This window comes from Choloepus didactylus, chromosome 4 (genome assembly GCF_015220235.1).
Source record: "Choloepus didactylus isolate mChoDid1 chromosome 4, mChoDid1.pri, whole genome shotgun sequence".
Classification (NCBI taxonomy): Eukaryota; Metazoa; Chordata; class Mammalia; order Pilosa; family Megalonychidae; genus Choloepus; species Choloepus didactylus.
The window spans coordinates 61,091,217-61,235,395 of record NC_051310.1 but is presented as its reverse complement, the minus strand read 5'-3'; the positions used below and the strand labels follow the sequence as shown (position 1 = coordinate 61,235,395).

The 144,179-nt window shown below is 37.8% G+C and overlaps 2 protein-coding genes and 1 pseudogene across 4 annotated transcripts; 2 read left to right on the top strand and 1 right to left on the bottom strand.

The window, feature by feature from the left end:
• Window positions 1–42,838: 42,838 nt before the first annotated feature.
• LOC119533220 lies at window positions 42,839–44,851 on the bottom strand (annotated as a pseudogene).
• A 2,218-nt stretch (window positions 44,852–47,069) lies between these two features.
• LOC119532646 (non-histone chromosomal protein HMG-14-like) lies at window positions 47,070–47,447 on the top strand. Its single transcript, XM_037835048.1, has one exon. The coding sequence runs from the start codon at window positions 47,070–47,072 to the stop codon at window positions 47,445–47,447; it is 378 nt and encodes a 125-aa protein (XP_037690976.1).
• A 7,616-nt stretch (window positions 47,448–55,063) lies between these two features.
• FRMD6 (FERM domain containing 6) lies at window positions 55,064–143,481 on the top strand. Of its 3 annotated transcripts, none has more exons than XM_037832723.1 (14): window positions 55,064–55,168; window positions 95,659–95,902; window positions 111,651–111,741; window positions 114,654–114,733; window positions 115,757–115,833; window positions 118,557–118,743; window positions 122,182–122,337; window positions 125,581–125,646; window positions 126,492–126,560; window positions 129,031–129,205; window positions 133,363–133,698; window positions 134,835–134,966; window positions 138,396–138,487; window positions 140,487–140,771. In XM_037832723.1, the coding sequence occupies exons 2-14, from the start codon at window positions 95,804–95,806 to the stop codon at window positions 140,769–140,771; spliced, it is 1,845 nt and encodes a 614-aa protein (XP_037688651.1). In that variant the 5' UTR covers window positions 55,064–55,168; window positions 95,659–95,803. The 3 variants fall into 3 exon arrangements, with proteins under 3 accessions (XP_037688651.1, XP_037688649.1, XP_037688650.1); XM_037832721.1 differs by having other exon boundaries at window positions 114,654–114,757; XM_037832722.1 differs by lacking the exon at window positions 55,064–55,168 and having other exon boundaries at window positions 95,804–95,902; window positions 114,654–114,757; window positions 140,487–143,481.
• The last annotated feature ends 698 nt before the right edge of the window (window positions 143,482–144,179 follow it).

The following is a 144,179-nucleotide window of genomic DNA, read 5'->3' as shown; positions in this document are numbered from 1 at the left end:
TGTTTTTACTGTGGGAAGCTGTTTATTTAAAAGCAACGTTGGGCCTTGAGATATGAAGAGGGAGGAGAAGGAAGGACAAGAGGGAGTTTGGGAGGCGAAAAAGAAGGAAAAGGAGAAATGAAGGAAAGAAAAGAGAGTGAAGGAAGAAAGGAAAGAAGAGAGGGAGGAAGGAAAGAAGGGAGAAAGGAGGAAGGAAAAAAGAAAAGAAAGAAATCCTGACCTTCACCCCATCAATCTGAGAATAATATATAAATTTTTAAAAACCATTTGGAAAAGTTGTCATAAATATAATAAGAACTGTTTCTTCTCAAATATCCTTTAAAAGAAACCTCCACCATCACCACCTCCCAGAAACTTCCCAAACCACTCTTCAAGTTTGAGACAGATGGGGAATCAGAGAATATGCTAGATTCAGAGCTTAAAGGTTTATAGCAAATGAACAGTTTATGACTGGAACCTAGGACCCAGCTCAGTCTAGATGTTTGGAGAACTTTGCAGATTCTAGCAGCTGGTCCACAGTTCCTATCAGAATTATGTCAGCTTCCTTGTATACCTTTTGGAACATCTGCAGTATCTCAACAGCTAGATTCCATATGTTTTCTTTAGAGATATATTATTCCGTGAAAAAAAAAAAAGTTAGAAAATGAAAAGAAAAATGAACTTGAAAGTAACAGACAAGGCCATCGCTAATGACAACTGTATTTAAGTTGTCTCAGAAGACAAGCACATTCACTCTGTAGTCTGAGGCATCGCTTGTACCCTTTTCACTTTCAGAGGTGACCACTAAATACCTGTGCGATAAGGCAAATTAATTCACCTTTATGAGCCCCAGGTCCCTCATTTGCAAAATGAAGTGACTGAACTAAATGGTCTATATGAGATTCTTCCCAAGTTTATCATTCTATGACTTCGATTTGTCTCCCCAGGAACTGTGTGTTCAAGCACCATGGGAATCTGCTTGACTTGCTCGTGGAGGTCGTGCAAACCTGATTTCCACTCAGCTTGTTCTGTAAATTCTGCTTTTCAATTGGCCTGGGAACCTCTCCTCTAAAATTTACAACTGGATGAAATAAATCCATCAAGGACAGCTAATTAGCACGAATACAGCTTCCAGCAGTAACTTATGAAGGAAGTTCTGTAAGGATAAAGGGAAATGATTCTCCCCAAACCACAAGAAAAATTCCACTGATTTGGCAACGTTTGGGGATTGAGCTCCAGGATGAAGGGCAGACGGGTGGTTACTGGGTCCTCTTCCCTGATAAAAATATGATTCCAAAGTGGAAATAGATAAAAGAGCCACTGTGTCCTTTCTTTAGGATGAGGTTAGCTACACCCATCAGACATTTTGCCTGGGCCCAGGCAGGCAGGGCTTCCAGAGCCAGCAACTCAGCATTGTCACCTCTTCAATCCTGGAGATGTCACCCTTCCCAGGGAACCTTTGCCACTCCACCAGCCTTTCTCAGGCTTGCTGAGCAGTGACAATCCAGCCCCAGCAGGATCTGGCAAGACAGGGGAATGCACAGTCCTAGGCCACTGCCACTCCTATGGGCCTCAGCTGCTTTCCAGGGGCTCCCACTGAACATGAGCCACTATAGCTGCAATGGGCCAAGGTCCCCAAACCAGGCTCCAGACATATTGGTTGGTTGCAAGCTGGCACCAGACTTAGAGAGCTGGCAGTGCACCCACACTGGTCCTCAAGTTCCTACTTTCCCAGAGACAATTCCCAAGTAAGCAGTAGTAAATTCACAGAGAAAGAAGCATCCAGTCCAGCTGACTTGCCACAGAGTTTGCTGATAGAATCAACTTTGCTGCAATGGAGCTTTCACATCACTTCATACCAGGGCTGAAGTATAATTACTTTAAACACAGAGTAGCATTTAACCACGCCACTGTTTATGTGCCCAAATCAGCAACTCAGAGGAAACTGCCTTTTAAACCTTAACTCGTTAATGTTACCTTGACATTGCACATGCCTATGGCAAGGAAAATAAGCCTGGTTATTTGTGCTTAACATTATGACTCAAAGGCTCTGAAGTGGTGGAGTTGGAGCCAGTAGCCTGCCCACAACGGAGCTGTCTTGACGTCCTCAGTGTTCTGTGATGCAAGCCAGCCTCATGTGGGGGTTGGGGTTGGAGCTTGGAGGTTGGGGGACGCTTTTCTGCCTTGCTTTCCCCCCTGTCGCTCTGTAACAGTGATGAACTATCACAGTGTGATCCACAAAGATCAAGCTATTGCCCAGATAGCACGCAGCTCCACCAGCACATTCAGATGCACTGTTTCACTCAAAAGACCCAGTTGATCTTTCTAACTAGGTCTGAATGTCCTGCTGCTCCACCCTGTAAGTTGTTCAAGGAGGTGGGTGGATCTTCATGAAAACAAAATAGAGAGGACTAAATCTACTGGATTAGATTGCATTACTTCAGGTTCTTGGATCTCTAAATGAGAGAAGCCTTACACACTGACTGATTATTTTTTTTAGAAGTCTGAATTTATATAATACTGAAACAATGCCTTTTAGGAAGATAGAAAATTACACAACAAGAACCTTCCTTGCAACCCACTGTAAGTAGGTCAATGTGATTATCTCTGCTCTAAGATTGGGAAACAGAGATTCTACCAGGCCCAGACTGGGGTAGAAAGGCAGTGAAGGGGCTAAAGTTAGAACTGAAAGTTCCCCAGAAGGGCTCAGATTGTGTGGTAACAGTGGTGTCCAACATAAATAGGGTGGCCATATAATTTATCATGCAATCTGGGACAGTGTTTTTTAGAGAGGAAAGGGGATTGTTAAAATTTAAACAAGAATAACAGGCATAACCTGGGACTATTTTGGCAAGCCAGGACTCATAGCCATGCCATTCTCCCATGGCCTTCATCAGTGGTAGCTGAGCTGGGTGTACCGTGAAACCATGAGGTGTAAGCTTCTGGTCCCTCACCTGCAAGGGTCCCTGTGAGTCCTGCGAATGCTGGGAGTGGCTGGGACGTGTCCAGAATGCAATCAGGAAGCATTTCTGTGTAAGCATTTCTGGTAACTCACCTAGAGGTATTTTAGGAAAAGAACTGAATCCCCAAGTCTTCAGTAACCTGTTCTGAGCTCTTTCCTCATTCTAAATAATTATTCATTCATACTTAATTTTGCATGTATATTTTTTATTCTTTTTCTTGAAGAGTACCCCCCTTCCCCACCCAAAATGTATAAAGCTCCAGACTCAACAGCTTTTGGTAAGGGCACCTGCTTAGTTATGGCTGTTTGAAGAGAGAAGTAGGATTTAGCATCCTCCAACAGGGTGCAAATCAGATGATTTCTCACCCTCACCACATTTATACCAAGGAAATTAGGATAAACAATCACTAAAGGCAGCTCTCCAGAAGAAAATAAACCTACCAACTAACCGTAGCTGCATCACAGATGAAAGAAAAGGGAGAGCTGTGGTCCTGGCTCCCAGTCCTTGGTTATAGGAAGAAATATAGAGGAAGAAATTGGTTCATTTTATGTTTGTGAGCTTCAAGTCCTTTTATAATGTTCACTGGTAGTGTTATTTCCTACCCTTGAGCTTCACATGGGAGTCAATCCCTGATCTTGCTGCTGCTGCCCAACACCCAACTCACACATACAGTACATAATCAGCTCAGGTTCCTGGGAATTTGCTCTTTCTTTTTTTTTTAATTTTTTATTTTATTAGAAAAGTTGTAGGTTTACATAAAAAATCATGCATAAAATACACAGTTCCCATATACCACCCTATTAATAACATCTTCCATTAGTGTGGTACTTTTGTTAAAACTGATGAAAGAACATTTTTATAATTACATTTATAATTGTACTATTAACTGCAGACCATGTTTTATACTAGGGTACACTGTTGTGTTGTATGGTCCTATTTTTTTAAAATTTATTCTAGTAACATAAATACAACCTAAAATTTCCCCCTTTTAAACATATTCAAATACATAATTTGGTGGTATTATGTCATGATGTTGTGTTACCCTCACCACCATCCATTACCAAACCTTTTTCAACAACCAAAATAGAAATTCTGTACCAATTAAGCATTAATTCCCCTTTACCTACCTCCACACTGGCCCCTAGTAACCTGTATTCTTGTTTCTACCTATAAATTTGTGTGTTCTTGTTATTTCGTATCAGTAAGATCATATAACATTTGACCATTTTTATCTAGCTTATTTCACTCAACATGAAGTCAACAAGGTTCATCCATGTTGTCACATCCATCAGAACTGCATTCCTTTTTATGGCTGAATAATATTCCATTGTATGTATATACCAAATATTTTGCTTATCCATTCATCTGCTGATGGATATTTGGGTTGCTTCTTCCTATTGGCTAGTGTGAATAATGTTACTGTGAACATTGCTGTAAAAATTTCTGTTCAAGTTCCTTCTTTCAGTTCTTTTGAGTATAAACCTAGAAGTGGAATGGCTGGGTCATATTATGGTAATTCTATACTTAACTTTCTGAGGAACTGTCAAACTGTTTTCCACAGCAGCCAATACTTGTTATTTTCTGTGTTATTATTTTTTTTTAATAATGGCCATCCTAGTGAGTATGAGGTAGTATCTCGTTATGGTTTTGTTTTTTTTTTAATTTGAGAAGTTGTGGGTTTGCAAAACAATCATGCATAAAATACAGGATTCCCATATACAACCCTATTATTAACATCTTGCATTGGTGTGGTATATTTGTTACAATTGATGAAAGCACATTTTTATAAGTGTACTGTAATTGTACTCCATAGTGTAACTTAAAGTTCGCTACCTGTGTTGGGCAGTTACATGGATTTTTTAAAAATTTTTATTAAATACAACCTAAAATTTGATTTTTAACCACATTAATGTTTGCAATGTTGTGCAATCACCACCACCATCCATTACCAAAACTTTTCCATCATCCCAAGTAGAAACTCTCTATATTTTATAAACCTTAATTTCCTATTCCCTACCCCCACCTTGTCATCTGGTAAACAATATTCTAGATTCTGACTCTATGAGATTACTTATTCTAATTATTTCATATCAGTGAGATCATACAATATATGTCCTTTTGTATATGGCTTATTTCACTCAACATGATGTCTTCAAGGTTCACTCAGGTTGTAGCATGTATCATTCCTTTCTGCAGCTGAATAATATTCCATTTCATGTATATACCACATTTTGTTTATCCATTCATCATTTGGACTCTGGGATTGCTTCGTTTTTGGCAATTGTGAATAATCCTGCTATGAACATTGGTGTGCAAGTTTCTGTCTGAGTCGCTGCTTTCAATTTTTTTGGGTATATCCCTAGATGTGGCATTGCTGGGTCATATGTTAATTCTATACTTAATTATCTGAGGAACTGCCAAAGTGTCTGCCCCAGTGGCTGCACCATTTTACATTCTCATCAGTAATGAATGAGGGTTCCTATTTCACCATATCCTCTCCAACACTTGTAATTTTCCATTTGTTTTTAATAGTAGCCATTCTAGTGGGTATAAATGGTGTCTCATTGTGGTTTTTTTTTTTTTTTAATTCAGTTTTATTGAAATATATTCACAAACCATACAGTCATCCATGGTATACAATCAACTGTTCACAGTATGATCATATAGTTATGCGTTCATCACCACAATCTATTTCTGAACATTTTCCTTACATCAGAAAGAATCAGAATAAGAATAAAAAATAAAAGTGAAAAGAGAATACCCAAACCATCCCCCCATCCCACCCTATTTGTCATTTAGTTTTTACTCCCATTTTTCTACTGATTTTTTTTCAATCTTTTAACTTTGTTTATCAAAAAATTAAAAACAAACAGGCAAACAACAACCAAAAAAACCCCACAACATTTCAAACAAAGCAATGGATTAAGGAAAACAAATAACCTAAAATAATTACTTTGCTTCCAATATGTTCCTACCATACCCCAAGAAAATTAATAAACCATGTCCAAACAGAGGAGTAAGAAAAACAAATAATCTAAAATAACTACATTGCTTCCAACATGTTCCTACCATACCCCAAGAAAATTAACAACCCCTAAGAAAACAAAGGAATAAGAGAAAAAAAAACCTAAAATAACTCTATTGCTTCCAACATGATCTTACTATATCCAAGAAAGTTTACAAACCATAATCATTCCTGAGCATTCCCATAACATTGAGATTACCCTCCACAGTTTATCTGTTCTTATTAGATTATCATTCCCCCTCCACTAATTGGTATCTCTAGGTCCCCTACATTCTACAGTATAAAACATTGTACATTTTCCACAGAATTCACATTAGTGGTAACATACAATATGTCTCTTTTTGTGCCTGGCTTATTTTGCTCAGCATTATGTGTTTTTTTGTTTTTTTTGTTTTTTTTTTAATCTTCATTTTATTGAGATATATTCATATACCACGCAGTCATACAAAACAAATCGTACTTTCGATTGTTCACAGTACCATTACATAGTTGTACATTCATCACCCAAATCAATCCCTGACACCTTCATTAGCACACACACAAGAATAACAAGAATAATAATTAGAGTGAAAAGGAGCAATTGAAGTAAAAAAGAACACTGGGTACCTTTGTCTGTTTGTTTCCTTCCCCTATTTTTCTACTCATCCATCCATAAACTAGACAAAGTGGAGTGTGGTCCTTATGGCTTTCCCAATCCCCTTGTCACCCCTCATAAGCTACATTTTTATACAACTGTCTTCGAGATTGATGGGTTCTGGGTTGTAGTTTGATAGTTTCAGATATCCACCACCAGCTACCCCAATTCTTTAGAACCTAAAAAGGGTTGTCTAAAGTGTGCGTAAGAGTGCCCACCAGAGTGACCTCTCGGCTCCTTTTGGATTCTCTCTGCCCCTGAAGCTTATTTCATTTCCTTTCACCTCCCCCTTTTGGTCAAGAAGATGTTCTCCGTCCCACGATGCCAGGTCTACATTCCTCCCCGGGAGTCATATTCCACGTTGCCAGGGAGATTCACTCCCCTGGGTGTCTGATCCCACGTAGGGGGGAGGGCAGTGATTTCACCTTTCAAGTTGGCTTAGCTAGAGAGACAGGGCCACATCTGAGCAACAAAGAGGCATTCAGGAGGAGGCTCTTAGGCACAACCATAGGGAGGCCTAGCCTCTCCTTTGCAGCAACCGTCTTCCCAAGGGTAAAACCTGTGGTAGAGGGCTCAGCCCATTAAACCACCAGTCCCCTATGTCTGTGGTCATGTTAGCAACCATGGAGGTGGGGTAGGCGAATACCCCTGCATTCTCCACAGGCTCCTCAAGGGGGCACTGCATCTTTTTTTTTTCCTTGTTTTTTTTTTTTTTTTTTTTAACTTTCCCTTCTTTTTTAAATCAACTGTATGAAAAAAAAGTTAAAAAGAAAACAAACATACAATAAAAGAACATTTTAAAGAGACCATAACAAGGGAGTAAGAAAAAGACAACTAACCTAAGATAACTGCTTAACTTCCAACATGTTCCTACTTTACCCCAAGAAAGTTACCTAATATAGCAACATTTCTGTGAACTTGCTCCTACTATATCCATCAGAAATTAACAGACCATAGTCATTCCTGGGCATCCCCAGAACGTTAAATAGCTTATCTGTTGTTCTTGGATTATTGTTCCCCCTTCCTTAATTGCTCTCTACTGCTAGTTCCCCTACATTCTACATTATAAGCCATTTGTTTTATATTTTTCAAAGTTCACATTAATGGTAGCATATAATATTTCTCTTTTTGTGCCTGGCTTATTTCGCTTAGCATTATGTCTTCAAGGTTCATCCATGTTGTCATATGTTTCACGAGATCGTTCCTTCTTACTGCCGCGTAGTATTCCATCGTGTGTATATACCACATTTTATTTATCCGCTCATCTGTTGAAGGACATTTGGGTTGTTTCCATCTCTTGGCAATTGTGAATAATGCTGCTATGAACATTGGCGTGCAGATATCTGTTCGTGTCACTGCTTTCCGATCTTCCGGGTATATACCGAGAAGTGCAATCGCTGGATCGAATGGTAACTCTATATCTAGTTTTCTAAGGAACTGCCAGACTGACTTCCAGAGTGGCTGAAACATTATACAGTCCCACCAACAGTGAATAAGAGTCCCAATTTCTCCACATCCCCTCCAGCATTTGTAGTTTCCTGTTTGTTTAATGGCAGCCATTCTAATCGGTGTTAGATGGTATCTCATTGTGGTCTTAATTTGCATCTCTCTAATAGCTAGTGAAGCTGAACATTTTTTCATGTGTTTCTTGGCCATTTGTACTTCCTCTTCAGAGAACTGTCTTTTCATATCTTTTGCCCATTTTATAATTTGGCCGACTGTACTATTGTCATTGAGTTGTAGGATTTCTTTATATATGCAAGATATCAGTCTTTTGTCAGATACATGGTTTCCAAAAATTTTTTCCCATTGAGTTGGCTGCCTCTTTACCTTTTTGAGAAATTCCTTTGAGGTGCAGAAACTTCTAAGCTTGAGGAGTTCCCATTTATCTATTTTTTCTTTTGTTACTTGTGCTTTGGGTGTAAAGTCTAGGAAGTGGCCACCTAATACAAGGTCTTGAAGATGTTTTCCTACATTATCTTCTAGGAGTTTTATGGTACTTTCTTTTATATTGAGATCTTTGGTCCATTTTGAGTTAATTTTTGTGTAGGGGGTGAGGTAGGGGTCCTCTTTCATTCTTTTGGATACGGATATCCAACTCTCCCAGCCCCATTTGTTGAAAAGACCATTAAGACTCAGTTCAGTGACTTTGGGGGCCTTATCAAAGATCAGTCGGCCATAGATCTGAGGGTCTATCTCCGAATTCTCAATTCGATTCCATTGATCTATATGTCTATCTTTGTGCCAGTACCATGCTGTTTTGGTAACTGTGGCTTTATAGTAAGCTTCAAAGTCAGGGAGTGTAAGTCCTCCCACTTCGTTTTTCTTTTTTAGAGTGTCTTTAGCAATTCGAGGCATCTTCCCTTTCCAAATAAATTTGATAACTAGCTTTTCCAAGTCTGCAAAGTAGGTTGTTGGAATTTTGATTGGGATTGCATTGAATCTGTAGATGAGTTTGGGTAGAATTGACATCTTAATGACATTTAGTCTTCCTATCCATGAACATGGAATATTTTTCCATCTTTTAAGGTCTCCTTCTATTTCTTTTAGTAGAGTTATGTAGTTTTCTTTGTATAGGTCTTTTACATCTTTGGTTAAGTTTATTCCTAGGTACTTGATTTTTTTAGTTGCTATTGAAAATGGTATCTTTTTCTTGAGTGTCTCTTCAGTTTGTTCATTTCTAGCATATAGAAACATTACTGACTTATGTGCATTAACCTTGTATCCCGCTACTTTGCTAAATTTATTAGCTCTAGTAGCTGTATCGTCGATTTCTCAGGGTTTTCTAGATATAAGATCATATCATCTGCAAACAATGACAGTTTTACTTCTTCTTTTCCAATTTGGATGCCTTTTATTTCTTTGTCTTGCCAGATTGCCCTGACTAGCACTTCCAGCACAATGTTGAATAACAGTGGTGATAGCGGGCATCCTTGTCTTGTTCCTGATCTTAGAGGGAAGGCTTTCAGTCTCTCTCCATTGAGTACTATGCTGGCTGTGGGTTTTTCATATATGCTCTTTATCATGTTGAGGAAGTTTCCTTCAATTCCTACCTTTTGAAGTGTTTTTATCAAAAAGGGATGTTGGATTTTGTCAAATGCTTTTTCAGCATCTATTGAGATGATCAATTGATTTTTCCCTTTTGACTTGTTAATGTGTTGTAATACATTGATTGATTTTCTTATGTTGAACCATCCTTGCATGCCTGGAATAAACCCCACTTGGTCATGGTGTATGATTTTTTTAATGTGTCTTTGGATTCGATTTGCAAGTATTTTGTTGAGGATTTTTGCATCTATATTCATTAGGGAGATTGGCCGGTAGTTTTCCTTTTTTGTAGCATCTTTGCCTGGTTTTGGTATTAGATTGATGTTAGCTTCATAAAATGAGTTAGGTAGTGTTCCATTTTCTTCAATGTTTTGAAAGAGTTTGAGTAAGATTGGTGTCAGTTCTTTCTGGAAAGTTTGGTAGAATTCCCCTGTGAAGCCATCTGGCCCTGGGCATTTATTTGTGGGAAGATTTTTGATGACTGATTGGATCTCTTTGCTTGTGATGGGTTGGTTGAGGTCTTCTATTTCTTCTCTGGTCAGTCTAGGTTGTTCATATGTTTCCAGGAAATTGTCCATTTCCTCTCCATTATCCAGTTTGTTGCCATACAGTTGTTCATAGTATCCTCTTATAATTTTTTTAATTTCTTCAGGATCTGCAGTTATGTCACCTTTTTCATTCATTATTTTGTTTATATGGGTCTTCTCTCTTTTTGATTTTGTCAGTCTAGCTAGGGGCTTGTCAATCTTGTTGATCTTCTCAAAGAACCAACTTTTGGTGATATTTATCCTCTCTATAGTTTTTTTGTTCTCTATGTCATTTATTTATGCTTTAATCCTTGTTATTTCTTTTCTTCTACTTGGTTTAGGATTGGTTTGCTGTTCATTTTCTAGCTTCTTCAGTTGATCCATTAGATCTTTGATTTTGGCTCTTTCTTCCTTTTTAATATATGCGTTTAGTGCTATAAATTTCCCCCTTAGCACTGCTTTTGCTGCATCCCATAGGTTTTGGTATGTTGTGTTCTTATTTTCATTCGTCTCTATATATTTAGCAATTTCTCTTGCTATTTCTTCTTTAACCCACTGATTGTTTAGGAGTGTGTTGTTTAACCTCCAGGTATTTGTGAATTTTCTAAGTCTCTGATGGTTATTGACTTCTAATTGTATTCCATTGTGGTCAGAGAATGTGCTTTGAATAATTTCAATCTTTTTAAATTTATTGAGGCTTGTTTTATGTCCCAGCATATGATCTATTCTGGAGAAAGTTCCATGAGCACTAGAAAAGTATGTGTATCCTGGTGATTTGGGATGTAATGTCCTGTATATGTCTGTTAAATCTAATTCATTTATCAGATTGTTTAGGTTTTCAATTTCCTTACTGGTCTTCTGTCTGGTTGATCTATCTATATGAGAGAGTGATGTGTTGAAGTCTCCCACAATTATTGTGGAAACATCAATTGCTTCCTTTAGTTTTGCCAGTGTTTCTCTCATGTATTTTGTGGCACCTTGGTTGGGTGCATAGACATTTACGGTTGTTATTTCTTCTTGCTGAATTGCCCCTTTTATTAGTACGTAGTGGCCTTCTTTGTCTCTCAAAACATCCCTGCATTTGAAGTCTATTTTATCTGAGATTAATATTGCTACACCTGCTTTCTTTTGGCTGTAGCTTGCATGAAATAATTTTTCCATCCTTTCACTTTCAGTTTCTTTGTGTCCCTGTGTCTAAGATGAGTCTCTTGTATGCCACATATTCATGGTTCATTTTTTTTGATCCATTCTGCGAATCTATATCTTTTAATTGGGGAGTTTAATCCATTTACATTCAACATTATAACCATGAAGGCATTTCTTGAATCAGCCATCTTATCCTTTGGTTTATGTTTGCCATATTTTCCCCTCTGTCTATTAATATCCTTTATTGTACCCATACCAAATCTCTTTAGTACTGAACCTTTCTCCAAGTCTCTCTGTCCTTTCTTTGTTTCTCTGTCTGTAGGGCTCCCTTTAGTATCTCCAGTAGGGCAGGTCTCTTGTTAGCAAATTCTCTCAGCATCTGTTTGTCTGTGAAAAATTTAAGCTCTCCCTCAAATTTGAAGGAGAGCTTTGCTGGATAAAGTATTCTTGGCTGGAAATTTTTCTCACTCAGAATTTTAAATATATCGTGCCACTGCCTTCTCGCCTCCATGGTGGCTGCTGAGTAGTCACTACTTAGTCTTATGCTGTTTCCTTTGTATGTGGTGAATTGCTTTTCTCTTGCTGCTTTCAGAACTTGCTCCTTCTCTTCTGTGTTTGACAGTGTGATCAGTATATGTCTTGGAGTGGGTTTATTTGGATTTATTCTATTTGGAGTTCGCTGAGCATTTATGATTTGTGTATTTATGTTGTTTAGAAGATTTGGGAAGTTTTCCCCAACAATTTCTTTGAATACTCTTCCTAGACCTTTACCCTTTTCTTCCCCTTCTGGGACACCAATGAGTCTTATATTTGGACGTTTCATATTATCTATCATATCCCTGAGGTCCATTTCGATTTTTTCAATTTTTTTCCCCATTCTTTCTTTTATGCTTTCATTTTCCATTCTGTCATCTTCCAGGTCACTGATTCGTTGTTCAACTTCCTCTAGTCTTGTACTATGAGTGTCCAGAATCTTTTTAATTTGGTCAACAGTTTCTTTAATTTCCATAAGATCATCCATTTTTTTTATTTAGTCTTGCAATGTCTTCTTTATGCTCTTCTAGGGTCTTCTTGATTTCCTTTATCTCCCGTACTATGGTCTCATTGTTCATCTTTAGTTCTTTGAGTAGCTGCTCTAGGTGCTGTGTCTCTTCTGGTCTTTTGATTTGGGTGCTTGGGCTTGGGTTATCCATATCGTCTGGTTTTTTCATATGCTTTATAATTTTCTGTTGTTTTTGGCCTCGTGGCATTTGCTGAACTTGATAGGGTTCTTTTAGGATTTGTAGACCAATTGAAGTCCTTATCTCTAATTTATCAGATCTACAGCTTCGTGGAGTACACTTTCTCTAACTAACCAGCAGGTGGCGTCCACGAGCCACCTGTTCTCCACAAGCCAGTTCTCCCCTGCTTAGCCTTTTTGGTGAGTGGGGGAGTGAGTCTTGTGGGGTCCAATTGGTGTACCAAGCTTGCGTGTGTAGTTGGTGTTGCCTGCCCTGTATATGGGGCGTGTTTCTGGGCAGTCAGGGGGGGGGATGGCTCTAACAATCAAATCTCCCTGGTGATCCTGGAGTTTTAAAGCTGCTGCAATAGTCTAATCCTTCAGTTCAGTCCTGCCACAGTTTGTCTCTGCCACTGACCCACAAGTCCTTGGTATTGGCGTATGGCTCCTGAGACTTGCAAGTGGGCCCCTCTTCCAGGCCGTGCACCCCGGGTCCTCTGTTGAGGGATGACTGTGCTATGTCACAGGTGAGTGCCGTCCCCCCAGGGCAGTTCTGGGCTGCTGGGCTGTGTAGGGAGGCTCCCAGTCTGCTGAAATGATGGCTGAATGGGGCTTTGTTAATTCACACTGCTCTACCTTCCCAACTCTGGGACAATCAGCTGAGGTTGCAGGGAAGGCTAATGTCCACGCCCAGTTTTGTGGTGTGTGCCTGTTATGTGAAGCACTTCCGTCACACTGGGTTGTCTGGGGCAGTTCTGGGGTATGGGGCTGGCGATGGGCAGGAGTGTTTCCTGTCCACCAGGATGGTGGCTGTGAGCGGACACCCCCCTTTTCTTGGGAAGTTGTGGTGTTTAGTGAATTTTCTCAGCCACTGGATTATTGCGTTTTGTCTCAGAGCTCTCCTAGTTCTGCTCTTGACTTGACCTGCCCAAATAGCAAGTCTTTGAAGCTTTCTGTATTGGGCTTCTTAGAGTAATTGTTTTAGAAAAAGAAAAAAGGAATAAAAAAAAAAAAAAAAAAAAAAAAAAAAACAGGCCCTCCTCAGATATCTAATGGGTTATTGAAATGCTAAGAGACAAAGCAACCAGGGCCATTAAGGAAAGGTCCACAGGGCAGAGAGATCAGCTTTTCTTCGGGATTTGCATATGCGCCTCAGGGCCCTTCCCCTTTCTATGTTCACCAGAACTCCAAAAATCCTCCGCTTTTATTTTGGAGTTTTTCGTGTTGTTTTTTTTCTATGCCTGTCTCCTCTCTGCTGGGCTGGCTGCTCTCAGATTCTCTGGTGTCTGGTCTCAGTCTATCTATGGTTGGAGTTTGAATCAGTAGAATGAGTTTCCGATAAGGGCAGCCACTGCAGTTCTCCCTTCTCCTTCCCGGAGCTGACAGCCCCTCCTCCCCCGGGACTGAGCCTGGCAGGGAGGGGCGCGGGACCCCTGGCCGCAAAAACTTACAGATTTCACTGATCTCAACAGTTCCACGTTTTCATGAGTGTTGTATGAAGTATGCCCAAAGTCAGATTGCTCTGTGGTGTCCAGTCCACGCAGTTCCTGGCTTTCTACCTACTTTCCTGGAGGAGTAACTAAAACATACAGCTCACCAGTCTGCCATCTTGCCCCGCCTCCCCCTCATTGTGGTTTTGATTTGCATTTCCCTAATGACTAATGATGTTGAACATTTTTATCTTTTGGCTATTTGTATATCTTCTTTGGAGAAATGTCTGTTCAACTCTTGCTCATTTTAAAAATTAGGTTGTTTATATTTTTGTTTTTGAGTGGAAGGATTTCTTAATAGATTTTGGATATTAAACCATTATCTGATATACAGTATCCAAATATTTTCTCCCATTGTGTAGGCTGGCATCTAATTTCATGATAAAGTCCTTTGAGGCACAAAAGTTTTAAATTTTGATGAGGTCTGATTAATCTATTTTTTCTTTTGTTGCTTGTGCTTTGACTGTAATGTATAAGAAATGATTGCCTAACACAGGGTCTTAAAGATGCTTCCCTATATATTCTTCTAGGAGTTTTATAGTTCTGGCTCTTATATTTAGGTCTTTGATTCATGTTGATTTTTTATATTGTGTGAGGTAGGAGTTCACCTTCAGTCTTTTGCAAATGGAGATTCAGTTTTCCCAGCACCATTTGTTGAAATGACTGTTCTTTCCTAAGTTAGTGGTCTTTCCCCCTTGTCAAGAATCAGTTGGGCTTAAATGTGAGGGTTGATTTCTGAGCTCTCAGTTTGATTCCATTGGTCTATACATCTGTCCTTGTGCCAGTCCCTTGCTGTTTTGATTACTGTGCCTTTGTAATAAGTTTTAAGATTGGGAAGTTGAAATCTTCCAACATGGTTCTTCTTTTTCAAGTTGGCTTTAGCTATTCAGGTCTCCTTGCCTTTGCATATAATTTTTGATTGGCTTTTCCATTTCTGCAAAGAAGGTTTCTGAAATTTTGATTGGGATTGCATTGAGTCTGTAAATCACTTTGGGTAGGATTGACGTCTTAAAAATATTTAATCTTCAAATCCATAAACATGGAACATCCTTCCATGTGTTTAGGACTTCTTTGATTTTTTTCAGCAATGTTTTGTAGTTTTCTGTGTACAAGTCCTTCACATTCTTGATTGGATTTATTCCTTGATATTTGATTCTCTTAGTTGCTATTATAAATGGAATTCTTTTCTTGATTTCTTTATCTGATTGTTCATTACTAGTGTATTGAAACACTACTGATTTGGGGGTGTTGATCTTGTACTCTGCCACTTTCCTGAATTCATTTATTAGCTCTAAGAGTATTGTTATGGATTTTCCAGGATTTTCTGCATACAGGCTCATGTCATCTGCAAATAGGGAAAGTTTTACTTCTTCCTTTCCAATTTGAATGCAGTTTTTTTCTTTTTCTTGAAGAATTGCTCTGGCTGGAACTTCCAGTACAATGTTGAGTAACAATGGTGATGGTGGGCATCCTTGTCTTGTTCCTAATCTTAGAGGGAAAATGTTCAGCCTTTTACCATTAAGCATTATGTTACCTGCGGGTTTTTCATATAAGTTCTTTATCATGTTGAAGAACTACCTTTGCTTCTATTCCTACCTTTCTGTTTGTTTGTTTGTTTTTATTAAGAAGGTGTGCTGGATTTTGTCAATTCCTTTTCTGAATCAATTGAGATGATCATGTGGTTTTTTCCTTCATTGCCTTAATGTAGTGTATTACATTAATTGATTTTCTTGTGTTGAAGAATCACCCTTGCATACCTGGGATAAATCCCATTTGATTATGATGTATAGTTCTTTTAATGTACTGTTGGATTTGGTGTGTTAATATTTTGTTGAGAAATTTTACATCCATATTCTTGAGACATTGGTCTATAACTTTCTTTTCTGGCTTTGATATGAAGGTGATGTTGGCCTTGTAGACTGAATTAAAGAGTGTTCCCTACTCTTCAAGTTTTAGGAGGATTTTGAGCAGGATTGATTGTTAATTCTTGGAAAGTTTGGTAAAATTCCTCTGTAAAACCATCTGGTCCTGGGCTTTACTTTTGGGGGAGGTTTGTGATTACTGATTCAATCTCTTCACTATTTGTTGGTTTTTTGGAGATTTTCTATTTCTTCTTGTGTCATTTAGGTAGTTTGTGTGTTTATATGAATTTGTGCATTTCATCTATGTTATCTAATCTGTTGGTGTACAGTTGTTTATCTCTTATATTCCAAGGTTGGTGGTAATGTCCCCCTTTCATTTCTGATATTAGTTATTTGCATGATTTCTTTTTTTCTTTGTCAGTCTAGCTTAAGGTTTGTCAATTTTGTTGATCATTTCAAAGAACCAACTTTGGTTTTTTTAATTCTATTTTTTTAATTCTCAATCTCATTTATCTCCACTCTAATTTTTGTTATTTCCTTACTTCTGCTCTCTTTGGGTTTAGTTTCCTCTTCTTTTTCAAGTTCTTCTATTTGTGAAGTTAGATCTTTGATGTGAGATCCTTCTTCTTTTTTGATATAAGCATTTAGAGCTATAAATTTCCGTCTCAGCAGTGCCTTTGCTGCCATAAGTATTGGTATGTTGTATTTTCATTTCATTCTCCTCAAGATATTTCCTAATTTCCCTTATGATTTCCTCTTTAACCCATTGGTTGTTTAAGAGTATGTTTAATTTGCACATATTTAGGAATTTTCCATTTCTCCCTCTTTTATTGATTTCTAGCTTCATTCCATTGTGGTTGGAAAAGATATATTACATGATTTCAATACTTTTTAATTTATTGAGACCTTTTTGGTGACTTAAGATATTGTCTGTCCTCAAAAATGATCCATGTGCACTTGAGGAGAGTGTATATTCTGCTGCTATTGGGTGAAGTGTTCTATTTATGTCTGTTAGGTCTAGTTGGTTCAAGTCTTGTATTTCCTTATTGATCGTCTGTCTAGATGTTCTATCCATTGTTGAAAGTGGCATCCTAAAGTCTTCTACTATTAATGTAGAATCATCTATTTCTCCCTTCAAATCTGTCAGTATTTGCTTCATATATTTTTGGGCTCTGCATATATATTTATAAATGTTAACATCTTCTTGTTGATGACCCTTTTCTCAGTACATAATGGACCATCTTTGTCACTCATTACAGTTTTTACTGTCTATTTTATCTGGTATTAGTATAGCTACCCCAGTTCTCTTTTAGTTACTACCTGCATGGTATATTTTTTCCCATCCTTTCACTTTCAACCTACTTATGTGTTTGAATTTAAAGTGAGTCTCTTATAGACACCATATGGTTGTGTCATGCTTTTTTTTATCCATTCTGCCTATCTCTGATTTTGGCCATTTTGCTATTCAGTCATTCTAAGTATTATTCCTTTTTTGTTCTCAAATTCTTCTGTTAATATCTACTTTCATATTTATTTGATTTTTTTTGTATCATATTGAGTTCTCATTTCTATCTGGATACATTTTTCATATATTTTCTTTATGGTAACCATGGGTTAAAATTTAACATCTTAAATATGTAACATTCATATTTGTTTTGATACCAACTTGATTTCAAAAGCATACACATAACAGTATTCCTACCCCCATCCCCCCACCTTTTTTTGTACTTGTTTCAGGTTATATCTTTGTACATTATATGTCCAAAACCAAAGAATTATCATTACTTTTATGTGTTTGCATATTAACAACTGTAAGAAGTAAGAAGTAGAGTTACATACCAAAAAATACAACACAGTACTACTAGAATTCATAATTACCCAAATGGCTACCTTTACTAGAGGTCTTTATTTCTTTACGCCACTTTGAAACCTGTCTTGTGTTCTTTCCTTTCAGTCTGAAGAACTCCCTTTAGCATTGTTTGTAGAGCAGGTCTAGTGGTGATGAATTCACTCAGCTTTTGTATATCTGGAAATGTCCTAATTGCCCCCTCACTTTTGAAAGAAAATCTTGCTGGATATGAAATTCTTGGTTGGCAATTGCTTTCTTTTTACACTTTAAGTATTTCAACTACTGCCATCTTGCCCCCATGGTTTCTGATGAAAAAATCAGCACTCAGTCTAATTGGGACCTCTTGTCCATAACATGTTGCTTTTCTCTTGCAGATTTCAGAACTCTCCCTGTCCTTTGCATTTGGCAATTTGATCAGTATGTGATGGGGTGGTTTGTTTTTTTTTTTCCAAGTTTATCCTATTTGTTGTTTCTCTAATTAGAATGCCCCTGTACATCTTCTTGACATGGTTACTCCTCATCATCCTTCAAGGTTTTCCCAGATACCATCATTTCTAAGAAGATTCTATGACCTTGCTGCCCTCCTCTTATCATCATTAAGTACCTTGTTGGTGTCCCATCACAGTAATCTACACTGTCTTATGAAGTTCTATTTACTTATCTGTCTCCTCTGCTAGACTGTGAACAATCTGAGTGTAAAGACTGTGTTTACTACAGAAGCAGCAGGCATTCAATAAATGTCAAATAAATGAATGAATGAAAGCAAGAAGCCATTCATGGGGCAAGAACTGTAGTTCTGGAAATATATTAAAAGAATTTCCTAAGAATTTTTTTCTGGTGTTTCCGTCTTAGAAATTGTAGTCCTTACATGGGCAATATTATTCAGAGACTGTGATAAAGGGAAATTTCAAGGGGATGGGTGACCAGCATTAAACCATAATACAGACACACACATGTGTAAAATATAAAAGGGACTCCCCCATTTTTGAACATTTTACCTCATCATCTTTCATTCCTGGCTTTTAATATTGCTGCCTTCCTAACCAAGATGAATTTGTAGGATGAATATATATAGGTATGTTATCCCATTGTGGAATATATATGTCTATCCCATTGCCCCATCTTTTATAAAATGGCTTCTGCAAAGCCCCACTTAGCCAGTGATCCTGAACATCATCTAGAGCTGCTTCAGTCTAGCCCGGGGAGCCCAGAGGGATGTTTTTCACTTGCCCTTCTAAATTGCAGCGCTGAAATAGCTAAACAGCAGCATCAAATCTTTTATGCTTAGCAAATTAGTAAAATGAAATTTTTAAGTCCAAATTAGAGCTGAGGGAACCTGGGAGAATTTGTTGGGAAGGCTAACTTGCCTGCTTAAAGCTTACTAAAATAATTGCTCACCCCAATTTTGACCAGATTAAAAACTATGTAATTAAACACATTGGAAAATTTTCAAGCTGTCCAGGTAGCAGGAAAATTGTAATGATAATTAAAAGTTACGTATTATCCAGAAACCATGCTTAAAAACCACATAGTTATCACTGTTTCCTATTATAGTAAAAGATGTCAATATTATTATAACTTTAAAATAACATCATTTACTTCCCACTCCCTCTCCAGCATAGCATATGCCAGAAAGAAGTGAAACAGGGCAGTTTGGGGGCAACAACATTACCAAAAGCAGTGTTTTGAACTCTTACTATCTTACTTCTAGTAATCTGTACATTTAGAATGAGATGGATTTGTGTGTGGTGGTGGTATGTGTGTGTGTGTGTGTGATTATATATTTTTCCCATTTAGCAGAAACTAATTGAGAAGAGCTTCAATGATTTCCACTGTTACATTTTCAGAGAATAAATGACTGGAACTGAAAACAGAACCCAGAAATTCTGATTTCTAAGCTTATATCTGTCCCTTGGCCTTCTGGGATTTCCCCTTACTTTTTTTAAAAATAATGAATTTAAAAATTGACACAATCCTACCCATGATAGGAAATTATATTCTTCCCAACATACCATTCTTGAGCCTTTACTGGGACTTTCTTTAAAATGTCACAATGAGCTCCTATTAGATAAAGCTTTGATGGAGCATTCAAACCTTTTTGCTTCCTAGCACAAACCCCATTACACCAACTGTCAAGTGAGTGTCTTCGTTGCTCTCCAATACAACATGCTCACTCCTAGTTCCAGGTCTTTATAGAATGTTCTTCTTTCCCTTCTCTGTTTATTCAAATTTTGCCTTCTATCAAACCTCACCCAGGTCTCGCATCATTTAAGAAGGCTTCCCCCATTCTCCTCGGCTCATGCTAACTGTGCCCTTTTCTAAATCCCCCTAGCATTTACTGTCTGGATCATTCTTTTTAAAATCTTAATTCTATTCTTCTTTCCTCTTTACTGAATTATGTTCTCTTGAGGAAAAAGGTCAATGTCTTATTTTAGGGGATTTTCATAATCTAGGTTCATGTTAGGTATCAAATAGGTAAATGATAAATATTTGTTCAAGTAGTCAAAAAAACCATCTAGAGCAAGAAGCATGATGGAAAGCAAATGGATTTGGAGTTGGACAGAATTTTCTTTTATCTCTGGGCCTCATATTATTTTTTTTTCCTATAAATAAGAATAAGAATACCTACCTTCCTGAGTTATCAGGATTGGAAATAATAAAAGTGAAATGCCAAGCACATAGGTTTCTATATAACAGGCTTTCAACAAAATGTTAGTTGTTATTGTTTAGGTACCAGGATCTGGAAACATTTATCCCATTTTGAATTAGTTTTCCAAACAGATTAAATAGTCTTGAAGTTTTTGTTTTTTGTTTTTTTTATTCAAAGAACATAAAATTACTGGATAACATCATTTGAACTTGTGATCAGAGAATTCTAGAAGGGAAATGGAGAAAGTTTGTTACAGGTTGTCTATGGAACTTTTTCTTTACTTAACATCATCAGGGTCAGGACTGGGTTTTTGCACAGTGAATACAGCAGCAATCACATCTTCATAATGAAAGATTTTAAGGCATATTCCTCTGCACATCACTCCTTCCATTCTCAGGATTTGCTGTTCTTTTCTGTTATTCTTAAGTGTGTCAGATGTAAGAAGACAAAATAAGCAATTCTTTAGCACACCAAAGGGAGATTTTGAAGGAATTTGATATATAATGATTTGATACATAATGATATAAATTTGACTCAAATGGCTAGTTTTAGTTACTTAAAATGCATGCCTATATTTGCATATGTGATAATGTTCTTGATCTGTAATCCCCTCTGTCTTTTCCTCAGTGTTACTGATGATGAAAACTTTGCATTAGTTGTAAACCAGACAATATTGCTACTTAATTAGCTCTTATGATCTGGTGACCTAAACACAAATGTTCTTTCATTTTCAGCTACTCCAGTGATTGCCAGCAAATGAAGAGTCTGAAATGCTCTTGCTGTCTGGAGAACCCATAGCTAGAATGCAGGTGAGTATCTTACAAAAGAAGAGATGCTCATCTGAAACACATTGTTCAAGAGAGTACTATATCCTGGTGAACAATTTATAAAGTGCTAAAGAGGAAGCCCATTTGGTTCAGGGACAAAAATCTACAAAGTACTGACTTGTTACCTTATTCTTGAATAAGAGTCATATGCCCTTGTCCCCTCCTTGCTTCCCCAGTTGTAAAAATGAAGATGAGACTTTTTGCAAGGTATTTACTATCATGAGGTCTATTTAGATTTATAGTGTAGTTAGTGGTTGAAGATACAGACTTTGGAGTCAGAAAGACCTAGCCTTGAATCTTGGCTGTGCTACTTGGCAATTGTGTCACATTAAGCAAATATCTTCTGTCTTACTTTTCTCATCTGTAAAATGGGTATAATTATTGTACCTATCTCACAGGGTCATTATGAAGATTAAAAAAGGTGCCTGGTATTTCACAAGTACTCACTAATTATTAGCTATTATTTTAAATATTATAATTGCAATTATTTGTAAAGTACTACATAAGCTTCTTATATGGAAAACACAATATAATAGAAAATCCAAATTATTCAGTTGGTAGATAGGACTTTGAGGGCATTTTCAGTTTCAAATAAGCTTTAAATAGTTTTTCACTTTAATAAGCATTGTATGATATATTTAGTTGATTCATATAGTTTCTGATTTTTTTACTTACCTGTAGAATTGCAAACATCAGTATTATGAGTATATCATATTTATCTGCATGATACAGTGATTCCCTTCTTTTTGATATTTTACTCTGAAATACTGGGACTGGATGAGCAAACTTAAAGATTCTTTGAGATTCTCACTGTCATTTATTTTCTTCAATAATATAAATTGCAAATTTATAATCTTAGCTTCTTAAGTATATGTTTGTGAATAAGACCTATCTAGAAAAACGTGTTATCCCTGACTGAAAAATAATGATGAAAGATAGGGGTTTCCTTGGTTTGAAATGTTGCACATAGGGCTCCAAACCACTTCAAAAGAAGATCTAGCCAGATATGACATCCAATGCACAGGTAATTGAGGGACTAACAACTGGGCAAGCACAGCCCAGAGGAGATAAGAAATCAAGAAAAAAGGAAGAGTAGGAGAGGGTAGGACAAAGAGAGATTGCTGGGCCAAAACAGGAAACGGCTGGATGGGCATATTGGGTGCTGGTTCTCAAAAGATCAGGCCATCCAGATGCCCCGCCATCTCCATTCCTGATGCTGGTGAACACAAGCTACTCTGGCTTGCTCATCCTTGGTCTTTGACCCCTTTTCTTTGGCTTTACCATCACCCAACCCTGTCACTCTCATTCACTCACTGCTTCATGCCTTACCCAATCAAAAAGTTGGAGCACTGGAATTGTTTACCATCAGAGTCACCAAGTAATGAATATTTATTTGAGCTGAAAGACAGATGTGTGCCTATTTCCAATAGTACAGAGTGATTATGATATTCTTCACAACCTTTGAATGTTACTTTTGATAAGGAGATCATTTCATGAATTATATTACATAATTTCATGAATAAGCATCCTTTTTAACAACTTTTATGGATGTATAATTGACATACAATAAAATTTACCTATTTTAAGTAGACAGTTTAATGACTTTTTTGTGAACTTATAGAGTTGTGGAATTATCACCACAATCCAGTTTTAGAACATTTCCAACATCCCAAAAAGATCTCTTGTACCTGTTTTTAGTCAATCCCCATTCCTACCTTTAGCCCCAGACAAACACTAATATACTTTCTGTATAGATTTGCCTTTTTTGGATATTTCACATAAATAGAATCATACAGTGTGTCTTTTGCATCTGGCTTCTTTTACTCAGCATAGTGTTTTGAGGTTCATCCACATTTAGTTTGTATCAGTCATAGTGTATTCCTTTTTATTGTTGAACACAGTATTCTATTGTCTCTCCACTAATTGATAGGCATTTGAATTGCTTCCTTTTTTTTTTTTTTGGTATTATAAATAATGCTGTGCTGGGAACATTCACATACATGTCTGTGGGGATACATGTTTTCGTTTCTCTTGGGTAGATTCTAAGAACCAAATTTCTGGGTGACATGGTAGGGTTGACTTTTTAAGGAACTTCCAAATTGTTTTCCAAAGGGAAAAACATTCAGTATTTCTACCAGCAACGTCTGAGTGTTCCAGTTTCTACACATCCTCAACTACACTTGTTATTGTATAATCTTTTAATTTTATGGGTTTGGTGGGATCACTAAGCATTCTGTAGGGACCAGAGAGTCTACTTATCAACTTAAAACAGGCCCTTTGATGTTTGTACATGAAGAAAAGGGAAGCTTGGTTACTATTTCTTGTTTCAGTCAAACAATTAGAATAAGTAATAAAGAACCCTAACAATTGCTGTGCACAGGGGTAGGGGCTCACTCCTGACTAGCAATCTTCTACCTATGCAACTCTTCCTCTGCTCCAGCAAACTGAGTAGATCCTTTTAGGATAAATATTTAGTGGTGCATGGTGTCATTTTAAAGAAACAAGCAAGCTCAGAGAGGCTGGCTAAGTGGCACTAAGTTACCCAGAAAGTAATGAAGCTAGGATTCAAGCCCATGTCATCTACTCGCACACTGAATATTATTTCACTATGACAAATGAGAAAACATAAACAAAGGAGGAAAATGCTAATGAATAGAGAACAAAAGTGAATGCAAATGTTAGTTCATGAAATATGACAATGAGATTTTCCAGTGGCTTCTACTTATTTCCACACTTCAGTGCCATATGCATATACAAAGTTGAAACCCTGGGAACTAAGAGCCAAACTGGAGGCTTCAGAGGAAATTCGGAGGAGTGGCATTCTTGCTTATTGAAAAGGCATTTTGATTTTCTCACAGCTGCAAAACGATTGTTCATTCTGAGTACTTGCCCAGAAAGTGAGTGCAGAGAAAATCCAGAGACAGTTTTACCACCCAGGGTGAGAAACTGAGAAGTTCCAGAATTAAACTGGTACATATTCTGAATAATAGTTCTGCTTCCCTCAGATAAGAAAAACCTTTTCTGATGTCATTGCCACCCACCACCACCTGGCATCCCAGCATGTTGGCGGGCAGAGCAGTACATAGATGGAATGGAGTATTTACAAGCGGTTGAAGGGCATTTGGAGGAACCCTCTCAAAGAAACATTTATAAATCCCACAGTGGATGCCTACGTTACGTTTAGGATGTCTAGTTTCAAGGGAAATGGCACAGTTTCTCTAGTTTTCCTATTCCATATAGTATCAAGTCAGGGGTTGTGAGGCTTGGGTTGGGAATGGGGTAAGAGGGACGGGGATGGTAAGTGAGAATACAAGTAATGTCGTGTGAAATTATTTTTTTCTTAATAACAGAGAAACTCTAGTAATTGGGGATTATTTGAATTTTTTCCAATTAAATCCTCACATTTTAGGGCTTTAAATTCTAACTCTGGCAGCACCTTGTTACTCAGTCCATATCATGTATTTAATAGCAATTATATTCAAATGGGAATAAAAATACTAGTTTACCACAGGGTTTAAGAATGAGAGGAAAAACTAGCAAAAAAAAAAGAAAAGAAAAAAAAAGATAACAGAATGCTTTGTCAGAACAAATTCTTATTGATGTAACTAATAAAAGCATTAATAATTCTAACTTAAATCAATGCACTTCCCAAACTATGTTCTAAGAGATGTTAATCAGTGATCTGTGAGGGGAAAAAACAAAAAAACAAAAAAAACTCCATAATCAAATAAATTTGAGAAACATTTAGTAATGAAATTTTGGTTATATAAAAAAATGCCATTTTTAAAGAGATGCATACGCAAACACTTAGTGGTGAAATATGATGTCTAGGATTTGCTTCTAAATACCTTAAAAAATTAGATGAAGCAAATTTTGGCAAAATGTTAATAACTATTACATTTGAGTGATGGGATATATGGGGATTTTTTATGACACTGTTAACTTTTCTATGGGTTTGAATTTTTTCATGATAAAAAGTATTCTAAATGCAGATTTATTTATTTATCACAATATATTTATCACAAGTCCATTAAACATGGATTTGTGATCTGTTTCAGTTTTTCCAAAATACACTAAAGTGAATACTTTTTAAAAATGCTTGTCTGTTACCTCCGAAAATGATCTGGCAAACCACAAGTAGAATTCTTAATACACCTTGGGGAACAACCTAATTTTGAGAGCAGCAAGAATAGATCAGATTCTTTCTTTTTTGCCTTTTTATGACAGTATTTTGATCATTTTCTTTTATACAGTTTTCATGCCAATCATTTTAATCTTCATATGCTTAAGAGTTTTTATTCCATTCAAATTAAGGGATTATGATTTCTTAAAAAGTGCAAAGTAAGTAAAGAAAGATAATTTTTGTCTCATATATAAGGATAAAGTCAATTATATAATTCCAGCAGTGGAGGTAATGAACTGATAGATTAATTTTGCATCTCTCTGCCATTTAAACAGGAACCACAAATACTCCTTCCAGTTTCTAAGTTAGGTACAGAGACCAGATACAATGACTAATCTCCAATCAGATGCTGGCTACAGAAAAACAAGAGTGAGACTTAACAGACTTCAGGGCTCTGGGTCTTAAAAATAAAAGAGAGAATAGATCAGCTCCTTTGCTAATAAGGAAAGAAAAGGGAAAAAAATATTATATTTATATGACCTGTAACTAGCACAGCACCTAAAATATAGTATGCATGCAATAAATGTCTATTTGAATTGTGAATAAATGCTTATCATATCTCTGAATTATCTCGATCCCCTATTCCCAAAACCAATTATTTGTTAAGGTAAAGGCTTTGATCAGAGCTCTTAACCCATGAAACTTAAATTGCTGAGCCTGGCCCTCTCGTAGGAAATGTAAAACTCATGAAATTCAAGTACTCTTGGGAAATCCTAATACAATTTCATTTACCAACAACTATAATAAAGTTAATAAGAATTAGATAAATTTAGTCAAATACATGGATATTAGCTTCTGACATTTTTTAAAAGACCAGAAAAGAAAATGGAAAGTTCTCTCCCATGAATTTAGAGGCGACTTAGTGTAACTGAAAAAATAAGACAGAAAACCCAAGCTTGAATCCTGGCTCTGCCACTAGTTACCTATATGTAACATGGTAAAGTCACATAATCTCTCTAAGCTTCCGTTTTCTCATCTATAATATGACAATACCTATAAGTTGCCTTCCAACCCTAAAATTCTGAGTCTTTATTTCCTGATTCTTCTTGCAAAGGCCACTGACCAGGACATGGCATTAAGCTTAAAATTCTATACCAGTATGAAGCAGGCAGGGTCTGGCAAAGCCCTGTTCACCAACACCGTGCCATTCTGAATTACATGAGCCCCGGTGCTGTCAAACACATCTTTGACATACACGTAAATGTTCTTGGTTGTTCAAGGTTTAAATAAGTATATTTACTTAGAAAAATATTACAATGCTCTCATATCCTTTAACATTTTAAGTAAATTTTATCACAAAAGGCAGCATATTTAGCTGTTGAGAAGATATTCTCTGGAGTCAGACTGCTTGCATTTGAATTCTGGCTTTTGAACTAGGACAAGGGACTTCCTTGTGCCTCAGTTACCTCATCTATTCTTTTTAAGTGATTACAAAAAGAGAAAAAAATAACGCTACTGACTTCAGATGTTTTGGGGGAGGCATAGGAATTAAATGAAAAAAAAACTTGAAAAGTATTTGGGAGAGTGCTGTATATATAGTAATCACTCAATAAAGCAGTTATAATCTATATTTTCCAAAAACCCTTTATCTAGGAAATTTTTTTTTCCTGCAAAAGAATGCAGGAATGTGTACCTGGGTCTTCACTTCTAGCCTATTCTCAAGGTAAGGGAGGCAGGTGGGGATCCTTGCACATGCTCCAGCCCTCCCCTCCCTAGCTGCTACACTAACGCACTGTGGCCAGCTTCTCAGATTTGCCTAGAGTTGACTGTTTTTCTGTCTGGCTATGTGACTACTAGCCCATTCTGGGGACGGTAGGGAGGTAGCCAGTATAAATGCTGACCTGCGTTGCAGACTGTTTTCAGCAAGTCCCGGCACTGACACGCATCCTCCTGTTTTTTTGTGTGAAGCAAATGAGATAATGCCTGAGGTTTGAAAACTGTAAAATGCTGTCAAATGCTACTTATCATATGTAAGGTCCAATTAGAAGATAAAGTCTAGAGGGAAAAGGCCAGAATGTGGGACGTGACCCCTGGAAGGTCTCTCATTGTTACAAGGTAAAGTGCTCATTTCCCAGGGATCATGGAGTTGTTTTTGTGTCCTCCTCTGTGCAGTATGACAGAAATGACCTGAGGGGACAGTCTGGAGCCCCTTCCCCTAAGAGGGCTGAGAAGGAAAAGTAAAGCTGAGGAAACAGTAGGGAAAAAATGCCAGATTCATTCTTAACTATCATCTTACATTCATAAACCCTTTGAGTAAAAAATAACTGTTTCACATTTTAAGAAGAATAATTTCTTCTTCTTTACAATAATTGGCAGGAACTTTTACTTGTATGAATGTGTCTTAAGGAAAAAGTAGACATTTTAAATAAAAGCCACTGAATGACAATTCTTTAAGAACTGATTTTACTCTGTAATTGATTGATGTGTTCCTATTTAGTACATAGATGAATGATGCCAAATGTGTGTGTGCATGTCATTTATTTTAGGAACACACTTTTGCTCTGTGTGTGTGTGAGTGTGCGTGTGTGTGTGTGTGTCTAATACATAAGGGTGATACAACTGGCTAGAAATAGTTGCTGGGAGGAAACCTGACATAAAGAAAATGACATGTCACCACACAACAGTACAATTAGCCACAAGATTTTACTTTCCTGTACACTTGCAATGCATTGTATCTACAGGCAAACTTTTAAAGGGATTGGGGAACAAGGAAAACATTTTTTTCCTGTTAATTAGCACAACAAGTCACAAGGCTAAAGGGATTTCATTTTGAAGGAGAAATTACAAGTGGTAGGAGCAATCTCTCCAAGTGAGAATAAAAATTAAATTCGTAAGACAAACTGATATCTTTTTATCTTCATGAATGTAATCCAAAAACACATCCAAAAGTTTTTTTAAATTCATTCAAATTTAACTCATGTCTCTCCAAAACCCTTAAAATATTTTTTTCTTTTTTTAATGAGAAGTTGTAGGTTTACAGAAAAATCATGCAGAAAATACAGAGTTCCTGTACAATCTTCCTATTATTAACATCCTGTATTAGTTGGTACATTTGTTACAACTGATGAAAGAATATTATTATAATTGTACTATTAACTATACTCTATGGTTTAACTTAGGGTTCACTGTGTTGTGCAGTTACATAGATATTTTTAAAATTTTTATTCTAGTAACATATATACAACCTAAAATTTCCCCGTTTTAACCACATTCAAATATATAATTCAGTGCTGTTAATTATGTTCACAATGTGCTAAAAGATTTTAATGGCTGGCTTCTCTTGAAACTCGAGAACATTTATTAAAATGTTCTCTAAGAGGCAAGGAGTAATAGGGCAGTCTTCAATTTATGTCAATTTAAAATATAAAACGTGTGCCTAATTCTCTCCATGGGTAGCGAGCAAAGTGAGATAGCACAGCGTGGTGCCCAATCCCCAATGTCAGTGGGAACGGTAACTCTGTCCCTACCCACTCCAGTTGTGGGTGGTTCTGCATTGTCCACATTCCTCCTGGAGATTCTCGTGGCTGACAGCCACTGCTCTGGGAGCCACAGCTGACACAGGAAGCTTTCACCACATGCTAGATTTTACAATGCAGTTCCAGAAATGGTAAACAAAACCATGGAGACTAAAGGAAAAAGTGATTCCAGCGACTATCAGCCTCTACCCCATAAATAACTTGAACTGTATGAGTTTCTCCTTTGTGCTGTTTATGGCTCAAAGGAAGTAACTGGAATCTTGAAGGGAAAAGGCTGAGTTGCAGATAAAAGGCAAAAGGATGTAGCAACTTCCCTGGGAGCATTGCTCCCTTAGTCTGATCAATTTAAGACCCAAGCAAACTTAAGCTGTTGAGGTGGAAGGGATGTCATCAATCACAGCCCTAATGATACCTTCTTGCCAAATGACCTCATGTAATTCTTTACAATTATTTCTAAATAGATCTACCCACTAGAAACAGGCTGAGGATTTCATTTGCCATCCTTCCTGTTCCATATACATTTCTGGGTTTGAATCAGTTTGAGTGGGCATATACATTGGGAACTTCTGCCAGATTCCTTACAGCTTGCTATCTGAAAACCTGACACACTCTGCTAAGAAAGTGGACATTTCAGTGTCAAGATTTTTAAAAATTAAATCTTGGTGTTTCCATTTTTTCCTATGACTTTTTAAAGTTTATTTTTGTATTATAAAAAATTATTTAGAAACTCCACCACTAATGAGCTATTTAAATTTCGGTAAATCACCTGTGCCCTGCTTTCCTTATTAGTAAAATGGGAATTATGAAGGTACCTATCTCATAAGGTTGTTATGATTAAATGAGATGATAAACGTAATAAACTTAACATAGTACCTAACTCACAGCAAATATCAATAATCAGCTGTCAACATTATTTTAAATGCATTGCATTTCTGGAAATCACCCTTTTGAGGTCGATTGTCATTCATAGAACAGAAGAATATCTATCCATGAAACCTTGTATTTATCTATGAGGTGTCACCTTTAGAAGCACTGAGTGGGTCAGTGCAGTGGAGATAAAATACAGCTGTTTTTTAGGCAGCATCAAAAGAGCAAAGCTATGAAATGGGAAGAAGTAGAATGGGGATGCTTAAATATCCTGTTCAGTCTGTATTCCATTGCCTCAGAGCTGTCCTTCAGCATCTTTATGGAAATGTTAATTAAGAATGATTCATTTATACACTATTAAATCGATGTGCAAGTTTCTGGAGACTAGATGTAATTATGTTATTCACTAAGACCGGTAGGTTCCATTGTTTTATCGTTAGTTGAATGGCTTCTTATTGACCAAATTAATAATCCTAGTCTAAATTATACCATTGACATCACAGGAAAGTAAAAATAGGTAGCCTTTCCCCAGTTTGAACTGGATACTGACATCAACATCCTTATGTGATAAAAAGATCACTAGTCACATCTTAACACGCCTTTCCATGCTCCCCCTCCCCCCAAGTTTCTATACATGGAAGGGGGGAGGGTGGTAGAATTACAGTACCTCAAGTATTGTTAGGTTTCAAATTAAATATTTCAAAAATATCTTAAATTGGCCTTCATTTGAAACTTACTTTAGCACAAGCATGTGCTAAGTAACTACCCCTATAGTCCTAAAGGAGTGTCAGAATCATTTAGAAAGTTTGTTGCTGTTGTTTTCACATGCAGTTCCCAGCCCTGTCACCAGTTCTTAAAAGGTTCTGATATATTGCCAAGTTTGGAAACTTTGGTCAAAAGAAAGCACCTAGTAAGTCTATTGCCTGGCAATATTTGAAAAAGGTATATAAAGATCTACTTTTCATAGCTATTCTATTTGTGTTTTGCTTTCCTGAGAATTTGAATATATTTGAATGCATAGTTATTCATATTATTGAATACAATATTCCTTATTATAAATGCTAGTGATATGATGAACAATAGAAGGAAACACAGAGATAAGGAAAAGCCATTATTCAATATGACTGTAATCAATATGATTTATGCAAACAATCTTTGATAGCTCTAATGATCCTTTCAGAGTTTCTTTCTACATATTTGGCAGTAGCTATTTGTTCAAAACACACATTGCTTAATCTATTAAATACATTTCAACTACATTACATAAAAATAAAATTTAGCAGATTATTCAAGTAATTAACTACAGTTATCCACTGTAACAGCTAATAACCACTCAGGCCTGGTTAAATTTTAAACATTATACTTTAGTAATATAACTGTTCACCTTTAAGACTAAATTTAGTTCAGTAAGTTGATTCCTCAATGCTACTTAAGTGAAACACTTTAGTGTTTTCAACTTTCTTTTTCTTTGAACTTATATTGTTTAACTGGGATTGAGATAAATCCTGTCATACCTCTGCTGACAAAGAAGATGTGTTCCACCACATTAGAAGTTTTACAGCCAGAGGTAGAAATCATACCAATGCAAAAAAAATGCTTTGTTACTTAAAGGGATTACAAGCATACTCCAGAGATATCGTGGGTTCAGTTTCAGACCACTGCAATAAAGCAAATATCGCAATAAAGTGAGTCACAGGAATTTTTTGGTTTCCCAGTGCATATAAAAGTTATGTTTACACTAAACTGTAGTCTATTAAGTGTTCAACATATTATGTCTAAGAAAACAATATACATATCTTAATCAAAAAGTACTTTTTTGCTAAAGAATGCTAACCATCATCTGAGCCTTCAGCAAGTCATAATCTTTTGGCTAGTGGAGGGTCTTGCTTCCAGGTGGATGGCTGTTGGCTGATCAGGGTGGTGGATGCTGAAGGCTGGGGTGGCTGTTGCAATTTCTTAAAATAAGATGACAATGAAGTTTGCCACATCAACTGACTATTCCTTTCATGAAAGATTTCTCTGTAGCATGTGATGCTGTTTGATAACATTTTACCCATAGTAGAACTTCTTGAAAAAATTGGAGGCAATCCTTTCCAACCCTGCTGCTTTATCAACTTAGTTTATGGAACGTTCTAAATCCTTTATTGACATTTCAACAATGTTCACCAGGAACAGTTTCCATCTTAAAAAGCCACTTTCTTTGCTCATCCATAAGAAGCAACTCCTCACTCATGAAAGTTTTATCATGAGATTGTAGCAATTCAGTCAGATCTTCAGGCTCTACTTCTAATTTTAGTTCTCTTGCTATTTCCACCACATCTGCAGTTACTTCTCCGCTACTGTTTTGAACTCTCCAAAGTCATCCATGAGGGTTGGAATCAACATCTTCCAAACTCCTGTGAATGTTGATACTTTGACCACCTCCCATGAATCACCAATGTTCTTAATGGCATCTAGAATAGCGAATCCTTTCCAGAAAGTTTTCAATTTACATTACCCAGGTCCATCAGAGGAATCACTATCTAGGGCAGCTACAGTCTTATGAAATGTATTTCTTAAATAATAAGACTTCAAAGTTGAAATGACTCATTGATCCATGGGCTGCATAATGGATTTTTTGTTAGCAGGCATGAAAACAACATTCATCTCAATGTCCCTGCATTGTAGGATGTTTAGCAGCATCCCTGGCCTGTACCCACAACATACCAGTAGCACGATCCTTTCCCCTTCTCCCAGTTGTGACAACTAAAACTGTCTCCAGATGTTGCCAAATGTTCTCTTGAAGGCAAGATCACCCTCCTATTGGGAACGACCAGATTAGGAGTAGCAAAATACGGGTCTGAAAATTCCCTTGTTTCACAAAATCTCCCCACTTAGAGAGGCTAAAATTCCTTTACAAGGCCATGTACCTTTCTTTCCATAATCTTAGATTTAAAGGCTTAAACTGTAGGTACCAATTTGAGTTAACTTTGGTGGGAATACATTTCAGTTAAAGTGCAACTAGTCAGTCAGTAAAGGCCAAAGGATGGTTTTCGGGACATCCCCAGGTCTGTTCGGCAGAGCAGGATGTACTAATGAGTTTTGGACACCTGAAGGAGGCCATTTTTCAGAAAGAGGAGGCCAGAGATGAAAGACAAACTTCCAAACCTTGGTTACTTTACCTGAAATCATTCATCTCTCTGCTAAACATGTAGCTACCTCTAGACTTGGTGCTAGATATAAGAGACCCAAGTGTGAAATAAACAGTGACTTCAGCATTACTGGAGACTGAAAGAAGGGTCTAGGAGATGACAAAAGGTTGAATATTTGACAGGAAAAGTGGATAATTAGAATTTAAGCTCCAGGAGAAGAGATTAGGTCTTGTTTAACTCTGTGTCTCTAACACCTAGCACAAAATAGGTACCTAATAAATATTTGCTACATGAATAAATAAATGAATGATAGATAAGGCCCTAGAAGAGCTAGAGGGGCTTGGGATACAGAGCTTTGGTAGGAGACTGCCTGGAGAAAAAGTCAGGAGAGAATGACCTAAGAGGAATATACAGAGAGGTTTGGAGGTGGAAGGGAATAGAGCTCTAATGAGAAAATAAATACTTGATCACCTCAGATTTCCTTAAATCAAGGCACCACCACTTATTTTCTTTAAATCCTTGGGCATGTGTAAACCAGGGATAATGATAATACCTCCTTCTAAGAGCTATGAGGCTTCAGTGAAGTAGTATTTATAAACCTCTTAGATCAGTGACCAGCAAGGCATAAGGCTAGGCTGATTCTTGAGAGTGGTAGGGTTTTAGAATGCAGTAAGGGGCTTGAAGAGAGTCATAAAAATCTAGAGTCATGTGGTGAAAGGAAAGGGGAGCCAACCAAGGATGAATAAAAAGTTGAACAAGTGGTCCACTGCCCCAACTGTTGTGTTGTTGTCTTGGTGATGTGATAAATCAACTTTATTCAATTTTCTTCAGACTTCCTCAAGGACTTCAAAGCAAAATGGGAGAAAATGGATGATTGAATTGATCTGAATTGGGGAACTGTTAGGGTCCATAAGACTACTGGGAGAATATATTTAAAATGGTGACCCTGAGGATTAAACTGAAAAGGAAAGAAGTGAATCCATAAAAAATGGTGAATAAGATGAAAGTATGGGGGTGGTGGGGGGAGCTGGGAGACTGAAGGTCTGAAGGTCAAATAACCAGTTTGGCAGGAGAGGTAGAAGGGCAGGATGTGGTGGATGTGCAGTTTCCAGTCCAAGTCTTCAGAAGTGAGGGAGAATGGGCAAACAGAAGCAAAGCCATCCGTTTTCCCCTTGCTCAACTCAAGCCATTCTGTATCACCTGATGGGGGTTAGGGGTGCTTTTGTTAAAAAGCAAAAGTATTTCATCAAAAGTGTATTTCATCAAAAATTTTTGTTTGCAAGGAGTTCAATAATTGATTAACCACTCTAGTAAAATCCCTCTAAATCTCCTTAATATCTGAAAAAGCTGTAGGGTAAATAGGTAAAGGCAGGGGGAAGGCTGCAAACAGAAATAAAATATATATTAAGGAACATCATTGAACAGAGAATATTGACCACTCTATCATATATCTATATTTTTAAAAAGTGAGCTGCCAGATATAAGGTGTCCCATTCAAATCAACCAACAGTCTTCTTAATGCTGGATGATCTTTTCTCATCATTACTGTGGTTACCTGCCCAAGAAGCATCTTGAAACATGCTAATCCTTTCCTATTCTTACTCAGTGCCTTCTCTCTTCTCCCCACCCCACAGTCCCCACACTTGTGTGCACGTGCACGCACACACACACACACACACCCTCCCCACCCATCATTTATGGGATTATTTATTCAACAAATATGAGCCAGACATTGTTCTAGATGCAGAGACCACAACAATTAGAGAGATAAGGTCTATGCTTATATGAAGCTTAAATTCTAAAGGGAGAGTTACCAGTTGATAAACACATGAACACAATTTAAGACAGTAAAAAGTGCTGTGAAAAAAATAAGTTATGTGATAATATAAAATTTTATATTGACATATATTGTCTATTATATACAAAATGATTGCATAGTAGATATACATATATTCTTATTATCTTTTAAGAAATTGGGTCGTAAGTGGCAAAATTATCCAATAATTGCAAGAACAGAAATTCACTAATCTGCTGATTCTGTTTCTTTCAAAGCTAGATCTATTTAAGAAAGCTATTAGCCAGCACTTTTTTTCTGTATGTATGTCAATATTAAATGTCTGGATCTGAGATCCTTTGAGAATAATCTCCCAATCCTTGATTCCTAATTCAAACTCCATGTTCTAAGTATCAGTGTTCTTTATTCAAAGCACTAGAGTATAAAAATTCTGCTCACACCAAGAGAATGATATATTAAGCTATCCTAGATAAAAAAAATCTAACGAATGCCTTACTTATAGAATTTCTTAAGCTTTTTTGGCATTTGGTTCTACAGCCAAGTCAAACAAGAGTGAATAGAGATTTTGTTCCTAAATTCAGACAGTCAAGTGAGAGGAAAATAGGTATCTAATGAAGTTGTTCCTAAACATGACCTCTCTTTCATCCAACCAGTTTAATATAACAGCACTTCAGGACCTTCTGTTAAAACCAAACCACCAAGAATGAGTAGATGTCCCTTGGAGGTTCCCACCAATACAGATAGATTCCTTTAGCCTTAGTGACTTGGGAAATTCCAGAGCTAGGACATCTTATTTGCACCTCTATATTCTTTTTTAAGTCACTAAAAACAAGTTTTGAGGCACTTTTCTTATGCTTACAATTGACTCAAGGTCACAAAATTAAAACAGAATAGATGGATTACATAAAACTTCTTCAAAAATAGAACTTTTGTTGGTATTCTCAAAAAACCAGTATTGGCCAGTCTGTAAACAGATGTTGTGAAGATGGATGGTCATAGCTCCCTTGGTTCTCAGGCACAAATTGCCAAACGTGAAAATTTCAGTGGCCGTTGACATCTATGATGCTATCATTTATATTTGAAAGTGATTACTCATAAACTATTATCTCAGATAAAATGACTGTGCCTGTGGCATAACTCAGAGCAAGCAGTCTGTTACCAGATTCCTATCTCCCTTTCTCTCTTATCTCTTTCCCCCAGTAGTGGAGGAGAAGCTGCCTCCCATCTCTGGGGATAGGGAAAATTGTTTTCACATTTTCAGAGAGTAATAAAGGAAACAGCTGAAAAACTGCTCTGGGACTTCTGAGACCCGTTGTATAGATACACAAATGGTATACACTAGTACATTTTTTCCTGCAGGGAATCTACCCCTTATCACCCCTCTTCTACTAGGCACTTTTCCATACTAGGCACATCTCCCTGTCCTCAGTGTTCTCTATAATGTAAAGCTCCATGCATAAGGCTGCAGTTCTGTTTTCATACTTAGTTCCTCAACAATATTTTAGTTACCAGTAGTACCCTTTAACCTAGCACTGCCTTTGCCACTGTGCAGCCTCAACTCAAAATTTCAATGGCAATTCTCTCTGCTGGTTTATCCTACCAGGTGCAACTAACATCTTCTCTGTACCATTTAGAACTGCTTCTCCTTCTCGAGTGCAGGGCTTGGTCTTGTATTCTGGGCCCTGCCAGGCTTATCAAACATTTCTTCTTACCTCTGGAGTATTCAGGTGGCTCCGAAGGAGCTGGACTGTGATGTTTGTGGTGAACCCAAACCCCACCACAAAATGGAAGCGAAGTACCTCTTTGAATACTTCCAGTAAACTTTTACATGGGTAGTAATATCAAACTTTGTCCCAGGAAGCTGAAGTTATCCTACTGGTAAATACTTTCTTAAAATTTGATGGCTCTCCCCGTCCCCAGCCCCGAGGATCTGGGGGAAGGTGCGGATGTGTTGGACTTCCTCACCTGGAGTGGTGTTGATGTTGTCACAAACATTGGGACTGGTGGTTTGATGTGCTGAGCCCTCGATCATGGGACATGCCCTTATGAAGCTCGTTACTGCAAAGGAGAGGCTAAACTTGCATATAATTGTGCCTAAGAGTCTCCCCGAGTACCTCTTTGTTGCTCAGATGTGGCCCTCTCTCTCTCTAACTGAGCCACCTCAACAGGTGAACTCGCTGCCCTCACTCTACATGGGACCCGACTCCCAGGGTTGTAAATCTCCCTGGCAATGCAGAATATGACTCCCGGGGATGAATGTGGACCCAGCATCGTGGGACTGAGAGTATCTTCTTGACCAAAAGGGGGATGCAAAATGAGACGAAATAGTTTCAGTGGCTGAGAGATTTCAAATGGAGTCGAGAGGTCACTCTGGTGGACATCCTTATGCACTATATAGATAACGTGTCTTAGGTTTTAATGTATTAGAATAGCTAGAAGTAAACACCAAACTCCAACCCAGCAGTCTGGACTCCTGAAGACAATTATATAATAATGTAGATTACAAGAGGTGACAGTGTGATTGTGAAGACCTTGTGGATCACACCCCCTTTATCTAGTGAATGGATGAGTAGAAAAATGGGGAAAAAAACTAAAGGACAAATGGGGTGGGATGGGGGTGATGATTTGGGTGTTCTTTTTTCACTTTTATTTTTTATTCTTGTTCTGGTTCTTTCTGATGTAAGGAAAATGTTCAGAGATAGATTGTGGTGATGAATGCATAACTATGTTATCATACTGTGGACAATTGATTGTATACCATGGATGATTGTATGGTGTGTGAATGTATTTCAATAAAACAGAATTTAATAAAAACAAAAAAATTGGATACAAACTCAAGTTTATATCCATAAATTGGGTAAAAGTGGATCTTCCTGCATTAGATTGCTACATAATATTAATCCCTGTGCTGCCTCTGCAAAATAATTATTTTATTCTTGGTTGGGGGCTCCTGGTATATAATAATTAGACAACTGGATTAAATGACCTGATAATCAATTCTCCTGACTTTTCTTGAACATTAAATTCATTTTTGGTGTCTTTATTTTACAGAATATAGTAATATACCAGCTGATAATAACAAGGGCATTTTAAATGTCAGGTGGTGAAAACCAAGACTAAATCACTGGTTATTTACATTTTCACGAGATTATTTTTTTCTTTCAAAGTATTACACATTTAAAACCTTAGAGTGAGACTTATTTATTGTTTACTTTATAATGCATTTTGTTCTGCTTTTTAAATGAACCTCAATAATTACCAAAAAGACAAATGAACCTAATTTCTTTATTATGACCTTCAGCTACATTGCTATACAATCGTCTTCAAGAGTCAAGGTTACTGGGTTGCCGTTTGATAGTTTCAGGTATTTACTTCTAGCTATTCCATTGCATTAAAACCTAAAAAGGGTTATCAATATAGTGCATAAGAATGCCCACCACAGTGACCTCTCGACTCCATTTGAAATCTCTCAGCCACTGAGACTTTATTTTGTTTCATTTCGTATCCCCCCTTTGGTCAAGAAGATGTTCTCAATCCCATGATGCTGGGTCCAGGTTCATCCCCGGGAGTCATATCCTGCATTGCCAGGGAGATTTACACCCCTGGGAGTCAGGTCCCACATAGCGGGGAGGACAGTGAGTTCAACTGCCAAGTTGGCTTAGCTAGAGAGAGAAGGCCACATCTGAGTAACAGAGAGGTACTCAAGGGGAGAGTCTCAGGCACAATTATAAGCAGGTTTAGCCTCTCCTTTGCAGGAATGAGCTTCATAAGGGCAAGTCCCATGATAGAGGGCTCGGCACATCAAACTGCCAGTCCTCAATAGGCAAACACAAGTTTTAAAAATGGTTGGAGAAGCTCATGGATCCTTTTTTGGCCATTCCCCTACCACTTCCCCTGCATGGTGTGGAGCCAACCTGCATTCCCACTGTGAGTCCTGGGTTCTTTTCTGGAGGGAGCGTAGTAACACCTATGTGCTAACTGGGACCTGTATGTTGGTGCCAATCTATCAGGTGGCTGCCTGAAAGACTGAATCAGGATACTTGTCTGGGGCTCACCCACAAACAACTTGCCCTGTAGGCAGAAGCAGCTTTCAGACAGCTGAAGCAGAGTAAGGAACAAGTTAAAGCCACCTGGGGCAAAGGATTACCTCCTTTAGATCATACAATAGAGAACCAAGAGGGGGAGAAAGTCTGTTTCATAGAAAGTTGAGGGGACATTTGAATTCCTGTAAACAAGGGAATTCCTAAGACCATAAGCAAACAAGGGAATTCCTAAGACCATAAGCAAGCATAAGCTCAGGACAAGACAAAGGCTCCGAAAACATGGAGAGGACCCTGCACTTCACATTCAATTCAGTCTGATCTTCTTGATAGGAGGGCTAAACTCTGAAGGAGAGAACAAGCCAATACAGAGCCAATTTGCAAAGACTGTGAACAGTGGTGTTTTGCATTGGTTTCTTTGTTTTTGTTAGCTATGGGAAAGCAAGGAAATCTGTGTCATACCACCAAACAGACAAAAACTAAGGAATATACAACCCAGAGCTAACACTTTACATATTAAAATGTACAGTGTGAAACAAAAGACAGCAAGACAAACAAAGAAACAGGAAACAATGGCCCATCCACAGATAAAAGATAAAAACCCAGAAACAATCAACAATGGAAATCAAACTTTGGACATTCCAGAGAAACACTTTTTTAAAAATGGTCTTCAATATGCTCAAAAAGACAAAGGAAAACACAGAGAAACAATTAAAGGATATCAGAAAAACAATGAATGAACAATATGAGAATCTCAATAAAGAGATTTTAGAAGGAACCAAACAGAAACACTGGAATTGAAGTCCACAATAACTGAAATGAAAATTCCCTACAGGATTTCAAAAACAGATTGGAGCTGAAAGATATGAGAAGAAAGAATCAGTGAATTCAAAGACATAAAGATTGAAATAATTCAGGCTAAGAAGCAGAAAGGAAAAAGAATCTTAAAAAGTGAACAGAGCCTAAGAGAGCTGTGGGATACCACTGAACATACCAATATACACATTATAGAAGTCCTGAAAGGAGAAGAAAGAGAAAAAGGGGCAGAAGAAATAGTCAAAGAAATAACAGCAGAAAACTTTCCAGATTTAACAAAAGACATGAATATGCACATTCAAGAAGCTCAATGACCCAAACAGGATAAACTCAACATAAACCATGCCCAGACACAAAGTAGTCAAACAACCAAGGATGAGGAGAGAGTACTGAAAGCTAGAACAGAAAAGCAACATGTTATGTACAAAGGAGTCCCAATAAGATTAAATTTCAATTTCTCATCAAAAACCATGGTGTCAAGAAGGCAATGGGAAAAAATATTCAAAATGCTGGAAAAAAATTGACAACCAAGAATTTTATATCTGGCAAGGTAATCTTCCAGTTATAAGGAAGTGATTAAGATATGCCCAATGTGCTGGTTTGAATCTATAATGTACCCCACAAAAGCCGTGTTCTTTTAATTCAATCTTGTGGTGGCAGACCTACTGTGGGTGGGACCTTTTCATTAGGTTGTTTCCATGGAGATGTGACCTCACCCATTCAAGGTGGTTCTTAATTAGTTTACTGGAGTCCTTAAGAGAGCTCAGGGAGACAGAGCTCAGAGCCACAAAGATCCAGATGTTTGGAGATGCTAAGCTAAGAGATGAATGAAGAGTTTGCCCTGGAGAAGCTAAGTGAGAACCCATAGATGCTTAAGGAGAAAGTCACTGGAATCAGAAGCTGAAAGCTATGCAACCTGGGAGCAAAGGACCAGCACATGCTGGCAATGTACTTTCCCAGCTGACAGAGATGTTCTCGATGCCATTGGCCTTTCTTCAGTGAAGATATCCTCTTGTTGATGCCTTAGTTTGGACACTTTTATGGCCTTAGAACTGTAAATTTGTAACCTAATAAATTCCCTTTATAAAAAACAATCCATTTCTGGTATTCTGCATTCCAGCAGTTTTAGCTAACTGAAAGACCCAGATAAAAAGAAGTTGAGGGAGCTGTCACCATTAGACCTTCCCAACAAGCAGTGTAGGGCACAAATGAATTCTTGCAAAAGGAAAGGATACTAGGCAGTGGATCGAAGCAGCATAAAGAATAAAAGACTTCTCATAAAGGAAATTATTGGGGAATTATAAATACCAATATTGTATTGTATTTTTTGGTATGTAATTACACTTTTCACTTCTTATAGGTTCTAAAATGCAAAGCAATAAAAAGTAATTATAAATCTATAGTTTTGGACCTATAATGTATTAAAGATATAATTTGTAACAAGTAAAACAAAAAGGTGGGGTTGAGAGGGGTATAGAAACAGTGTATGTGTATGCTACTGATCTGAAGTTGGTATCAAATCAAACGTGATTGTTACAGACTTAGGATGTGAAATTTAAGGCCCACGATAGCCACAAAAAAAATGTGAAAAAATATATACAGAAAGATATGAGAAGAGACTCAAATGCTACAATACCAAAAAAACCTAATAAACATGCAAGTAGGCATTAATGGAAGAATTGCGGGATAAAAACTTGTAAGACTTCAAAAGACCAAGGAGTAAAACAGCAGAAGAAAGAACTGCATCATTGGTATTTAGATGTATATGGATTAAACACTCTAGTCAAAAGTCAGAGATTGGCAGACTGGATTAAAAAAGTGTGATCCAAATATTGTTTATAAGAGATTCATTTTAAATTCAAAGACATATGTAGGCTGAAAGAGAAAGAATGGGAAAAAATATTCCATGCAAATAGACACAGAAAGAGAGCTGTGGTAGCTATACTACTATCAGAGAAAAAAGACTTTAAGTCAAAAACTGTTATGAGGGACAAAGACGGTCACTATGTAATAGTGATGGGGTCAATTCAACAAAATGACAGAGCAATTATAAATATATGTGCACCTAACGGCAGAGCTCCAAAATACATGAACCAAATATTGACAGATTTGAAGGGAGAAATAGACGGTTCTACATTAATAGGAGGCGACTCCACTACAGCACTTTCAAAATGGATGGAACATCTAGACAGAAGATCAATAAGGAAATAGAAGACTTGAATAGTACTATAAACCAACCAGACCTAATAGACATATGTAGAACACTTCAGCCAATAACAGCAGAATACACATTCTTTCCTAGTGCACATAGATCATTCTCAAAAAGAGACATTATGTTAGGTCACAAAACAAATCTCAAAAACTAAAAAAAAAATGTTGAAATCATTCAGTATCTTTGACAAAAAAGGAGTGAAGCTAGAAATCAGTAACAAAAGAGGACTAAAAAATTCACAAATATGTGGAAATTTAAAAACATGCTTTTAGACAACCAATTGGTCAAAGAAGAAAGCACAAAGGGGATTAGGATATATCTTCAGGTGAATAAAAATGAAAGCAAAATATACCAAAACTAATGGGATGCAAAAAACACAGTGCTAAGAGGGAAATTTATGACTCTAAAAGCTTACATTAACAAAGAAGAAAGATCTCACATCAGAGACCTAACCCCACAATTGGAAGATCCAGAAAAAGAAGAGCAAACTAAAACCAATATGAGCAGAAAGAACGAAAGAACAAGGATGAGATTGGAGGTAATGAAAAAGAAAAGAAAAAAAACAATAGAATCAATGAAACCAAAAGTTGGTTTGAGAGAGAGGACACAAATGAATAAAATCAGAAATGAAAAGGAGGGTGTGCTGGTTTGAAGCTGTTATGTACCCCAGAAAAGGCCATGTTCTTTTTTTTTAAAACTGGCATCAGAGTTTAAAACTTTTCATTTGTCCTTAAGTCAATGAAGCAAAAATCATGACAAAACATTCTGCTTTCCTTTACAACCCCCCAATGCAAAAAAAAATATTTATAGGGAAAAAAATGGTTTTGAACATGGGATGAAACTTAATACAAATTCAAAATTTACAGATTAGGGTTAGCTCTATCAATCTTCTCTTTAAAAAGTTTATATGTATATCCAGTCAAAACCAACAGGGCATCTCCCTTGAAATGTTATATATGTGGATTTCCAAGTAGACCACAGGACTGTACACTGTCTTGGAATGTCCTCAGAAGGCTCTGATTGATCAGGTAACAGAGTAAAAACCCCAGAGTTCGTTCTTTCAAATGGAAGAGGGATAGACAGACAGGGACAGAAGAAACTATTCAAACTTCGTCTTCTTTCCTTGTGGCTTGTGGGCTCCTCCTCCTCTGCGTCCTCAGAAGCCTCCTCGCCCTCTGAAGCCTCCCTGGCTTCTGCCACCACCAAATCCTGCAAATCCTCCTCAGCCTTCACCACCACCCCCAAAGCCACCTTTGCCCTTATGCTTGGCCCCATCCAAAGTAACTTTGTTTCCATAAATTTCACCCTCTTCCATGGCCTCCTTGGTGGCCTTGGCATCTTCCTCACTGTTGAGTCTACAAAACCCAACCCTTTGGAGTATCCTGCCTCCCGGTCAGTGACTATCCTGGCACGAGTGAAGCTGTCAAATGACTCCAGTGTCTCTTCGGTGGTGTCCTCAGACAAACCTTTGACAAATAGAGTTTTGGATGGCTGGCGTCTTGCATTAGGTGATCCCCTTGGCCCTTGCAACTCCAGCCTGATTGCTCAGCTCTCAATTTCTCTTTTATTACAGGAATTTAAAGCTTCTTTAGCATCTTCAAATGAAGCAAATTCTATAAATGTGTACCTTTAGATTTTCCATTTTGGTTCTGGGGCACCTTGAAAGAAGATGCTTTCTCAAATACTTCCTGAAGAGTTTCTTCTGCTGCACTGTAGGAGAGGTTGTTTAAAACCAGAGACTTTGATTCGCTGCTCCAAGTGCTATTCTTTCCACCTCTACAGTCTTGACTTTGCCCTTTCTCTCCTGTGTAGTACATAGAAATGGATTGCCCATCAATCTCTGTTCCTTGCTTTTCTTCCAGTGTTTTCTCTGCATCAGCATCTGTCTTAAATTCAATATAAGCAATCCCTGTACTTTTCCCATTCTTGCTGACTAATATGATCTCCACAGCATCTTCAAACACTTCTTTTAATTCATTCTGAGTGACTTTGTATGGCAGATTTTTGGCCAAAAGTGTTCTGGCATCCCGATCTTTCTTACTGTCTTTTCCCTTTGGTTTCCCTAATTTAATTTCACTGCCCAAGACTTCTGAACCTCTGCGCCCCAAGGCTTTTTCCAGGTCTTTGGCAGATTCAAAATCCATATAGCTAAGCTTCCTAGACACACCAGTTCTGATGTCCACAACAACAAGATCATTTTTAGCAAAAAGGTCACTGATCCCAATTTTTTTTTCCTAGAGCAGATTTATTGAAGTTCAGGTTTCCAATAGAGACTGAAAGCTGAGTTTCTAATGCTTCTACTTTCTGTTTCTTGGCTTCAGGAGCAGCTTTCTGTTTGGACATTTCCTTCTTTCATTTCCGAGGTGTTTCTCTGACAGGCTTTGAAAAAGATTTCAAACAATCTTCTTCTTCCTCTTCCTCCTTTTCTTCATCCTCATCATTAGCATCTTCCTCCCTCCTCCTCCTCCTCTTTATCCTGAGCCATGCTCTTGTACTTCATAGGAACGGCTTTTGCAGGAGTTTTCTTTCCTTTGGCTGGTATAGTCTCCATAGCTGCTTCTTCGTCATCTTCATCCTCATCGTCATCCTCATCCTCTGAGGCAGAAGCAGTGGCTGCTGCTTTCATCACTGCTGGCTCAAATAAATCCTCATCCTCATTGTTTTCCTCATCTTCCTCATCACTGTCATCCTTCTTGGCATTCTTGCCATTCTTTGCCCCCTTGGCTGGGGCCACTGCTCCCTTCTTACCAGGGATTGCACTACTGCTGCCTGGCCAGGCATGGCTCCCTTCTTGCCAGGTGTTGCTTCTGCTTTGGCTGGTGTAGCAGTCTTCTTGGCTGGTATGGCTGCTGCTTTTTTGCCAGGAGTGACAGCTGCTTTCTTGGCAAATGTGGCAACTGCAACCTTTTTTGTTGGGGAAACCACTACCTTCTTTGCAGGAGTTGTGGTGGACTTCTTGCCTTTTTTTCTGAGGGATGACAACCTTTTCACTGCTATCTTCTTCATCTTCTGACATTTCCTCATCATTACTATCTTCTTCTACTTCCTTTGGGGAAGGAGCCATTTTCTTGGGGTCAACTTGATTTTTACCAGCCTTTGCGAGCTTCACCATGATGGTGGCTTATGATGGTGGAGTGTATGTAGGGCAGAAGAGTGGCACAAATGAGCCCAGAAGAACCCCAGCAATGATGATGGCAGCTGCAGCTACTGAAGATGCCGGAGCACAACCCTTGGCTGCCAGCTAGAGCTCGAGACTGAGGCAAAAGGAAGCCATGTTCTTTAAATCCATTCTTGTGGGTGTAGACCTATTGTAGGTTGGACCTTTTGATTGGGTTGTTTCAATTGAGAAGTGACCCACTCCATTTAAGGTGGGTCTTAATCCTTTTACTGGAGTCCTCTATGAAGAGAATAAAAGAAAACCAAGAGAATCCAGAGAGAAACACCTGGAGAGAGAGCTCACAGAGGGAGAAACTCCCTGGAGATGCTAAGAGACGACCCACAGATGCTCAGAGAGAAAACCACTGGAATCAGAAGCTGAAAGCAATGGAACTGAGGAAAGAAGGACCAGCAGATGCCAGCCATGTGCCTTCCTATGTGACAGAGGAACTCTGGATGCCAGCAGCCTTTCTTCAGAGAAGGTATCTTCCTCTCAATGCCTTAATTTTACGTTAACATGGCCTTAGAACTGTAAATTTGTAAACTAATAAATCCCCTTTGTAAAAGCCAAACCATTTCCAGCACCATTAGCAAACTGAAACAGGGAGTATTACTACCGAACCCACAGAAATAGAAAGGACTATAAGAAGATTCTATGAACAACGGTACATCAACAAATTAGATAACCTAGATGAAATGGGAAAATTCCAAGAAACATGCAAACCACCCACAATGACTCAAGAAGAAACAGAAGATCTCAGCAAGCCAATAACAACATATTGAATCAGTCATCAAAAACCACTGAACAAAGAAAGGCCCAGGACCTGATGGCTTCACCGGAAAATTTTACCAAACATTCCAAAAGGAATTAACATCAATCCTGCTCAAATTCTTCCAAAAAATTAAAGAAGAGGCAACACTTCCTAATTCATTCTATGAAGCCAGCATCACCCTAATACAAAAGCCAGATAAAGATACCAGAAGAAAAGAAAATTACAGACCAACTTCTCTTATGAATATATATGAAAAAAACTCAACAAAAATACTAGCAAACTGAATCAAACAGCATATTAAAAGGATTATACACCATGATCCAGTAGGATTTATCCCATGTATGCAAAGGTGGTTCAACATAAGAAATCAGTTAATGTAATACAATACATTAATAGAACACTTTAAAAAAAAAAAAAAAAAAAAAAAAAACATGATCATCCCAATTGACACAGAAAAGGCATTTGACAAAATCCAGCACAACTTCTTGATTAAAAAAAAAAAAAAAAAAAAAACTCAGGAAACTCAGAACAGAAGGAAAGTTCCTCAACATGATAAAGGGTAGATATGAAATACCCATCACTAACATCATGCTCAATGGTGCAAGGCTAAAAGCTTTCCCTCTAAGATTAGTAATAAGACAAGGATGCGCACTGTCCCACAGTCATTGAACATAGCACTGTAAGTTCTAACCAGAACAATTAGGCAAGAAAAAGATATAAAATGCACCCAAATTGGAAAGAAAGAAGTAAAGCTTTCCCAATTTGCAGATAACATGAACCTATACACAGAAAATCCTGAAAAATCCATAACAATGCTCTTAGAGCAAATAAATGAATTCAGGAAAATGTCAGAGTACAAGATGAACACCCAAAATCAATAGTATTTCAATACACCAGCAGTGAACAATCCAAAGAAGAAATCAAGATTAAAAAAATTCCATTTATAATAGCAACTTAGAGAACCAAACAACAAGGAATCAATCTAACCAAGAATGTAAAGGACTTGTACACAGAAAACTACAAAACACTGCTGGAAGAAATCAAAGACCTAATAAATGGAAGGACATTCCATGTTTATGGATTTGAAAATTAAATATTTTTAAGATGTCAATTCTACCCAAAGTGATTTACAGATACAATGCAATCCCAATCAAAATTCCAAAACCTTCTTTGCAGAAATGGAAAAGCCAATCATCAAATTTATAAGGAAAGGTAAGGGGCCCCAAATAGCCAAAACCATTTGAAAAAGAATGATGTAGGAGGGCTCCAACTTCCTGAGCTTAAACTTGTTACAGAGCTCGGATGGCGGAAGGAGCAGCAGAGGCCAGCAGCCCAGCTTTGTGAAGGCTCTCTGTGCGCCATGGCCGGCAGCACCCAGCAAGTGCCCGCTCCGATGCCAAGATGCCCAAGAGGAAATTCAGCTCCGCCGAAGGCGCAGGGAAGGAGGAGCCCAAGAGGAGGTCAGCGAGGCTGTCAGCTAAACCTTCTCCTGCGAAAGTAGAAACAAAACCAAAAAAGGCAGCAGGAAAAGGTAAGTCGTCAGACAAAAATGTGCAACCAAAAGGGAAAAAAGGAGCAAAGGGAAAACAAGCTGAAATGGCTAACCAAGAAACTAAAGATTTTCCTGCAGAAAATGGAGAAACTAAAAATGAAGAGAGTACAGCCTCTGATGAAGCAGGAGAGAAGCCAAGTCTGATTAATCTCGTATACCATGTCCTATCAGTGGTCCCTGTTTCTCCCTTTACAATCCAGAGGAATATTTTTTCAACTATTTTGTAAATGCAAGTTTTTTAGTAGCTTTAGAAGAAACACTTTTAAAAAGGAGATTGAAATCCCACCTCATCCCATTCTTTATGTATAAATGCTTTTTTTTAAAGAGGAGAAATCATTTGCTGGTTGTTTATTGTTTGGTGCAACCAGAAAATAGTGGGATATTGAATTATGGGAGGCTTTGACTGTCTTGGTTCCATAGGGTGGGGGGTGGCAGTTTTTATACCCTATAATACAATGCATACTAAATGATGATTTGGAGTCACAGTCTTACATTTTATATGTCTTGAATGTTTTAAATTACTTCTATTCCCATGTTTTTAAGAATTGCTTCTTAAAACTGCTTCCTGATCTTGGCTCTCCCTGTCAGAACTGTGTGTATTCTATAACATCCTTGGTCGTGGTCGTCCAGTTTTCCTAATAACTTTCTTATATGCTGTGAAAGATTGGAAATGTAAGTAAGTAGCGTGTATGATATTAAATTGTGAATATGTAGGGAAGTATCTTCAGGACCTGTGTTAGGCAATGGTTTCTTAGATTTTACACCCAAAGCACAAGCAACAAAAAAAAAAAATAAATAAATCAGAACTTATCAACATTAAAAACTTTTGTGCCTCAAAGGACTTCAACATGAAAGTAAAACAACAACCTACACAATGAGAGAAAATATTTGGAAACCATATATTCAAAGAGTTTACTATCTAGAATATGTAAAGAAATCCTTCAACTCAACAACAAAAAAGCAAACAATTCAATTGAAAAATAGGCAAAAGACTTGAATAGACATTTCTCCAAAAAGATATACAAATAGCCAAAAAGAACATGAAAAGATGTTCAACATTGTTAGCCATTAGAGAAATACAAATCAAAACCACAATAAGATATCATTTCATACCCACTAGAATGGCTACTACTAAAAAAATGGAAAATTATAAGTGTTAGATGGAAAATTATAAGTGTTGGAGAGAATATGGAGAAATAGAAATACTCTGACATTGCTGGTGGGAATGTAAAATGGTGCAGCTGCTGTGGAAGACACTTTGACAGTTCTTCAGAAAGTTAAGTGTAGAATTACCATATGACCCTGCAATCCCATTGCTAGGTATATACCCCAAAGAAATGAAAGCAGAGACTCAAAAGATATTTCCACACTGATGTTCACAGCAGCATTAACAATGGCCAAAAGATGGAAGCAACCCAAGTGTCCATGAATCAATGAATGCATGAACAAAATGTATATATACAAAATGGGAATATTATTCTGTACAAAGGTGTAAAATTCTCATTCATGTGAAAACATGGATGAACCTTGAAGACATACACAAAAAGACAGATATTATACGCTATCACTGATATAAAATAATTAGAATAAGCAAGATCATAGTGTCAGAATCTAGATTACAGGTTACCAGGGGATAGAGTGGGGAAGGGGTATAGGAAGTTAAGGCTTTAATGTACAGAGTTTCCATTTGGAATGACAGAAAAGTTTTGGTAATGGATGGTGGTGATGGTAGCACACCATTGTGAATGTAATTAACACCACGAAGTTATATAATTGAATGTGGTTTAAAGGGAAAATTTTAGGTTGTATATATGGTACTAGAATTAAAATTAAAAAAAATAAAAATCCAAGGAACTGCACAACACAAAACTGAACTCTAAATTAAACCATGGAATATAGTAATAGTACAATTATAAAAATGTGCTTTCATTAATTGTAACAAATGTACTACACCAATGCAAGGTGTTAATAATATGGCAGTGTATTAGTTAGGTTCTCTAGGTAAACACAACCAACAGGAGATATTTGTAAAATTATGATTTTTTTTTTTAATGCAAATTGTCTTATGTGACTGTGGGGATAGGAAGGTCCAAATTCCATGGGACAGGCTGCAAGCTGAGAACTCTGATGAAGGCTTTTTTTTTTTTTTTCCTTCATTTTTATTGAGATTGTTCAGATAGCATACAATTATCCAAAGATCCAAAGTGTACAATCACTTGCCCCTGGGTACCCTCATACATCTGTGCATCCATCACACTTAATTTTTGTTCAATTTTTAGAAACTTTTCATTACTCCAGACAAGAAATAAAGTGAAAGATGAAAAAAGAAAAAAAAAGGAAACTGTAATCTTCCCCTATCCCTAACCAATCCCCCTCAATTGTTGACTCGTAGTATTGGTATAGTACATTTGTTACTGTTTATGAAAAAATGTTGAAATACTATTAACTGTAGTATATAGTTTGTAATAGGCATATAGTTTGTAATAGGTATATAGTTTGTAATAGGTATATAGTTCTTCCCTATATGCCCCTCTATTATTAACTTCTAATTGTATTGTCATACATTTGTTCTGGTTCATGGAAGCGATTTCTAGTATTTGTACAGTTGATCATGGACATTGCCCACCATAGGATTCAGTTTTATACATTCCCATCTTTTGACCTCCAACTTTCCTTCTGGTCACATATATGACTCTGAGCTTCCCCTTTCCACCTCATTCACACACCATGCAGCGCTGTTAGTTATTCTCACATCTTGCTACCAACACCCCTGTTCATTTCCAAACATTTAAGTTCATCCTAATTGAACATTCTGCTCATACTAAGCAACCACTCCCCATTCTTAAGCCTCGTCCTTTATCTTGGTACCTTATATTTCATGTCTATGAGTTTACATATTATAATTAGTTCCTATCAGTGAGACCCTGAAATAATTGTCCTTATGTGTCTGGCTTATTTCACTCAGTATACTGCCCTCGAGGTTTTGTCATCAACCCTTTTTTTTTTTAATATGGTTTTGTTCACTCACCATACATTCCATCCCAAGTAAATAATCGATGGTTCTCTGCATGGTCATACATTTATGTGTTCACCACCTTCACCACTATCTATATAAGGGCATCTACATTTCTTTCACAAGGCAGGAGGGAGAGTCAAAGAAGGTAGCGAGGCAAAAGAAAGAGGAAAAAAAATGACATCTAGGAAGCAGCAAAAGGAAAAATATCCTTAAATCAAAGTAGAATAAAGAATCAGACAATACCACCAATGTCAAGTGTTTAACATGCCTCCCCTATCCCCCCCTCTTATCTGCATTCACCTTGGTATATCACCTTTGTTACATTAAAGGAAGCATAATACAATGATTCTATTAGTTACAGTCTCTAGTTTATGCTGATTGCATCCCTCCCCCAGTGCCTCCCCATTTTTAACACCTTGCAAGGTTGACATTTGCTTGTTCTCCCTCGTAAAAGAACATATTTGTACATTTTATCGCAATTGTTGAATACTCTAGATTTCACCAAGTTACACAGTCCCAGTCTTTATCTTTCCTCCTTTCTTGTGGTGTCTCACATGCTCCCCACCTTCCTCTCTCAACCGTATTCATAGTTACCTTTGTTCAGTGTACTTACATTGTTGTGCTACCATCTCCCAAAATTGTGTTCCAAACCACGCACTCCTGTCTGTCACCCTGTAGTGCTCCCTTTAGTATTTCCTGTAGGGCAGGTGTCTTGTTCACAAAGTCTCTCATTGTCTGTTTGTCAGAAAATATTTTGAGCTCTCCCTCAGATATGAAGGACAGCTTTGCTGGATATAGGATTCTTGGTTGGCGGTTTTTCTCTTTCAGTATCTTAAATATATCACACCACTTCCTTCTTGCCTCCATGGTTTCTGCTGAGAGATCCGCACATAGTCTTATTAAGCTTCCTTTGTATGTAATGGATCGCTTTTCTCTCGCTGCTTTCAGGATTCTCTGTCTTTGACATTTGATAATCTGATTATTGTCTTCATGTAGGCCTATTCAGATCTCTTCTGTTTGTAGTATGCTGTGCTTCTTGGATCTGTAATTTTATGTCTTTCATAAGACATGGGAAATTTTCATTAATTATTTCCTCTATTATTGCTTCTGCCCCCTTTCCCTTCTCTTCTCCTTCTGGGACACCAATGATACATACATTATTGTATTTTGTTTCATTCTTGAGTTCCCAGAGACGTTGCTCATATTTTTTCATTCTTTTCTCCATCTGCTCCTTTGCGTGTAGGCTTTCAGGTGTTTTGTTCTCCAGTTCCTGAGTGTTTTCTTCTGCCTCTTGAGATCTGCTGTTGTATGTTTCCATTGTGTCTTTCATCTCTTGTGTTGTGCCTTTCATTTCCATAGATTCTACTAGTTGTTTTTCTGAACTTTTGATTTCTGCCGTATATATGCCTAGTGTTTCCTTTCCAGCCTCTATCTCTTTTGCAATATCTTCTCTAAACTTTTTGAATTGATTTAGCATTAGTTGTTTAAATTCCTGTATCTCAGCTGAAGTGTACGTTTGTTCCTTTGACTGGGCCATAACTCTGTTTTTCTTAGTGTAGGTTGTAATTTTCTGTTGTCTAGTCATGGTTTCCCTGGTTATCCAAATCAGGTTTTCCCAGACCAGAACAGGCTCAGGTCCCAGAGGGAAGAAATATTCAGTATCTGGTTTCCCTGTGGGTGTGTCTTAGAAAATTCCTCCACCCTTTGATGCCTCAGGTCACTGTGCTTTTCTGCCCAGCAGGTGATGCCTGTTAGCCTATAATTCTTGACTGGTGTGAGGAGGTATGGCCGTGTTCCCCCAGACTCTGGGTTCTGGTTCTGAATCTGATGAAGGTTTTTGAGGCAATCTCCTCAGCTGATTGTAGATGTTACCAGCCATAGATGCAATCAAGTTACTTAAGATTTAAGTCCATGAGATATCCTCATAGTAACAATCAGGCTAGTGCTTGCTTGATCAAACAGCTGGACACCAGAACCTGGCCAAGTTGACACATAAACTTAACCATCACTGGTGGTATATTGGAAGCCTGTATTTTATGCATGATTGTTTTCTAAACCCACAACTTCAGAAGGAAGTTAGGAAGAAAGGAAGGAGGGAGGGAAGGGAGGAGGGAGGGAGGGAAGGAAAGGAGAAAGGGAGGGAGGAAAGGAAGGGAGGAAAATAAAGGAAAGAAAAGGAAGGATGGATGGAAGGAAGGAAGGAAAGGAAGGAAGGAAGGAGGACAGAGAGAAAGAAGAAAGAAAGGAAGGAAGGAAGAAAGAAAGAAAGAAAACTAAAACTCATATTCATTCTTTGTGAAAGAACATGCACTGTGGGCTCAGATTGAAAAAAAAAAAGCATGCCTCCATGATGTGCTTATTCTGTTACTTTTTATCTTTGAATCCCAGAATCTAAATCTGTGCCTGGGTTGTTCCTGGAATGAGTAACTTTTTACTGAGAAAAACAAAAGTAAAAATATTGAGCTGTGTTACTTTTTAAAAACTATGGAATAAGTAATAGCTTAAGATGTGCTCAGGATGATGTGGATGTATTTAGAAGGATATGGGCAATGTCCCATATATAGGAAAACATTTCACTGTACTGGAGAAAATAAAACTATATCCCAACTTCAAAACAAAATCAAAATATAAGTTCAAATACTTACAAAATTGCATTCCTTACTGAAATAAGCACAGAAAAACATTTGTGATAAGAAATATCTAAAACAACCCATCCTTTCTCAGCTCCACTTCCATCTTTGAAACATTATGTGTTGTTTTCCAAAGCAAACTTCAGAATTTTATGATGTTTCAGGTGTTTATAAAACAGATTTTAAGAATTTTTAAGTACTTAGTTTACAAAATGTGGTATGTAAAAGTATGTTTACTGTGGTATTCATATGTGTTGAAAAGACCATTGTGATTCAGAAAATATTCACTTAGTAAATTTTGCTACAATCTAATTCTACATAATAACTCCAACTTAAACATGCATTTTTAAAAAAAAAGGTTTTAAAAATATTTTTCTCCTTGGGTTACCTAAGTATTTTATATTTGCAGCAATGTTTCATAACTTAACAATACATTGTTCTTTATCTCCTAGATTTTCAAGTTTGATGCCTGAAAATAAATCAGATTTAGAGACTGTTTTCAAGATAGTAACATATTACTCATTTATCTTTGCATATGAAGTGCTAGATTATCTCAGTAGGTATCAAATTAGTTTTATATCTTTCCGACTAGTTTTGAACATGCAGCATTCTGAATGCATGTAAGACAAAAATGAGAGGAAAAAACGCATCTGCAATATTTGTGATCAACTACTGTTAACCAATTTTAAACTCTGGTATACTAATTAAGTACAACTAATTTAAAAGGCAGTTATTGAAACATACTTCTTTGTCTCTTTTCCTAAATGGAGTCATGACTTCAAATCATCAGTACAAAATCTCCAGAAACTTTCCACTTTTATCAGAAATAAGCTGTGAAAAGTCAAGAGATCGCAGTTCCTAACATACAGGTCTAATGTCATAGGTGCCAAAACATAAAAGCTGTGAACGAGGAAACTATGCCAAGTGAGCTTTCAACTGTAATGAACACGAAACTGAAATTCTTCTGAAAAGCAAACAAGGCACGGAGACCGGCACACTTTCAGTCAATAATAGCTAGCTTTACATATTTATGTTTGGATCAAAAGAACAGGGCAATTTTAAAGTTGACTTCTGCCAACATAAATCTGATTTTGGGTTATTTTTCAGGTCCTCTTCTGCTTCCTTGTTTCCTCACCCAGCTGTCAAAGGCAGACACACATACACCCTCACTCCTTTATTGAAGGAGTCTGTGGGGCGTTTCTGACGCCCCTGGTCGGGGTCAATGGGTCAGCAAAATCAAAGGAAGGTGTAGGAGGTTGGTGTTCCTGGGTCCTGCCTGGGGGCCAGGTGGAGGTTGAGCCAGGCAGGTCCTGGTGGACTCAGGCTGACAGGAGAGGAGCAGCTTGTCCCTTCCCCGCCGGACGCCAACAACTGAAGGTGGCAAAGAAACCTCTATTTATCCCCTGACACGATTGTCAGTGCTATGAAAACATCTTCCACTGTCCCTGTGCATCACCCTCCGCCCCCGCCGGCCACCACCGGGAGGGGGCAAATGAAATATCTGGAGGGATCACGGGCACTAAAACCACAGAGGCGGTATGTACCTGAAAAAATGGAGAGGCAGAATTAGGAAGAGAGGCTTGGCTTCCTCAGCGGCGACCCCTCCACGGTATATAACCCGCGAGGGCGCGGTGTCCTAAGTAGTGGGTGGGCAGGTGGGTGCGGGACAGGACAACCACAGGGACGCGAGAAATCACGAAGCCACCTCCGCTGGGGGCCGCCTCTTCTCTAAGTTACCTCCCTACGACGCTCGGAATTAGTAAAACGGGCCTCAAGCCAGACAGCCGCCCCCGGCCAGCTCGACTAGGAGCCACAGGGAGCGTCCCAGGGGAGCAGGAGCCCGGCGGCGGAAGAAGCCATCTGGCCAGAAGGGCGAGAACTCACAGTACCCCTGGTTTTTCACTCTTTCGTACGCGGGAAAAAACCGCGATCTTCACTGTCTACCTTACAGAGTCTCAGAGACGCGCCTACGTCCCACCGACCCGGAGGAGGAGGATCCCCCCCGCGTTCTCTCGCCTCGACGGCCAAATCCCTCCTCTGGCCACTTGGTTCGGCCCGGGGCGGGGCCGAGAGGCGCTCCACGTGCGGCTGCTCGCCGGCGCTCTGCTCTAGCTCCACGGACTCCGCCGCCACCTCGGGGCGGGCCGGGGGCGGGGCCTCGGGGAGGCGGGGGCGGCGGGCGGGGCGGACGCGCGGTGCTGGTCCTGCCGCCGAGGCCGAGGGGCTGAGAGGAGAGGGGCGGGCGCGGCGCCGGCAGGAAGAGACCGAGAGTTCGACGCTGGTGCTGTGGACATTCTGTGAGGTACGAACAAATACCGGGCGTCTAGGGGCCTTCCAGCCCGCCCCTTCGCCCGGCCATTGCACCCCGACCGCACGCTGTGCCCCCTACCGGCCGGGCGGCGGCGGCGGTACGGGGCTCCAGGGAAGGTGTCTGGAAGTCGCGAGCTCCGGCGAAAGCTGCGTCCCTGTCTCCGCGTCCTTCTTCGCCTTGTCCTCGCTCCCTCTCCTCTGGGCGTTAGGCACTGGGTGGAGAGGTAGCCTTTTCGCGGGTCCGAGCTTGCCCACGCCTGGGCGGGAGAACGGGGCCCCGGGGCAGCCAAACCGGGCAGCGGGGGAGGCGCGGAGCTCCCAGGCCGCCTCTGCGACGAAGGCGGGAGGCCAGCCCGGGCTGCGCTCCCCGGCTCGGTACGCCGCTCCCGGTCCTCCAGATCGCAGAGTTCCCCGGGGATCTCCGGCAGCCTGTTTTGGGGACGCCTGTCCGTCGCACCCTCGCGGGCTACTCTCTGTGACGGGCGTCGGGGCCAGTACCTGAGCCCCGCATTCCTGCGGGCTGTGCCGTGCCGCCTGTTGTGCGCGCGCCGGGGCCGGGCAGCCCCGCTGCGGGAAGAAATCGGAGCGCAGCGCCTGCCCTATATGGTCCCCGAAAATATCTTGTTGGAAGAGCCGGAGGTTGATCTGGGGCTCGGCAGCCCGGGGAGGGTACCCGGGTGGGACGTGAGTCGGGGGCGCGGCCTGCAGAATTTGAGTCCCTGGAGGAGGTTCGGCGCGCAGGCCGTGACCTGGGCAGAGGAGACCACCAGCATCTCCTCGGGGCGGGCCGGGCACTGTCAGGTCTGGTCAGCTGGGGGCCACCCATGTGAGGTCCACAGGGATTTACCCAGCTCCTCGAGACCCAGGGTGGCATAGTCTAATGGTAAGGGCGTTTTCTTAAAGTATGGATGGATGGAAAGCTGTCAAAATAAGCAGATTTTAAAGTTGAAAGGAAAACTGACAGATTTTCAGACCGTTGTGTAGCTAGTGTCAAAGAAGTATTAGCTCTTTTACTTTTTTACATCCATTTCGGTTTTAAGCTAAAATCTGTTTTGCCAGTATATCCTTCTGGAGCTATGCATTGCCCACAGCGGGGAAGGAAAACTTAAGAAAGGGTTCTCATTTTCGAGTTGCTTTTGACTTCAAGCCTCTGCTCTCCAGCAGTTCTCTTTCTCTCTCTCTCTCTCTCTCTCTCTCTCTCTGTCTCTCTGTCTCTGTCTCTGTCTCTCTGTCTCTCTCTGTCTCTTTCTCATTTTGGAATTAACTGTTTTTTTTTTAATTAGAGAAGTTGTAGTCTCCAGCGCTTTTGAATGTAGAGAAAAAGTATCTTTTGCTGGATTTTCCATGTATGCTTGCTTCCTTTCTCTTCTGGGACCCTGCGATGTTTGTTTACTGGTTTTATAAGCATCTCTTTAAATTTAGGTTTTGCACGAAATACTCCGTTGCCACAGGGTGTAGTTTAGGGATTATAAAATGCTGTTGGGGAAAGCTGCTAGTGGCTTCATTTTCCAAGAATGTAAGTCATTTCCTTTCTGTGATTTCAGGGAGTTGACATTTCACAGCATCAAAACTTTGTGGGGGAAATTTTCCATAATGTATCTGTCATTAAAAAGACTTTTTGACTTTCGTGTGTTTCTTCTTAGAGCAATGCATAAATTTAGGCTCTGCAATGTTAAGGGGTAAGACGTTTTTCAGAATCCAGATCATTATGAGCCTATTGTAGAAAGTAGTTGTAACAGCCTCCAAGACTTAAAACTGCCTGCAGGATAGAGAGTGGGGGAGGGGAGAAGAACAGAGGAGAGTCAGATGCTTTTCTGTTGTCCTTTGTAGTATAAAACTTTGTAGCACCTAAACATTTTCCTTTGAGTGTAGTTTTGAGAAAGAAAAGTACTGAGTTAAAAATGAAAATATTTCACAATGTGAGGCAGCTGACATTTGAATGCTTTTTCAGTATGTTTGTAAACATATTAGATTCATATTTCTCATTAAAGTGGACCTTTGGTAGGGTTATTAGATAAAAAGGTCCCCTAGGGGAAATCCAATATCAAGTTATCTGTGGGATATCTTCTCCAGAGAGCAGACTGACTGTAATATGAACTAATTTTCCCTTCTTTGAAATGCTTGTAAGAATCCCTGAGATCAGACACTGATGGGCCACAGAATCAGCAGTTTCTTAGAGTGCTCAGAACATTTTAAGGGACTGGAAATCTTTCTCTGTTTCCACCCCCTCCATTTTGGGGAGCAGTGGGGGAAAGCTACCAGCTTCAAACATAATTTAAATCTCCAGATTTAAGATGCCCCTGGGTTTGCAGGAGAAAACATCTAAAAACAATATGGGTCAGGATGAAGACACTGCTTTTGAAAGCAAAATGACAGTGTACTAGGTAACAGTTTTTAACTACAGGTTCTTAAAAAACTGTCATTCTTCTGGGCTACCTGAATTAGGTGAGTGAGGTTGTAGAGCTTTTTCTAGTTCTGGAATTTGTTTCCATGTTTTACTACACTTATAAAGCTTTTGGCTTTCAGAACTTTTGACATGATAGACTGTGTAGCCTTTTGTGGCAGATACTTGAAAGTTTCAAGCAATTGTTTTTGACTGAGCTGTCAGGTTCAGAGTTTAATGTAAATGAGCCCTGTCTCACAACTAAATTTTTTGATAAAGGAATTCTTTGTAATTTTCAACTTGGATGATGTACACTTTGATTTCTAAAGCTGTGGGTTTAAAAAAAAAAAAAAAAAAAAACACCTGCAAGCAATTATTATACTACATGAAAGCCAGTACCAAGAAAAGATTAATTCAGTTCAGATGTAAAAATGTATGTGAATTTTAAATTTGGATGATCTCAACAAGTTTTCCCTTTTGTGGATGAGGCTGCCTGGATCCCAGATGGCATTCACAAATTATTCCTGAGGTGGTTTTCTGAGTTGAGAATTAAATTTCGTGGGCATTCTCTAAAGTCATTTTAATATTGCTTTAAAAAGTTTTGTGCATTTATGTAGAGATGGGTTTTTCCTACTATTTATTAATATAAACCTCATTAATGCTGCTTTTTGGGAGACTGAGCCTATTTCTTTCTTATGTGAGGAAGCAGGAGGTATAAACATCCAGTATAAAACATCCAGTATCCTTATGGGCAAAGCATAGAAGCTTTGACCTTCATTTATGCCATTCCAGCTTTCTTCTTTTAAAGAAGAAACAGCAGCATTTTAAATGTGTTTATAATCTTCAAAAGAATACTGCTATAATCTAGTTTGTGTTTGCCTGCTTTCAGGTCGATCCTTCGTCTTTACATGATGGTCCTCATCCCTCCATCTACTCCCTGCCCCCCTCCCTCCAACAGAAAACAACAATTTATGTGAAAAGTCTAGTATATTTTTAATCTGTGTTCCCAACACCAGAGTTATAAAGGGTGTTTGCTGCACACTTAAGATTATGTTCTTAGGAAGTCTTTTGTGCATAATCATATAATTATTCATTTGGGGAGTTTGATTACTTTGTGATTGTGTATAAAGCAGTTGATTCTTGAAGGGGGGAATAGGAAAGATTTGGTGAAGGAATTTGAGTGGTGCAATTTTAGTTAAAATGTATCTTTCCTAATAAAACCCAAACAGGAAAAATGGTATTGTTGGCCTCTGTGGTTCAAGTGTGATATAGGGAGTAGTTGAGAGGATTTTTTGAATCCCGCAGTATCCTGAGGAAGAGGCTTTGGGGGCCTATAAAAATAAGTAGAAACAAGTTAAAGGGATAATTTGAGAGGAAGGAGGCAGTGGAATACTGAGCACTGAATTGCAAGGCAAATTTAAACTTAGAAGGATGACTTTTTAAAACAAGGCTGAAGTACATACAACTTTCTATTTAAAAGTGAAAATTAAAGAAAAAGATCTTTTTAGCTGAGGAAAGAGGATTCGAGTTAAGGTGCCCTATGACATCTGTGCACATCATGAAGTAGTGCTGCTAATTGATATTTAACCTGGAAGCCCTATCTCCATTAGTGTTGAATCACTGATTTGGTGTTAAATACTGTGCAAGGGCTGGATGCTTAATACCTCCCACCCCCAGACACTTCCTGTGTAGAATACTGGAAACATTATCTGCCTAAACTCTATTCTACAAATATTTAATTAGCCCCCACCCCCCACCCCCCAGCATTTGGTGGAAACTAATAATGCACCCTCTATACTGTAGGGGTAAGGGGCCCCGCAGCAATAATGGCTGAAGTTGTTATAAAGTTTTGGGTAAATGTGAACAATCTGAACTTATTATCTTAAGTGATTTAGTGATGTAATTACTTCGGATGCAAGTTTGTGTACTATCACTTTTTATATGCATCAAATGAAGCAATCATACAGTATACTGTATTGATCAAAGCAGGATTACAGAACTTTGGGAAGGGGGAAAATTCACTGATCTGGCAGTGGTTGTATTGCTTCAGGAGAAGAAAAATGTGATACTGAAACAAATTCACAGATGAACCAAATACAGGCAAAAGGAAAAGGCAGTATAGGACAGTATTCTCCTTAATGCCTTTCCTCACCTGTTTGGCCTTACAAAGCAGAGTTTAGTCTATACTGCAAGAAACTAAAGGTTTGGTCATTGTCTAGGTGAGTGCATTAATGTGATGATAATTGAGGCAGTTCCAACCAAAAGTATCTTTTTAGATACATTAGTATTCCAAATTGAATCTCCTGGGGTATTTTCAGATGTTTTCCAACAGTTTTACATTTGCAGGGTCTTTCTACATATATGTTATAGAAATTTAGGCAGTGTTATTTTATTGGTAAATGAAGACAAAGAGAAAAGCAGTATTTTTTACTAACTTATAGCCACAGTCTCATTTTAGAGAGGAAATCATTATAAAAACAAAGCAAATTCTGGATGAAGATTGTAGGAAATGTAATGAAGTTTCTCACTTAGCTTCCCAGTGTCTGAGTCACATTAAATGAAATGTAATTAATTTTCTCCCCACAGGTAGCAGCACTTGCATTGTCTGGTTTCAGTAGATGACTTGTTTTTGGTCCCTGTGGCTTTATTTCTTTTAACTTGTTATTGAATTATTGAATTATTGCAACCAGAAAAGTGCATAAATCTGAAGCATACAGGGGAAAGTGATCATATTTGTGCATCCAGCATTCAAATCAAGAGATAGAACATACCAGCCCTCCAGAAATTGCTTCTTACAGACACAATCCCTGCCCCAAGGGAAAACACTATTCTGACTTCTGTTATCTTGGGTTAGTTTTAACCTCTTCTTGAACTGCAAATATTTATTTGTATTAGCTCTGTGTAATGTGCAAAATATCCAAATTAATGCAGGTAGCAGTTCTTTTTCCTTTATTTCTGTGAATGGATATACCCAGTTTATCCATTTTGTTGGTGAGTTTGAGGCTTACTTGAGGTGTGACCTCTTGATGAGTCTAGAAGAATCGTACGTTTTGGTTGAAATGGTGGTATAGTCTTAAGATTAAAAGAGAAAAAATAACTTCAGAAAAAGAGATATAAAGCAATATCAAAAAAAAAAAAGACCCCACTGAAAGCTCAACTCAGCCCACTGAATCCTACGTTTCAATGACAGTTTACAATTAACCAACTAGATATTGCCAGATTTCAGTGGAGAATGGGGTGGGAGGGGCTTTTTGTGGCATCTTAGCCAGCTGCATCATTTTTTAGAAATGGAGGGACTGAGACAGCCCCTAAATGTTGACTGACTTATACACAGTCTTACAGCTAGTGACAGTGCCAAGAGGAGAATCTTCTGACTCTCAGTCTTTTACCATCTGCTTATTAGGAAAAGAGAAGGTGAGATGTGGGATACCACCTACAGCTGTGCAGGTTTTGCCCTGCAAAGTGGGGAGCATGACGGCTGAAACCCACTTCCTACTCTGCAGGCAAAACAGTGAGTTTGCCGGGAGGCTTCTTGACCTGGAGCCTCCTTGACCTGGAGGATGGGTACCTTTTTCTAATTTTCACAAAAGGGTCCTATGGTTCTAATGGGTCTGTACCCCAGTGAGACAAAATTTTATGTTCTCAACAGTGCTCTAGACTCTGTTCCATACAGAGCCTTTGGGACTTCTCTTTTCCCTTTTTCTCCCTCTTCTCCCTCACTTCTAGGGCCCTTCGATGAGGTTTGAGTTTGTAAGTGCCAAGTAGGTGATATCTGGAGGTCCCTTTGACTCGTTGTTTCATTGATCCATAAACGATCCAGGATGGACCCTAATTTCAAAGGACTGCTTTCTGAATATTTTCAGAGTAGTTTATCTGATTCTTTTTTTTTTTTGCTTCTTGCTGCCATTATGCCTCTCCACTTTCCACATACTTTCCCCCCTCTTTTTCTTCCCATGCACTTATCTTTTCTTAAATATCCATGGAAGCTTTGGTTCTCTATCTGAAGTCTCTGGCAGACCCCAGGAAGCAGTTATGGTAAACATAGGATTATAATTTCACTGAGACATTTCATAGATAAAACAGAGTGCTTGCAAAGGAAAATTGTTGATACAGATATTTTCTCTCATGTTAGCATAAAAAAAAGGACATTGTTGTGGGTCAAGAAAAGGCTCAGAGTTTCGACTTAGGCTCATTAGAAAGGTTAGGAAAAAGTAAAATATCAGAAGTTTTACAAACATTTAATAAAATATAATCCTGCTTGAATGAGATACTGCTTGTAACAGCAAGAATTTAGCATATGTAATATTAGAAGATAAAATATATGTTGACCAGGGCTACAACTCTGACAAATTGCTCAGTGAAATTACTGCAGAAAATAATACATTTGAGAAGACAATGTGGAAGAGAGACAGTAAGTATTAGTGATAAGAGTGAGACCTTTTAGATAAGACCTTTGGTACGAATCCAGGCTCCACTACCCTCTAGTGTGTAATCTTGGGGAAGTCACTTAATTCTCTGAATCTCTTTTTCCTCATCTGTAAAATGGAAATAATAATAGCAACTGTCTTAACAAGGTTGTTTTGATTATTAAATGAAATAGTATATGTAAAGCAACTGGCATGGTCTCTTGACACATAGTAAACAATCAAGTAATGTTAGCTATTACTATTTAAGACAGAAAGAAACAATGTAGAGAAGTTTTCTTGTATGTCCCTGAGATTTTGTTTACAAGAGATTTGTGGAATTTTATAATATTTTATGTTTTGAAGGTATTAAGCAGGCAACAAAACCTAGTTCTCAGATACAGATATTGGGCAATCTATGTTGCTGCACCAGGAACAGCTGGCCTATCCCACTGATCACTAATTGATCGAATTATTTTTCCTAATTCTCTTCTAATTTCCAGCAGTCTCAGTCCCCCAGCTTCTGCCTGCCAGATAATTGTTTCTTTCCAGATGCCAAAAGCAAGTTAAAAAAAATTACTTCTCTTTAGGTGATTAATGTTGTGCAAAGTACTCTTAAACTGAAAGGGTACCAGTGGCCCATGTCTTTTGCTCATGAACCTTGTAGAGTTTCATGTGGGTCCTTTTAAAGAACACCACTATTATTGGTATGAGGCAGTTGTTTATTTATTCCCCTTACTCCAGCCTTCCACCACTGATACGGTATATAGAAGGTCAGTCAGATAGATGCCTTTATTATTTTCTGTTAGGAAGCTCCAGGTTTAAGATTTTAAACCATTCATTCAAAGAAAATTAGTAGTCTGAAAGTTTCAAAGGGCTTGTTTAAGAAAAACAAACTCAAGCAAATTAGTAAGACACATTTACATATAAACAGCATAATTACATGCTAAGTCAAACTGGTGCAGGATCTTCCAGAATAATCATAATGTATCATTCTGATCTGTTCATTAAAGGAGGAGCTACACCAGATAACCCTGTACCCTGTTAAGCTTTGTGGAAGATCCTGACCTTAATAAACTTAGCACTTTAAAAATGTTCACTAAGTCCACCAAAAAAAACAGTTTTACTGCTTTTATAAAAGTGTTCAGGACTGTGCTGAATACTTTGTGAAAGTCCTGTCAAAATGTTTCTTTTCTAGTTGGGGGAATAAAATACATGTGTATAGAAAGGTATTAGATGTTTCTAGATAAGTATTAAATAGTGGAGCCCTGGTTTTAGGGAGCTAAATGTAGGATGTCCACAGTTTCCCTGGGACTACCAGATTTGTGTTGGATCTGGGTTCCTTCTGTCCTTCAAGTACCAAGGAGATTTTCTAGGAAGAACAAAAATGTTTGGAATCTGGTAAAAGTCTCAAAAATTTAAAGAAAACTATAAATTGTAATCATTAAATGTTTAATTAAATTCATTCATTCAGCATGATCTGTTGAGTGCCTGCTATGTGCCAGGCACTATTCTAGGCCCAGTGAACAAAACAAAGAGAAAGACCTGTCTTCATGGAGCATCTATTCTGTTAGGAGGCAAACAATAAACATAATTAAGTAAATTTTATACTGTGTCAGAAGGTCAGGAAAAATAAAAAAGTACAGCAGGGTAAGGGACTTTAGGAGTGTGGGTGGAAGGAGGTGGGGACATTGCAATTTAAATTTATGTGGTCAAGGTAGGTGTGCCACTTTGGATATATTATGTCTCCCCGAAAGCCATATTATTTAATGCAGTCTTGTGGGGGCAGACTTATTAATCTTTTTGATTAGGGTGTGACCTCTTGATTGAATGTTTCCAAGGAAATTTTATACTGCCCATTCAGGGTAGGTCTTGATTAGTTCACTGGACTGCTTAAAAGAGCACTAGGCCCAGATGCTTCTGATGCTTTGAGATGCTAGCACAGAGTTTGCTCCAGAAAAGCTAAGAGAGGACAAAATGCCCCAAGAGCAGCTAAGAGAGACAAGCCCAGAGACATTTTGGAAAACGCTATTTTCAACACAACCTGGGAGCAAAGGAACAGCAGATGCCAACCACGTGCCTTCCCAGCTGACTGAGGTGTTCCGGATACCATCGGCCATTCTTCAGTGAAGGTATCCTCTTGTGATGCCTTAGTTTGGACACTTTTATGGCCTTAGGACTGTAAATTTGTACCAAATAAACCCTCTTTATAAAAACCAGTCCATTTCTGGCATTTTGCATAAAGGCAGCATTAGCAAACCGGAACAGTAGGTCTCACTGAGAACTAAGTTGAAGGAAGGAAGGGACGAGTGGGGGAGGGAGGCAGGCATACAAGAAATCCCAGGGGGAAGAGTGTTTCAGCAGAGGGACTAGCAAAGGCAAAGGCCTGTAGTATAAGTGTGCCTGGTGTGTTCCAGGAGCAGTGAGAGGGCCAGAGTGGTGGATCAGAGTGAGCAGGAAGAAAACTAGTAGTAGATGAGGTCAGTGCAGTTTGGGGAGCAGGTCATTTAGGGCCTAGTGGACCATATTAAGGACTTTGGCTTTTACTCTGAGTAAAATGGGGAACCATTGGAGGGTTTTGATCTGAGGAGTTGAGTGCATTTTAATAGAATCACTGGCTAATGTGTTGAGGATAGAAAATGGAGGGGAGGGGGGGTAGTCCTTGGAAGCAGGGATACAAGTTAGCAGCTGTTGGCAAGATGCCAAGGCAGTAGATGAGGTAGTGAGAAATAGTCAAGACTTATTTTGTAGGTAGAACTAATAGGATTTTCTGACCACCTATTTGATGGGTGGGAGAGAGATCCAAGTAAGGATAACACCAAGGCATTTTGCATAATTATGGAGTTGCCAGTAACTGATATGGAGATCTGATGGAAGAGTTGATTTGGGGAGGACAACCAGAAGCTGTTTGAATGTATGTTTGAGTTAGCAGACTTCCAAGGAGAGAAATTGAGTAGGTCGTTGGATATAGGAATCTGGAGTTTAGGGAAGAAGTCTAGGCTGTAGATACAAATTTGGAAGTTGCCAACAGAATTTGGATGTGATCACTTGGGGAGTATATGTAGACAGAGGTCCAGAACCAAAACTTGGGATATATCAGTGTCTACAGTTTGTGAAGATGAGAAGAAGTCTCACAAAGAATACAGGAAAGTATTTTAAGCAAAAGAATTATGCAAATGTTTCCAACATTGTGGACTCAAGTATCTGTAATCCTAAGTAACAGTGTTATTATTAAAATAGATATTGTTAATGCTGTTAACATTACAATGTTACTATGTACTATGAGTTATTTTTCTAATAGTCATGATGAACTTGGGCTGAACCTTCAAACTTTAGAGAGTAAGTTAGTACGAAGGACCCAGTAAAGAAGACTGAGAAGGAACAACGGAAAGGACAGGAGGTTAAAATACAAGAATGTTCTTGAAGTCAAATAAAAAAGTGCCTCAAGGAAGAGAGAGCAAATCAGTGGTGTCAAGTATTGCTGAAAGGTCCCTCGGGATGGGACTGAGAATTGCCAATTGGATTTAGCAAGCTGGAGGTCATTAATGACCTTAAGAGCTATGAAAATGGAGGTGTGGAGACAAAAACCTGGTTGGAGTGAGTTTAAGAGAGAATGAAAGGTTTATGAAATATAGTTCTTATTTTAAATTCAGTTTCTTATATAATTAATATTTAATATGAGATGTGAGTATATTTTAATATATCCGATAGGATGTGGGGTGGGTTTCAGAGATCGGAATGCTGGGCCCATGAGGTTCTTCAAGGTCAGACAGGAACTGGGGAGCTTTTGAGCTTTTTCCAAGTTATTATTGGTAAAGCTCTGGTGTGTAGATTGTAATATGTGTATTTTGGGATGAAAAACAGTTCTAATGCAGTTTTGTAAATTTTTTATTCTATATCAAATCATTTTGGATAAGAGCTGTATCCCAGAAAATAATTTACAGCACTCTCACATTGTGTTGACCTGTTTTTTTTTTCCCCCTAGTAAAGAATATTCTTTAATTCAACCTATTCATCCTCTTATGTGAAAAAGGATACAACAGAGCTCCAGTGAAATGCATGCTTTGAGTGTTCTTTTTCAGCAGTGGTGGTAAGTTTGAGCTTACCAGTCCACACCCTGTAGTGCCGCAATAGCCTTGGAAGACTTTGTTCAGAGTGGATGGCCAAGGTTAGCGGTTCCCAATAACCAGAGCAAATTAATTAATAGAAACACTGTTTTTTAAAGACTTTCGTTGTGACTATTATTTCAAAGCATGTGATTAAGCAATTGTCATAGTTCTGTATTTTGTGTCATAATTATGCACCTTGGAATTATAATGCTGACTTTGGTAATACCATCATCAAAACAAATCTGTAAGTTTCTGATACTAAGTATCCCTTCTTTCTCTAAGTTTATTAAAATGCTAACACATAGGCCTTTAATGCATATTAAGTATTTTTGTGGATAGTTTAAAGCTTAGAGTGGTTGGTTGAAATTCAAACTTTGTTACGTGTAATTGAGTGTTGTTTGTCCGGCGCCTCTCCGCCCCGCCTCGAGTCCTCGGTCGGCCGGCGATGGGGACCAGAGAAATAAGGGGAGAGAGGGTGCGGACAACGTCTTACCCGGAGCACTTGTGATCACTCAGGACTCGCGGTGGTAAAGCAGATAAACTTTTAATGGGACTAGGCAATCATCATCTTTACAGGTTCCACCCGGGGCGAGACACCTCGGGGGAGAACAACCTCGATGCGGCCGTCAGGTACGGCTCCTTGTGGGCTGTCTCCCCGAGCTCTGCCCGGGAACTTTCTTATAAACCTTGCGTGTATCCAATGGGCTAACGCCACGCACACAAGCATGATTGGTGAATACAGCGGGTGGTTACATACATCAGAAGCCGGAAGCAGGATGTGGGCGCCATCTTGGCACCATTCGATGGGCGGGGGGACTTTGGAGCAGGTTTACAGCGCATGCGCTATGCCCGTCCCGGGAGACGGCTCTCCACATCTCCCCCTTTATTATTTATATCGACCCAGTGTCCCCAGTGATGAGTGTGCTCCCGTGAACCCAGATGGCTCACAATTTGTTCCGGTGCTTTGGGGAGTCTGGACTAGGTCTCAGCCATTTAGCGGCGGAGCCTCTAGCACCGACCAGAATGCTCACCTCATATGGAGACAGGAGAGTCCGTGAGCTGGAAACAACATGACTCTCCCTGCAGTGCTTTGCCTTGCAACTGGGGGACAAAGGCGGGGGCAGGGATAGCATTAACCAGAGTCGGAGGCGTCACTAGGCGTCCCTATGCATTGGCTAGAGTCAAGTCTGGCCACAACTATGACTCTGCCTTAGGGATCTACCTGAGACAAAAATTATGACTGCTGGCGTCGCCCGTTATACCCGGGACACAGCTGCGCGCTTAGCTACAAACCTCGCTCCCGAGTGCCCCGCCCGAGGCGGCCAGGATGGGGTATGGCCATCAGAATGGTCGCTGTTGGGGGTATCAAAGGTGGAGGACATAGCCATCATAGTGGTAACACGGTACTGCCGCGCTTGAAACAGGCGTTCTAGCAAAGATTTAACAATGACTAATCCCACCAATGGTCCCACCATCAAGAGAATCCAATTAGTCAAATTGGGCCAAGAGAACCAAGAGGTGACTTGGTCCCACAGATTTTTTACAGTCTCGCCCAGTGTGGAAAGGTCGAAACTAACAGGCTTCAATTTCCTAATGTTCTCAAGTCCCTGAAGGCCGGAGGCTTGGTCCAATGGCCCAGGCCGTATATTCGTTGGCGTTTCTGACAGCTGCTCCCCGGCCTCCCCAGGTGATGCCACGGTTCCCACCAGTCTTTCCGGAACCCACACCGGTTGACGTCCTGGTTCCTGGGGAAAAACACAAACAGAGCCTCCGGCCCAGCCGAGCACCAGGTCAGGGCCTTTCCACTGTGACGTGGAGGGCATCAAGAAATCGCTGGAGAGAACTTCTCTTAATTGAGATACCCCGCTGTTTCAAAAGGGTCTTTAAGGGGGTTAATAGGGGTGAACTCCCAGACTGCCCCATGCTTGCAGTCGGCACTATCTCTTAATCACTCGGAGAGCTCTTCCGAGTCCCCGGGGCTACCTGAACGCCCACGGGCCCTAGTCCTCGTATGGAAAGGGGGTGCTTACCTTCTCGCGGTGATCAGTCGCGGAGGTCAAACCGCGAATCCCGGGAGCACGTCTCCGTCGGGTCGAGGGGAACGCGAATGAGTTCCCCGTACGGGCTACCACTTGTCCGGCGCCTCTCCGCCCCGCCTCGAGTCCTCGGTCGGCCGGCGATGGGGACCAGAGAAATAAGGGGAGAGAGGGTGCGGACAACGTCTTACCCGGAGCACTTGTGATCACTCAGGACTCGCGGTGGTAAAGCAGATAAACTTTTAATGGGACTAGGCAATCATCATCTTTACAGGTTCCACCCGGGGCGAGACACCTCGGGGGAGAACAACCTCGATGCGGCCGTCAGGTACGGCTCCTTGTGGGCTGTCTCCCCGAGCTCTGCCCGGGAACTTTCTTATAAACCTTGCGTGTATCCAATGGGCTAACGCCACGCACACAAGCATGATTGGTGAATACAGCGGGTGGTTACATACATCAGAAGCCGGAAGCAGGATGTGGGCGCCATCTTGGCACCATTCGATGGGCGGGGGGGACTTTGGAGCAGGTTTACAGCGCATGCGCTATGCCCGTCCCGGGAGACGGCTCTCCACATTGTTTAGTAATAAAAGAAATAATAGTATTAGTCTTTAGAAAGTTGCTAATTATAGAAAAAATGCTGGAAAGGGCATTCATTTGCAGTGGATTATGGCATATGTTTTCTGAGAAATGGAGCTCCAGTGATCGTATATGTGTTTTTAGTGGATTGTGGCAAATACACATAATGTCACCATTCTCTTCTGTATTGCTCTGTCAACACTGTTTTATTAGAATCATTTTGAATGTTTTTTCAGCTGAAACTTTTAAGTCACTCTACAGTTAGTTAAATGAGTGTAATTGGTTCATAACAGAAATAACTCACACAAGGCCAATGTGAAATAATTTGGCAGTGCTGAGTACTTTACATGGTAAATACTGGAGTGTGCAGAGGTATAAAACTAAGAAAATTTTGAAGTGCATGTTAAGTTTCTTAAGTCAGTGACTACAAGATAAAGTCCAGAACTCTTAGCATGGAGTTCAGTGTGCCAAACGAGAGTCGTAAGCCTGTATTTAACACAGCACAAAAACATTTATTTGCCAGCATTTAAAAATAGAGTTTACATTTTTTAAAAATCTAATTTTACACCTTTTCTTGAAAAATTGGAAGATCTGGCAAGGATCTGCTGCAGTAACATGACTGCTCCCTCTTTATTTTGGGTGTGTCCTCTTATAGTCCACCACAGTCTCCAGTAGCAATATTTGCCCCCAATATTGAGACCAGGTGGCCATTGGCATTTTTTATCCTGCAGGCTTCACTCCTGTGTTGCCTGTTCCTGTAGGCACGTGAGTTTGTTATCTTTGTGTTATAGATACTCTAGACTTATTTTTCCAGTTCATCTCAAAGTTCCTTAAATCTAGCAAAATTATTCTACCTGTTGTTCTTTCTAAACTTGCCATACTTATGCCAACTCTGGACTTTTATTAGAGTGCACACATACCTCCCTAGTCTATGCCCTGTTTCCACTTTTGGTGTCTCCTTCCACAGAACCCAGCTGCATTTTGCCTGAATTATTTAATTGGAAACTAGCACATGCTACTTTGTGAAGTTATCTTTTTATATCTATTTTCCACCACCGGCACCCCACTGTATTATAAGTTTCTTAAGGGCAAGGATCAATTCTTACAATTTTCTACTGCCTAGCAAATGTATTTTAGCTTTATTATTTGATTTTGCTTCCAGTAGATGATATAATGATGGCGACAGTTTAGCATCCAGTGGATGGTAAGCTTTGATTATAATGATAGTGTAAAAGAATTAGAAAATATCAATCTTGTATAAAATCTACTTCCTCATATAGTGCCTTCTTATGTGAATTTTTTTTTTTACAGCTTGTTGTACTTTAATGTGCATACTCAAGGTACAAGACAGTTGCATCTAACATTAAAATAAAAGAGAAATCACATCAGTCATCACGGGCTCATGAATGAACAGCATCTTTGTAACTTCCATGTTTATCATCTTTACTTTCTGGGTATAATTTAATAAGATCATCAATTTGAAGAATAGTAATTGCAGCTTCTGTTGCAAACTTCAAACTCTTTAACTATGGTAGGTTCCAACACCCCTGCTTGTTTTCTGTCTTGAGGTTTACCATTGACCAAATCAAGACCAATACATTTTAGATTTTTATGTTTGAGCCTCATTATGAAAAGCTCTTAACTTTGCAACCCAATCTGTGGAGTCTTGGGCAGTATTAACTGCTAATGTATTAGGAATAATGAGAAGAGATCTTGCAAACTCGGCAATAGCAAGCTGAGCTTTGTAATAACATTTAGTAATCTTTTTGGATATTAATTCACTAAATATTTTATTGCCAATTTCCTGATTCTTTTATGTAGATGGATGAAATTTCCAGAAAAATGGATCATTGCTGCATACCATTTTATTATTTTAGATGTGCTACTTTCTAATGACTAATTCTGTTTTGTTCATTCATTTGACGTAGAATGTATGCTATGCAGAAGACCCTGAGGATTCAGTGTGCACCTAACAGGCATGATGGTACCTGCCGTCCTGAAGCCTTTACCTTTTAGCCAAAGAGGCAGATGTTAAATAACTGAGTACATAATTGTTCAATTGTGATAAATATTACTGATAAGCAGGGATATGCTTATAACAAGGCACTCTAGTCTGGGAGTGAGGGCTAGGGTAGAGAGTATAACATGACTGAATTCTAAATTTCTTGACTTACTCAAATATTCCATAACAGTTCGTAAAATGCTCTGAATGTGAAATTTTAACCTGCAAAATAAATAATTTAAGACATAAATTCTGTAACAAAATAAGTGTTTTTTCTTTTTAGTTTTTCAAAAAAAAAATTGCCATTGGCTGTAGTCATTGAGTTAATGATAAAGAAAGAATTATAATTTATAGCTCTAGAATTTATTATCTTTTGTTTGGTACCTGAGTTGAACTCTGTTTAGATAAGTAAGCAAAAGATAAAAAGGGAAATTGGGCTATAAGTTTCAGGTATAGCTAACTTCCAAAACAACTTTTATTTTATGAAACTGTAATTATTTCAAAAATATTTAAATTGGGGACTTTTCTTATGGCTTTCAAAAATAAGATATAAAAAATAAACTTATTTAATCCCTCTAGAGTCACTAGTGGATAGTACCTTTATTTAATACTTCCAAGCCCATGACTGAAATATTAATAGTTTATCAGTTTGATCTTGCAGTGAAGCAGTGTGGTGTCATGTAAAACCTGAGCACTAAAGTTAGTGACATGTGTGTGCCAAAAAATAGAGTGGAATTTTGTGTGGTTGCATATATTTTATCACAACAATCAGAAATGTTTTAAGTATTTTTTCCAAAGAAAATAGAATTCTGTACTTAACTAAACCCATCTAAATATAGTGGTAAAGTTAATGTTTGCATAGTCCAGAGTCACACTGAAGCAAAGATCAGCTGCAGTGATGCCATTTCTGAAATCTCTGGTGAGGAACTCGTATTACTTATAATTTTAGAAGGTGATTCAAAAAATTAACATATTCACGGAAGTTTTAGTTCAAATAAACCCAAGATTTTCAAATGTGATGTTAAGGAAAATTAAGGAAACTAAATCAGGGAATAGTTTTTAAGAATTTCAGGTATTATTAAGAAATTAATTATATATAATCTTTTTCACCTCAGATACTTATTTACTGAGTCCACATTCATTATAAATCAGCAAAAAAGGATGTTGAGCTGATGATTTGTAATTTACTAAATTGTTTGCTTTCTTTAATGAATTTCTGTTTTGGAATAAAACCTAATAGGAAAAGCTAATTGAAGTTGTCTAGTTTATAACATAAAACAAAATTTAATAACTGGCTTATGGATTCTGCATCTAGACTCATGTTGCTGACCACTACTTTTCAGGAAACTCTTTAATGATTGTAGAATGTTTTATAACCAGTGTATTATTGATGTAGGAGCTAAATTAATGCATTTTAATGTGTACTCTATTTTCAGAGAGAGTGTTGAGAAGACTTTGAATATATTATCAATTGCCAAGAGGATAGGAAAGAGTATGAAATTTTGTTTGGGGGCCTAGGTGGACTGGTTAAGTGGTCAACTGCGTTCCATTTTCTAGTGCTTGAGTCCCATGCAGGCATATTGCAGTGGTGACTGTTGATTTATATCTTTTTCTGGTCTGATGTTACTGTCTGTATTACAGAGATAATCATGCCTTCCCAGGTACACAGTAATCTGCTTCCAGACACGCAAGCTGCGTTTCTGCCTTTCTTGAATTCTCCACAGCCCTTAGAGCACTGCTGGCTCTTCCAACAGTGTTACAGCTTTATGCTTTCTGATCTGTATAACATGAGAGAACTATCATCTGGATTTGAACTTTCAGTAAGTCAGGGAGGAGTTTGACCCATATAAAACTAAAAGAAATGTGTTTATGAATACCTGTGTACCTGTCTCCCAAGTCTGACATACGAGTAAAATATAACTCTTCCCGTAACAGTGCTGTGTTATCAAAGTTAATGTTGGCATTGGAAAAAAAAAAAAAAAAGTTTTGTTGCTTAAATTAAGACTATAAAGGTTGAGGTTTTAAAATTACCAATAGGATGGAGTGGATAGAAATCATCTTTGGCATCCCAGTGCAGGAAGGCAAGGTCTCTTTTGAAATACCTTAGTTTGGAGTTTCTTCCCAATCTCCGTTAAGAGCGAGGTTTTTTGTTTTGTGAGTATTCTGTGAGCATAATGAAGGTACAGTATGCACAAGCTTACTCAGCTTTCCTGGGACTGACCAAGGCACAAGCTTAATCTGTTTAAAACACCTATTTAACCATTGCTGCAGGTTTTTTTTTTATCTTCAGCGCCACACCTGGTCTGCAGTGTTGACTATTCTGATAATTAAGTTGTCCAAGAGGAGGTGGATGGAGGCAAAGTTTTAACATGAAATGGACCTCTGGCCATTTGAGTTGATGTGCTTGGTTCTATGGCCTAGGAATGAGATCATAATGGATATCCTATTTTCTTATGAACGAGTTTCATATTGCTCTTACCTTTCTTTCAGATTAGGGGTGCACGCCAGGGCAATAGACAGACAAAGGCTGGGTTTGTTTCTAAATAAAACTTTTATATTGCTGTGCCTGACATTTTGTCTGCCATTGCCTTGACCTCCTTCGAGACCTGTGGATTTCAGTTCCCCTGACTTCTATTTCCTTAACATTCCATTGTTTTCTGCTCTTGCTTTATCTGACTACCCATGTGTTCTCTATTATTGCAGAGGGGGGAAAAAATCTCTGTATATAGCATGTTCTATATTGGAATCAAAGGGCTAGTAGAAAAGAAAGTAACTAAAATCATGTATAGAGATTCTTCTTCCTATTTTAATTATTTTACTTAAATTTTTTGTGTGTGAATGTATGTATATTTTTCCTCTTGACAATATTAATAAAGTTACTGTGTGAGTAGCTTTCTGTATTTACGTCTTCAGCAAGTCAGGGGTTTTTATTTGACCCATTAAAAAACTAAAAAATATGTTTATGAAAACCCATGTGCTTATCTCCCAAGTCTGATGTGTGATCAAAATAACTCTTCCCATAACGGTGATATGTATTCAGATTTAATGTTGGTGTTGAAAAATACAAATTTTGTTGTTTAAATTTTCAAAAGACTATAGATATTGAGTTTTGATGGTTACCAATGGAATGTAACTCTAAAATAGAAAATTTTCTTCAAAGAAACATATCAAGGTATCATTGAGTAGTTTCTGATGGAAAAAAATTGTAAGCCATATGCATATTTTTATTCTCACAATTATTATGAGAACAATTATATGCAATCATAAAACTTAATTCCAATGGTATTCTTTCAATCCCTTTAAATGCTAAAAGACAAAATAAAATAGTTTTTCATAAATGTATGTGCATTTTAATTAATGAGGTTTTCTGACTAAATGTGGCTGGAAATATAGCCATATATCATAATTATGAACTTGAATTACCATTAATTTGTTATTATAATAAATCAGCTCAAAAGTTGATATATATATCTGTTATTTTAATGAGGTCATGGATCTTAAAGTATTGTTAGAGAATGGAAGAGATGACTAAAATCGATTAATGGATTTGAAAGTTACTTTGTATATGTTGATATCCTGTACAGTGACATTTCAAGGTCACATTGCAAACAGTTATCCAGATGTTCATTCACCACTAATAGGTGTCAGCAAGAGGAATTGTTACAGTACACATGTGCCAGCCTGAAGCAGAGGTGCTTAACCTAGACTGAGGGGGAGTGTGCGGGAGACTCTGAAACCCTAAAATTATATACAAAATATCATATGGATATACGTTGTAGGTCTAGGATGCTTAGCAATCATCCGATTATCCCAAAGGTCAGAACCCAACAAAAGTTAAGAACCACTATTTGTATATATTGTTTATCTCTTTCTTACTGATTAAAGAAAGGTGAACATCTATTTCCTTCAACTAAATTTTCTAGCATTGTAATAATAATTTATATCTGTATGACATTTTGTAGTTTTAAAAGGAATTTTTACTTTGATTATTTTATCTGATCCTTGATGTAGTAGTCTGTGTATTTTACAGATGGGGAAGTTAAATGACTCTTATGATTTGACATGTTTACCTGATACCATTGGTGACACAACCAGAACATGAATACTCTTGTTTTTTTCTCACTACAGTCACTCTGCTGATAAAACATTTCTAGTGTTTGCAAAATATGGTGCAACATTTTTATTCCTTTACTGTTGGGGTTCTTGTTGATACCTTTTTAAGTCAATTCTAGTTTTTGTCAGATACTATATTAACTTGTGTTCCTTAGTTAGCTTACGTTTTGATTTTGTCATAGAGAATTTTTTTGTGTGTCAGTCTGAACTATATGAGGTCATCTTTTCAAACATATTCTACTTACCATGATAATGCATTTGTTTAAATTTGTCACAAAAGTCCAGGCCATTGGATTTTTTTTGAAGAAATCAAGATACGTGTAAAATTTCACACTATCAATCCTTTGTTCGGAAGTAGAGCTCCTGTTAACTTGAAAAATCCTCTACTAATTTATAGGATTGTTTAGTAAAGGAAAATTAAAATAAAGTGTTTTGAAATGCATGCACACTATACATTTAAGGATATGACATTAAATACAGTTACTTGATTTACTCTTTTGAATTTTTGTAGTTTTAAAATCAGAATAAAGAGTATAAGGCTCAAATGATCTGCTAATGCTTTATAGAAGTGTATCTACCATGGGTCTTGGTGTAGGAAATTTTATGCACATATGGGCTTTGCAAATGAAATCAAATTTAGTATGAGAACATCTGCAGTTCATTTTATTCAACAATCACTTATGTGCCAGCCATTGTACGGGAAATTCAAAGAGGAACATGGCATGGGCCTATCCTTTAAAAGCTGACAAGCTAAATGCTACCTATTTAAAACTCTGTGTTGCTGTTTTTTTAAACAAGAAATTTTCTTTTGTCTCTCCAGAATTCTTGCTAGCTGATACCTTTTGTAATTATAAAAGGCCAACCTTGTATCTTCTAAAATTTTAATCTCATTTTCCAAATCATCATGATTTCCTACAATTTATTTCTAGGGTCCAGTTTAAACTTTCTGAAGTTAGTTTAGCTAATTTTTGTATTATGTCATATTTACATTTACTCTGCTTTTTGCTACAAGGGTTTTGAAGTAGTATTACTTAACAAGTAAGGCACTTTAATGAAGATACAGATTCACTAATTTTTTTGTGTTATGTTTTTTAAGTTATGGTATAATTTACAAACAGTAAAAGTAAAGTTCACAAATTTTAAATGGACAATTTAATGAGTTTTAACAAATGTCTATAATGGTATAAGCACAATCAAGATATGGAACATTTTCATCGTTCCAAAAGGTTTTCTCCAGCCCCCTTGCAGTCAGTCCCCTTCTCCCAGCTTCCATCCCTGACAACTGATCTTTAGTTTTGCCTTTTATAGAATTTCATATAAATAGAATAATAGTAGGCACATAGTCTTTTGTGCCTTTTGTATCTGGCTTCTTTCACTTAGCATAATACTTTTGAGATTCATCTGCTTTGTTGCCTAGATCAGTAGTTCCTTTTTATTGTTGGGAAGTATTCAGTTGTATGGATATGCCACAATGTGTTTATTCATTCACCTGTTAATGGATATTTGTTGGGTTTTTCCCCCCAGTTTGGGGCTATCAAAAATAAAGACACTTAAACATGCATATTTAAGCTTTGGTGGACATGTTTTTCAATTCTTTTGAGTAAATATCTAGGAATGGGATATCTTGAGTTGCATGGTAATTATATGTTTAACTTTATAAGAAACTATCAAGTTTTTTCCCAAAGTGGCTGTATCATTTAACATTCTTATATACCAGCAGTGTATGAGAGTTCTGGTTGCTCCAAATTCTCACCAAGAATTGGTATTGTCAGTCTCTTTAATTATAGCCACACTAGTGGGTGTGTAGTTGTATTTCACTGTGACTTGACTTGCATTTCCCTAATGACTAATAATGTTGAGCATCATTTCAAGTGCTTATTTGCCATTTGTTTGTCTTCTTTGATGAAGTGACTGCTCAGTTCTTTCAGCCATATTTTTAAAAGGGTTATTGGTCTTTTCGAGTTGTAAGAGCTATTTATATATTTTGGATTTAAGTCTTTAATCAGTTATATGTTTTTAAAATATTTTTCCCAGTCTGAGGCTTGCCTTGTCTTTTTATAAGTGACTTTCAAAGAGTAGAATTTTTAACTTTGAAGTTCAGTTTATAATTTTTTTCCTTTATGATTCGTATTTTTTGTGCTTTAAGAAATCCAAGGTGACAAAGATCTTCTCCTAGAAGTTTTCTTCTATAAGTTTTATAGCTGTAGTTTTTATATTTGGATCTATAATCCATTTCAAGTTAATTTTTGTATAAGGGATGAGCTAAGGGTTGAGGTAAATTTTTTCCATATGGCTAACAAATTGTTCCATTATCTCCTATTTAAAAGACAGTGTATTTCCTCATTGAATTACCTTGGCACCTTGGCAATGTATAGGTGTGGCTCTATTTCTAGATACTTTATTCTGTTCACCTATATGTCTATCCTTAAGCTAATACCATACCATCTTGATTACTATACCCTTTATAATAAGTCTGAATATCAGGTAGTAAGTCCTCCAGTTTTGTTTCTCTTCAAAATTGTTTTGGCTGATTTAGAATCACCTCTCAATTTTTACAAAAAAAAAAAAAAAGGATCAAGATTATTTTAAAATTATTTTGAAATAATTTTAGACTCACAAAAAAATTGAAAAAATAGTAGTGTTCCCATGTACATTGCATCCCCCAATGTTAATATCTTATATAACTATGGTGTTCTAGTTTGCTAATGCTGCAGAATGCAAAACACCAGAGATGGATTGGCTTTTATAAAAAGGGGGTTTATTTGGCTACACAGTTACAGTCTTAAGGCCATAAAGTGTCCAAAGTAACACATCAGTAATCGGGTACCTTTACTGGAGGATGGCCAATGGCGTCCGGAAAACCTCTGTTAGCTGGGAAGGCACGTGGCTGGCATCTGCTCCAAAGTTCTGCTTTCAAAATGGCTTTCTCCCAGGACGTTCCTCTCTAGGCTACAGTTCCTCAAAAATGTCACTCTTAGTTGCTCTTAGGGCATTTTTCTTCTCACCACTTCTCCGGAGCAAAGTCTGCTTTCAACAGATGTCTTCAAACTGTCTCTCATCTGCAGCTTGTGCTTTCTTCCAAGTGTCCCTCTTGGCTGTAGCTCCTCTTCAAAATGTCACCCACAGCTGCACTGAGTTCCTTATGTCATGTTAGCTCATTTACATGGCTCCACTGATCAACTTAGACCCAACCCTATATGGGCGAAGCAACACCTCCATGGAAATTATCCAATCAGAGTCATCACCCGCAGCTGGGTGGGGCACATTCCAAAGAAACATTCAAAGAAATACAATCTAATCAACACTTATAATGTCTCCCACACAAGATTACATCAATGATAATGGCATTTGGGGGACACAATATATTCAAACTGGCACATATGATATATTTTCAGAACTAGAAAGTTGACATCAGTACATTATTATTAACTAGTCTACAGCCCTTATTTGGATTTCTCCAATTTTTGCATGTACTTATTGCTTGTCCTGCTGGGATTTTGATTGAGATTGCAGTGAATCTATAGGTCAATTTGGGGAGAATTTGTTTCTTAACCATATTGAGTCTTTCTATTCATCTACATTAATATCTCTTCATTTAGTTAGGTTTTCTTTACTTTCTGTAGACAGTATTTTGTTCCTCATTGCATAGGTCTTACACATTTTTTTTTAAATGTCTGTATCATGAATGTATGTTGAATTTTGTAAAATGCTTTTTCTACATCTATTGAGATGATCATATCATTTTTCTTTTTTTGTCTGTTATGGTAAATTACATTGATTGATACATCTTTGATTAATCTCACATTTCTGGGATAAACTAAACTATATTGCTGGATTCGATATATCAAAATTTTGTTAAGGATTTTATGTCTGTGTTCATGAGGAATTTTTTTTTCCCTGTAATGTCTTATTTTGGGAAAAGTTGGCTTCAAAGAAAGGATTGGGATATGTTCCCTCCTTTTGAGTTTTCTGGAAGAGTTTGTGTAGAATTGGTATTATTTCTTATTTAAACATTTGGTAGGTTGAGTTTGCCAGTAAAGCCACCTAGGCCTGGAGTTTTCTTTGTGGGAAAATTTTAAGCTACAAATTCAATTTATTTAATAGATACGGGGTGTTCTAGTTGCTAATGCTGCCAGAATGCAAAACACCAGAAACGGATTGGCTTTTATAAAAGGGGGTTTATTTGGTTACACAGTTACAGTCTTAAGGCCATAGAGTTCCAAGGTAACACATCAGCAATCGGGTACCTTCACTGGAGGATGGCCAGTGGTGTCCAGAAAACCTCTGTTAGCTGGGAAGGCACATGGCTGGCGTCTGCGCCAAAGTTCTGGTTTCAAAATGGCTTTCTCCCAGAGCATTCCCCTCTAGGCTGCAGTTCCCCAAAAATGTCACTCTTATTTGCACTTGGAATATTTGTCCTCTCTCGTCTTCTCCAGAGCAAGAGTCTGCTTTCAGCAGCCGTCTTCAAACTGTCTCTCATCTGCAGCTCCTGTGCTTTCTTCAAAGTGTCCCTCCTGGCTGTAGCTCCTCTTCAAAATGTCACTCACAGCTGCACTGAGTTCCCTCTGCCCCTAGCTCATTTGTATGTCTACACTGATCAAGGCCCACCCTGAATGGGTGGGGCCATGCCTCCATGGAAATATCTCATCAGAGTTATCACCTACAGTTGGGTGGGGCGTGTTTCCATGCAAACAACCTAATCCAAACATTCCATCTTAATCCCCACTAATATGTCTGCCCCACAAGGTTGCATCAAAGAATATGGTTTTTTCTGGGGGACATAATACATTGAAACCAGCACAGGGGGTCTTCAGGTTATTTATTTCTTCTTGAATGAACTTTAATAGTTTGTGTCTTTCAAATAATCGGCTGATTTCATCTATGCTGTTGAATTTATTAACTTAAAATTGTTCATAGTATTTTCATTGTTGGTGTCTTCCTTTAAAGAATTTGGACTTTATTCTAGCATGTAGGTAAGTTACTTGGAGTCAGTTTGATCCTTTCAAGATTTGTCTTTGAGCTTTGTTAGAGCGGGTCCAGAGCAGGCTTCAGACTAGAGCTAACCTAGCCCCACTATTAAGGTGATATTCTTCAGTTATTATAGTCTCACCTTTCTTTCTAGTGAGACTTCCCATCCCTGTGTGAGCTCCAGGAGTTGTGTGGCCTATTGCCTTCCAAAGATTCTCTCCCCTGCCTGGTAAGGAGTTTTATTCCACACTGTGCGCAGATTAATACACAGCAAATGATTCAAGCAGATCTTTGGACCTCTCTCAATGTGCCGCCACTTCCTCTTAAGTATTCTGCCCCACAAATTCTAGCTGTCCCAGCCTCCCCAAACTTTTATATCTGTCTCCTCAACTCAGTAAGACTCAACTGTGTTAGGTTTTTTTTTTCTGCACTGTGGACTATAACTGCCTTGAACCGATAAGCTGGGGTGGGGGGGAATATAGAGCCACTTTGTTTGTTCTCCTTCTCTCAGTTATTTAATGTCTGAAAACTGTTTTATATGTTTTGTCCAGTTTTCTAGCTGTTTATAGAAGACCATTTCTGTGGCAGTTAATATTTCATGGGCAGAATTGGAGTTCCTGGACATAAGTAATTATTTTTTTTAAATCTCAGAACTGGAAGAAATACTTGGAAAATGGAGAGAGAAAAAATTACAAAGTAATTTTTTTTTTCATAATACAGAGTAGAATATGGTACTTACTCTGATTCTGAAGAATTGGGCCTCCAAAACATTCACTTGGCAATGGAAGTTTATCTGTAGGTTTTCCAGAGTTTGTGGTACAGGTGGCAAGTTAAGGCTCCAAAATGAAGTATTTTTATATTATCAGAATCTTTGCTCTTAAGAGTTTTATTCACTAAGGATGGTAACTTAGACCTCAGCTGTCATTTCTAGTTATATACATGGCAGTGTCGAAAACTGTCATGACTTCTTGTACTTTTGAAGCAAGTAATTACCAAATTCTAGATTGATTACATCCAACTGGAAGATGCTCCTGAAAGACTCTTTGAGAGGATTTCAGATTTTTATCTCCTAATTACACAGACCTATATTGAAGGTGAAAGGCCATTAGATAATTTACAAGTCATGCAAATTTCATGTCTGAAAAAAGAAGAAATCACTTCCTGCTCTTAGAAAGTCCATGACTAGGACCAGCACCGTTTTCTTAATTCATTCTTCCAAATGTGAATGTCGTGAAGAATAAATACTCATAATGAATACCTTTTAAACACTTGAATGGTTTTGCCTATGGATCAAAAATGAGATGGTTTTAAGTCATTGGCAATATATAGTCTTCTTTTGGGTAGGATGAAAGAAGTAAAATGGCAACAATGCACCATTGGCGTTGGGCAGAGGTCTTGCCATGAGTGACAGCTGACCTTGCAATAGATTGCTTATCTGGTTTCTGCAGGAAAAAGTCTACAGGTCAGTCTCAGGACTAGTTGTCTTTCTGGTATGGTTAGAGCCATTTAAAAAGGCAGTGCTGGACAGAGGAAGGGTGGTTTTTGGTATTTGTTTGGTTGATTTGGTTTGGTTTCTTACCTCTAAACTTTAAGGTTGAGCTATGGTTCCATTCTTCATGGAGGATTAACCCTGTTAGTGTTAGGTAAGGTGTAATTCTGATTTCCTTCCTCCACACCCTGTAAGAGCCAGACTTTGTGTGTCTCTCAATCATCACAGGATGATTACTTTCAGAAAGAATGCTTTCTTGACAATGCGGGGGATGGGGGGAATGCACATCACACAACCAGAAATTCCAATATACAGGTAGGTCAAGTGGAGGCAACTCAGCTGTGTCTTCAGTGACTCACTATTGGCTTTTGTCGACTTCACACACCAGAGAGCCCAGAGATTCACTGCTAAGTGCCATTTATTTCAATTCCCATTAGAATACATGGGAAATAATTGAGGTAATCTTGGTTTGTATCTTCTTTCAAGCACCCAGTTGAGAAGAGCTACAGAAATAAAGTCTGTGAATTGGTATGTGGGAAATAAAATGTTACTACGTATGGAAGTTCCATTTGAAAATGAGATTTCACACTTGGTGGAACTGGCAAATGCGCAATAGTTATCTTCTAGAAGTAAATTAAGGGAATTGGACAACAGATGGCAGGTCTTCTGCCTGAAGATTCCCTTGGGAAAAACATAGAGGTTGTGGCCCTGGCTCCAAATGATGTTCCCTCCATCCACCTCTACAATCTTCGATTCACATTTCTGCAGAACAACATGAGCCACTTCAGTCTCCTCAGAGCAAACAGGCTAAAGACATGATGGAAAGGAAGGTTGCTTAAAGTTTGAACTGGTGATCTCTCCTTAATGAAGTCTTTGTTAGAATATGAGTGTCCTTTAGTATGTTGGAGGTAGAATACCTACATGGAAATAAAAACAGTAAATATTTTGTGACGCTATAACAAAGAAGACATATAAAGGAAAAATTTTAAATATTCCTTTTAAGTGCTTTTAAAACCATAAACCAGAATACTGAGGACTTTTTCTAATGATTAAAACAACCATTGTTTTTCTCTTGGCTTTTTCATTGATATCTTCAGATGTTTATATAAATTTATGTGACAACTTTGTCTCCAACTAATGTATTCAAAGCAAAGTCTCCAAAGGGGTGTTAAATAAGGACCTTTGTAGCCATATAAACCCTTGTAGAATGTTCAGAGAATCTTTTACTTTGAAGTCTGTAGACTCTGCTTTTGATCTTCTTTTACTGTAAAGAGTGTCCTGACCCATGCGTCTTACTGTGTGCCATACTGTATGTTTCGTATATGTACACTATGTGTGCCTGCAAGGGTGTGTCCAGTTGCAGAGACTGCTTTTTGTGGGTGTGTTGGAAACAAAATAATCTCAGACCCATGATATATGTGTATAAGTGTAGAAGTTGGATTCCCGGCATCTCTTGGCCTTTTTCTGGCTTTATAAAATTCTCCACACATCATTCTACAACTAGTACGATGAAAGACAGGCTTTATTAGCATTTAACTTAATAAATAATTTTAGCGTGTTCCTCTGCTTTCTAATTAAATATGTAAAACATGAAGTTTCTGAAAAGAGACAAGATTAAACTAAATGGTGTCCCACTCGTGGGAGCTTTTGAGTAGAACTTGGAGAAGAAAAATCTTGGAAGAAAAAGTACTCCTGGGGGCCTAAAACTGACTTGCATCATCTTGGCCAGGTCATTCTCTCCCAGGTGACATTTTCTTCACCTACAAAATTAAGGATTTGGACTAGATCATCTCTAAGATCTGATATAGTGGTAACATTTTCATTTGATTATACTTCATTAGATTTTTTTCGTTTTAGTAGGAGGTAGAAACTCAGAAAACAGTGCAGACCTATGTCACTAAATTGTAGAAACTCCCACAGGAATGCATTAACAACACTAGAAACTCTGCCAAGGCTTTTTTCAGTTGCAGGGCCATCAAATCAGTCATGTAGTAAAATGATATTTTCCAAGTATTATTTTAAGTAGTTAAACTGTGTAGTCCTTGATGGATTTGTCTTATGTTAAATGTAGCACGCAGTTATGGCAGGGTTTCATACTTGACCTACCTTATGTATGTTTTTAAATTTTAGTCACCATTATATGGGCAGTTCACAACATTTCAACATCAATCTCTCTGATTATTTTACTTTTTTAAGTAAACACATACAAAGAAAAGTGTTTATGATGTCTGTATACATTTTCTACAATAATATTAAAAAAAAAAAAACCCCACTGTATCTACTACCAAGCTTAAGACAAAGAATGTTTCTCTAGTACTTCTGAAACCGTCTGTCCTTTCCTTTACCCCCAGCCCTAGGGAACCACTATTGTAATTTTAAGGTCAATCAGAGCTTTGCCTTTCTTTATAGTCTTACCACATGTACGTGTATCTCTAAATAATTAATTAGTTCTGCGTGTTTTTGAACTTCCTGTTTATGTATGTAGGAATATTTTCTATTTGTAGAAATAAAATCATACTATATGTGTTCTTCTGTAATTTGCTTTTTTATGCTCAACATTGCTTTTGAGACTCCTTTTTAATGTGTAGCCGTGATTCATTCATTTTCACTGCTGAATTATTTTAATGTATCATGTTTTGTTTATTCTTCTTTCAGTGGACATTCGCGTTTCCAGTTTGTATGTTTCGTTGTTGTTTTTGTTAGCTTTTAATGATATGGGAAATCCTTTTGCCGTGCTACAAGAAAGCTACCAACTTCTCAAATATTTAATTCAATCTTTGTTAAAGGCCCGTTAGACTCTCTTTGGGAAAAGGTACTTCAAGGAAAAAATAATTTAATGTTAAAATTCTGTATATCACTACCAGATAATAAGAATTTGATAGCAAAATCATTGTCTAGAAAATTGCAGTTCCTGTTAGAAGGAATCGAGTACAAGTCCCATGAATGAAGGAATCAAAGATTTCATTGTGGAAATTAGAAGCAGATGCTTCTAAGTTAAAGAATTTTCCCTGAGTACAGCACTTTTTGATGGTGATGTCATGCTAGAAATTCATCTTGGTTGAAAGGAATTTTTGTGCCTGATTGCTAAACTTGATATGGCTTTTGCATACAGATGGCTGTAAAAAAGTAGTTTCTTTGGTTTAAAATTCATGAATTTTACCATTGCTTTTGTTCTCCTTATTGTTTACCTAGCTAGTATGTCCTCCCACTCCCCAACTTCCTAAAGGTACCTAGGTTTTTGTTTTGGTGTCCTTCGGGAGAATTTGATCTCACTCCTGGCTATAGAGGTAGGCCATGGGTGGCTTAAGTTCATCTAATTGTTCCCTGGCTTTGGCCAGTGATGGGGGCCTTGTGACCTAAAACATCCAGTTAGGGCACACCCTGGCAGCATTTTGGGGTTGGATTTAAGGGAATGAAACAAGACAATATTTAGAAATCTAGATGAGAACATAGGATATATAGTAAAGGAGATTCAAAAACCACTAAAATGACAGAAGGAACAAATTTTTTTCTTACCAGGATTCTTTTTAAATGTTTCTAGCAAATAAATCTTTTCTAACCTTTAAACCATTGAGGATCACCTTTGTCCTTCTCCCCACACTTTCTCGGGCTTTATGTTTGGAAAGATTTTTGGTCAAAATAAATTGTCATTTCTTGTAATTTTTTAAAATCTGGCATGTAAAATGAAAGTGTACTATCAAAATAAGCCCTGTAAATGTTAAACTTTTAAATTTTCTTGAGATTGTACCATGCATAAATGTGCTCTTTTTATCAGGCTTTTTGAAATGCTTAAATTAACTCAAAGGTCCTCATTATTTCTTTGATGGACTCCAGGATGGGAGCCATTTTAATAGTTGATTAACAGAATTATGCTTATTACTATTCAGTGTAGAAAGCATACACCAGAACTGTGTTTTGCAGAAATATGTTTTTAATCTCTAGGGTAAGAAAGGTGGTGATTCTCATTTCCTTTGAGTACCACTATTATCATTACCCTTTGCCTCTGTAATCGAGTGAATAAGGTGAAAGACTAAGAGTTTGATGCAAAAACATTGCCAAAGCTAGAGAAGGTAAGTGGTTAACATGAAAGAAAACTTTGAAAAATGGTTCACTATGTAGGATACTGTGTGCTGTCCCAATAGGTCATGTCAGAACTCTCAAGGTGTTCAAGGTGCCTTCTTATGCGGGAGACCCTCCAGCCATCACTTGCTTTCTCATCTGTCGAGTCATTCGATTTGTACTGGGAAAGCCTTTGCTGGTCCAGACCTGTCTCCTGTGTTCCCGTGCTCTGCCCTGTGTTTTTTCTTACTCAGGATCTTGTCTTCCCATCCTTGCAAGTCTTTCTTATTCTCCCCACAGTATACAAGTCATTTCCTTTCCCTCAATGATATCTTTTCAGAATGCTGCACACTATCCCCTCAATACTCAACCTTTTCTTAAATCCCATGACCTTTATTTTATCACACACGTTAGCATTTAACTGAAAATACACTTGTACTACTTCCTATTTTTTCTACTGTGTTAATTTTGACTCTTCGAAGAGTTCATAAGCTCTCTAAGGGGCAGAATTTAGAATGCTACGAGAGAGAGAAAGTGTACTTTAACAAGCTGGAAGACTCAAATACCAGTTGGCTTAGCTTGTTTGGTGACTAACAGAATACTTGTGATCTTCTTCTTTTCTCTTCTTTTCTTTTTTTTTTTTAACTGCCTCTGATTTAGAGACTTCTTTATTCCTGCCAGTTTTGTTTTTTGAAACATATAGTGAAACAGGGTGATTTGGGGCTATAGTGGGTGTTTATGATTTAGAGGGAAATGCTCAATAAATAGGGTTTTATTATTGGTATTATTTTTGGTATACTGTAATTTACTAATCGATTCTTGTTGGACTATTTACATTTGTGTTTCTCTTGTTCACTTTGATAAGTAATTCAACAGGTACCTTTGTTCAGAGGTGTAGTGTGATTTTGGTTAAATTATTTCCTTCCTACACGTTCCCCAAGCGTGGGATTATTTGGTCATTTTTATTACTCTTACTAGAGAGAAAGACATAGGGGTTGCAGTGATTTACAGTGCTGATCATAGCTTGTGAGTACATTGATATATATATATATAAATCTCCTTTACCTGTCTTTCTTGTCTTATATTCTCCCTTTTCTGTAGTCAAGAAATAGCCACTTAATTTTATTCATTAGAATGTAATGAGCATGACTTGGCAACCAATTCAAGTCCATTTTAATTGGAAGATTATTTTCTATTCCTAACCCCAAGGTGCAGCACATCTCATTGGTTAAATATAGAAAAGAAATGATTAGCTTCTAAGAGGAGAAAAGCACCATTTCTTTTAGAATTCAAGATATAATTAATGAGACGGTAGATAATGACCACCACGTATTACCAAAAAGAAAGCAGTTCTTACTTTCCATGATATGAAGCCAGTAATGTTACTTGTTAGTAAATAGTGCATACTGTGTGCTAGGCACTGTTCTAAGTGCTTCACATGTGATTACCCATTTAATAATCTCCACAACAACCCCATTTCAGAAGTGAGACAAATGGACACAAAGAAATAAACTTGCCCAAGGGCACCCTGGTGGTAAGTGTCAGAGCTGGAGTTCAGACCCAGGCACGCTGGCTCCAGATTCTAAGGTCTTAAGCAGCACATTATACTGCCTGTCATTGTATTCTCTTTCCAAATGTAATCTTTCCAATGATTCAGAAACTATCCTGCATTTCAAGTACTGTGCATAGCCACTTAAAGTTGTATAGTGTAACCTTATATTCAGATTACAGTCCATAATAGATTCCATTTGGTAATTAACGTAATGATTTCTCCTTTACCCAAACTTACAAAATAGACCCAAAATTAAAAGCTATTTTACTAAAATTACTACCACTATACCAAAAACTGACCAATTCCCAAACTATGTATAACCATGATTTTCAGTTATTTTGTTTGCAGAGAGAGCACTTTTTCCAAGCTTTTGTAATTTATTACAAATGGACATGATAAAAGCACATTCAGTGTGTTTCTGTCAAAACACATTGTGACCTTAATAAAATAGGACTATTCACCCACAAGTTAGTATTCAAGATGAGATATTCCTTTTTTGCTGAAAATTACTGTAATGAATTAATTGCTCAGTATGCTTTGTTTGTCCTAAATGAATTTATGCCTTATCCTAATAAATCACTTCCTGTGGTGCCCTTGTAGAATTGTAGTGTCCATACAGCATGTCAACAACCTAAACTTTTCAGTTACTAACATTTTTTTCCCACCTTCTATGTCTTCTCTGCTTATGATGACTATTTATCATAGTGAATATTCTCTTTTATTTTAGAGTGGAGAGAAACTTTAAACTTAGAGTTTTTGTTTTGTTTTTTTTAAGTGAATATCGTCACTAGTGATTGTAGACACTCAGTGCATGCATGAATGAGTGTATCAAGCAATCAATCACCTTCTTTTTGGTTGGCTGTATTAGAAAGGACTCATTCAGTTGCAAGTGGCGGAATTAGTTTAAAAGAAAAGAAAATTTATCAGCTCACTATATGGGAATATCTAAGGATCCCTTCTGGCTTCACGCGCAGCTAGATGGAGCCATCCTAGGGGTGTAATCAGGATTGTTTCTGAGCTTTGCTTTCTTCTGTGATAGCTTCCTTCTCAGGCAAGTTCTCACTATATGGCATAAAGGATGATTGCCAGCAGCTCCGAGGACATATTGTTGGCACAAATAGCAATTCAAGGAGAACAGCCCAGCATTCATATAACAAACTTCATGGAGGAATTCTAGGTTAGCTGGAGTTACGTGCTTACCCTTTACACCAAACACTGTAGTTGGAAAATGGGGTACCATGTTTGGCTAGCCCTGGGTCACATCCCTACCTATGGAAGGGTGGAAAACACACAGATGAATAGTCAGTTTCAGAGACTAGGTAATTTGCCCAAGGTCATACAGCCAGTATTGTAGAATACAGATTAGAATCCAGGTTTGAGTGACTAGGAAGGATAAGTCCATCTTCTTAATCAGTATGCTATCCATTGTGTCTCTAAATGGAAGGTGATCCCTAGCCTTATCACAGTCCTTCATTTGTCCACCAGTGCAGTGGTCAGAAGGTGGGAAAGAGACAGCAGCAGAGTCTGAGGTTCTTTGTAGAGGGTTTGGCTTCAGATAGTTGATGGTTATCAATTACTTTCTTTTCAAGTAAGAGTAACTGCAGAACAGTATAGGAAGTGTTCAATGTACTTCTCAAATTAAGTGAGAAAAATAATTCTGTGGTTTCAAAGTGTCTCTTTTAAACAAATGACCCTTACTTTAAAAATTTTAAAAAAAGAAATTTACCCAAAATAGAGTATACAGACAAATTAAAAACCAGATAGAAGTTGTTTCTGGAATAGTTTTTATATTTTTTTCCCAGGTACTAGAATCAAAATATAGGACTCGCCAGAAACAAATACCTGGTAATAATGGAAGTGTATTTTTTGTGAAAAGTTTGGCAATACATACACTGATAATTTCCTTTCCAGAAGGCTAAACTTCAAAGCTGTTCTGAAGCCAAAGACCATAGGCATTCAAGAGGATGAAAAGTTTGACTTCAAGGTTCAAGCCAGATTTCTGAGTTTAGAACTCAGTTTCTGACCTTTATTTGGGAAATGTACAGTTAGTAAAGAGTTATACTATTACTTAAATAAGAAATAGCTAGATGGTTTAAAAAAAAAAAAAAAAAAAAGTAGGCCATAACAGCTCTATAAGAAAACCTGTAGAGTAGTGGTTCCCAACCAGGGGTGGTTTTGCCACCCGAGGGACCTTTGGCAATATCTAGAGACATAGTTTATCACAGCTGGGGCTAGGAGAGGGAGTCTCCTGGTATCTATTAGATGGAGGCCATGGTGTTGCCAAACATCCTACAGTGCACAGGACATCCCCCAATTATAAAGAATATTTGGCTCAAAATGTCAGTAGTGCTGAGGTTGAGAAACAGTGCCATAGAACCCTCCTTGTCTAAGGACGTCTGTGTAGTGAGCAGAGCATCCAACACTTATTGAGCATATACTATGTGCCAGGTCTCTGCTCAAATATCAACTCATCACAGATGCTTCCCTGATTACCCTATAGTTACCCAGCTCTAAGAAGATCTGAGCAAATGAGAAAAACAAGAAAGTAACAATTATAAGCAACTGAGCTAAAGTGGGTTATCCACAAGGCAAAGTTTATAACTAAGCCTGAGTTAGTCACAGGCCCAGCCCAGATTCATGGAGAGAGGAAATAGAGCCTGTCTCTCAATGAGAAGCATGACAGAGTTTGGAGTTTTTAAATTTACCACAAGCTCTTAACGCAGCACCTGACACATAGTAAGCGTTTAGTAAATGTTAGCTATTATTAGTACTATTATTTTACTTTTCTCAGCAGTAAGTGAGACTCAACATTTACAGTTCTCTCTGTTTGGAAAACTCTTCCCTAGATAGTTGGTGTTCTAGTTTGCTAATGCAGTCAGAATGCGAAACACTAGAAATGGATTGGCTTTTATAAAAGGGGCTTATTTGGTTACACAGCTACAGTCTTAAGGCCATAAAGTGTCCAAGGTTATGCATCAGCAGTCGGGTATCACTGGATGGCCAGTGGTGTCCAGAAAACCTCTGTTAGCTGGGAAGGCACGTGGCTGGCATCTGCTCTAACGTTCTGGTTTCAAAATGGCTTTCTCCCAGGACATTCCTCTCTAGGCTGCAGTTCCTCAAAAATGTCATTCTTAGTTGCACTTGGGGTATTTGTCCTCTTTCAGCTTCTCCGGAGCAAGAGTCTGCTTTCAACGACCGTCTTCAAAATGTCTCTCATCTTCAGCTCTTGTGCTTTCTTCAAAGTGTCCCTCTTGGCTGTAACAAGCTTGCTCTTTCTGTCTGATCTTATATAGTGCACCAGTAATTTAATTCAGACTCACCCAATGGGCGGGCCAACACCCCCATGGAAATTATCCAATCAGAGTCATCACCCACAGTTGGGTGGGGCGCATCTCCATGGAAACACTCAAAGAATTACAATCTAATTAACACTGATAGGTCTGCCCACACAAGATTACATCAAAGATAATGGCATTTGGGGGGACATAATATATTCAAACTGACACAGTTGTGTGAGTGGGTGGGTGGATGGATGGATGGATGGATAGATGGATAGATAGGTGATAGATAATGACATACATGGTTCATTTCCTCTTTTAATTCAGGTCTCTGCTCAATTATCAACTCATCACAGATGCTTCCCTGATTACCCTATATGAAATAGCATCCACACTACCCCTTCCTTAACTCTATCAACTCTCACCTACTCTTGGTTTGTTCTTCGTGGTACATATCACCATCTACATTATATATTTGTTTATTATCTGTTTCTATTAGAAGAGACTTTTGTTTCATTCAGTCCTGTATACTCAGTATCTGCAAAACACATGGCACATAGTAGGTGTTAAATGCATATATGTTGAATGGATGAATAAATAACCCTCCTCAAAAAAAAAAAAACTTGACATTTCATCGAAGGTGTTCTGATATCACTTTTAGAATACTGTACACTAAAAGACTGTATACTGCTTATTCCAAAGTGATCTTAGCCATAGTATTCATGTATGTAGTACTGATATCTTTTATTCTTCCCGTATTGTTGACATGAAAGTTGTCCATCAGAGTATGTGTGCTCTTGGAAAGCAGGGGCAACACCATTATCTTAAGCTTCTTGGCAGTGGTGTGTCCCTAACTAGATGGTGAACTCACAGCTTCTGTTTTTGAATTCTGCTTTTCAGCAAGTATTAGTGCTATATGTAAAACTTGCACTTAATATAGATATGGAATAATTAACTTAGGAGATGGCACTCTCTGAAATCAAGTTTTCCAACATAATGTTTTGCCTTGTTTTTGTTAGCTAAGAGACCTATTGAAATATTTACTATTGACTATTGAAATTTGCCTACTTATTCATGCTTGCCTTATAGTACTCTTTTTATCAAATTATCATCTTTTCACTTTTTTTAGGGTGACCATAGCAGAATAGAGAATTTTCCTTTGCCTCCATTCAAAATGAACTATATTATGTAGGTCTTGTCAGGAAGTAAGAGACTCATAATAGTGTGGGTTTAAAACTGAAGTGGAGAAATTTTATAGCTTGGCCTATTTTGTTAGTTGGGTATTTATAAAGATGTCAGGGTCGGATTTGATCTCTATTAAAGCTCTTCTGTTGCCTAGAAAATATGATACAACAACATGGTTTGTCCTTCATAGATTATCGACCCTAAAATTGTTGGACAGAAATGGGCTGCCCAGAAGTGGAAAATATGCCCTCCTGGGATTGAGTTGGGTCTTAGTTTAGGACACAGAATAAGCAGCCAAGAGCTCAGAGGCGGCTTTCTGCACTTCGTATTGGTATGAATTTAGTCTAATTCTTTTCTCCAGAACTGTCCAATTTAAGATTAAGCTTTATATTGGAGCATATTAGAGACATGGTTGTTTTGTTATTTCAGTAGAGAACCTTTTAATCAACTTTACTACTGTCCTGGGTAAAGTAAAAACTTAATCCTGTCTCTCTCTTAGGGCTTTTCTGGTTTTTCTCAAAGCTGGAAAAACAACAGTGAAGCAGCACTGCTTCTTATAGACTCTGCTTTTATTAAATTTGTTTCAATAATTCTCTTCTAGTCATTTTTTGTACTGCATTATTTGAACTATAAAATAAATAAACATTGTACCCAAATAAAAATTTCAGGTTATTTTAATGAAACTCTGGAAACATCCCAAACCTCAGATGATAATTTTTCTAGTTTATTTTTTTAATTCTACAAAGTAGGTCAGTAGAAATACTCCCACTTTAATTGGTTTAATTAGAAATGGAAAATTGTAAGATGAGCTCAATTTGAAGTGTAGGTTTAAATAAAACGATTATAGTGGGATTACTGTCATTTAAGGATTCGGATTTAAATAAGATGCATTTGTCAATAGCTTACCATTTCTTCTTGAAAAGGTTTTGTATAGCAAAATGGAGGCCTACATTTTGGAACATATGGATATATAGGGAAAGAATTTACCCTGAGATGTAATATCTGACATGGAAATCATTTTAGAACTATTTCTCAAATTACTATTAAAGCTGTTTTGTTACCTAGAAAATATCATACTACAACATGGTTTGTCCTTCATAGATTATATACTTCAAAATTGTTGGGCAGAAAGGGCTGTCCTGGAGTAGGAAATATGTCCTCCAGGACTGAGTTGGAACTTAGTTTAGGACACAGAATAAGCAGCCAAGAGCTCAAAAGCTAATCTTAGGTATACCTAAGAATATTATTCTGTAGTATCTTAGTAGGTATGACTTGAAAAAATTATTCTGTGATGAAGTAAATTGGGGAATACTGAGTTTAACAAATTTGAGAAGTTTCCTGCAGGACTTCTCAGAGCCTTTAATGCTTTCTGAATTTCTGAGAGAGGGTACATGTACAGCACAGTGCTTCCCAAACTTACTTATCCCTGGACCACCTAGTAACATTTCTCAGGAGAATGTTTTTAGTATGCAAATTTGATCTGTTTCAGGAATTTATATCTTGGAAAATGTTAGGTTTTTTTTTTTTCATTTATGGTGATGATGTGATATCATACACAAATGTTGCTTACCCCCAATTCTATAGCTTCAAGATGTTTTCCCAAAGTATACTATGAAGGTGGTACACACAGCACTCTGCTCAGTGTCTTCCTTCTGTTAACTAGAGCGGTAGTTTCCAAATGGGCCTGAGCATCAGAAATATCTGGAGTGCTTTTTCAAAAGAGTAGGATTCCTGGGCCCTGTCCTTAGAGATTCTGAGATTCTGCTCAAGATTCTGTATTTGTTACAAACACCCAGGTGATGCTGATGCAGCCAACGCTTGTCCTCCAAATGACACTTTGGAGCTGTTGAACTAAAAGTGTACAATTTGTAGATGGGTGATTGGGTTTGGGGCACAGTTTGTGGTCATAGAGCACTTGGGCTAGCCATCCCATATTGGAGAAAACTGCAGCACTGACCTCCTGTGACTCCATGGATAAGGTGCTGCCTACAGCCTAAGGTGAAACATTACTATTGTCCTTTAACAAAAGCAGAATGGTACTAAGTGGACTTTTTGGTCACCTTCCTAATGAGTAAAGTATATAAGATTACCATTTGTTTTTACCTAGTTCTGGGTAGCTCCTTTGTGGTTGGTGTTTTATTTATACTTTTGAAAACATACTGCATTATATTTACTCATAGTCCCATCTAAGAATATATTCTCTCCTCTCCTGCCAATCACAGATAGACATTTAACCATAAGAAGCAAATAGGCCAAGATTCTATGTCATTTGTGCTTTGATTTATGTGAGCACTGATAGTTGCTTTTTTATTTGGAATGCAAGGTTATACTCTCTACCTGATAAAATAATTCCATATTCCTGGAAATTTTCTTTTGCTTTCCTACGAATATAACTGAATATGAGCAAGATAAATAATTGCTAATGGTTTGAAAGACTTAGTCTTAACATGACTTGGCTGCATCATGTTATATTAACAATAATATGTGAAATGCTAGACACGTTCTTTAAAAAGAGGGAATTTTAAAATTATTCTGGAAGTTCGTGCCAATGCAATGAATGAGACATGAAATAGAAATAAAATGTGTGATTATAGAAAAGTGGAGATCAAGTTTTCGTTAATTGGAAACAAACTTGTATACTTTGAAAACCTGGGAGAAGTTGAAAAGTAAAATTAATATGTTTATGACCACAGACATAGGGGACTGGTGGTTTGATGGGTTGAGCCCTCTACCATAGGTTTTACCCTTGGGAAGACGGTTGCTGCAAAGGAGAGGCTAGGCCTCCCTATGGTTGTGTCTAAGAGCCTCCTCCCGAATGCCTCTTTGTTGCTCACATGTGGCCCTCTCTCTCTGGCTAAGCCAACTTGAAAGGTGAAATCACTGCCCTCCCCCCTACGTGGGATCAGACACCCAGGGGAGTGAATATCCCTGGCAACGTGGAATATGACTCCCGGGGAGGAATGTAGACCTGGCATCGTGGAACAGAGAACATCTTCTTGACCAAAAGGGGGATGTGAAAGGAAGTGAAATAAGCTTCAGTAGCAGAGAGATTCCAAAAGGAGCCGAGAGGTCACTCTGGTGGGCACTCTTACGCACACTTTAGACAACCCTTTTTAGGTTCTAAAGAATTGGGGTAGCTGGTGGTGGATACCTGAAACTATCAAACATGAATCTCGAAGACAGTTGTATAAAAATGTAGCTTATGAGGGGTAACAGTGGGATTGGGAAAGCCATAAGGACCACATTCCACTTTGTCTAGTTTATGGATGGATGAATAGAAAAATAGGGGAAGGAAACAAACAGACAAAGGTACCCAGTGTTCTTTTTTACTTCAATTGCTCTTTTTCACTCTAATTATTATTCTTGTTATTTTTGTGTGTGTGCTAATGAAGGTGTCAGGGATTGATTTAGGTGATGAATGTACAACTATGTAATGGTACTGTGAACAATCGGAAGTACGATTTGTTCTGTATGACTGTGTGGTATGTGAATATATCTCAATAAAATGAAGATAAAAAAATTAATATGTTTAGTAAACCAATTAGCTATGAGAGGTATCTAAAATTCACAGTTCTTTTATATCTAAATATGGTTATATATTCTTGTTATTTCCATGTATTAATTGTTGGCTAAATAATAAATAGAAAGATTACGATTGTATTGTTAGGTAAGAGAACCAGGAGAGAGCAGCAACATAAAAACCAAGTGAAAAGGAATTTGTAAGGAATGCTTAGCAATCATGTTAAATGTTTCCAAGAGATCAGTTAAAGTGACTCCTGTGGAAACCACTGATAGCTTAGAGCTCATTGGCTTCCTTTGGCAGAGCCATGTTAGTAATGTGAAGCCAGACCACAGTGGTTCAAGAATGAATGTACTGTTAAGAGCTGCAGCGTTTACTTGAGTTTGATATTAATGGAAGAAAAAAAGAGAGAATTTTGTTGTTTCTGCTGCTGTCATTTTGTTTATCTCCAGAACCTTCATTATCTCCCATTTGAGACTAGAAACTCCTCATAGGCAGGATCTACATTTCTGTGAGCCCTACAATGTGTAGTACTTCCCTGAATGTGTGAGGCAGTCATTGGCTTTAAGTTTAGTTAATGACTGTGAGTGAAAAGTTTTAAAACACTTGATAATGTACAAAATACAGAATAAATTTCTGTGAGTTCTTATTTATTAAACTAGGCAGCTCTAGTTTTTGACAGATGTCCTGTGATAGGTCACCTGTCCCTGTGCCAACAAGAACAGTTGTGATGCTGTTTTTCTCTGTGTCTCTCTCCTGACCTATCTCTCCGCCTTTATTCATGGACCTCCTTTTGGGCTTCTTTACAGCTATGAAACCAACATAGTCCAACACCACAATGCTTCTGCAGTAGGGCGTGTGATGAGGAAGAGAGTTTGACTTTGGAGTGCTCGGAACCTGGGAATTACCGAGGACCGGAAGCCCAGCTCTGCCCACTAGAGAGCCCGTAACACAATGAACAAATTGAACTTCCATAACAACAGAGTCATGCAGGACCGCCGGAGTGTGTGTATTTTCCTTCCCAATGATGAATCTCTGAACATCATCATAAATGTGAGTAAATTTAGAAATGTTTAATTTGTACATTTCTGTACAAATTTAGAAATGTTTAATTTGTACAAAGAAACATTTTATTTGTACCAGTGACTACATTTAAGTTACGACTTTCTGGTTAAGGGTGAAATCATTACAGAATGAGACCAGTAGTAATGTGGCAAAATTAAAGTAGTCTGTACTAGGTATAAACTTAGAATTATGGCTTAAGTACAGCCACCTTCAACATTCTCTTGCCTGAGGTAAAAGTAGGGAATTTTTGTTGCTATTTTATGAAAAAACAAAACTTTTATTGAAAAATAATTTTATGAAAATATATGAAATTGCTTTTTAATGCTTTTGAGGTGTCACATGAAGAGGTATTAATTGCTAGCTTTATAATATGCATTTTGATTGTTGTTTTCATAGTAGCCTAAGTCTACCCAATCAAGAATTAGGTGGATATATTGTGCATTTGAACACTAAGGTCTTGCTTATAGTTCATAAATAAGTCAGTTCTTGTAGTTAACCTGGGAATTGAGGAATATACTATTTTTTTAGCTTTTTAAATTGTATAATTTGCAATTTAAATTTGTATAATTTACAGACAGCAAAGTATAGGAATCTTAAGAACATTTCCAGCACTCCAGAAAGATCCTTTGTGACCCCTCCTTCTCAATAACCTCTAACCAAAGGATAATAGCTATTCTGATCACTATCACCATAGAGTAGTTTTGTTTATTTTAGAACTTCCTACAGGTGAAATTATGTGGTATGTTCTCTTTTGGGTGTAGCTTCTGTCACTCAGCATTTGGTCTATGAGCTTCATCTATGGCATTTGCATGTAATAGTAATTCTTTTTCATGGTTGTGTGATATTCCATTATGTGAATATACTTTTTCACTTTTAAAAACAACTTGCCCAGTTCCTGGCACATAAGCACCCAGTTTATGTATCCATTGACTATCATTGGATATTGGGTTGTTTCAAAATTTGGGCCATTATGAATAAAGCTGCTGTGAATATTTGTGTGGATGCACATGTGTATACATTTCTGGATTTTTACCCAGGAGTGGAATTGTGAATCATGGGGTATAGATATGTTTAGCTTTGGTAGGGGCCACCAAACAATTCTATGGCAGTCAGTATCATGCTTTGCATTTTTTCAACCACTCTCCCCATTAACAACTATCATGTTCTTTCTCTCACTGATTGCATTCTGATAGAATTAGGGGAAACCCTGCCTTAGTGCATGCCTTGAATTAGTTTTGTTTGCTATGTGCTACCTGTATTTTTATACCAATTGCTGTATAAAAGAATATTTCTGATTTTTATACTGAATATATATGACATTTAAATTGCCTTGTTAAAAAGTTTAGATAAGAAAAGGTACTACTTATTATAATTATTTTGGTTTTATTCTGACATGCTTCATAGTTTTCTTGATTTACTATTGTTACCTCATTTTTGCTCCTAGGAATTTTCTGATTGTCAAACCTGCCTAGTGAATGAAACTTATCATCTCTTGGACAGGATTTCTAGTGATTAGCTAGGTATGCAGAGTGGTAGGCTATATATATTTGTAGCACTGGGTTTTAAAACCTAGTGAAAATAGGCAGCATGTTCATTTTTCAGTGTGGGCACTAGCAAAATCAAAGTGTAATTCTGCTTATAAACTTGGAAATGCTGTTTGAGTTCTCTTATACAGTTATATGAAAAAGATCTCCACTAAATGTTTAAAAATATACATAATCCAGTACATATAGCATAATCATGTGAGACACTTCTCTCAGCTACAACTCTGTCTTTTCACCCTGTGGGATATGTATACCCATGCTCATGTGAGTGTGTTTATACCTGCATACAGGATTTGGAATAAAACCTTACTAACATCAGTTAAGTGAAGGGAAGACTAATCTGATTTACAAGTCTTAAGAGCTGACTGTAATTTTCAAAGAAATTAATTTGTGCTAAGATCTCAGCTGGGGAGGATAATTATGGAGAATAGACTGAAAGATAGCCAGTCCATCCATTCCTAAGGTCAGTGGTTTTAAAACCTTAATGTACATCAGAATCACGTGGAAATTTTGTTAAATATTAAGATTATTGGACTCCACTCCTTGGAGATGTTGATGTGGCAAGTCTAGTGTAGGACAAGGAATCTATATTTTAACAAGTTCTCTAAAAAGTGTTGTAGATGCTCGGAAATCTTAGGCAAGACAGATGAAGACCTGCATGTAAGCACCACCTAGTGTCTTCCACTCTTCAGAACTCTATTTACTGGATTGTGTTTTGGCATTATATCAGTGGCCTAGCCCTTAGCAAGTAAATGTTGGTTGTCGTTCATTATCATCATCATCATTGTTGAGAAATGTTACATGATAATTGATACTTTGAGTCTACAACTTACTAGTTTTGTGACTTTTGGACAAGTTACCTGAGGTCACTCACCTTTTTCACTTGTAAGAGCAACTTGCCCAGTTCGTGGCACATAGTAGGCACTTGTTTTTATTAGTTCGCTTTCTGCCTCTCTATGTGACGAATAATTGAGGGGCAGTACCACAGTGAAAAAACATGGATGTACTTAAAATACACAGGCCTGAATTCAAATCCCACATCTGACTGACTTTAGGAAAGTTAATTAAACCTCCCTCAGCCTCAACATTTTTACCTATAAAATGGGACCAATGCCTGACACATGGATAGCTGCTATTATTTTTTTATTTCCTAGGCAGAGATAAATTTTGCACTTCTTCAATTTCCCTCTCTTGCAAAATTAGCATAATAATGCCTGTAGGGTGATCAAGACTATCAGGGCTATGATCATGGATGGTGAAGCCCTATATTTAAGGCGAGTTTTAGAGTCACAGGGACCTGGGTTGAAATCCCTACTCGGTGACTTACTTTGCTTGCAACCTTGGGCAAAAGATTTAATTTTTTGCAGCAGTTTTCTCATCTGTTAATTGGGGATAAACTTAACCCTTCTCTCAGGGATGTTGTGTATAAAGAGGTGCATAAGGCACTTAGTGCAGTGCCCTGGCACATGGTAATGCTCAGTAAGTGAGCACTTAACAGAATAGCACTTGACTTGTTTCTTTGAGCGTTTGTTCATTTCATTAGAGTACTCTGTTAACGAGACTGAAATGGAGAGTCTGAACCCTGTGTAGGTCTATAAGATTTTCTTATTCTAGCACACATAGACTCCTCTGAAACCCCAGACTCCTCCCTAGCAAGTGGTTGGAAAAAGAAAGGACTGGGTTGAATAGTATGGAGGCCTCCCCAGTGCTAGAAAACCAATTCAAGGTTGCCAAGGTCCATCTTTTCCTACAAGGTATTATCTTTGTTTTCAGAAAATTGTAATTGATATTTATAGAGTTTTGGTGTAATACAATAACTGTAGCAAAGCTATCTCATTGATGGTCTGATTTTTTCATCATTTCTAAACATTTTTTTAAACAAAGGAAGTTTGTTCCCTGTTGAGCATAGTTGATAGAATGTTGCCTTTCTGCATGTGGAATTTAGTGCTTTGAGGGACATTCCAGCACTTTGGTCATTCTGAATTTTCCATGAGTTGCACTAATAAGGGCTATTGTAAATGATTTTAACCATCAAGTAAATATTAAATTTGGGAATTTGAAAAATTTGGGGAATAAAATGATGATAGAAGAGCCACAGAACTTTTGATGAGTGACGTAAATTGTCACCAAGATTTTATACCTTTTCACTAAGACTAGAGTGAACAGTACTTTAGTTTTATTGTATTTTTTTTCTTTTTTTTTCTGGAGTAGATTTTAAACATTCTTGCTCAATAACATACCATTGACATTTAGGATCAAATGCTGTTTTTACTAAAAAGTTCAATATAGAGTGTATTTTTATTAACTTTTATTCTTAATAACACAAAGTGTAACACTTTAATTCCCATTTTTCCTGAAGATTGAAAAATTTCACAATTAACTAAAATGTAGCTTTAAAGACTCATAATACATAACGACATAAAATTGAGGCTAGTTTTCATAGCAGGTAAGACTTCAGAGTCATTTAATTATACCTTACTTAATTACAGTTTTTAAACAAGAGCAGTGGACTTACTTGACAGCTGTTAAAGAACTATCAGTAGGTTCCAAATACTTGAATTAAACTAGTGGAAGAATACTAATTACATGGCATGCATGGAAGAAATGTACAGCATTATTTGAACAACAGTTACACAAGCTTACAGTATAGTTTATTTTATATATATTTAGTTTGTGGTTTGGAATTTTTTTAACTTTTCATGATCTTTTGTCTTTTCTGTTTTGGGTCCTACATTTTAAAATGCAAACTAAGGATTAAAGGGACTCTAGAGGATGTGAAATTTTAAGTCTCAAATTTAGAGTGTATATAGTTAAACTTAAGAATTTTATATGCTAATTGATAGTTTCTCCTTTTCTTTATTATTCTGTTTATTTAAGCTTATTTGTAAAGTGAAATTATGGTAATATGAAACTCAGAATCCAAAGTCGTTTTAACAAGGTTGGAAATAACATAGGAATTCTATAGGACAGGAATCTAGTATCTCAAGTGGGCTGAATCAAGCTAGTCATACACAAAGATGATAATAATTTTCAGTTGGCAAACATTCTCCCAGTGATGTTGGGGAGTTTGCATTGATGTGTTATTCCTAAATTCCTGAATGCCATGTTTATAGAATGGTTTGCTTAGTAGGTCAGGAGAGTCATCTGTAGTCATGAAACAGCATGATGGCTTGCATTCATCAAACTCGCGAGTGCCTACTTTATATTCCAAACATAAAGTAAAGTACTGTCCTTGCTTATTCTAGTTCCTGGTGCTTATAAGCAGCTGTATTGGTGGCTACTCTGGCCTTAAATATCTTTTGCTCTTTCCAGTGGAAAATATACTGTGGGTTGGTTGCTGTTAATAATGAATATGGAACACAGCAGTAAACCGTTGAAATTGGAATTGTTTGTCTTTCAGTTATTAAGGGATTTTGGCATGTTTTTATTTTTCCTGATCTGAGTTACATATTAGGGTATAATAAAACATCATTAATTCAGAGCTGGCTAATTCAGAATTTATAATAAAAACTGTAATTGATGTCATTAACATTGAAGAAAGGATTTGCAAGTTAATAGTACAAATGAAAGCTAAAATGATAAAACTGTTAAGTTGCATATATTTTCATATATGTATATAAATATATTTTAGTACATAAATGAATTGTTGCCTTTGGCTACTACCAGCTACATGACTTAAAGCTTTCTGGGTTTTGTTTTGTAGTTCTATAAAATGAAAAAATTGACCTGGGTGGTCTCTTAAAGTCAATCTCAACTCAAATAAGCTTTGGTAATTCTGTATGCAACAAGGCAGACTCAGGAGAATTACTGCCAAAAAACACTTCGTTAAACATTTGAGAAAGTGTTAACGCTGTATCTTTTAAAGACTATTCTATAACTCAAAATGTGACTTACTTGGAATAACTTATCCCCAGAGTTCCAAATTATTATGTTTTTATTATGTTTGAATTATACTAGGACTCAGAAAAAAGATTGGTTTAGGTATTAAAAAGAGATCAGGGAGGCGGGGCAAGATGGCGGCATAGGGAGGTGTGGAATTTAGTTAGTCCCCTAGAGGAACTAGTAAATAGCCAGAAACAACTAGAAAATAGTCTGGAACAACTGATGGGGGTGCCATCCATGATGGGATATCATACACCAGTCAGGAATGGATGGAATGGCTGAGGTGGCAGCATAGAACTGTAAGTAAAGCTCCCCAAACTGTGGAGCTGGTGCCCCTCCCCCATTGGCACAGCAGGCTGAGATGCAAAACTTCATTGTGGGGGAAAAGAAAAGCAGCCCCTGCCAGAGCAAGGGAATGTAGCACAACTAAGTTCCAATTGTAGTTTTAATTAACAAATTGGGATTACTGAATACAAGCTACAAACAGAAATAAACCTGGAGAAAGCAGGAAAAAAACCTGGAGGTTTATCTGGCAGAGAGGAAGCAGGGCTGACAGAAAAAAAAAAAAAAAAACATAAATAAATAAAAACAGCGGCTTTTACCTTGATCATGGGACTTGCCCTTACGAAGCTCGTTACTGCAAAGGAGAGGCTAAACTTGCATATAATTGTGCCTAAGAGTCTCCCCCTGAGTACCTCTTTGTTGCTCAGATGTGGCCCTCTCTCTCTCTATCTGAGCCACCTTGACAAGTGAACTCACTGCCCTCCCCCCTACGTGGGACCCGACTCCCAGGGGTGTAAATCTCCCTGGCAATGCAGAATATGACTCCCAGGGATGAATCTGGACCCAGCATAATGGGACTAAGAGTATCTTCTTGACCAAAAGGGGGATGCAAAATAAGACAAAATAGTTTCAGTGGCTGAGAGATTTCAAATGGAGTCAAGAGGTCACTCTGGTGGACATTCTTATGCAGTAAATAGATAACACGTCTTAGGTTTTAATGTATTGGAATAGCTAGAAGTAAATACCTGAAACTACCAAACTCCAACCCAGCAGTCTGGACTCCTGAAGACGATTATATAATAATGTAGATTACAAGGTGTGACAGTGTGATTGTGAAGACCTTGTGGATCACATCCCCTTTATCTAGTGTATGGATGAGTAGAAAAATGGGGATAAAACCTAAAGGACAAATGGGGTGAGATGGGGGTGATGGTTTGGGTGTTCTTTTTTCACTTTTATTTTTTATTCTTGTTCTGGTTCTTTCTGATGTAAGGAAAATGTTCAGAGATAGATTGTGGTGATGAACGCATAACTATGTGATCATGCTGTGGACAGTTGATTGTATGGGGTGTGAATGTGTTTCAATAAAACTGAATTTTAAAGGAAAAAAGGACTGTAAATCACAGTGAACCCTGTGATATATGATATATGATTATGATAGTTAATAGTACAATTATAATTTTAAAAAATTAAAAAAAACTCTTTGGAAAGAAAAAAAAATAAATGCATAGCTATGTTTAAAAAAAAAAAAAAAACAGGCTTTTAGAGTCTGCTGAGCTCAGAATATTGGAAAAGGGCTATGTCCCAAGAAAAGCGGTACACAGAACTGGGTACCAACTCCAGTTCTTGCCTGGTGAACTGGAGGGCTGGAGACTGGCTCTGAAAAGGGGACTTCTTGCTTTTTTCCTTTTTTTTTCCTCTCATTCTAAGTAGCTTATTAGAGAAAGCCTCAGGCTTTTTCAATTGACAGCACTTGACCCAGGCAGGGGTGGAGTTAAGATAGTCAGAGAGTCAAAGGAAAAACTCAAGGGTAGGAGAAAATTCCCTAAAGGGCTTAGCTTCCCTAAGAAAACAGGGGGCAGGGCCCATCTCAAATGGCTGCCCTCCCTCAGACAACTCAGACCCCAGGTCCTCGTTGGAGGGGGGAGGACAGAAATAGCCTAAGCTTAGTTTCTGACACCCTCAGTACCTGGCTGGGACAGGGTCCACTGAGAATTAAATACACCACACTTTTTTACACTGGTGGGGAGCTGGGAGCTGACAAGCACTTCCTGCTGGGCAGGATAGGAAAAGCACAGAGCCTACAGGCCTCACAGGAAAGTCTGCCAATCTGCTGGGTCTTACACCTTTAGGGACACCTGATGTTGAATACAATCTCCTTCTGAGACCTGGGCCTGTCTGGTCTGGGAAAATCTTGATTGGGGTAATCAAGGAAACCAGAAGCCTAGACAACAAAAAAAATTATAAATCACACTAAGAAAAATGAAGATTTGGCCCAAGGAACAAACTTACACTTCAACTGAGATACAGGAAATGAGACAACAAATTATTAATCAAACAGTCTCCCAAATCAATTCAAAAATCAAATCAACGAGCTGAGGGAAGACACAGCAAAAGAAATGAAGGATATAAAGAAGACTTTGGGCAAACATAAGGAGGAACTTGAAAGTTCAATTTGAAAGAACAATTGGCATAACTTGTGGGAATGAAAGACATGATAGAAGAGATGAAAAACACAATGGAAACATGCAACAGGAGATTTGAAGAGGCAGAAGAAAGGATTCATGAACTGGAGGACAGGAGAGATGAAATCCTACACACACACACACACACACACACACACACACACACAGAAAAAAAAAACAGAGAAAAGATTGGAAAAATATGAGCAGAGTTTCAAGGAACTGAATGACAACATGAAGCACACGAATATATGTGTCATGAGTGTCCCAGAAGGAGAAGAGAAGGGAAAGGGGGGAAGATAGAATAATGGAAGAAATAATCACTGAAAATTTCCCATCTCTTATGAAAGACATAAAATTACAGATCCAAGAAGTGCAGCATACCCCAAACAGAATAGATCCAAGTAGACCAGCTCCAAGATGCTTAATAATTAGATTATCAAATGTCAAAGACAAAGAGAGAATTCTGAAAGCAGCAAGAGAAAAGCAATCCATCACATACAAAGGAAGCTTGATAAGACTATATGCAAATTTCTCAGTAGAAACCATGGAGGTGAGAAGGCAATGGTATGATATATTTAAGATACTGAAACAGAAAAACTGCCAACCAAGAATTCTATATCCAGCAAAACTGTCCTTCAAAAATGAGGGAGAGCGTAAAATATTTTCAGACAAACAAGACACTAAGAGAGTTTGTGAACAAGATACCTGCTCTACAAGAAATACTAAAGGGAGCGCTATAGGCAGATAGGAAAAGACAGGAGAGAGGTTTGGAGAAGAGTGTAGGAATGAAGACTATCAGTAAGGGTAAAAAGAGAGAGAGAGAGGAAAAAATGAAAATAAAATCAGATAGGATATATAGAATCCAAAAGACAAAATGGTAGACAGTAGACATTATGTTGAGTGAAATTAGCTGGAAACAAAAGGACAGATACTGTATGGTCTCACTAATATGGACTAACACTGATGAGTGAAATTTGAGAGTTGAGAACATAGATTATCAGGAGATAGAGTTTAGAGGTCGGACATTTGATGCTGAAGGAGTACAGAAGGTTCAACAGGATTGATTATATAGATAAAAAATGGATAGTACAACACTGGGTAATGGTAGCACAATATTGTAAGTACCTGAAGAAAGATGAGGGTGAGTATGGGTGACAGAGGAAGGCAAAGGGCAAGTATGACACCAGAAGGAAAGATAGAAGATAAAGACTGGGATTGTATAACTTAGCAAAACCTAGAGTGATCAGTGATGGCGATTAAATGTACAAATATAAGAATGTTTTTAAATGAGGGAGAACAAAGGAATGTCAACATTGCAAGGTGTTGAAAATTGGATGGTATGGGGGAAAATACGACCAATGCAAACTAGACTCTATAGTTAACAGTGACATTATAAGATGCTTCCATTAATTGTAACAAAGGCAGTATACCAAAGGTAAATGTCTAGAAGAAGAGGATATGAGAGAGTGATATGTGATTCTTGGTGGTGGTGGTGATGTCTGACCTTTTCATTGTATGTTATTTTTATTTTTCTTCTTCATTTTTTTCTCTCCTTTTCCTCTTTCTTTGGGGAAGAGATGGAAATGTCATTTAGATTTTGGTGGTGAATGCATAATTATGTAATTATACTGGGAATCATTGATTGTTTACTTTGGGTGGATTGTATTGTGTGTGAATAAAACTATTTTAAAAATAGAGAGGAGAACCTAAGATGGCAGTTAGGTGAGATGGGGCAAAAATAACACCTCCATGAAAAATACTAGATAAAAACCAGAAAGTGACCCAGAACACCAGTTCCAGCAATGCACCAGCCAGACAAGGTCTGCTAAATCCACAGGGACTGTGCATTTGGTGAAACCAGGAGTCTGCATTCTGAAACGAGTGAGTGAGCTGGCTGAAAGTCCGGCGACCGTGCTGCAGTGTGGAGAAACGGTGGGTTGGCGTTTGGAGATGGACTAGTTCTTTAAAAAAAAAAAAAAAAAAAACCCAGGAGCGGCTGCGGATACGACGGGGAGAACCTCACAGTGAAGCATAACAGGAGCAGGCTGGGTCAATGCCTCAGTGTCTAGCGTGGAGGACAGCCCTTCCCACCCGCTGCTGATTGTCTCAGAGCCAGGGGAGCAGAGGGGAGCCAAAAGGAGAAAGAAATCGCGCCCCTTGCAGCCATCTCCCTGGTGGCCTGGGGACGCTCCCACCCAGGGCCAGACCCATAGCCCAGAGCCACGCCAAGAAACCCAGTGTGACAGGAAGTCTTTCCCGCAGCACCACGCACATACCACAATATCGGCCATGGACAGTGGCCTTTAGTATACCCACAGCTAATTGTCCCAGAGCTGGGAAGGTGGAGCTGTGTGAAAAGGGGGAAATTAACACGTCCCATTCAGCCATCTTTACAGCAGGCTAGGAATGCCCCTGCATGGTCCAGCAGTCCAATGCTTCCCTGGCAGGCCAGCACACACTTGTGACATGGCACAACCTTCCCTCAGCAGAGGTCCTGGAAGAGCACCGGGGACCCACTCAGGAATCCCAGGGACCCTACACCAATACCAAGGACTTGTGGGACAGCAGCAGAGACAATCTGTGGCAAGACTGAAATGAAGGCTAAGGCTCTTACAACAGCCTTAAATCTCCGGGAACACCTGGGAGGTTTGATTATTAAAGCTGCCCTGCCTTCCTAACAACCCAGACACACGCCCCATATTCAGGGCAGACAGCACCAACAATACACCCAAATTTAGTGCACCATTTGAACCCACAAGAATCAGATCCCCACACAACACAAAGACAAAGTTGGGGAGAACTGACTTGAGGGGAATAGGTGACACATGGACGCCATCTGCTGGTTAGTTAGAGAAAGTGTACTCCACCAAGCTGTAGTTCTGACAGGTTAGAGTTTAAGTAAAGCAAATGCCAAGAGGCCAAAAACAACAGAAAATCTTAAAACATATGATAAAACCAGACGATATGGAGAACCCAAACCCAAACACCCAAATCAGAAGATCAGAAGAGACACAGTACTTGGCACAATTAATCGAAGAACTAAAGACAGACAATGAGAGCATGGCACAGGATATAAAGGACATGAAGAAGAGTATGGCGCAGGATATGAAGGACATAAAGAAGACCCTAGAAGAGCATAAAGAAGAAATTGCAAGAGTAAATTAAAAAATAGAAGATCTTATGGAAATAAAAAACTGTTGGCCAAACTAAAAAGACTCTGAATACTCATAATACAAGATTAGAGGAAGTTGAACACGACTCAGCCTCCTCGAGGACCACAGAATGGAAAATGAAAGAACAAAACAAAGAATGGAGAAGAAAATCGAAAAAATCGAAGTGGACCTCAGGGATATGATAGATAAAATAAAACATCCAAATTTAAGAACCATTGGTGTCCCAGAAGGGGAAGAGGAGGGTAAAGGTCTAGGAAGAGTATTCAAAGAAATTGTTGGGGAAAACTTCCCAAACCTTCTACGCAATATAAATACACAAAGCATAAATGACCAGTGAACTCCAAATAGAATAAATCCAAATAAACACACTCCAAGACATATTCTGATCAGACTTTCAAATACTGAAGAAAAGGAGCAAGTTCTGAAAGCAGCAAGAGAAAAGCAATTCACCACATACAAAGGAAACAACATAAGACTAAGTTGTGACTACTCAGCGGCCACCATGGAGGCAAGAAGGCAGTGGCATGACATATTTAAAATTCTGAGAGAGAAAAATTTCCAACCAAGAATACTTTATCCAGCAAAACTCTCCTTCAAATTTGAGGGAGAGCTTGTGACTACTCAGCGGCCACCATGGAGGCAAGAAGGCAGTGGCATGACATATTTAAAATTCTGAGAGAGAAAAATTTCCAACCAAGAATACTTTATCCAGCAAAACTCTCCTTCAAATTTGAGGGAGAGCTTAAATTTTTCACAGACAAACAAATGCTGAGGGATTTTGCCAATAAAAGACCTGCCCTACTTCAGATACTAAAGGGAGCCCAACCGACAGAGAAACAAAGAAAAGAGAGAGAGATATAGAGAAATTTAACAGACATATATAGAACATTACATCCCAGGTCACCAGGACACATATTCTTCTCTAGTGATCATGGATCTTTCTCCAGAATGGACCGTATGCTGGAACATAAAACAAGCCTCAATAAATTAAAAAAAAAAAAAAAAATTGAGTTTTTTCAAAGCACATTCTCTGACCACAATGGAATACAAATAGAAGTCAATAACCGTCAGAGACTTGGAGAATTCACAAACACCTGGAGGGTAAAAATGAGGGGGAGATGAAAGCATTCCCGGGTAATCAAAAGCCGAGGGACTTCATCTCCAGTAGATCAGTCCTATAAGAAATGCTAAAGGGAGTTGAGCAGGCTGAAAGGAAAGGACACTAAACAATTGACTGAAACTACAGGAAGAAATAAAGATTTCCAGTAAAGATCACATGGTAAATATAAATGCCAATACTACTGTATTTTTGATTTGTGACTCCACTATTTACTTCCTACATGATGTAAAATACATAAACTGTAATGATAAATCAGTGGTTTTGGACTCAGTGTAAAATATATAATTTTTGACAAGAACTACATAAAGTTGGGGGAATGATGGAGTATAGGAACATAGTTTATGTGTCCTATTGAAGTTAAGTTGGTATCGAAAAACAAGATTGTTATAGATTTAAGAGGTTAAATTTAAGCCCCACAGTAAACACAAAGAAAGTATCAGAGAATATGACCATAGAGATGAATAGTAGGGGTTACGAGAAGTGGGGGAAGGGACAATGGGGAGTTAAGAAATGAGTGTAGGGTTTCTGTTTGGGGTGAAGGGAAATTTCTAGTAATGGATGGTGGGAAGGTGATAGCATTGCAACATTCTAAATGTGATTAATCCCACTAATGGAATGCTAGGGAGGGGGTGGAATGGGAAGATTTAGGCTGTATATATGTTTCCACAATTGGAAAAAAAAAAAAAAAAGTCTAAATAGATGACAATTGAATGCCAAGGATGAGGATGGGATCTGAGGATGGAGGACAGGAGGCTCAAAGGGACACAGTTGGGACATAAAAAAAAAAGGAAATATAGAATGTAAGCTTTGTATCAATGTTGAATTTCTTGAACTTCTTAGCTGTGCTTAATGGGATTGCATAGAAGAATGTTCTTGTTCATGGGAAAGGTGTATGTGAATTATATTGTTTGTTCAAAGATGTGTGCAGCCTGTTCTCATATGTTCAGAGGACAGAGCAATAGATGATGGATGATAGATAGGGAGGGAGGGAGGGAGAGAGGGAGGGAAAGAAAGAAATGGTGGTGTGACAGGATGTTAAAGGTGGTGGATCAGGGTATCGGGCAAGGGGGTTGGGGTATGCTGGAGTTCTGTGTATGGGGTTTGTATTGTTTTTGCAACTGTTCCTGTAAGCTTGAATTTATTTCAAAATAAAATTTAAAAAATAAATAAAATAAAAAAATAAACAGAAAGACACAAGTGCTAGAGAAAATGTAGAGAGACAGATGTATCTATTCCCTGCTGGTAGGGAAGTAGAATGGCGCAGCCCAGCTGGGGAGTGGTATGGTGGTTCCACAGGAAGCTAATTATGGGGTTGCCATATGGTCCTGCAACCCCATTATTGGGTATATACTTGGAAGAACTGAGAACAGGGACATTAGTAGACACTGCACACTGGTGTTTATGGCAGCCATATTCAGTGTTCGCAATGGATGGAGGTGGCCTAAGGGTACATCGACTGATAAACAGAATGGTGAACTGTGGTGTATACATACAATGGAATACTGAGCAGCAGCAAGAAGAAATGAAGTTGTGAGGTATGCACCTAGGTAAATGGACCTTGAGGACAGTATATTGAGTGAAATAAGCCAGAATCAAAAAGACAAAACATTATAATGCCTCACTAATATGGACTAATGATAATGTGCAAATTCTGAGAATTGAATCTGAGAGGATAGATTATCAGGGGAAGGTTTACGGTAAAGATTCCTAGATTGTAAGCTCTTACAGCAGTCACATCTATTCATGAGTTGTAATGGTTTTCTCTAAATTCTGAGATGCTGAGCTGACTGGTCCCTGTAACTTCAGTTATGCACATGACACCTGGACTCAGAGCCAGAGTTCAGCAGCTTTGAATGTCAGCATTACCCCATACAGCAAATATTTAAAAAGCTGAAAAAGAGGTCAGACTTCAAGAGATATGAATGAAATGGACTTGGTTAGAATAAGGTAAACCAGACTAAAGGAAAAAGGGTGATGATATTGACTGTGTTTTAAAACCTCAATTTCTGTGTAAGACCAAAGGAAGAGACGTTTATTTGGTGCAAAATCTATACTTTCTGTAGCATGCTATGTACTTAAACTTGTATGGTCAATTTATTCAAATACCATCATTACATGGAACTCGAATAAGGGGTGAGATCTGGTTGGTTTGTACAGGTTAGCGTGAAATCCTGATACATCCCAGAGTAATTTGGGGCCTGGGGGAAAATGTAGAAACATAAAACTTCCCCACCTAGGGAATTCTTGATATTCTTGCAAGCACTGGGGGACTACCATTGTAGTAGGCCAAGTCCTCGATCTTGGGGCTTGTCCTTATGAAGCTTGTTACTGCAAAGGAGAGGCTAAGCCTACTTACAATGCTGCTTGAGAGTCACCCCCAGAGAACCTCTTTTGTTGCTTATATATGGCCTGTCTCTCGTTAAACCCACTTGGCAGGTAAACTCACTGCCCTCCCCCCTACGTGGGACATGACTCCCAGGCGTGTAAATCTCCCTGGCAACCTGGGACAGGACTGCCGGGGATGAGCCTGGACCCAGCATCTTGGGATTGAGAAAACCTTCTTGACCAAAAGGGGAAAGAGAAATTAAACAAAATAAAGTTTCAGTGGCTGAGAGATCTCAGATGGAGTCCAGAGGTCATTCTGGAGGTTATTCTTATGCCTTAATATAGATTTCCCTTTTTAGTTTTTAGTATACTAGAATAGCTAGAAGGAAATACCTGAAACTCTTGAACTGCAACCCAATATCCTTGATTCTTGAAGACAATCATATAACTGTATAACTTATATGGTGTGACTGTGTGATTGAAAACCTTGTGGCTCACACTCCCTTTATCCAGTGTATGGACAAATGAAAAGTAGAAAAAAGGGGTACAAAAAGTAAATGAATAATAGGTGGAGAAAGAAGACTGAGATGTTTTGGGTATTCTTTTTTACTTTTATTTTTATTTTTATTCTAATTCTTTTTTGGAGTAATGAAAATGTTCCAAAAATTGATTGTGGTGACAAATGCACAATTATGTGATGATACTGTGAACAGTTAATTGTATACTTTGGATGACTGTATGACATGTGAATATATCTCAATAATATCACATTTAAAAAAAAAAGAGATCAGACAGTAAAAGTGATTGATTTAAAACAAATAAAGGCTACGCATTCACTTCATATGTAGTATGTGAGTATTTTGTTTAGACCTCGTAAAGATATTTGCCAAATTAATTCTCTTGATAATCGATTAGGCTATTCTTGGTACCTTCTGAAAAATTCATTTTTCCTACATCACGGTTTTAGAGTAAGGCCTTGTCGATGTATCGTAAGATTTATTAGTCTTATGCAAGATTGCTTTGGTAGCTTTATTACCATGTTGTAGAAATTGGTATTGCAGTAATCCTTATTGAAACGCAGCCACAGATTAAAGTGATTTCCATAAACCAACAGTTGTTTGGTTATTGTCAGCATATATTTATGATGCATTAAATTGCCTCATTGTGGCTCTCTCTGGAATTTAGTTGAATTCTCACCTCTTGTTGTGCTTTTTTCCCCTACAGGTTAAAATTTTATGTCATCAGTTGCTGGTCCAGGTGTGTGACTTGCTCAGGCTAAAAGACTGCCACCTGTTTGGACTCAGTGTCATACAAAGTAAGTCTCTAGTTCCATCTCTTATGGATTTAGCCAGCCTTTTCTGAAGAAATGACATTTTATAGCTTTAACGTTCCATCTCTTATGGATTTAGCCAGCCTTTTCTGAAGAAATGACATTTTATAGCTTTAACTTAAATTGAGCTTATTCTTTAAAAATTGTAATAGTTAAAATACCCATGAACTGATCATTATTTTTAGTCTGGTATTCATTTTTTAATCTCAACTGCTGTGGATTTAAAAAAAAAAAAAAAACATTTTTTAAACATTTTAAGTCAGATGTTTATTATACTTGAACTTAAAAATTGATTTGTTTTTAGGAGTCTGGATTTTATGAATTTGCTTTTTCATGTTTTGACTATCCAAGCTTGGACTTTGTTTCCTTGTACTCACAGAACAGCTGGAGCTAATAGGAAAATGTTCTTGATGTTTTTGTAATTTTTCTTATAATTTTCAACCTTCAAAATAAATTTAAACGTAATAAAACTGACTTTTCTCTATTCAGCTTCTCTTGCTATTGACTATAGCATAAACCAAGTTATCTATTAATTTACTGTTGTTTTTTTGTTTTTCCTCTCCTCCATCAGACAAGCTGACTTAGAAATATCTTATCACATTCTTCAGTATATTTTATGTGGAAAAGGTTTTCAAGTAGAGGGCTCCATGTAAGCTTTCTTCTCCCATAACACCTCAAAAGAGAGTTAAGTTCACAGGAGTTACCTGTAGCCATTCCTTATGAGCTTTCTTCTTTCAAACCATATTTTTAAAATTTCTCTAATTAATTTATAGATGCCAAAACCCTTACATACGTTTGCTCAGTTAGTCAAGAAGACTTTTTTTAGCATTTAATTATGTTTTATACTTGGATATGGATTTCACTTTAAAGGCTTGAGAAATCTTGAGAGTCTGATCAATACCATAAAATGCTTAGATCTGCCATGCTGGAAAGTGTTTTTTGTTAAACAAGATGTGAACTGTTTTCAGTTGCCTTTTTAAGGAGAGTCAGGACAGCATGGAACAGGAAACAGTCAGGGCCCTGTGAATCAGCAGTTTGCTCTTTAGTTTCTTCCTCCATTAGTTAAAGCAATAAAAACACGAATGCTAAGCTCCATCCTTGTGTTATTACATACCTCAGTGATTCTTTCAAGGAAGGGTCTAGGAGCAATGGAGTCTAAGTAACTTTTCTTTTTTATTATTTTATACTCAAAGTTAATTAAGTTAATTATTGTTTCTACACCTATAGCCAACCGTTGATTCCTGTTCAGCAAGTCAGTCCAAGAAAGTCAGTTTACCAATTTTATAGATTTCAAAATGATAGCTTTTAAGATGTTGTTTTAAAAAGAGAGACTGTAGTATGGAAAAAAAATATTGGAATAGGTATCAGATGACCTGGTTCTAATTCTGGTTCTACCACTAAATAGCTGTATGTCTTCGAACACATCACTTGACTTCTCTCAACCACGGTTTTCTTACATGTCAGATGAAATTCACTGCTCCACCTGCTTTGCAGGATTGATGTGTGCTTGAGAATTCTTAAAAGTATAAAGGTCTGGTGAAACTGTCAGGTGGTAGAGATATCATGATAGTTTAAAAACATCCATGTGCCATTGTGGTGAACAGTCTCACTTCTGTTCTCTATGCTGCCTCTTCAGATGAGAACTCAAGACAAACTACAAATCACATTCTACAGAAGATTGTCTGATCCTGTCCATTTCATGATTAATCATTGAAGTATGACAGATGAAAGATAGTTTTAGTTGACCTGATAAATGGATTTAAATAGGATTCCCTTTGTTTTTTCACTGAGTCCTCTTCCTTATCCTTTTCATTCAAATTGATTGACTTAATATGCCATTTATAGCCACAGAGTAGTTTTACCCCTCCTATTCTCTTATGTCATTTTTCCAATCAAACCCCAGGATTCAGTCAAGAGTTGACAGTGTAGTCAAGTGTGTTATCCTTGGAGAGTCAGCTTCTAGAATGAGTACATTCTTATACAGATCTTTCCATAGAGAAAGAAAGAATGTCCCCTTAGTAATGGTTAGGGAATTCAAGAAAAAGGAATACACTTTTTAAAAAAGATTTAAAACACTGTATGAGATACGAATGCTGAAGGCACCTCTTGTGAAGTATATCGCTTTGAAGAAAAAAAAAGATTCTCTTTAAGAAATCTGAATATTTCAATATTTTTGTTTTCATATGTTTAGATCATTTTTACATGAGTTTTAGCAGTCTCTTATTTTCTACCCACCTTATGAATACCATTCCCTTGAAGGAATATTTTAGTGCATTCTTCATGCTTGTTTTTCCTAAGAGTCTTCTCTTCCAATGAGATTGGTCTGAAAGACAGTGCAAGTAATTGTTCAGCATCGTATCATGCTGTGTTTTCATGTGGAGAACACAGAGAAGGAATGGTCTGAAAGAACTTCTAATCTTCAGTAGGGTTGGGCTTTTGGAAATGGACTGTTGTCATCAGTGTTTTCTGTTTTTCTTACATAGCAGTTAGGGTGGTGTTTCTGCCCTGTTTCATTATTTTGCACCAGTCAAAACAGTCTTCTGTGAACTATATACAAATGCATGGTTTTCAACTAACGAATGCCAACAGTGTTGTAAATTAAACTATAAGTTACAATAACCCTAGAAACTAAGAAAAACAAGGGAAACTACAACCTTCTAAACATTAAACATGGATTTTTTTTAATAGATTTTGTTCTGTATTGAAAAAGCTAAGTATTTCATCAGGAATCTCATCTAGCCCTCAGGACCTCTTATCTTTTAGTATCTTGTTGAGTTTTCTTGGTAGCATGTGAATTCAGAAAACATTCACAAATCTTGAGGCTTTTTGTTTTTTCATACATTCTTTTCTTTTAAAAACCCATCCTTTATCATCTTATCTCCTTTTTTTATATGCAGATAATGAACATGTGTATATGGAGTTATCACAAAAGCTTTATAAATATTGTCCAAAAGAATGGAAGAAAGAGGCCAGCAAGGTACGACAATACGAAGTCACTTGGGTGAGATTACATTTATGAGCAAAATTATTTTGATTTTTTTAAAACGTCTGTTTTACCTGTCATTTATTAGAAAAATCTTAAAAATACTTTATGCACTGGAGAATGGGAAATGGAATTATTCATAAGCTCTAAAATGTCAAATTAATCAAGTATTAATAACATACCATATAACAATAGATTTCAGATATCTGCTAAAATAATGTCAGATAATAACTTTTTGGTAGTCTTGGGATAATGCTTTGAAGTGAAAAGTCAAGGTAGATGGAAAAAGTAATTGTTCCTTTCCTGTGGCTGTGTCAGTTGTCAAAATTAATGTCTAGAAGTTATTCCTGATTTTTTAAATCTTTTACTATGCTTGTACTTGATACTTTATTACATTTGTGCTTTTATTTAGTAAACATCAATTCCATTTATGTATAGGGGAGCATTCTCGGGGAATTTACCTGATGTTTCCAGACTCACCCAAGTATATTGGGAAATAAAATCAGTGTCTAATCCTACATCCTCCAATTTGTATTTAAGAATTCTTGGAATAAGCTAAAAAGCTACTTCAAAGCTAACTACAAAGTAAGGAACATGAATGACTGAATAAACAAACAGCATATTAGAATTTGGTATGTGGAATGTCAGAAGAACAAGAGAACATTTGTAATAAGGAGCAAATGGTCACCGCAGGAGACAGAGCACAGAGGAGCTGGCTCTCAGCTAGAAATTTCCACTGGCATTTATTTTTATCTTTCCTTATGTTATCATTGACATTGACATGAATGATTATCAAGTAGAATGATGGTTCCCCCCATTTGCTTTATGATTTCCTGGTTTTGTATGAACCTGCTCTCCACAATGGGCAAATGTCTACTATAGGACTCTGCTCATTAGAAGTGAATAAACTTTTTAGTGTTTAAACAGTATCTTACAAATAATGCTATTTTGGTGGCTTTTGAAACACTTTTTTGAAGTAACTAAAAATAGCTTGATTTTTATATGTGTTTGTTTTAGGGTATTGACCAGTTTGGACCTCCTATGATCATCCACTTCCGGGTGCAGTACTATGTGGAAAATGGCAGATTGATCAGGTATGAAGAGAGGGGGGAATCTAAAACTTTTTTTTCCCATAGCATTTGTCTTCTTATAAAATACCCAATAAATTACTTTATGTTTATTGTCTCCACCTGTTAGAATATAAATTGAGTAGATCAGAGATTTTTTTTTTTTTTAAATCTTTTTGCACACTGATGTAGCCTCAGTCCCTAAAACAGAGGTACACTAGGCATTCAAGAAATATTTGTTGCATGAATGTTGATGGTAGATTATTGATGAAAATGTTGACAGTGTCACTGGCTCACGTTTTCTGTGCTCTAAGTTTTCAATGACAAATTAGTCACCAAAAGATACTTCTATCAAGAGGAACTAGCACTTTTGGGAACAGTGGAGAGCTTGATTTTTAAAAGGATTATATTCTCTTCTGGTGGTGGGGTTTGAGGCCAGGGCAGGAGCCTTCCCCAGTGATGTGCACAGTATTTATATAGCCTGATTTTCTCTTCACATTTGGGGTCTTGCTTCTATTCTTGACATTAGCTTTAAAGCTAAGATTAAGCCAGTGGAGGTGTCCTGTGAGAATCTTTGATGCAGTTTGACAGTGGCAGGTAATTGATTCTTATTCTGCAGGTGGGTGCATGAACAATAATATACTCGTGATACATATTTAGAAGTCACCATTTGAAAAGCTCAGTTGATCATTTGTATAGGCGGATTCAGGGCTGGAAAAACTTTCAGAGGTGATTTTGTTGACTGATTGAAAATACTAGAAATATGAATTCTGTGTTTTACTTATTTATATTTAAAGTTTGAGAAACTCCATGTAAAAAAGAGAAAAAGATACATTTGGCTAGTAAGTTATAATAAGATTAGCTCTTGATATTTATATCATTGCCAGAGACAAAAAGTAAAAATTAGTAATTTTTTTAACAGAGAAACATCATCAGTTATTCTCAGTTTATATAGCCACCCTCCCCCCCATTTACGTAGTAAGTGTGGAATGCATTGGAAAGAAGGAAAAGATATTATTTAGCCACTAATTAACCCCCTGGGGCTAGTAAGTGTCTAATTTATCCCTGTACTTCCGCTCTTTTCCCTAGGGATCAGCCAGTCTAAACGTGTGTACAATATTATAAAAAGAAGTGCTCTGAAAAGTACTCTGTCCCTAGGGGAAAAAATTACATAAATTCTTTATTTTAAACTCTCCATGCTTAAACATGGCCTTGGTTAAAATAAAACCATGTTTTTGTCATCAATTAACGAGCTATGAATCTCAGGTAAACATTCAACCTAAAGTAGTAGGCAGACAAATGAGCTTATTAAAATACACATACACACAAACACATGTATATATTTTTTCCTTGCATTTTTTGATCACAAAAGTGTTCTGTTTCCTTGAGGATTTATTTGGTGCTTTTGACCGTGTTTTACCCTAGTCAACACTTCTTACTTAGTGTATTGGGGACTATACAGTTATGCCTTCCACATCACAGAGGTTATGGTTGTGGCACCCCCACGATCTGGAAAATTGCATACAATTTTTTTTTTTCAGGATTTCAGGAAACTCCTTGCTGCCTCTTGACTGGCAGACACTGCCCCTCCCATTACTTTCACATTCCATAGGCTAAGTCTTTTTTTTTTTTGATTTTCAAACCAGCCTTTGCTGGCTTGAAAATCCATAGAGGTAGATCCTTCACCTTCATTTTCCTTAGCCTTTTCTCATATGATGCCAGAGTCTACCAGAATGCCTTTTTTATAACAATCCTGCACCCCAAAGAATGTTGCACTTTCTTTGCGAGAGAGATGTGGATCTTGTGGTTTATGCAAATGCTTTGTAGTGTGTAATGTTTTGGTGTAGCTGCCGCAACAGCTTCGCGGATGTTTTCACATGTCATCTGCAGCTTCCGCAAAACTCCCCCCAAAGTCCCTTTTAATTTCTTATGCCAACCCACAATATTTTGAAACCTTGATGGGGAAAGTTGCGGTGTGGAAGGGATAACGGTATTTATTTCTGACCTCAATGAATTATAATGAGTACACCATTAATATTTCCATTTATAGGGAATATTGTGATTGACATGATATGTGCCTGAAAACAAGCCCATAACAATAATATCAACTTTATAAAAAAAAATCTTTTAAAGAAAACTTTCAGTTCATTCATTCTTTTTCAGTTGATTCATTCTATATAAAAGCAGTATTTATAGTTAAGCAAAGGTTTTCTAGAAAGGCATATAAACAAACATTTTTCTAAGGGCCTAGAATGTTTGTAGTGTGCTCAGCTGAAAAAACTAAACAAAACAAAAAATAGCAAAATATTAACGCCAGGATTGCCCCTCTGATTAGTCCTTATTTATGTCATGTGTGCAGCATCATTGTAGCAGCATTATTTTAATACAGACAACAAATACCTAGACTTCTACTACTTGTTAAATGAAATATTTACACTTGGAGTAGAGTCAGACCTTTTTTTCCTTCTCTAAATGAATCAAATATAAGCCTTAGAAAATGTTATTTTTGCAGTCTGGGTAGTCTCATTTTGGAGTTCTCACACCCCTGCAACCTCAGTGGCGCAGCAGTCAGATATTAGCTACCACCTCTTCATTTTCACTGAGGTGGGAAGGAGGAGGAGGGGAGGGGACAGGAAGAGGCAGAAACAGAAGGGCTTTGTCACCAGATGGATAGCAGGATTTGGGTACTGTTTACATGCCATTAGTTTGTTCCATCAAAATGTGAGTTCTGTTTTCTTTTATTTTCCTAGTGACAGAGCAGCAAGATACTATTATTACTGGCACCTGAGAAAACAAGTTCTTCATTCTCAGTGTGTGCTCCGAGAGGAGGCCTACTTCCTGCTGGCAGCCTTTGCCCTGCAGGCTGATCTTGGGAACTTCAAAAGGAATAAGCACTATGGAAAATATTTTGAGCCAGAGGCTTACTTCCCATCTTGGGTAGGCACTGTTTTCAAATTCTAAAGTTTTTTTCCTAGCACATTTCTAGTTTATTATTCTGCTTGCTACTCATACTGCTTTAAGAAATGGGAACCCAGATGTTTTGTGGCCAGTAAAACCTTTCATTGACGCCCAGATATAAGTTTAACTCTTGAGAGCATTGTACACCCAAAGTCTTGATGTATTTGGTCAGCTTACAGTTAATGGGGAAGAGGATTGCTCTCTGTCCTACATATGACAGAACTTGTAATTTGTCGGCCTTCTTTTGGCATTTACGTGATCTTGAACTTCGTATCTACTATTGGAGTGACATTTCCCCCTCCAAGGGAGAAAAAAACATTACTCTTTGAAAGGTGAGATCATTCATGCTTTTCCTGTGCTGAGAAACAAATATAAGTAAGGTCTTTGCTCCTACTGCCATCTTCATTCCCCCAAGTGGAACCACCCCCTTTTTCAGCAAGAACACTTAGGTCTTTCCAACGTGAACTGCCTTGATGCTCTTTCCCTACCCCACCCGGCCTAACTGCCCATCCTTGTCACCTCACCATAGTCTCAGAGAAGGAGGGACCCTGCCTTTCTGAATTCTCTCCTTGCTCATTCCTCCAGGTGTCTGCTGCATTTTCTTCTCTCTCTTCAACCTCTTCCTCAAACTGACTCTTCTTCAGTCAGACTATGCAAAACATTTACAGTTCTTACCCACCTGTCCTCAGGAAGGAAAGGAGGGAGGGAAGGAGGAAAGGAAAAGCTGTCACTCTTGCTTTCCCTTCTCAGGGACAAGTCTTATCGGAAAAGAGAAATGGAAATTAAAATGTCTAGTCAAGCACCATATTAAATTATAATTTTTCTTTTCATAGTGATGAATACTGCAGAAGATTAAAGAGAATATTTAAAATCATTGACACACAGGGAACATTTTTAGACATTAACAATTCTCAGCACTACTCTCAAGGAAGTATTTTTTCTTTTTTAGCTTCTTTACTTCCCATATAAATACTCCTCACCCCCTTCCATCTGCCTTCTTCCCCACCACTCTGCTCATGATGCACTCCCTGAGGTCATAAGTATGCTTTATAGCACTAAATCCAGTGGACACTTTTCACTTCTTTTCCTGAATTTCTCTGCTGCATTTGACATTTAACCACTCACATCTTGGGAGCACTCATCCAAATTAATGCTTTTAACGACCACCTACCTGCTGTCAACTTCCAAAACCATTTCCCCATATCCATATGACAGTTGGCTATTATTCATAGTCATCTCAAAATCAGAATTCCCAAATTAAATTCATCTTTTTCCCACTTCGATTCTATGTATTCCTACCTCTGCATTTCCAATCTCAGCAAGAGGCACTGCCAGATACCCAGAAACTTTAAAGGCATACAAGCCTCCCCTTATCACCTTTCTCCAGTGCCCCAGCTAGTCAACCACAGTATCCTCTAACAAACACTTGATTATCCATCACCCAGCTTGAGAAATAAAATTTTATTTCATTTATGTTGTTCTTAACTTCCTAGATGTTTATTGCATCCCCTACCCACCATTATTCCTACCTTTTGTTTCTTGTATCCCCTTCCCACCATTGTTCCAGGTTCTGGCTCCCATCTGTACTCCCAGCACTATTGTGGAGGCTCATCCCTGCTTCAGTCTTTACTCCAGGATTGCAGATGAGATGATTTTGCTTCTGCCTTAACCTTCAGGGCTCCCTAGTTGCTTGTATGGCGAAGCTCAGGCTCCCGTGCATGACCTAGGAGCTCTTCAGGATATGATCCCTGCCAGCCTATCCAGCTTCCTTTCTTATTGTCCTGCACCTTGAACCTTGTGCTGTAGCAACACATAGCAGTTTATATTTTACCACATCCAGTGTAGTGTGTCACACTTCTGAGCCTTTCTTCTTGTAGTACCTTTAGCCAGGTAAAACCCCCCTCCTTTTCACCTGGCTAGTTCCTACTCATCCTCCAATACTCAGCTCAGGTGTACTTCCCTCTGGGCTTACTGTCTAGGTAGCCAGTGCTCCTCCTCTGGGCTGAAGTCCCTGTATATAAGGTTATCATAGTGTTTTACATCTTATTTTCAAATGATCTGTTTGTATCTTGCCCCCAGTAAACTAACCTTCTAAAGGACAGGCATCACTTAACCTTTTCTGTTTCTTCAGGACTTCACACTGGGGCTCTCAATAAGATATTGTTGACTACCTTACAGCACTTCAGTTGTTGGGGAGAAACCACTCAAGTTGTCTAGCTATTAAATATAGATGTCAGTTGGACCAAAATTAGCCTATATTTATATGACCTGGTTGTCATCAGGTCTTCACCGAATCTTGGTCACTTAATACAGAGCTTCCAAGTAGTGTGCAGTAGCCCCCAGTGTGCTGAGATGCTGTTCTCCGTAACCCCTGGGAGGGCTAAAATCATTGATTTTGGCATCTTTTCAAATGTTGTTTTCTGTTCTTTGACCTGAAAAAAGTTGGCAGGTACTAATTTAGATGATATCCAAGTAGAAGGATTCTACAAAGAAAAATCTGCAACTTGAGTTGTCAGCAAAACTTGATAATTGGCCAGTAATTCATCATGCTTAATTATCTATAAAATATTCAATAGGAAAATACAAAATGTTAATATCTATAAAGATATATTTTATAATTTAAAGTTGTCTGATATTTTTATTCTTATTTTAGGCTCTACTTTTTAATTTATCTTTTATATAATTCTTTCCATATTCAAATCCTTATGAAATTAACTAAGACTTTAATGATCAACCCTCTTCTCTTAGCTTGTAGCTGCTGCATACTATATATTTTTGACATCCAAAGGCCACTGTCTAATGGAAATCTAAGCCACAATGACTCTCAATGAGTGTTTGAATGAAATTACATTCTCATAAGTACTGAAATAGAGCATTCATATCAGTTTCTTATACAAGAACTGAAAATATTTTAGAGAATTTCTCCCAGTCCTCTGCCTTCTTTGGGTTAACATTTAGAACCTCCCGCTTTGTGGCTGTAATTTTAGAAGAGTGTAGTAGACCCATATCTGAAGATGTGCTGACAGTAGATATAGTTCATGACACCAGTAATCTTGCAAGTATAAACAGTGATGTGTGTACAAAATTATGCAAGGGTGCAGGGGTTTTTTACCTTGGTGATTTTAAAGCCAAGAGAACATTTTTTTTTCCATTTCTTATGATGTTTCTTCTTAGAAATGCCACACTATAACTAAATTCAGTTTGTAGCTTCTAGTGTTAGCGAATTCAGCCTGGTAACGTAACAGATGGTGAAAACAGAATAATAGTGGGAAATTTCTAATGGAAATTAACCAATTTACAAGGAATCTTTTAGGTTCTCTTTCTCTTCAACTATTTCTCTCTTTCATCATGTTGTTGGTAGGAGTAGCTTACATCCCTCCAACAAATGTTGCATTGCACATCCTTGTATTCCAACAGGTTGTTTCCAAGAGGGGGAAGGACTACATCCTGAAGCACATTCCAAACATGCACAAAGATCAGTTTGCACTAACTGCTTCCGAGGCTCATCTTAAATATATCAAAGAGGCTGTCCGACTGGATGATGTTGCTGTTCATTACTACAGATTGTATAAGGTACACAACTGCAACAAGTCTGCAACTTCTGAGGGGAAAAAAAAAAGCCTTTGTGATTGGAAGCTTTTTAACAAGCTTTTAAAAGAGTTTCACTTGAGTTGCTGTTTGTTATCATAGGTCAGTCTTGGAGGCAACGATGGCTTTCTTATAGCCTGGAAGCAAGATGTATTTTCTAATGGTTCTAATCATGAGATAGCAGATGGCTTCAGATTGTGAATCTGGCTTTTCAGTGATTATGGAATAGCTGTTTTTCTCCCCCCCCCCCCCGCCCCAACTTTGCTTTTCTGTTTTGAGGAATAATTTTTGAAATTTGTTTGATAAGCAATTTTTAATATTCCTCAAAGTGAAGCTATACCTGCATTGTATCCTTAAGAATAAGAACATCAGCACAACGGCTATTGTTTATGGAGTACTGTTTATTGGTATACTTGACATCTATCTTTTATTTTTAAATCCTCACAACTGTAAGATAGAAACTGTAATCTTCCTACTACAGACCAGAAAACTGAGGCTTAGGGAAGTTAAATAATTCACTGAAGATCATAAAACTAATAAATGGAGAAGCCAGGATTCAAGCCAGATTTCTTGACAGAAAACCCTGTGTTCTTAAACCATGGCTGGCAGCTCTTCCCTCACCCTCTGAAGTTTGTTGGTCTCTTTTTGTGTCCTGTTTATCATCTAGCCTCATTTTTACATCCTGGATCAGAGGTCACACACCCAAGTAACTAGGGTTGGGCCCTGCAGAAAATCACTCACATTACTATTTGTCATCTTCTCTTCCCTTTTCTCTCCCTACCCAACTCCCCACTTTATTCCATAAGTGACACTTCATTGACAAGAAGGAACTCCCATTTAAGTGCAAACCATATGAGAAGAAGTGGTTAAGAGCGTGGTCTGTTGGGCCTAACTGCTTAGGTTTGAATCTAAGCTTTGCTTCTTGCTGTGTGACCTTGGGAAAGTTACTTAACCTCTCTGCGCTTCAGTTTCCCCATAGTTAAATGAGGGCAGTGACATACCTCTGAGGATTGTTAAAGACTAAAGGAGTTTATAAATGGGAAATATGCTTAAAGTAAGTGTTCAGCACACTTTACACACAATGTACTTGCTGCTGTTATTATCGTTACTATTATCACCTGCTTTCTCTACTGTACCCTTTGTGGTAAGATTAGCATAACTAGACCATTGGAGGCTGGACTGTACTTTGGATGTGTCAGTGGGTAATCTGCCTGGGAAGTTCAGAAAACTTAATAAGGTATGAAGAATGGTTTCTTTCTCTCTCTTCCATGCCCAAAGATGCATTGCTAATGTCTTTTCATCCTTAAAAGGCATGATTGAGTCCTGTAAGATCGCTTTGGCTAAATTCCCAAAGGACTGGGTTTGTTTGTTTTTTTTTTTTCCTTAAGAGATTTCATTTATCATCCGATAGATAAACCTCAATATACTCTCTGTGTGTATTATGAGAAAATGCAAATAAATGGCATTTTTGGCAATCAGTTTATATTTTAAAATGTATTAGAAGTTATGAATGCTGTAGTGAAAAGAGTGTAGATTTCAGATATCAATTAGAAATCCTATCACCTATTATCACTGGAACCTAGTCAAATATCTATGAAGTAGGAATACTACTCACTTCACGAGATGGGAAGGATTCAATGAGATAATGTTCTGAAATAACAAGGCTCGGTACCTAGCACATTACTGAATACTCAGTAAATATCAATTCTTATTTGCTAGAAAAACTTGCTATTTTAAAGAATCCTATTACGAATCCTTTAGAAAAGTAAATATCCCTCAGTTTATCTTTTGTATAAAAATTAATTCTTCATGTTTGCTTATAGTACTTCTAAATAGCTGGAAAATGACTCTCTTGTCTGCTTAAAGCCATTAAAATGAAACTGAATGAAGTGGGGAACTAGATATCGTTACCTCGTGGACAGAGTTTTCATTCTTTGAGAAATCAAGTGGCAGTCATGAAAACTGCTTCATTGAGAGCCTGCTACTAAAATGGAAATAAGATAGAGGGCAGGGAACATTCTGAAAAATGGCAGTAACATTCTGTACCCCTACCCTCAACCCCAAGTACACATCTCATACATGCACAACCAGCATTTTTATGAACATAGTCTTATTTCAGGAAGCAATCAGAAAAGTCCTGAAGGGGCAATTGGCCTAAATTCGTATAGTGATGAATTGGTTTCTCCTATTAAATCTATAGCATATGTGCCTTTCTTAATATAAAAATGTATTAGTTGGAGAAACTAGCCCAAATAGTGAAAGGCGGCTATTTTTTCTCTTTACTATGCCAGGTAAGAATGCATTTTCTAAAATTATTTCTTCCCGTGTTCATGGGAAAACTGGTACTAAATGTAATAAAAATCTGCACATATTTATTTATTATTTTTATTGAAAAATCTCATAGTGAAAAAAATTTAGTTGCCAAGTAATTTTATTTATCTTCTCTTTTGAACTTCATATATATATATATATATATATACACACACACACACTTATTACAGATGAGTACTGAAAAAAGACACGGTCAGATTTCAGAGTATGTTTTTAATCGTGAAATTTTATTCCTTGTGCTCTTTATAGTTTACTTTTTACAGTTTGTGATTTAACTTTTAGAATGTATATCATATTGGCAAGTGATAATTGAACTTCTTAAAAATAACTATTTTCTCTCCATACTAACTGAATATAAAGCTTTTTACAACCTTATTCTGTCCTCATAAGAGAGCCTTAAGTGTTTATTCACTGGCCTCTAATTTTGGCTTCAGAGCTGGGATATTTGCCCAGTTTTAAACATATAAAGTCTAGTTTATCTCAGAATATAACCATAACATTAGATTCAAGATTCTAATTCCTGAGGAAAGATAATGCATTAGATGGAAGGTAAAAGAAATTAAATGATGCAAAAGCAGTAAAAATAGCCTTGTTTACTGGAATTCTCAATAACAGAAGTGTTTAGAATATTGTCAAATATTAAGTGTATATAGTACAGTAAAAATACTAATACTTTGGAATATAAGTAATTTTTAAAGTATATTTAGTAATTATTAAAGTAATTATTGATTTACTATGTGTGCATGATTTTCTTAGATCTTGTAGAAAACTAGGGGTGAGGAAAGATGTGAACAAAATTATTTTAAGAAAAACACTTTCTAACCTTGAAATTTCTTTTTCTGTGGCACTGAGTTATAGAAGAAAAATATGCTTTTTCATATAATTTTATTTTTACAGGATAAGAGGGAAATTGAAGCTTCATTGACCCTAGGATTGACTATGCGGGGAATACAGATTTTTCAGGTTGGTAAATGGAAAATAAGCATCTAATGGTACAGACTGTGTTTTATATTTACAGCATGCCTGTGTGGTTCTGCAAGTAGGTTCTGTGGTCCATTTCTGATCATTGATTGGTCATCATTTCCCATTTGTCTAGCACAGAAGATGATGTGAGATGGATGAAGTGACTCCATCTGAACCATAGCAGAAATAAGTCCCCTATAATAGAAAAAGCCAGCGAAAGAATAGGTTCATTGTTAACAAATTGCTAACAAATCGTTAATGTCTAAAAATGTTCCCTATGTGTCAATGATTTTAAATATTCTCTTTAATCCTCTGCAGTATTCATCACTATGAAAAGAAAAATTATAATTTAATATGGTGCCTGACTAGACATTTTAATTTCCATTTCTCTTTTCCGATAAGACTTGTCCCTTGAATAATAGTAACTGTCACTCTTTTGTGGATGGGATGGTGTTATCCTACAGCCAATTAACAGGGAGGAAAGAATACCTCTCTCTGCTAAATGTAGTAGAATATAAGGATGCCTTATATATCCAGTTTTGAAAAGTGCTTTGTCACATTGTTTGAATGCTTGAGTCCTTTGGACTTTTTATTCAAGTTTAGGGATAGGCCAGAAGGGAAAAGATGGCCTTTAAAAGGCCAGTTAATGCAGCCACTCAGGAACCAGAAGCTACAGAATTGTATCATTTATCTTTTAATTTCTGTTTGCATGTCACCAAAGAAGTTGGGGGCCTCTTTCAGATTTTAATTATCGTATTTTAGTTTTCTGGAACAGAATTCAGAGCCGTTTTAGAGTGTCTGTCAGTTTTCCCAGTAACTCTATATGCATTATACTTCTTTCACAGAATTTAGATGAAGAAAAACAATTACTTTATGATTTCCCCTGGACAAATGTTGGAAAGTTGGTGTTTGTGGTAAGTTTAAAATAACTAACTTAAAAACCAATTCTATAGTTATTTGTTTTTGTAGATTTGTTGTTGTTTGGTGCAGTTTTTTTTTTAAACAATATTGTCCCAGGAATAAAAGTTGATATTTTTTAAAAATTACAGTTGAAGATAATTAGCTCTTATATTTCCTGTGAGTAATCAACAATCCTTGTCACTCATATCATTAGTGAACTTAAAATCAGAGAATCCTAAAGCAAGAGAAATTATTAAGTTTGACTTGCATGTCTGGCTCCACCACACTACCTAAGTTGTTCTAGTTGCAGAAGAAATGCAGTAGGGAAAGTCCAAAATGAGTTCATCAAATAGAATTATTTTAAAAACCTACAGCAGAGGTATTGGAAAGCAGAAAGCCATAATCACAGTATAAATTACTTTTAGTGTGGAGGTTGGCGGATTGCTTTGAAAGTTATTTCTTTTGAGCAAAGAATAAAGAGTGATATAAAAAGATGTTTCTATTAGTAGCTGACTATTTGAAACTCATCAAGAAAGGTGTACAATTCTTAACAGAAAAAGTACTTTTATTTTTAGAATATCAAGAGTGATATGATACACTTTATTTTGTTAGAGCAAATTCTTGATTTTTCCCAATTGTTTCTTTACTTTGCCAGCTATATTCATTTTTTGATAGGGTTCTAAGAATTACAGTTGACAGTATATACATCTAGTGGTCATTAGAAATACATAATTTTGCTTTGTTCAGAAATTATTGGAAAAAAAATACATAAAGAAAGGAGGAAGATAAGGATTTGTACACGTTTCTCTCCTATAAGGAAGATGGCCTATATAAATAAAGGAGTATATTGCCAAATAAAATGTGGGCACTTGTTTCTGACTTCACAGTACTTTAATTACTTGGGCACAATTCAATCTGATTTCACTTTGCTCATGCATTAAATGGGACTTGACCTGCTTCCTCCCCATTGGCTCTCTTATTCATGATCTTTGCAAAAGGAACTGAGGTCCTTGAAAGTGAGCAAATTATAACCTCACTTGCCCCTTTCTTGTTCCAAATTAGGTAGTGATAAAATGTATTTATGAAATTGCGTTTTTTTAGGGTCCTGGGCTCAGTGATTCATGAATCTAGTTGTGCCTGAACCTCCTCTGAGGAGCTTAAGAATATAGATTTCTGGGCCTCATCCCCTCCCTCAAGAGATTTTTTGATTCAGTGGGCGTGAGGTAGAAGCCAGGAATCTATTTGACAGGTTTCCCAGATGATCTTTTTTGCAGTCAGCCCAGGCCTGCCTGGATGTGTCACCTCTCTCTGCCTCAGTTTCTTCATTCTAAACTGGACTTGTTGTGAAGATTAGATGAGTTAATATATGCTTAATGCTTAGGAAATGTCAAGTATTACTACTCTGGCATTTGGAACCCACTGGTGTGTCCTTTGAAATTAAAAAGCCCAGAAGTAAAACATACTATCCCTGTCTAGGCTACCCACACCCATATTGCTTTGTACCAACTTTGAGATGTGTGAATAGAATATGCCTCCATCCCTGCTTTACCTCTCCCCTCCAGCTGACTGTCATTGCGTCTGAAATTTTCGTTTTTTTTTCCTTTTTCTTTCATGTGTGTCAGGGGGAGGGGGTCCTGTTGCCCTGTTCATTATTAGGAAAGTTAAAGGAATTAATAATATACCGTAACTAGTAAGGAACTTTGCCAAACCCTCACCCTCAACTTAGTACTTCATGTTAATGATCCTAGACTTATTTTAAGAATGAGATTCCTTGTATCTCTACGATAGCTGTTTTTTCTTTTTCTTATGTCTTTGCTCCAACTGTTGTCCCTCTAACTTCCAGCTTCCTCTTCTCTTCATCTAGATAAGTTTTCCAGTTTTTTCTAAACCCCAAAGAGTCTTCCTGTATTGTCCACTTTCATAGTTCCCTATTTATTTCCTTTCCAGAATTGATCACAAACTATAATTATTTTCTTATGTTTATTTACCATCTCACCCATCAAGATGTAGCTTCATACAAGTAGGGCCCTTGTCTGTCTTACTCACTATTGTTTTCTAGCTCCTAGACAGTCTTTGGTACGTAGTATGTGTTAAACAAATATTTGAATGTATTAACCCCTTCTAGAATTTCTGTCTTCCTCTGGCTGAATTAGGAAGTTAGGATTATATTTGAGGGTGCTTTCATGATCGGCCCTTGTCTTCTCCATTATGCAAATGGCCTGATCAGACAGAGAAACCACAGATATTCCTCAACTGTGTTTGCCAGAAGACCCTGGTCAGACACTTTCCTAAATTTATGGTAATAATCTGTCCTGTGACGTTTTTAAAGGGAAAACAGTATTTTTTTTCCCTCAGGAAATTTTAAATAGAAATCTATACATCTTTTTCTGAATTTATAGTTTTTCTTCATTACTAGAAAATGAAGGGGACCTTAGAAAATCAGAGATTTTTTTCCTGAATTTGATTCATGCTTTCTCTCCAAAGGGTAAGAAATTTGAGATTTTGCCAGATGGCCTGCCCTCAGCCAGGAAGCTCATCTACTACACAGGGTGCCCCATGCGCTCCAGACACCTCCTGCAACTCCTGAGCAACAGCCACCGTCTCTACATGAATCTGCAGCCTGTCCTGCGCCACATCCGGAAGCTGGAGGAAAACGAAGGTGTCATAGGGTCTCGGGGCAGGGGAAGCAAGTGGTGCTTTTGCCACCAGTGGCCCCTTACTTTACAGCTGAGCTTTAGGCTCCTACAGAGTAGAATTTGGGGCCTGGGCCTCTACATTCAGAGCAGTGTTTCTATTTGCATCTTAGCACTTCCCCAGAAAGCAAGAAATGGGCTTGAAGCCCACCTACTATAGCACCTATTCCAAACACCTGAGGTTTACCAATTTAGTTACCTCTAGAGTACAGTCTCTTTAAAGTTTCTCCACATTTGGCTTGAAAATCCTTGCAAAAAATCACAACACAACAGTGTAGATGAAGGATATTGTTTTACCTGAAAGGTATACACACTGACCTTCCTTGGTGCTGTTATCCACAACCAGGCTGGAATTCTTTCACTGTGATTTTTCCATAGGCTAGGAGACAGTAAAGGTGGTCAGAAGTGTCCACCCTCTCTGATTGACAGCTGTGAGGCTCCCAAGCCTGACCCAGCAAGAATGACAAACAAAGGAGAGGAGAGTTTTCATTTGAGGATTGAGTCAGGCCATCCTATGGGGACTTTGCTCGGACACAAAGAGAGTAGGGCAACCAAAAAAATGCCCCGTCATTTGGGGCCCCAGAGTCCTGGGCCCGGAAGAGAGTGGCAAGTCATGGAGGAGAAAAGGAGGGCTTGGATAGGATCTCCTCTAACAATCAGACTTTGCCAACTTTCCAATATCAACTTAATGGTCAGCCCTTGGGTTGTGACTTGCCCTAAATTCCAATTCCAAAAAATGCTATGTAGTATGTTTGTTTATTTTTTAATGCCTTCAATTTGTTTTTCAAATTCATTTTGTAGTGATTCTTGTGATAATTAGATTAGATTAGATTTGGGATATTTGCATAATGCAGATTCATATATTAGGTCCATGTCTGAAACAAGTTTTGGCCTCTCGGACCTCACCTTTAATGCAGAGACAAGACAAATATCCATCTGGTATTAAACAAACAAAAAACCTTTTAGAAATTTGTGCATCTGATTTCTTTCAAAAGCTGTCTCTCAATCTAAATGAGCTATTTGGAGATTCTATTGTAATTTAAGTAGCAATAAGAACATGAATCATTTTCCACTGTCTCCTACCAAACTGTATCTGTCTAATGAGAAAATTGGTATAAAAATGTCAGGTGTATTGGCTTCTGCTGCTGCCCGACTGTCGGTTCTTCCCCACAATGACTCATCATTAATGACAAATATATCTCTCAGTGCTGATACGAATATTAAGAGTAATTCAGACAGGGACAGAAGCACCAAGGAAACCTAGGAGAAGAGGTGACTCATTGAGGTGCAGAGCCCATCAGTGGCCAGACCTGTCTCATTCCTAAATGTCCAGTTTGGCACCTTGAGTAGTTTGTGTATTCCATCAGCTCTCTGCCACCAGCATTTTACTAAATGGTCATTATTTTTGGATGACCATAAGGGAAGCCCTTTAGAGCCTGAAGGAATTAGTGACTCTCCCCTATAAGTTCTAAGGCAAAATCACAAAGGATTTTGAATTCTTAAGAGGGCAAGACTTTGTCCATTGCCACATATAGTGCCAAATGTATTTGGGGACTTAGATGAGTTTGGGAATGAAAGAATGGTAAAGATATACATAGGATCTTTTATTTCGATGACTGTAGATAGATTTGGCGGGGAAGGGCATTAGCCTTTTTTTTTTTTTCCTTTGGAGAAAGCACAGTTTCTTCTACTTAAAGGCACTTCCAGGATGAAGAATGCCTGAAACCAAGTTTCTCTGGGCCCACCTTGGCCTGTGGGCATTTTTCTTGCCCACATTAATTGTTCTATCATTTTGACAAGAGAAGCTCCTTTCCCGGCATTAGTTTGACCAAAAAAAGGAAAACATAAAAAGAGTCAGTATTTTTCTTAATTACATTTCACTTGGAGTCACTTTATCTGAAACACTAGTTTAGCAATTTATAGTAGAAAATAACAAGAATTCTTCCATGGGATTTAGAAAAGAAGGGGGAAAAATGCCTTGTGTCATTAAACAATTTTTTTTAAACCCAGCTTTATTCAATAGCTAGCACTTATTCTTAAGTCAAGTGTCAAGAGGCCATATACTGCATTATATTCCAAAATAATTTATGAAAAACTCTGTGATCCCTGGACTTTTACAGTAGAGGTAATGAAAAGAACACAGATACAGTGATAATCTAGGCTGTTGACACCTGTGATTACCAGAGGAGCAAGAGGTTGCAATTTGTATTTCTTGAAGTTCGAAACTATTTAAACATTTCCCTCAGTTTGTAACTGAGTGCTGTGAAGGTTCTTAAATGTTTGTAAAGGGTCTAAATGATACGGCACTGTGAAGGGAACAGTAACCAGCCAAGTGGAACACTAAGACTGTGCTGACATGGTTGTCAGGAAATATGATTTACAAGAGACTAGTGTAGAAAACAGACAGGCAAGCATTTGTCTTCTAGTGAGTATAAGTAAGTATAATTGGTTCTGAACGTATCAGGGAGTTGGGAGTGGAAGGGCTACTTGTAAAGAAGTAGAAAAGTTTTTAAAATTTATTAGGTCCACAGTTCCCAATTGCCTTAGAACTCTTAATAACCTATAGAACTTTATTTTGCTTTTTTCTCTTCTCTGTCTTTCCACCTTCTAAGGACCACTTGGCTATTACTATAAAACTTTAGTGAATAGAATGGTATGAGAATTTTACAAACCCTTTTAGCTCTCCACCTTCATCTCTACCCCTATTACTTCAGGAAACAGGAAGTATTAGAACCGAGTCTACTCCCTAAGAGATGGGTTGTGAATGGTTGAGCTTTTGCAGTGATGTGTGTGCATTGGGCTCTACTTTCTGTGTGGCTAGGCACACTCACCTTTGTGTTTCAGCCCCTGTCCCTTCAAAATGGCATGAGTGGGTTGGAGCCCAGAAAATGTACACATAGTCTTCTCATAGCACTTTTTGCATTTTGCATCCTGGAAAACAATCTTTTCTGTTGATCACTCCCACTCCAGGGAGCCTATGATGATCTGGATTCAGACATCAGGAGTGCAAGTATTTTCACTTAACTAAGAAACAAGACAATTAAATCCATTAACAGGCCCCTGAGAACCCAGTTAGTCTACTAGTTGGCAGTTTCTGAAATAACAACTTAATATTCCCCAGATGCACCCACCATTTTTATTGTTCTAATGTGTTATTTCTCTTAAGTATTAAAAATGCAAAGAAGCTAAATGTTTCTTTGTTTTAATTTCTGACCTGAAACACAAAAATATGATTTATTATATTAATAAATATAGTTAATTGTGCACCTGCATCTTAGTTATAACTTTGTGCCTTAATGTAATGATTAGCTTAGCATTTGATAAAAGGAGTTTTTCCAGTATTGTGTTTTGACTGCCTTAAAGAACAGCACTGACATGTTAAATCAAAGAACAATTTTACCAACCAGATAAATTATCAAACTAGTAGTGATTACTCTGTTTTCTTAAATAGATGATAAAGCCTCACTAACTTCACCCTAAATAAAGGAAAAGCAGCCTTCATTAATGAAAATCTAAAATTTAGAATTCTTTGAAAGAAATTCTCAGAAGAATAGTTTTATCTTAAATTGTATTCAACAGCTAAAGCTAACAATGGATCACTATTAATGAATAAATAAAATGAATGTTAATTAGCATAATTATCTTTGTCAAATGGTCTATAACAGTGCTTCTGAAATTATTTGTGGAAAAGGACCAGTTTGTGTTTTTTTTTTTTATTTCTAATCTGCTTTGGACAGATACTTTTGCAAAATAAACAATCACTTTTACAAAATACAAAATTACTCCTAAAGTTTCTAAATACTTATTCTCAATTAATGAACTTATTTCTCAGTGGGCCAGTAATAAATGGTTTGCAGACTAGAGTGGTAGTGGTACTGTTCTGTAGTGTTTGAAGCTTCAAAAATCTTTTAAGTTGTTAAATATTCCCATCAAATATGTTGTGCTGCTTTTTATTCACTTCATAGTCTTCTCAAGTGTAGCTCCTATCCAAATTATCACCACCCCAGTACTAGATCCTGAGTGTGAAATTGTACTTGTTCGTGGCCAAATGACTCATTTAAGCAGCCAACTGTTCTTCTGTCTTGGTTGAAAATATTGATGAGCTGTTTTCCTGACCACGCAGAGAAGAAGCAGTACCGGGAATCTTACATCAGCGACAACCTGGACCTTGACATGGACCAGCTGGAAAAGCGGTCACGAGCCAGTGGGAGCAGTGCAGGCAGCATGAAGCACAAGCGCCTGTCTCGTCACTCCACTGCCAGCCACAGCAGTTCCCACACTTCAGGCATTGAGGCAGACACCAAGCCCCGGGACGCAGGACCAGAGGACAGCTACTCAGGCAGCGCCATCCATCGCAAGCTGAAAACCTGCAGCTCCATGACCAGCCATGGCAGCTCCCACACCTCAGGGGTAGAGAGCGGTGGCAAAGACCGCCTAGAGGAGGACTCGCAGGATGATGGTAACCCATCCCTGAGGTCCTCTGAGCTGACAGTGCCATTCTCTCATTGGCTCTCTTCTTTTTTTCTCTACCAATTTTTTCAAATACTGGTTCTGTAGAGTTGGTATCTGGGGCGCAACTGAGAAGTAGGACTAGAGAAGAGGCGTCTTGCCATCTTGCCCAATTATTTGGTTGAGTTGCTTATATTTGGCTGTGAACAAAGCATCCCTCTAGTTATGATCCTTTGCAACCTCAGGGTTGTGTGATTGTGGATTCTAAGCCCTGGGGGTTTATACGAAGTGAAGTAGAGGTTAATCCTGCGGTTTGTGAATCTAAATTTGTGATTACCAGATTAAATAAGGCAGTGGTTAGGACAGCGGTGTGGAGTACATTGACAGTGACAGAAACATCTTGAACTTATGCTCAAAAATGAATGAATGAATGAATGCATAAGATTGTAAAGATTCGCACCTAGGGTATTTGGTTAATTAAGTGCCTACCATGTGACCTGATGAACTAAGGGGTAGTATAAAAGAAATATAGCACCTGGCTGCTGGGAACTTACTACGTTCTAAGTGCTAAGGAGATGAGACAATATCTCCAGCTTATATCTCTCAAACAGCCTGTGTGTGTGTGTGTCTCTTTTATATAATTTTTCTTTCTCAAATAAGTGCAATAGCTTTCAGGTTTGGGGAAAAAGACAATGACATATATTCAGTTACTATAGAATTCATATGGATCTCAAATTAAGTCACTAAATGCCTTGAGAGTAGGCAGCTATGAGAAATGGGTAGCTTAGTGGACTAATCAGTCTGCCTGTTGCAACAATTTATGCTTTGGCATTAGACAAATTGGCCAATCAGTCTGAGTTTGCTGTTTGTCGTAGCAACTTGGTAGTACAGCCTGTCTTCTTTCTTAAAGAATAAGGAATAATTGATAAATCATAGGTTTTAGATGACATGTAGCTAACACAGCAATCCCGTGAAAAAGAGGACATCTAATTGGGAATTGTCCTTAGAGTTTCCTATTGAAGAGGCTTAGTAGCAAAATTATTTTCAGATATGACTAATTACATGGCGTTCCTCAAAGTGTAGGTGTGGATTATGGTGGCCATTTTCCCTCATGTCATTAAATGTCTTTTCCTTCTTCTGTGTCAGAAATAGAGATGTTGGTTGATGATCCCAGAGACCTGGAGCAGATGAATGAAGAGTCCCTGGAAGTCAGCCCAGACATGTGCATCTATATCACAGAGGACATGCTTATGTCACGGAAGATGAATGGACACTCTGGTGAGCTCTTGTGGGAAGTTTTTCTCATTAGGTATTGGCTTATCCTGGACTGAGAAGCAGGTGCCCCAGAAAATAGAATGGTTGGGGTGGGGAGTCTGTATCAGAGACAAGATGGGAATAAGAACCTTTCCATGTTAGTGTAGTAAGCTGCAGAATCAAGTGCCTTCTGTGGAAGAAAAGGAAAGGGAACAGGGAGAAGCACCCAGGAATGGCAATTAGCATCTTCTACTGCATGCTTTGGACAAAAGGTAGTTATATAATAGGGCTTTCTTCTTTTGCTGTTTTAAATTAGGTAATCAGACCATCACAATACATCTTGAAGGGGCTTGGTCAAAGACCCTTTAGACCAGCCTCCTTTTCACATATGAGAAAAACTGTAGATTAAGAGAGGACAGATACTGCATAGCTAGAAACAGAAGTCAGGTCTCCAGGATTATGTTTTGTCCACCCCACCCCACCCCACCCCCACTCTACTGTATTGGGTTAGGAATTGAGAGGAAAAGGTGTCAAAATAGAAATGACGTACAAAGAGCCCCAAACTCCATATTTGATGAATTCTTCTAGAAAACATGGATTCATTGTAAACTTATTACAGCTTCTTAATGTGAAATGGTTTAGGCATTGTTTTGAAGCCTCAATCACCTCTAACTGCTTTTGCCACATGTCATAAATTAGTCTCTGTTTAGAGAAATCTGCTTCAGGAACCAGCACTGTTGAAATGACCTAGGTGCTTATTGTTCTGCCACGTAGAGTTTTGATTGGGTCAAAGATCCAATTGCATCTGGAGTTAACTGCTGGTTCCCTGTCAGACACACAGCCCCTGGATTCTTAGGAGCCTCTCCCTGTGCCAGCTGCTGGGAATCAGAGACGAGCGAGTCCTACCCAGTCCCTGTCATCTTAGCACTTACTCTGCAAGAGCAAGAGGCACCTTTTATTTCATAATTCCATTTGCTAACCTAGCAGAATCATGGCCTCCAGGCACTCTATTGGGAATAGACCTGCCAGAGTTTATAGGGGATTGCTCTACCCCACCAACACAGACTTGTCAGCCTATTTGCTCTCAACCTGCTGAGACTCATTATACCAAACGATGCCGTCTTTTGTCCTTGTGCTTTATTATACTGAACTTTCTCCTTACAAATACATTTCAATATATATTAAATTCACAATTATATGAACATTATAGGTATATAGATGTCTCTATATGTGTTTATGGACAGAAAATGGTCTAAAACAGTATACACCAAAGTGCTTGTGGGAAGGAGGATATGAAGGAAGCAGACTTTTACTTTGACTTACATATTTCTATGCTCAATGTTTTATCATCAGAATTGTTAATTTTGTCATTTTAAATAAAAATGAAATTTAAATAAATAGGATGGCCACTTTAAAATATTTATAAACAAAATATTTACTGAAATGTTAATTATAATAGCCAAAAAAAATAAATAATCCAAATGTTCGACGAGTGGTTGAATTATACTCTATCCATTCAAGGGAATATTATTCAGCCATTAAGTAGATTTTCAAAGAATATTTAATAACATTAAATATTTAATAAAATAGGTGAAAAAAACAGTGCAAACTGTATAAACAGTATGATCTCAAATAATAAAATGATGTCTGTATGTATCTGAAAAAAGAAAGAAATACATAAAAATATTAATAGTCTTTCTCTGGGTGATAAAATTATAGATGATTTTATTTTTGTCCTTGCATCTTCGTGGTTTTCCACATTCTCTACAATTTGAGCATTTAAACATTGTTTTTAAAACAAAGCATTGAGCTAAGATTGAGTAGTGATGAAGTATGCCACTGTGTCCTTCATTCTTTTTGTTTGACAGGGCTTGTTTCAGTGTTCTAAGCACAAGCCTTGATATTAACTTTTTTAATGGTGTGTCTGAGTTTTGGAGCAGATTACTTATGGACATGTTAGCCATGGGCACATTTACCAGGAGTCCAAAAGGAACCATACTGACTGCCAACCAATGGACAAGTCCATGTATTTCTATGAGGTTCTGTTGAAAACATTAATGTTTTTTAGAAATTAAGGTTCTAAAAACTAAAGCAGTTTTTTACCAAATCCCCCCCACCCCCAAACAAGAAAATCCTGAGTTTTTAAACTGCATGCATGGAAGCCAGGAATGTCTTCGTATTTTAGTTTCCATTGAACTAATTATGGAGCACTTAATGTATGCAAGGTATGTGCCAGACACTGAATCATTCATTATGAAATGTTACTAAAGAATTAAGGTATAAAACACAAAAAGTCATTTAGGTAGATTACTAGCAGTGAGCTGAATAAAAATCACATTAGTTATGGTTCTTTTTTTCTATGGTGGGAATGTACTTTTCTTAAGAAACCATTCAGCCTCATGTATCTGGGGCTTGACCTATTCATTTCACCTGTTTGCAAGAAATTTTTCAGTGGTGTTCACTTACATGTCCAGCTCTTGTTGGTGATTTTACCTTCTGAAACATTTTTTTCTGGGTACTTCACTCAGTCATATAGAGAAATGTCAATGTCAAGCCTGGATTTCTGTTTTCCGAAAAATTGACCGATTCCCCCTGAACGCTAGCATGATTAAGGGCTCTTTTGGTACCAAAGAGCCAGAATATTCACTCTGACCTTTCATTTTGATCTCTTATTAGTGGGATTTGCTGCAGCAGTTATGTGCCCTAGTGTTCTGTCAGAGCAAAGGAAAGCTCCTGTGAATTGAGTGTGTTCATAAGCAGGCCCTGGACTTAGCACTTTTCGTGCATCACTCTTTAATCGTATTCAAATCTCTATGGAATAGGTACTTTCATTAGCCCCATTTTATAGAGGAGACTGAGACACAGGGAGGTTAAGTAACTGGCTAGGACATCCAGCTAATTACTTGTCTGGGCCAGGTTCCAACCCAGGTCTGTCTGCTCCAGAGCTCAGAGCCCCTACACTTAACCACCATATGTCTAAGTGGAATCATATCTAGAAGACTGAGGTACTGTTCAGCAGGAGTTAAATTCAAAGTAAGCGTTATGTGGAAAATGGTGGGGAAGAAGGATTTATGGTATGTAGTAAAGAGACTTCTGTACATCTACAGTCTTTGTTTTTAATCACTAACTTCATCATAAATAGCTTAGTTAGAAATTTATTTTAGAAAATTCAGACTCCAAACTCCTTCCTATGCTCTAACCCCACACTTAACCCATTCCCCTCTATTTACTGTAAGATGAGAGATAATGTGTTCTGTCCTGATTATCTACCACCAAAGAGCACAATGAGATTTTTCAGTAATAGTTAGTATTTGGTCTTTCATTCTTGGTAGTAGTAGTTGTCAGATTATGGGAATATTTTTCTGTCATTGTTATTTTATTGTTTTTGTTCTACTCTTGTTATCTTATTGTTATTTTCTGGTTGTTGGTTTTTTTTTCCTTTATTTACTTTAGGGTTGATTGTGAAAGAAATTGGATCTTCCACCTCCAGCTCCTCAGAAACAGTGGTCAAACTTCGTGGCCAAAGTACTGATTCTCTTCCACAGGTATTAAAAAATTTGAAAATTTTAAATAGGAACTGAAGTTTATATTTATATTAAAGAACAAAAACTTAATACCCTATGGAAATGATTCATACCAGATACATTTTAGTTTTATTCTGAAATTATTTCTATTATATTTGCTAGTTCCAAGTATCATTGAGTTGATATTTACTTGGATAAATTATGTACTTTGTTTCATACTTTATATAGTTGAGAAGCCTCTGGTCTTCAGGCTTCAGATCAACTCTGTGTGTGTGTGTGTGTTTGTTGATTGACCTCAGCAATCTGGGAAAATAGGTGTCTTATGGCAGAAAAGTTTACATGCTCTGGTTATTCTGTTCAGACTGAATTTTCAACATATGCTAAGCTAGAGCATTTGGTAACCTGTGATCACTAGGTAAACTATCAAAATGTCAAAAAGATAGATAAAATAGTCTGAAACTCATGATTTCTGCATGTGAGTATAATCTACAGCTTATGTTCACCTCTGTTTTCTGAGCATTCTGTTACTCCTTATGTGCTTCTCTTTCTCGGACTCTGCATCTTTTTTGTCATCCCTGTCTATCTGGCCATGCGTGTTTCTCTCTTTTTTGCTTTTTTTCTCTTGCGTTCTGGCTTTTTCTTTGCCCCCTATGTTTTCCCCTCTTTCTTCCCTTTTTTCTCTTTTGTTCTTTATTTCTCCACTTAAGTAACCAGAATGTGAATAAAAATTTAAGTTTTTTCTGAAAACTCTGAGTCATTTTTAAAGCAGTGTGCATAGCGTGATGATTAAGTGTAAGAGCTCTAGAATCACATTGCCTGAGTTTGCATCCTGGCTCTGCCCCTCGTTTTTACTCTTATTGTACATAAGTGTTTGTGGGGCACAGCTAAGCATCAGATTCCACACCTACAAAATGGGAAGAGTATTTGCCTGCCCTGTAGATTTGCAGTGAGGACCAAATGAATTCTATGTGTGAAATCCTGTTGGAGCCTGGGAAGACTGCCAAGTGCAAGGGATCGTCATACACGGGGCGGGGGGAGGGGGGAGCTCAGGTTTAAGGCTTTCTAGAAATCTCTTGATGTCAGAATTGACATTTAGCTCAAATTTTGTTCTCTTCCTGACACTTTTGCATCTAGCAAAAGTGATATTCTAACAAGGTTGTCCTTCCCGGTGCTTGGCAGCAAAAGATAGGAATATAATGCCTAGTTTCCTTAAATAACCCATTGAGTATCTACCATTCATGTACTTGTTTGAACCGTGTTTTAACCTATTTATATTTTCAGCCAATACCACCTCTTGGGATAATGAGTTCCTGCTGTGTAAAGCATGTAGCAGAACACGGTCTCTTTCAGTGTTCAGGGCTACCTCCTAGCCCTGGTGCTTGCCTCACAACCTTTTCAACACCAGAAACACTTTGTATTATTGTTCTACCCAAAATTTATGGCTTTTTACAAAAAATAATTCCTCAAACTGTTTCTTGAATGATAATTTTTTTTTACCATTTCTTATTACAACATTAACAGACTTCAACATGAGAGTGTTGTCTTACTAAATTGTCATTAATTCTAGTGAAAAAAAACACAAACAATATCTTAACCTATACAGCTTTATTTTAAGATAATTCCTTCATTTCTGAACTGCTAGAGATGGTTGGATTCCTGTTACATTTACTTCTCTGCCTTGGATTAATCATCTGTAAAATGAAGAGAATAATAGCACCTGCCTCCTAAGACTGTCAGGAAGATTAAATGAGTTAATACATGTTGAACCTATAGATCAGGGCCTGGCACCTAGTAAGTATCAATAATGTTAGCTGCTATTATTAGTGATGGTGGTGTTGATATTTTTCCCCACAGGGCCTCAGGAGCCCAGAGACAACAAATTGGGAATGACTTTCTAACATAAGAATTTTTTTTGATTTTTGCAGCCCTTCTCATTTGCAGCAATATTTGAAACAAATATTGCTAATCTTTTGCTTTGTCTATGCTCTTAAAGTTATTTCAACCTTCCCTTATTTTATAGACTATATGTCGAAAACCAAAGACCTCCACTGATCGACACAGCTTGAGCCTTGATGACGTCAGACTTTACCAGAAAGACTTCTTGCGCCTCGCAGGTCTGTGTCAGGACACTGCTCAGAGTTACACTTTTGGATGTGGCCATGAACTAGATGAGGAAGGCCTCTACTGCAACAGCTGCTTAGCTCAGCAATGCATCAATATCCAAGATGCTTTCCCAGTCAAAAGAACCAGCAAGTACTTCTCTCTGGATCTCACACATGATGAAGTTCCAGAGTTTGTTGTATAAGGTCCATCTGGGTGCATCCGTACAGGCAGCCTGCTGTTTGCTAAAGGCCGTGAAAGCCATGGGTTCTTTTTTTAACTGTTACTTGTGCCATATTTTCTTCATCCCAAACATAGCTCTTTCTTTATAATATTTGCAATGGAAATAAAAGCCTTGGGACAATTGCACTTTAAGTATTACACAGAGGCAAAAGAACTGCAGAGAACGAACAGCAAGACGAGTGCCAAGGAAGTTCACTGGTCCTTTGGAATGAAATAGGCTTTACTGGTTATCAAGCCTTCAGAATATTGGGCCATTGTGTATGTTTATTCATTTGTGTATTTTTTCAGTTCAGTTACACATAATGTCACATTGTTTATCATGTGAAAGACGTTAGGCTTATTTGTTTGCTTATAATTTTTCTTTACTACTCCCTCATGAAATGCTCATGGTTTGAGGGAGGAGAGGAAATTTCTCTCTTCTTTTAAAAGAGAGACTATTGCCTAGTATATAGCCATTGCTGCCTCACTGAGGCTGCCCCAAAGTGAACATTAACGAAGTGGTCAAAATCGTGTGGTTCTAGCAAGCCAAAGATATGTACTTTCAAGAAGCGCGAGCCCAGAGTCGAGAAGACGTGAATTCAGCAATAACCAAAAGTCTATGCCCGCTGTGATGCCTTGTGACTCCTGCAAGCTGGGTCAGTGCCATGTGCCACTCTTTGCTCCTCCAGAAAGCTCTAGGACTCAGCTGAGTTTCTTATCCAAGAAACAGATCGAATGTGTTCTTAACATAGAGCATTCTATGGAGTTTACAAAACTGGTTTCTGTTAAAACTATGGTGATGTCTTAGAAAATGTGCTTAGTGGTGGTGTTGGAGTTCTTTTTTTGTTTGTTTTTTAATTATCAGTAACAAATTATGGTGATACTGGTTTCTGGTCAACGAAAGTACTCAAACTATATGCATATGTTATACATATATAAATACATGGGATTGTGTTTATATGTGTTTAGAGCTTACTAAGTCACTTCATTTTGGCTTCCATGACTGTTTTGTGTTCATGGTCTCCCTTGTTTAATATTTAGGATGCATCATTGAATGTATCATAAATATTCATACCTACAGACTATCAGTTGCTATACGTAAAGTTAAGAATGACTGTTTTCTCAGGTGTTTTTGCTGTGATTCTCAACCCTGGTTGCATAATAGAATTATTGGGGAACTTTTGAAAAATTACAATGCCTGGGTCCCACTCCAGACTAATTAAATCAGTCTCTGGTAGTAGAACCCAGATAGAATTGACTTTTCTCTTTTAAAGTTCTGAAATGATCTAATATACAACAGGATTGGAAACCACTGATCCAAAGGGTACCTTTTCATTAATTTTTAAGTAAAAGTATACAGACAATGTTAGTGTACCAGAAAGGGCCATTTTTAAGACAGTTAACTGCCATGCTGCTGTGATGATACATAATGACACCAAGTCAGGAGAGTGAACTTTATTAGCCTTTTGATGTACAGTAAAAATGTTGCTTGTGCTTCAGGAGAGAACTTCATAGCACAATGTCTTTCTATGAGATATTTTTAATGATTTAGTATTTTACATTTGTTTACCATATTTTGATACACCGTTTTTTCTATCTTCCAGGTTTTATTGAAAAAAAAAGCTATATATTATTTTCTAAAGAAGCAGTCATATTTTTATACAAAATTATGTTTTCAGGGAACAAAGAAATAGATTTAGGGCACAGCCGAACATAGCAGTGTTACCCATGGATGGGAGTCAGTATTATAAAACAAATGTTGACCACCAAACGTGCTCCCCCATGCTGGCCCTCCGTGCCCATGAGCAGACCTGACGTGGTCAGTGTGTGTACAGCATATCCTTATCAGATTAGTTAACCTGAAACTTTGAAAGAAAAAAAAGTTCTATAGAATTCTGTAGTCGTGGAATTATTTTGCTTCCATCAGATGCTTTAAAAGAACCAAAGTTCCAGAATCAGAAAGTAAGAAAGCATTTCAGTCTCTATATGAAAGGATCATCTAATGACTATTTTACTTGTAAGTCATTAAATAATCCATTCTTCCTTACAGATGCAATTACTGGTAAAGTTTGAACTCCGAAGGGCCCAGGTTATAATGTGGTGCATTACCTTAGCACTTAGTATTTCTTGCAAACGTAAGGGGAAAACATATTTAATTTTAAACAGCTTGTGCTTTATTCTTTATTTTTCTCTCTACTTCAGCCAGAATCAGTTCTTCAGGGTTTCGCCAGCACTGTTGGTAGTTTTGCACATGCTCTTTCTAATTGGATTTATGAGTAGTCCTGTGGGTTTTCAAAATGAAACATGCTAGGAAACATCTTTGCTTTTTGATCCACTATTTGCAGCAGAATTATATATATGTATATGAAAATCCATTTTGAGTAATCTACCTTTTTGTATTTGGAAATTGTTTTAAAAAATAAAAAAGGAAAAGAAAAGTATAAAGCCGTTATTTATTCTGCATTTGTTACATAACCATTGCTAGTCAGTATACCAGTTGGGTATATATTGCTTCTATACATTTACATTTGTATTTGCAACAGTGAGCTTTATATCCTCATAAATTGTAAATAATCCTTTCTGTGAAAGGATCATCATATCAGGATGGTACCAAAAGTGTGTAAAAATCTGCATTATTTTGTAATTATTTCTTATAGGCAGTTCATGGTAAGAATAGCAGTCAATAAAGTTACTTTTTATTTGCCTTTTACAGTGCCTTTTTTATTATTAGAGTTCTCAATTAAACAAGAAGCATTAAAGAGTGAATATGTTTTCTTCATGTTCTTCTTTCTTATAATGAAGCCCATTAAAGGGCAAACCAGAAGATCCATTGTGATAGAAATCTGAGCAAAACTGCATTGGTGGTGATGATGGTATAGCAGACATGGTTTCATGTGTATTAGAACTACAGGTGTTAACTCATCTCTTATCCCAATAAAGTAATGGATACTATTATTTTCATGTTAGAGATGAAGGAAGCAAGGATCTCAGAGGTTGAGTCAGAAAGGATGCTGTGGTCAGCCCAGCATTCACTTCTGAATTGTGGGGCTGAAAGGACTCTACTTTTTAAAATATAATATTTGTCTTTTCCTTATTAAGATAACTGCTTCATTGTAACTTTTTTTTCGTCCCCTGGTAACCCATATTCTAGATTATGACTCTGTTGGCTTATTTCAAATCAGTGAGATCATACAATATTTGTCATTTTGTATCTGGCATATTTCACTCAACATGTCCTCAGAGTTCATCCATGTTGTCACATGTATCAGGAATCCTTTCCTTTTTACAGCTGAATAATTTTCCATTGTATGTATATACCACATTTTATTTATCCATTCCTCAGTTTATGGACACTTTGTGTTGCTTCTATCTTTTGGCAATTGTGAATAAC

Bases quoted from the DNA above. Each gene is read 5' to 3' on its own strand.
- FRMD6 (XM_037832722.1), top strand. From the start codon at position 95,804: ATGAACAAATTGAACTTCCATAACAACAGAGTCATGCAGGACCGCCGG. The intron at 95,903-111,650 runs GTGAGTAAATTT...TTTCCCCTACAG, and splicing joins CTCTGAACATCATCATAAAT to GTTAAAATTTTATGTCATCA. The intron at 134,967-138,395 runs GTGAGCTCTTGT...TATTTACTTTAG, and splicing joins GAAGATGAATGGACACTCTG to GGTTGATTGTGAAAGAAATT.
- LOC119532646 (XM_037835048.1), top strand. From the start codon at position 47,070: ATGCCCAAGAGGAAATTCAGCTCCGCCGAAGGCGCAGGGAAGGAGGAG.